We start from the raw sequence: 143,497 nt of genomic DNA on the forward strand, positions 1-143,497 counted from the left end.
GCAGGGGGGAGGCTGTTAGAGAGCAGGGCTGAGGACGTGTTTGCTGGGTGAGGATGGGGAGCCGCAAGGTCTTCCAGCAGCTCACCCAGCCCGCTGTTTCCATGGATGTTACAGACGAGCCCTCAGAGGCGGCTCACGCTTCAGAGTGTGAGGGTCTGAGCTCAGAAATTAATGTACAGCTTTCCTGAAGGACATACAGAAGGAGGGGTTTCCTGATAGGTGTATGGTTTCTCAGGGCTTAAAGACTGCTTTGCCCTGCTCTTACTTGCTCCTCTGTGCCAGGTCCTTGCCAACTCATCTTATAAACCAAGGAAGAAGAGTCATTATGTCATTAGATCCAAAGGGTTTTGCAGAAAGTGGAGTAAATAATTATACTGGGTCTGGCTGTGATAGAGTTAATTTTCTTCATAGCAGCCGCTATGGTGCTGTTTTGTATTTGTGACCAAAAGATCGTTGATAATGCACCAGTATTTTGTCTGAGCAGTGTTTGCACATCATCAAGGCCTTCACGTTTCTCACCTTTCCCCCCCATGGAGTAGACTTGGGGGTGAGCAGGAGGTCGGGAGGGCATACAGCTGGAGCAGCTGACCCAAACTCCCCAGAGGAGTTTGATCCAAATGATGGAAGGGTCATTCTATACCAAATGACTGTCTTGTGCGTTACTAACACCGTTTAGTTACAAATCTAAAACACAGCACCAGGTGAGCTGCTATGAGGAAAGTTAACCACCCAGCCAGAACCAGTGCAGGTGCTGATGGCCATCTTACAGAGTGAGAGGAGATAGCATTCCTTTTTTGTTTACTGCTTGACTGTCCGTGCTCTGGGGCTGTTGAGAGAAAAGACAGCAAAGGAAGGTAAACTGAAAAAACTAAACCAGTAATGAAAGTAACACTGGTCATATTTTCCCAGAAGAGATTGTTCTCGACTGGTCTGATGAGCTCTTGGGCGCTACCAAACTCCCAGTCCCTTATGACAAGGTAAGGATGCAGTGAACCCTCATGCAAGGCCTGAGAGAAATGTTCTGCAGCCCCATGTTTCCTGATCCAGCCAGTAGCAAGGCTGAGCACATACTCCCAAAAGGCACTCACGCATTCATACACCCAGTACACAAATATATATACATATACAATATCTAAATATACATATACATGCATGATCAGCCACACAGATAAGCTCGGACAGAACACACAAAGCATTCACACAAATACGGATGGTACAGGTGGCCTCATCCTGTTCCTCCTCACTGCCTGATCACTGTGGGATTCTGTTAATGGAATGGCTTTACATACATATATATATGTGCATACTATATATGTTTATATATGTACATATAGTATGGATCATTGCAATAGCTGGTGTGCTCAAAGTCTTGTTCATGGCCAAAAATCCAGCACACCTCATATGTATATATCAAGCCAAGAATTTATTGTTAGTGCAATTGGTATCTTAACAGTCTAATTCAAGAATCTGTATTAGTTTTTTATTGTTAGCACAATTGGTGTCTTAACAGTCTAATTCAAGAATCATTATTAGTCTAAATCTAATTACTAGGAAAAAAAGAAATTAGAAGATTGCACTTATAATACTTCTGTGGAGAAGAAATCTCAGTAACAGTAACGCGATTAAAACTGTAAAACATGCACTTAATTTCTATCACTTTTTCTGGGTGCCATGCTCACCCTTTCATTGTTTCTCAGGGTATTAAAGTCAGAAGGTTTTATCTGTGAGGAGGATAACACTTGAATTGTCATCCTCAGGTCCTTCATTGGGAAGAATATGAAGTTGATGTTGCTGGTTTCTTCTTCCTGTGGTAGTGGATATTCATGGTATGGTTGTGAGTGACAGAATATGTCCTTAATTCATGGTAATTCCCCAGTTCATTAAGGGAAGAATCCACCTTGTGGCCCATAGACTGGACACATGCCTATTTGGTACGTTTCCTGACCCAGTGTACTTCAAGGGTCCCTGTTTTGTCTGAGGTGTAACTGGTCTGTCTCCTGTGATAACAAGACCAGGCTTTTAAGGCCCATATTGGCACCAGACACTTTTTCACGCCAAGTGAACTGGTTTCAATGTTAGTGAGGGCATCAGGTTGTATTCCATAGCTTGTTGCTTCTTCCGCTGTATTTGTGATACCATGGCTCCCTGCATCTAGAGTGGCTGCAAATTGCAAATGAAATGGTTATGCTGGAAAATTGTCATGCAGGTGCCCATGCTAACTTGGAATTTCAAAGCTGACAGGGCTTTGAATCTGGTTCAGATTCCCAGTCCTGGTTTTTGTTTAATGGCTTGGTTAAGGGCTTACATTACAATTTCTACAAAAATTAGTATAAAGTCTCTAGGAAAGTTAAATATTCCCAAAGGAGAGCTTAACTCATGGAAATTTGTTCATGCAGGGAGCTTTCCTCTGGGTGAAGGACAGTTTGCTGTAACACCCCCACAACCCCAGAATGAAATGACCTGCCTTAGGAGGAGCCGGGGACGGGTGAGCACACCACCAGGAAAATGGGGGAAGCTAAGTGTGTGTAAAACAATTTAAACTCATTATTATTTCTTTTTTTGTAAAATTAGTTCTCAACTAATAATGATTAGACTCTTAAGATTTGAATTATACTAACAAGTTCTGCGTTTGCCTCCTGCCTGAGATACAGCCCTGCAGTGTCGCAGCGCTGACTGTGCTGGCCTGTGGACCTGCTAATATGGACTCTGACCCTGACCTGTGGGCTCGCTGCCCAGCCTGGCCTCAGGCCTGCCTCAGCACCACAGTCTTGCCCGTCTATCGCTGGGCTGTGCCTGACCCTGGCTACTCTCATGGGGCCTGATCCTGACCACGACCTGCTGACTTGTGTTCCCAACCTGACCTTGGTCCCACCCCATCACCATTTGTCTGCTGATCTGAGCTTTTTGTTGATCCAGGCAGCCGCCCCCGGGCCTGCTCTACTCCCTCACCAGGGGCAGAGGGACAGACTCTGTCTGGCAAGGTCCTTGTCCTGCCAGCCCAGGGATCGCCTCTGCTCCCAGCGCCCTGGTCCTGAGCGAGCACCCAGCCTGCGCAGCACCCTGGCAGTATTTTATCACCACCCCCAGGTTGTGATCCTGGGTCCTACGCTGCTAGAGGATTTCCAGTTCTCATTTTACAGGCTCTGTACTCATTAATGGTGCCTCCAGAAGCAGGTGGCACTGTAAGGAACTGAAGGAAGAAATGCCTCAAACATTCATCAACACAGAAAACCTCAAGGACAAGCTGCGGCCTTTGGATTAGTCTAAGGAATGTCACCCAAGGAAGCGGGAGGCTGGATCCAGGGGTGGTGATCCAGATTTCTTTGACTCCCTTTTCCCTTTTCCCTTTTCCCTTTTCCTTTCCTTCTTAGAGATTTATAAGAGACCACATTGCTTATTATCTTTTTCCAAGTTTAAATTGTTCTCTACCACAAGTAAAACATCTTAACCGGTTGTTTGGTGCCATTTCACCTCGTTTAACCTGAGGGGATCACAGAACTGTTGCTATTCTCTGGACTTCCACTCCAGGTTGTGACAGGCATGTTTAGACATTCTGATGAGAGGAATTTCCCCTGTTCCCCTTCTTCTTCCTTCCCCCCATAAAAAACATGTAAAGACCTAATCACAAGCCTTAACTGCAGTGCCTCGCTTCCTGACATACATGCAGCTGCACCTGTTTATTTTTTTTTATCGACAGGCAGGTGTTGTGTATGTAGGTCACTTCAGTACTGCTTTGGGTTGAATTAAAGTGTCGTGGTCTGAAGCTGTCCCACAGCCAAGCACCACACAGCTGCTTGCTCCCCCTCACGAGGCATGGGGGAGACATGGAGGGATAAAGGGAGACTCGTAGGTTGAGATAAAAACAGTTTAATAATTGAAATAAAATAAAGCAATAACAATAATAGAAGTACAAATGGGTAATGCACAATGCGATTGCTCACCACCTGCCAAATGATACCCAGCCCGTTCCTGGCTAGTGATCCCGAAAAAAAACCAAGATCCTGAAACCTCAGTCCCAGGTGTGAGAGAGAACCTCCTCCTTCCCATCCACCTGTCCTTTATATACTGAGCATGATGTTGCATGATATGGAATATTTCATTGACCAATTTGCGTCCAGTGCTCTGGCTGTGCTCCCTCCCAGTTTCCTGCACATGGGCAGGACATGGGGAGTTGGAGAGCCCTTGATCTTTTAGCAACAACTGAAAACATCAGTCCATTATCAGCATTCTTCTCATACCAAATCCCAAACTGAATTCAAAGCACAGCACTATTCTAGCTACTAAGAAGAAAAATTAAATCTATCCCAGACGAAACCAGGACATAAAGTAAAAGTGTAACACGTATAACATGCAGCAATGTTTGATTCGGTCTGATCAAAACATGCATGGATATTAGATAAAGGGAAGGACAAGGTGTAACCCTCTCTATCCAGTTAAAATTCAGCTAAATCCCTGCTAACTTTAGCACACAGCCAATCATCGTTTGCAAATATTTGTTTTATATTCACAGAAATGTTATAGCTGGAAAGCTAAAAGAGGGTAGAGAAAGGCAGTACCATCCAAAGCTAAATATGTGCCTACTTCTAAGTCTGTCTACTGTACCTTTCTGCCTTCTGTGAATCCTACCCAGGTGCATACTAGGTGGAGTGATTTTCCTTTATATAAAGGTATGTTGATAGCCTTCATTCATAGAATCATAGAATGGTTTGGGTTGGAAGGGACGTCTAAAGGCCATCTAGTCTAACCCCCCCTGCAATGAGCAGGGACATCTTCAACTACATCAGGTTGCTCAGAGCCTCATCCAACCTGGCCTTGAACGTTGCCAGGGATGGGGCATCTACCACCTCTCTGGGCAACTTGTTCCAGTGTTTCACCACCCTCATTGTAAAAAATTTCTTCCTCATACCTAATTTGAATCTACCCTCTTTTAGTTTAAAATCATTACCCCTTGTCCTGTTGCAACAGGCCCTGATAAAAATTCTGTCCCTATCTTTCTTATAAGCCCCCTTTAAGTACTGGAAGGCCACTATAAGGTCTCCCTGGAAACTCCTCCAGTTGAACGCCCCCAACTCTCTCAGCCTGTCCTCACAGGGGAGGTGCTCCAGCCCCCCGAACATCTTTGTGGCCTCCTCTGGACCCGCTCGAGCAGGTCCGTGTCCTTCTGATGTTGGGAGCCCCAAAGCTGGACACAGCACTGCAGGGGGGGTCTCACAAGAGCGGAGTAGAGGGGCAGAATCCCCTCCCTCGACCTACTGGCCACACTGCTCTGGTTGCAGCCCCGGATATGGTTGGCTTTCTGGGCTGCAAGCACACAGTGCTGGCTCATGTCCAGCTTTTCACCCACCAGTACCCCCAAGTCCTTTTTTGGCAGGGCTGCTCTCAATCCCTCCATCCCCCAGTCTGTTTTGATAGTGGGGATTGCCCCGACCCATGTGGAGGACCTTACACTTGGCCTTGTTGAACTTCATGAGGTTCTAGAAGCCTTTTTTTTTTTTAAATAAAGTAGCTTTTCCTACAGGCAGGATTGCAGCCCCCTTTTAACAGAAGGTAACATGAAACTCCAGCGCTGTTAGAACAAGTAACTGAAATACCCATCTTTCTCCTGCTGTTGTAGGTAGAAACATTGGTTCAGTTTGTGAAATTCAGATGACAATTCTATATTTCCAAATAGAAGTGGTAAAACCTCTAGGCAGGAGCATTGTCAAAACCCTCCTGAGTGGGAGTATTAGATTAGGCAAAGATGAGAGGAATATTGGCTTCTATGTTTCAGTTCTCAGGGCATTTGGGAATCTCCTACAGAGTTAGGTGACTTGTTGATAATCCAGGCTGGGTAAAGCAGATGCTGGGGTGAGCAGGATGTCTTCCTTAGACCTTTTGCTGCCACAGCAATCCATAGGACACCCTTCTTCTTGTTCCTCTTATGCAAAAAAAAAAAAAAAAAAAAAAAGTAACAAAAAAAATCTCCTCCTGCCGGAACCATCTGAATCTCTTCCACAAGAGGTCTCTGCGGCCCCACAAGAGGTCTCTGCCGAGAAAGGCTCTGAGATGAAACGACCTGAAAAATACACGGGAGATCACAAATAATCTCGTGCCTTTTCACCTGGTCCAGAACATCCTTGTGGAAAGGGGTGGCAGATAAGATCTGAATTTCAAGTATAAGTTAAGGGGGAAAAGTACAAAATCTCAGTTGTAATTATTAAAGCTAATGGAAAGATAAAAGCTCACACATTTGTTTTTCCCATTTCATAGGTGACTTTCAAAATGCACAAAACCCAGCTGTTTTAAAGAGGCTAAACTGCAAGAAACCCACTGTGAATAGGATTTCTTTTTTAGCTGTGAGTCATATCTGAATTCTCAGTGATGTATACACTGATTTCTTGTAGTGATTTGTGTCTCGGTCATTTGCTGAGTCTTTTTTTTCCTGAGCTAGTTCCAAATTTGCATTTTAAAAGCTCAGGGGTTAACAGCTGAAAAGGAGGTCCCAACTCAAGACAGCTGGTGTTTCTTGTAACCTGGGTCTGCATCTGAGGAAATGCAGTAAATGAGGAAACAAACTTAACTTGCAATGTTTTCGTTGTTCATATATTCCCACTGGAAGGAGATTAGTATCTGTTTCCATTCTTTTTTAAAGCATAAACTTTTAAACAGTCTTATTTGAAAAATATCTCCCCCCCCAAAAAAAAAACAAACAACCAAAAGCTGCAAAATCTGCACAAACATTACAAAGCTATAAATGACAAGCCTTTTTCCTTGAAAGTGAGTATTTCCACTCTTTTTCTTAAAATAACAAACTATAGCTCTCAGCCTAGTGCTCCGTGATGCCACCATCCAGCCAGTAAAGTGATCATGCAGTGGCTGAAGAATAAATCTGGCCTATGGAAAGTGAGTCTGGGGAACAGCGGAGCTGCCGGCACAAGCCCATTGCGCAAAACTATGTCCTGCAAATTCAACTTGCAATGGAGTGATAAAAATCTGCCCGCAACAATGTGCCCACGCTCCAGCATGAAAATAACAAGAGTTGTGGAAAGTATCTTGTAAGGAATGTCTGTGATTCCTGCATCTCTGCCTTCTAACTCTGTGACAAATCTGAGGGAAAGAGGGCATCTTCAGATCCACTGTTAACTGGAGGAGGAGTTGGCACTAATTATTAATAGCTGAAGATCTTTATTTGTGAGCTTCAATTACTATTATCCATGCATGTGTGTGTCTTGGTCAGTGAATGGTCCTTTGATTTCCTAGACAGCAGTGACAGAAACAGGAAAATGCACTAGATACTATATTCTTTAAAAATATACTTTGACAAAAAACAACCCAGCAACCTACATCTTTCTGTCTGCAACATAAAAATCAGATGTTGATTTGTACTGAAACTCTGTCTGCGCTGAGTAACAGTCAAATATGTATCTTGTAATTATGGAAGATAATGAATTTTGAAAAACAATATGGAAAATATTGGACACTATGAGAAACTGAAGTATCCCCAGTAAAATGTAATTATTTGAAGTGTGGATTTTTGACATCTCTGGGACTAGAATGGTGGCTCAGATTCACCTCAACGAAGGTCTTGATCTGAAATGCGTAACTTGAGAGTGCAGTCACCCTGGGCTGCTTCTAGAGCAGTGGTTTTTATCCTTATGCATCTAATCCTGTATTTTGGAAGGGCCTGTGACAGTCATTTCGTAAGGTCTTTTATCAGTATGCTTCAGCTTGCCAGCCAGGGCTCTGTACCTCCAGGAGGGTTCTGCAAGCTGAAGAAGTTTGAAAACCATTGCTGTACAGTGAGGGCAGAGGTGAGGTACTCTGCTAGACACCAGCTAGACTGAATCACCTTTTGGAGTGTGTCTTTCTTGATTATGGAAGAACCTGTGGAAATTACATCTTAACAGGCAATCTCTGGCTACAAGACTAGAATGACATGGAGTGCATGCAGCCTTCTGCCTCTGTATCTGTTTCCAGATACCATGTTTTTAGTACCATGCTTAGTGGAGCACAGTCTGATTATAGCCTCTAAGTGCTGCTGCTTTATAAATACTGTTATTTATTGTGGCAGTTCACACACCACTTTGTCTTTCATGCTCCTGATTCCGTTCTATTAGTGGCTGTGTGTCATTATCACTCACACAGATACCAGCAGAACCTGTCATTTGTAAATGCTGGCAGGTGGCAAGTCCTTTCCTAGGCATTACAGGGTACTGTTTAAAACTTCAAGACAAATCTGTAGACACTTTCAGATTGTCATCAGGTCATAGACATCCATTGATCCTAGTAATTTAAGCTAAAACTTTGGGGGTTTGTCACGTAACAGAAAATCAAGCTGGAAATATCCTAGTTGAGCAAAAAGCCTGAAACCCCAGGGATAAAAGATAATATCACTCAGACCAGGGAGAGTTGTTCCTAGGAAAATTAAAGTAAGAGCAGTTATGGTCTGGCAATTAGAGCAAGAAAAGTAATAGCTGAATACAAATCCAGCTGGAAAAGCATAGGAACAGGCTGGATGAGTTGGAAATGAAATCATTAACCTATCAGCTAATGTAAAGAGGGAAAATATCTCTAGAAGGGTTGGTCAGCACAATGTCAGCTGTATTAGGACTGTGAGCTACAATGACTAAGAGTTTTTTAAGAGCCAGGATGTTGCAATAACAAACCAAGACTTAGTATCTAAATGGCTTCTTTTATTGTAAAACCTGCTGGGTTTTTGTTTTTCTTTTTTTCACACTGCCACTGACTTTTTTTTTTTTTATTATTTTTTTTGCAAACAGCTTCACTGAAGTCTGTTCCAGAGGGAAGAGAAGAAAACACATCAGTGAGGAGCTAGTCATTGGCAAAGAGCTGAGCAACACTTAGGGACGGAGCCTTCTAACACCAAATGCCCATGGAGAGATGAAGCTGGGGATTGAGAGTCACACGAAGACCCCAGTGCACTCTTCTTTTCAATACTTTCTGCCCCAAGCTGATCTCCTTGTTATTAAGTTCACCTTGAACTTGTTAAAACTGTGTGACTAGGGAAGAAATTCAGTCTTATGGTTAGGGCATAGGAGCCAGGATGTTTGATTTCCCCTCCTGATTTTTGCACAGTTTTGTGTAGATCACTATTGTTTGCAGAAAGTTTCATATTGCTTTAGGAGAACAGTGCAGTGCTATTATGTAAGTGTTTGCAGCTCTTGGTAATTGGAAACAGAATTTGATTTATTGCCATACACAGCATTTCCCTAAATCAGGAGACAAGTATATCCAAGGTAGAACTCAGGAAAACCTGGAAATACACAGCCCTTTCTCTGGTAGATTGAGCATGGACCATTCTACTGAATTCTGCTGTTGTCTTGTACCTTTCTGATGTGAAAAACAGAGAATTTCTGCCAGCAAGGACACCAATCTGAGAACTTCTGAATCAAAGGATTTGCTTTTTATAAAGCCACACTTAGATACCAAGGCTGCCATTCTTGGAGTTACGCAGAAAGAACTAGTAACGTACGAAGTGTTGATTCCTGTTTTGATCTGAACAATTAGCCAAAACTTCTGGGTTGTGGGGTTTGTTGAAGTTTGACAGAGGAACAAGACATGATACCAAATATTTCTGTCATGCAGTCCTGGTCCCAGCTGTTTACCTAGAAGGGAGGGAGTCCTCAGGGTCCTGTGTCTTAAATACATGCTAAAATGCATAAACCATTCACTTCTCTTGATCTCTTGCCCATGTTCTGCAAGAAACATTGCAGAATTTGCTCTTCCCTCTGCTCTTATCTCTACTTTTTTTACAGATTTCTGTCCCTTTTTCCTACCTGCCAGTTTTCTTTTTGCATTTCCCCAGATTCCATCTTTCCTTCTGTTCTCTCACCCTGATCTTTCTCTCCTAAACCTTTTCACTCCCCGTCTTACCCTTATTTTTCAGAAATCTTCATTTGACTCGGTTTGCACCTTTCTTTGCATGGTAGGGTCTCCAGCAATTCCTTCTGCTCTCTGTATCACTGACCAGCACTTTGGTGACCTGCAGCTTCTTGGAGAAATCTTTACAGGGAAGTGGCCCCAGAGTGGATGTGCCTAATGATCCAAGGGATGGTGGGAAAAGGATCTGTGCTGGGAGCAGCTGAGTGCCAGCACACTGGACAATAAAGCTGTCAAACTAAGTCTCTCCTGAGCATGTATAAACTGATTGTTCCAGGGGCTCAGAGCTGTGTCTCATTTGGGATAACATAATGAAAACAGCCAAAGACACAACATTGTCCCCAGGGTTACATGTATGACCTGGTTTCAGGTTCCTGCTTCAAAGCACAGAAATGCTAGAACTTTTCAGCAATACTGTATGACTGATTATTTTTTTATTATTATTATTTTACATACACAAAATATTTCCTAGCCTTGGTCTTGGGAAGGACTGATTTTTTTAATTGAACCTTTCTGAAAAAATACCAATGTGAAACAAATGTGGCAAAGGAAGTTTCAGCTTGAAAGTTCCAGTATAGCAAGATTTCATTGAGGAAAGCAGGAGGAAATCTTGACAGAGGATATTGATGCCTCTGCCTTCAGTAATAATTTGAAAACTGAACATTAAAATACTGACAGTTTAACAAAGAGTAATGTGCCATCACTTGTCAAAAATAATATTGTAGGAAAAGGTCAGCTGTTTGGGAAAGCAAGTGCCTGTGGATTGACAAGGTTAATCATAAAAATAAGTGTATTGCTGCCAAATTGTCAGTTGCTGGGTAACCCACAGCTGAAGAAAAGTTTATTTGATTAATGGAAGGAATTTAATGATTTACCATCTGTGTGAAGTTTTCTTCAGTGGAGCATGTAAGACTAAATATGTGTTGTACAGACAAGAAGCAATGAGCCTTGTTGGTGGAGTTCAGTTTATGATCAAGACATGAGGCTCAGCCCAGTTACTGCACATAGGTAGGTGCCTTGGGCTGACTGAGAAGCCCTAGGCTACCCCACTGGTTCTTCTGCTGCTGGTCTACAAGGAGCAGGTACCTTAATTCTGTCATATTGGCCAGGCCGGTGAGTATGTCTCCCACATCACAGAATGTTTAAAACAGTGCTAGAAGTCCATCTGTGAACTGACTCAAATCCTTAAAATGAGATTGAGCTACAGATTAAGAAACCTGCACCACATGTGTCTACAGGTGCAGCAGATGTCTAAGCTCCCATTATAGATGGTAGACCCTAGGGACTAATTAAGCTGGTCAGCCTCTACAGCCCTGGTTCAGTTGCCTAACCATGGGTGTCTAGTACCACTGAAGTGCCATAGGGCATGCGAGACATCTGTGTCAACTGGCAGATACAACAGATATGATGTGAAAATGAGCCCTTCTGGAAGAGCATCTGTGGACCAAGCAAGATAAATCAGGGCATCTCAAATGGCTCGACACTTTTGCAGTCTACCTGCTACATTTGGTCAGCTAATCTCTCTCTAGACTCCACTGATAAAACTGGCTGCAGGCTCAGTTCAGTTGGCTGAACATGAATAATAATAAAAAGTTCCTTTATTTAGTTTTGATGTATCCCTAATGGACTTAAAATAACTTAAAATAAAACATCAACACCAGATAAAATAAACTACACGTGATTTATTTATGGAGAAGTTTCTCCATAGGCACAAGGATTGAAGACCAACCTGAAAACATGATAAAGAGAATTTGGTGGCTAGACCTCCTCACTCAAAATGGAGAATGTTCTGTTTGCTTTTGACTGGATATTATTTGGTTATTTAGCTGGTTCTTGACATGGTTTTTGCACGTGACAGAGCTTTTTTGCTGATTGGAGGCCTTTTGGTGTGATCTGGTCATGTTCTATTGTGAATTTCTCTTATCCTCCAGAACTGGTTGTCTAAATCCCAGTTGCTGTTCCAAAATTATCCGTCTATCTCTCTGTCTCTGCCAGGCTACAGCAACAGATTACACAGTGACAGACACCTGCACAAAGCAGTAGAACTCAGTCCATCTATATTGTTGACAAGGTACTGGTCTGGCTTGCATCCAGGCAAACTAAAACTCTCCTAAGCAATTTCCAGGCATGGTTAGGAGTTAGCATGGGCCAGGGACAATTTCCCAGCCCAGAGAGCAAGAAAGAGAAACAAACAGGGAATGACCAGCGAAGATTAATTTCCTTACTGATCAGGTGAAAACCTCTAGCACCAGTGAAGGAATCTATCAACACAGTTACTACAAAATAAAATAAAATAGCCAATCAGAACTGAATCCACCTTCTTTTCTCCTCTTTTGCCAATTCTTAGAATAATATATTACCTCACCTATCTATGCTTCTGTAAAGCTTCCTTTAAACTACACACCTAAGGCTTACAGATAAGAGAGAAACAGACCCTTTAGTGTGTGATCCATCTGACCTTTAGATGTCTACGTTAAAAGAAGATGAATCTTTCACCTGGAAATACCTGTTGCAGTGTGTAAAGAGGATCTAGAGTAGCTTAGATGACTCTCATCCAAATGTACTTCTGTGATTTCCTGAAAAGCTTCTGTCTGCAAACAGTCCACTAATCGCTGAAGTCCTCAGCAAGAGAGACTAAAACAGGTAAATGCAGAACAAGAAACCTCAGAGTTAGGACTTCTGCTCTGGGCTGCAAAAAGGATATATTGTTTGACTACATAAAAAGGTGTTTTGTCTGACTATAACATATAAGTAACTTTTTTTTTTGTTGTTTCAAAAGATTTCTTAAAAAATCCCTCCAAAACCTGAACTATATGCCGATCAGATGTGGTTTATGGAATTACAGTCAGTTTGGTTACTTTTCTGCAGCTGGGAGGAGTGTCTCAACTGAAAACAAAATAGATAAATGGTTTTTCAGCTGTTTTTCAACTTTGTTATGTATTCTGCAGCTGCTTCATAATCATAGCAAAAATCAACTATATTACTCATGCTGACAAGACTGAAAATGATGGAAAATTATGGGAAAGGAGAAGCCAAAGCTTTTTGTATTTGCAACCTTTTCCCCAGCTTAATACATCGGGTCCCTCCTAGCCTATTTTTGTGTTTTCCTTCCAGCTTAGATTATTCCATCCTAAAAGAGTTTAGGTTATACTTTTAATAACAGAAAAACACAAGAGGCATTTTATGTGACACAAGAATTTTCTCCAGAATTGATTTTCCCCTGCATGTTGCAGAACACCAAGTCTGGCTTCAAGTAAATTCCATTAATGCAAGTAGAAAATACTCTTTTTTCCATCACTTTGTCTTGCATAAGTGACAGTTACACAGCATGTTAGAAGTGATTGAGTCTTTCACTGAGTGATATGGACTTCTCATTAGAGTAGGATGATTACTAGGGTGACCTATCAGTCAAAAGGCATTATATTTTCAATGACTATGTTGTAAATAAGCACAGATGAGACCCACAAGCAAGCATTGCTCTGAAAAATGCAGTTCACATAATGCTGAATTGAAGGAGATTTCCAAGGAAAGGGGCTAGGAAGAAATTTATTTGGGATACATGATTCCTCTGAATTGTCCCAAGCCACCAGCTTGCAGTGTTTCCCCAGAGACCAACCTGTGACGTGCTATAGGAAGACACTTTGTTCTTTCCCCAAAAACAGCACTTGGGGTTTTTCCAGAGGGTCATTTGCTGTGCTGGCATTTAGCACGTATTCCAGAAGCAACAAAGTTCACACCGACAGACTTTGCCCTAGCTGAAGTGACCTGGAGTAGCTGTGGTTCACTCAGAGACAAACCAAACCATATTTCTATTAGACAGGCTTCTCACCAAAAACATTACAAAGGAGATATCTCATGTTAGAGATGGAGAAAAGAAAACACAGATGACTCTCTTGCCTAAACAAGAAACTGGTGTCTCTGGTGCTATCTCAGTGCTGTATCAATGGGAACACAAAAGGCAGTTAATGTTTATTGCACTGACAATTCCGTGGCCCATACTACCTCCTTGCACCAGTTCCCTTGGCTGATATTGCAGTATTTCAAAACCTTATGCCATCTCTCCAGTGCAAAAGAGAGAAATCCTACTTACTACCACTCATTAAAAAAGAAATCATCCCACTCTTTCAAAAGCTAAGTATAGCTTCTGGGAGCATTCTGAGAGCAAAACTCATATTCAGCCTACCTGAAAATCCAAATTGGGCTCAATTTTCAGAAATCTGTATTCATGCCTTGTCTGTATTTCTTTATAGAATTTTTGAGAACAGAAGTCCAGTTCTTGCTCCAAAGGGAGCTGCATTCCCTAATAGATGATACAAGCCTGTACATCTCAGATAAGTCTGTTAAGTTCACAAAGTGCTCTGCGATTTCAAAATACTGGTATTATGGAAATAGCCATTGTTATTCTTGTTTTTAATAGCTGCTGACAATCATGAATATTCTGAGGATAAGTGCCAAGTTAGAAGCTGTGTTTCTGACTAGAGCTTTTCAAATACGCAAGGACTCTATTATGCTTTGGGTAATTTTGTGAGAAGCTTTATGTTGGTGTGTCTGGACTCTCATCCGAGAAACATCTGGTGGAAGGGGATCAGACTGACACAACAAAGACTGGCAGTCATACTTACATGTCCTCTTGTGGAGCCAGTTTATGGTTTCGGTTGTGGTAAAGATGTTGTACACTTCATCTTTGCAGGGCTTTATCAAATTTACTTGAGCTGTTTGAAACTCAGCATTTCCATTTCATGGCAGATACTGAAGTTTCATGCTGTATTTTCTTTCTCAGTATGAACAAAACCACAAGTATAAAAACTTTCCTGCCCATTTAGAAAAACATTACTTTAAAATAAAAAATTATATATATGTATGTACACAGGAAACTTCACTTAAAATTGAAATTGGTACTTAAAAGCTTATTTTGGGTTCTTTTAATCTTTTTATCGATTCATTACGTCCTGACAGAACAATTCTAGTGGTCCAGGATATGGCACATCTCATCACACTGTATCCTGTCAGGATATGGTCCAGGTAAGGATGCTGTTACTGGGCAACCAAGTGGGCAGTTTCCACTGGATGGGATTCAACTACAGGTACCTAATTTTAGGTATCTTCTTTGTGTAGTAACTACATTGGAGCTGGTGACCAAATTCCTGGTTTGGAGAAGGATCTTCTACAGCCAACAGAGTGTAGATACCTACATTTAAACAGGTGAATTGTTTTCCAGCTTCTACTGCCTTCATTGACTAGTTCTTCAGCAAGTATAACAGGAGCCTAGACTCTGTTGTAGACATGTACATTTAGGTTTGAATTTGGTGCTGAATTTCACCCTATATTTTTCACCAGTGGGATGAGAGCTTTCTGATAACAAAGTATTGGCAATAATTTGAAGCCTCTTGTCCATTTAATATTATTATCTTTGGAATATACCTGAGACCATTTTAGACCTGTCATCTAGAACATGTAACCAGATCAGGGTACATCAAAGGCTATCTTGTTACTGAAAAAACCTGGTATATTTTTAAGCTATTAATATAAAATCTCACTGAGGCAAAGCTCTGTAGTTCATGAAAGACAACTCAAAGCCGACTGGGTTTACCTGAACCTGTCTCCACTGGGATCTTGTCTTGATTTAGCTGTTTGATTTAGCAATCAGATATAAAAACACAACATTTTTGAAGCTTGTCTAATGAAGATGCTTGCAGTGAAATTCTTCCCACCACATGTCAATGTCTGAATCTGAGAAAATTACCACAGGCTCCCTTTATTGTCAATGAGAAGAAACAGGCATTTAGAGTGTGAGTCATCTGACCTATTTTAGATGTCCATTTTGGAGTGATGAGTTGCAGATGAAATACTGACTTCTCTCCATTGAGTACTAGAGCAGAGGGTGATTATCTTAGATGTAGACATCTAATGGGATTAGATGAACCTATCCCATCCCCCTTCAGAGTACAACGAGGGTATGCTTTGCCCTATCAGCAGCAAATAGCTTTATCACCCAACAAACACCATGGCTGATATGGGATCTGTCCCAAGACTAATCTGCATGGATATGAGAACAGCCACTGGAATTGGAGCTCCATTTCCATTTGGGAATGATTCACAGCCCACTGAGGTCAATGGGAATCTTTCCACTGGCTTCAGTGGGCTTTGCAAACCCCGGGGTTTCGCATACATTAATTTAGCAGCTGGGTGCCACAATTTAAGATAACATCATTCTTCTGTTTCTTATTATTAATGTTTTGCCAAAGGTTGCCACTTTTGCAGCAGAGCTGGCAGAACAAAGTGAGTCATAGACTAATATGGGGGCTCACTCAGTCATAAAGGCTGTGTATATACATTAGCACAACAATCCCTTCCCTTAGTACCTGAACCTCCTCTTATTTGGTCAGTCTAGTCCACAGTCTTCATTATCACGGCAATCAACACTTAATCCCTTTGTCCATCTAATCCAGGGCTGCCACTGGTCTGTGGTTTACAAAGAACAGCTTCCCCATCCAATCTGAGTGTTAACTGCCTTCCTCAAAGAGCCCCAGCAGTCTGGCCAGCTGGCTCACCAGAGGCAGGAGTAAGTTAGGGAGTCTATTTTAAACTGTTTACATAGGTTCTCGTAAAGATCTGTGAAGGACAGGTCACCTCCAGCTGAAGGGAGGTGGGATGATGTTTCATATGGAGGATGTCTGTCTCCAGCTGTGCTGTAAGGGGGGGGGCCTGTGGGTGACTAACGTTGTCAGGACTGTAACCAGAATGTGAACCCATCAGTAACTGTTTCCCTGACAAGCAATCTCTATCCTTTCATCATCTGACCATCTTGAAGCCTACATCTCAGTAGCAGGTCTGATAGATTAAACAAACTATGTCTGGTGATGAGGGGACTGAAAGTAGCTTTGATAAGAATTCAGGGTAGAAAAAACTGGGATAAATCTGCATGTTCTTCCTGTCTGCCAGACAGGCAGAGATGTTGCTTCTATGAGGGAGAACTGATAAGAGGAAATACATTGTTGGATTGTATTACTGATGCTTGAAACGTCATTAATTAACAATAAGTAACATGAAAGGTCATTGTAGCTTTTGGGGCAAGTGAAGACTTTGGAGAGAAAATATGAGGGTTTAAGGATTTGTCTTATTTTTGTGGCATTGTGGGTGCTTTTGCAATACTTATACTTTTACTCACCCCACCGCTCCAATCTTTCTTTTCAGTATCTGAGAAAGATTACTCTTTTGTGCCTGGAGAATGCCTCAGAGAACATGTTATTGCCTTATTAGCAGAGCCTTACAGGTATCAACAATTCTCTGCAACAACAAAGTGGAAAACTCATGTGTCTCCTGTTGTCCAATATGATTTTCACAGTCAAACTGGGATCATTCAAATACAAATAACATCATTGTCCTAATCATGTTTCTACAGGAAGAAACTGGTAATTTAAAACCTTTGGGAAAATAATATTAAAGCTGGATGGCTAAAATACTTTTTTATATTAAACAGCAAGCAGGATTCACGGCTGTTGCATGGTCTGAGGAATTTCAGATTTTGGTAGTAGTGGAAACAAGGAGAATATACAGAAAATTTAAAGTCTTAACTCGAGATTTGAGACACCTACGTTCCAAATCATCCCTTCCTATAGGTTTCTTCTGTTGCCTAGAATAAGTCTGTCAGGACAGGAGTCAGGTCAACCAAATGTAGTCACCTCAAACCCGGTGGCTTGTTTAAGACACCTCTCTGGACTCCCTGTAATGTCAGTAGGCACTTCCAAATGGCAACTGATCTCATTCAGATAAGGTGCATATTTCTCCACCAAGAGTTCCTGTCTTTCACCATTGATTCTAGAACTCTGGATGACCAGTTTAAAATAGACCTAAAACTTTTAAATGGTTTTATTTAGCTGAAATGAATTTTGTCCTAATGTTAGGGTTATAAAATCCATTTAAGTACATGTGACAGACAGATTTTAATATATCCAGTTACAAGCCAATAACTAAGTTTTGCTTCTAATGTTAGGGTTATAAAATCCATTTAAGTACATGTGACAGACAAATATTTTAATATATTCAGTTACAGGCAAAAATAGATTAATATTATCCTGTCAGCTCCACGCATTAAAGTGGTCACAAGTCAGTATCACAGAAACGATGAGTGAAAAAAGCATCATAATTATGGTTCTTTATTTACCTCATGGTTTTTGTGCCTGTTGTATTCATGCTGTCAGGGTTTTTCTAAATAACCGTAATGGATAAAGATGGCCTAGAATTTTCCCTTCTGAATGAATACAGAGATTCTCTCCTAATGAGGAAATGGAGTCTACAAACAAACAAACAAATATGTTTGCAACACAGGCTGAACAGAAAATGCTCTTGGGGAGGGATTCTCCAAGTGAAAAGCATCTCTACTTCCAGATAAGCCAAAGTGTGCCATGGGGGCCTTTGCCCCCATGTGCTGATGTGAGTTCAACAAGTCCCCAACAACAAGCCCCTTTTGCCCCCAAGCTCTGTGCTTATGTGAGTAAAACAAGCCACCAGCTGTGCTCTGAGCAGCAGGGCGGGCGGCGTAGCACAGCTCAGATCTATGCACCTGAATCTTCTTCCCTCCCAGCACAGGAGGGAAACTGCCCACCAGGAATGGTCCCTGGTGCACTGGTATCCTTTGAATCGTGTCCAGACACTGCCTGAGAGAATGCTGGTTTGCACAGGACAGAACTCTGCCACAAAGTGTGCTAGAGGTTTAAAGGATATGAAGAAGAAGAAGAAAGCTTTATTGACATCCATAATTCAATTTTTGGGCATTAAAGCAGAGAAAGATTTAATCACTTGCCAAAAAGCAGACAGGAAGACTGTGGCAAGGCAAGGAACTGAACCCAGCACTCCCCAGGGCCCTTGCCACAAGATTGTTTTGATTTTTTTTGTCCGAGGCTAGGTTCATCTCTGTTTTTTCAGTGTAATTGAGTGCAGAACGTATTCACAGTTGCTGTTTTTAAGAATGGTCTATTACAGAATAATCTAAACCACTGTATTAAAAGTGAGACAATATTTTTTCCAATGTCCAGCAGATTACTTAAGCAGCAGAGGAATTTGTGTCACACCTACCTAGAGGTGCAGAAGGCTGCAGTGATGCATTACTTTTCTGAGGCCTTTTGTATTCTTCCTAGTTTTTCACTATAGAATGGCCCTTGGAAGGTAATCAGAGGGATAACTCTATATTGGCAAAACATAGCTGAGCACTGTTTAAACATGAAGGAAATAGCTGAAAGTTTCTCTGTGCAAATACAGGGAATATCCACTAACTTTTTAATTTACCACCGATCCCACTTTTGTTTCCTGTCAAGTATCAAGAGCAGTGAGCTGAGCACCTGACTGCAGCTTAATAACGCTTGTGGGAAGTATTTTTTGCAACTTAGATGATCTCTTACATCCCTGCAAAGGGCATTTCACACCACTGCAAAGAGGGAGTGAAGTGCCAGGAAGCAAACTGTTAAGCACCTTCCAACACAGAGGTGTGGGATATGCTTTCTGAAAGCAACATGTAGCTGCAGCTCGATTAACTTGGAAGGCTCAAGCAACTAAAACGCTAGTGCCTAATATCTAATAATATTGAGAAAGTAGTACAGTAGTTTATTTTCTTTGCCTCACAGTCCTACTCTGTGCCATATTTACAGTCAGCTTGAATCTTGGCAGTTTTGTATAGCAAGGATTAAACACTACTTGACTCAAAGGGACAAAAGGCCATGGAAAGGGAGTCAAGACAGAATAGCTGTGACTTCTCTCACTCACATAAATATAATCTGAAGGCTGAAAAACAGACCTGAACATGATTTTGCAAATTTGATAAAGACCTCGAAAGCGACAGAGGGTCTTGACATGAGGCTTCTGGTGCCATCACTGCTGCTCAGGACCCTTAAACTCACTCAGCCAAGCTCTTTCACATGAAGTTAAGATCCAGGGAAGTTGCCTTAGCAGTGGGTTGTTGTGTTAGCAGTTGCTGGGCAGGCAGCTATGCTGAATGCTGTCCCTAACAGGGTCATTTTAAAAGTACTATTGGTGCCACCACAGCTTATTGTAGAACAGAAGTTTTGTCTTCCCCATTCTACCTAATAAGAGATTTGTTATCATCAAGTCTGTTGCACCTTTGTTTCCCAATCTTTCTGTCTTCTTTCTCCCTTAAACCTTGTGTTCCAGATTGAACAAGGAAACCTGTTCTTTTCCATCCAAGGGAAGCATCTCCATGAATCTCCACTCATATTTTCCACTATATTTTTACAGGATTCAGTCTCTCAGCTATTTTTCTCTTCCAAGTGTCTCTAAATAATAAGTTGTAAATCTGGCATTTCTGAATTCCCTGTGTGGGTCCATTTAGAAATTAGTAAGAGTAAAATTAGCCAAATCCTAATATGAAAGAAAATTGGCCTGCTTCTTAAAACTATTGTTGTATCACAATGGTGCTGAGAGGCACAAGCCAGTAATGGCGCTGCATTGTTACCAGACACTGAGCAGAAATAGTAGATCAGTCAGACCTTGAAAAATGTACGATCTTGGTGGATAAATCAGAGGCAGAAAGAGGAAGTAAGTGTCTTGATGAGTGTCACGCAATAGGCAAGAACAGGACCAGAGCAGTACCATTGAGTTCATCTGTAGTGCCATATGACTGCACCCTTGAACCCTACTCCACTCTCTGTCTGCACTGGACACACGGCCACTCTTGCTTTGATATCACACCCCTGTCTGCTGTCTGTGGAGAAACTGGAAAAGGGAATAGAGGTGGGTGCACCTTGGAGCTTCAGTCCTGCAGACAGTGTTTGTAAACCCAAACAGTGTCCAAAGACTCCATGGTGTCAACTCAGCTAGGTTACACCATCTGACTAAAGAATATCAGTATATACTTCGGCTCTGTCCGCACAGGTAGTAAAAACACCTCGATATCTTTTTTCTCACTCTGGTAACCTTTCCTCTGACTACCTTTAAATAAATCTAACAAGCTCCCCTCAAAACAAATCCCCCTCTCCATCCTTCAGTGAAGCATGCAACACCAACACAAGCAAGAATGCAATCAGTGGAATTTACCAGAGGCAGCACTGGGTGGGTTTTATTGTCATCATGCCTATGTTCAAAAAGGCCATCTAGTGTTTGCCATTCCGTATGACCCTGGATGCCAAACATGCCCATTTGTGGCCATCACCACCACAGCCTGTTTTGTCCTGTCTCAATTCTGCCAGATCCTAGTCCTGCTACCAAAGTTAAAGAACAAATAGAAGGACCAATTTCACCTGTGCTGTTGGAGTGATGCTACCTCTCAACACGGTTCCGGATTTCCCAACAAAGTGGAGAGAACTGAGTTTTGTCATTCAAAAGAGGGAGGAGTGAGTCCCGATCAGCACTAGGACATATGAAAAGAAGACAAAGAAGGAGCAGAGCTGAGACTGGTCTTGAAGCTGGGAAGATTCCTGAAGAGCTGGCCTTCGGGCTCCCAGTGATGCTGGAGTGATCTGGGCAGGTACAGTCCCAACCCTACACACTGTGATCCCTTGCTGATGTCTGACTCCCAGTGGCATGATTACTATTTTGCTGCTTTCAGCACTTCTGAGCTCAGCATCACAGTCAGTCAAGTCTTTGTTGCCACCATGCTACAGTTACACAGAACTAGAGACTCTTAAATGAGTCAATCTGTTCACTGTTTTTTTTGGTGCATAGAGTGGCTGCAATGCAGTGCTTCCCAGTTCATCCTCCTCTTTAGCCCTGCTCCTGCGTGCAGTCTGCCTAGAAGTGTGCAGAGAATGATGATACAGAGCTACCGCACAGGAATATTCTTGTGGAGGTAGAGTTCTGGGTGGTGCATTCTACAAACTGTATAACTTTTTCCCCTGATCAGAATGACACAGAAGAACCATGAATAAATGGAGTGCAGGACCAAAATGCAAAGGAAATTCAGTGGAGCTTGCTACTAAAAACTACTGTCAATAAATAGTTGAAAAATTACTTAAACTGCAAGCGAGTGTCCCCTCATGATTATTTGTGCAATATCCAGCATAACAGGACATGAATTTGTCTTTGAAACCTTGAAAATCAGAGGATTAGTGCTGTTCATACTACTATTAAACTGAGGTCCGGAAACGCTGTCACCATATTAAATATGAGCAGGTTTGCATTGTCAAATTCCACACCATGGGCAATACATTCTATTCTTCTTTTTTCCTGACATAGCAGTAGTTTTCATTTTCTGTTAGCACTTTTGGTGTCATTTCCTTTCCACTCATAGTGTATTAGTGTCTGTCTTCTCACACCTTTGAAAGAAATAGCTATAATATGCTTCATACTTGCATGTTGAATTAACCTTTTCGTAACTCATTACCATCTTTCCCTTCCCACCTCATGCTATGTTTCTGCCTTGTCTTGCTTTCATATTACTTCTCAAATTAGTGCCTTTCATTTCATATTTGGGAACTGTGAAAAAAAAAATTAAAATTGTTCCTGAGAGGGCAGCCTGTTGGCCAGTTGGAAAGAGCTGGCTTGTCATGTCAGGGACACAACACATCTTTACTCCACATGTGACTTTCCTCACAGCTGTACATCTTATCCTCTCCTTTTCACCAATGCAGAATGAGTCTCAATGGTTACCAGCTACAAACAAATTATGACACTGTTGTTTGATAAGTGTGAGCTTCTGGTTTTAGTTCCATGTTATATTTACTAGTCCTGGTGTGGATGTTGTACAAGTTTTTGTTTCCTCATGTCTCAATCATTGGTCACTCATTTAGTGTTAAACTGCTATTTACTCTCACCTCAATCTGCCAGTAGTGTTGAACAACTCTTAAAAGTGAAGAATAAAAGTGATGTAAAAATCTTAAAATCATCTTTCAGTCCTGTGTGTTGGCCTTGGGTTTGGAATCCACTTTCTGCTCTGGGGTCAAACACTCACTGGAATAACAGCTGCAGCTCAGGTCTTCCTGGTGAGTCTCTAACTGCTATGGTGGAGAGCTGTACCCACTTTGACTGGGTTAAGCAACAGCCAAGTATTATATGTAAAAATGGTTTTAGTGAAAGAGCAAAATTTATTGATCCAAACTGGATTCTTCAGGGGAGCAACTACCTTCAGTTACTGTAGGGGGGAAGCTAAGGAGGCTAGTGTCCCTAGACCAAATTTAGACTTTGTAAATGACCCCTCAGGCAATAACATGCAAGTCAGTGCAGACATCCAGAAGAAAACAATTTAGAAATTACTATGCTTGAGGTTGCAAATACCAGCTTAAACAAGATTTGGTTGTTGAAAACATACAACGTCATGAACAGACTCTGAGAATTCAACTTAAATGCTGATTCTGGTTTTCATAAATGGAGGTGAAAGCTAGAAGCTCAACTAGAGGTCTCAGTTCAAAGATGAGTTTCCAAAAGTAAGAAAGACTGCAGAAATAGCCTAATAGTTAAATGGAAAGAAGTTGTAGGAATTCCTGGAGAATACGATGAAGTCATCTCCTCCACAGATTTTGAAAAAGGTGGCATTTGTTAATAAAAAAGCTTGAGTGTGCATCATGACAGACTTGTTTTGAAGCAAGGAGAAGGCACCCAAAAGGGACTGTCCAAATAGATTGTTTGCAGTACTCTGCTCAGCTTGAAGTCTCAGAATCTTCACAGAAGAGAAGATCTGGACAGAGCAGCCAGAGGTAAAGAGGAATAACAAAGCCATGCTCCTCTTCTAAATGGTACATGACTATTTTTGATAGACATGACTTCTGTGCAGATATGGACATAGATTCATAGTCCTCTCCAGATATCAGGAGATATCAACAATATTGATACATGGTACCAAACCAAACACAATATTCTTGGCTCCAAAAATTGAGACATTTTATCTCTGCAACATAAACTACCACATACTGGCAACAATTCAGAACAATTCCCTTGGTCCTACAGATTTTGAATACTCTTTTTTTTTCTTTTTTTTTTCTGTGAAAAGGAAGAATAAATTTGTGGTACATTCTAACTTGGTAGCATCAAGTAATTATGCAACTCATGCCCTGTTTGACATCAACAATAGGAAGTTGGTTTAAATATATGTATATATATATACCAAATATGTATATATGGTTTCACGGTAAATTAATTTTAAGTTTCACGTAACCTTTCAGAAGTGAGTAGGTAGCAACTTTATTCTTCTGTCTGTCTAATTTAAAGAGCACTTTCTTAAACTGAAGTTTCACAAAACAGTTCTAAAATATGATCCCCAAAAGTTGTGTCTGTCAAGATGTATAAACTTTGACTGTGCTTTGGTTGTAAACAGATAATCCAGATTGATCTGACGTGCAGAAAGATAATGCTGGGTACAACTTGCTATTGTTAAACACCACATGAATAATGCACTGGATTTGGGATCAGTCAACTCTTCTGGTTTTAATCATTTATTTTCTTTTCTTCCATTTCGTAACCGAACTGTTGATGTAATCCTACCCCATGTGAATGCTAAATTCAGGGTTTCACAATAAATGAAATGCCATCTAAACCAGCATGAAATATCCACACAGTGTAATCTAAGGTGCCCACAAAAGTTGGAAGAGGACTAGGCTCCTGATGTAGCCAATGGGGTCTTCAGGGAGTCATTAAATTCTCAGCAAAATGTTTTAATCTTGCCTCTGTTTTCTCTTTGCTTGCCTGAAGAAATCTAATATCTTATTTCAGTAGTGAGAGGATGGACCATGCAACAAGTGGGAAAGCAGGACAACTTACTTGGATTGGGTGACGTCAGGCTCCTTGAACTGAGCCCTCTGTCGTGATTTCACAAAAAAGAAACATTAGGTGAGCTGACTACGTGGCACAGGCCAGGAACTTTCCAAAGAATTTTCTTTATCAGAATTATAAGATCTATTTGAGCACTAACAATCCTTTAAAACAGTCACTTCTCATCTAATGACTGCACCTGGAGAATCTATTTCTCAGCTAAATGTTTGCATCCAGGATGAGAGCAAAACCCATGGGCAACATCTGCATCAGGGAACTTAACGCTGTCACTTTATCCTCAAAATCAATGTCCTTACCGCCACACCAGGAATGGTCCCGAGCCCATTTTAGCTGACCTGTGCCTGGGAATGACTTAGGACATTGCTAGTTAGCCCAGCCCAAAACAGTGCCAGCAACTCTTCTGTGAAATTAACAAGGTGAACAGTCAAATTCCAGCATCTTTGTGGTGTTCTGGCATCATTTAATTTACTGATATTATGGTTCTGTGTGCACTATACTGGATTAATTGTCAGAATGCAGCAATCTTCCTTCTGTCACAGGATTTACTCTGTCTCTTGCTGACTTTAGCAGATATTTCTTCCCCAAATGGGGATCAAATGGTAACCTCTCTTGAACAGACTACACTGATTTGATCAATCTGTTTAAGACTTATTGCTAGGCATGTTTTTGAGACATGGTATCTGAACTTTTTTAGCCTTTTCTGATAGAAGAACTTTCTTCTATAATTAATATTGTATATATCCTACCTTCCTAGATTAAATTGATACTCACTTGCTTATAGACCCAAGGCTTGAGAGGCATTGCAGCAAACAACTACATTCAGGTGACTGTCTGCTGCCAAGGAACATTCAGTGAAGGATGTCTGTACTGAACAGCTCATGAGTAGGTGCTTGATTTCTTGAGTTACATGGTATCTTTATTCAAAAACTCTATGAGACTTTGAATGAGACCACAAAGGGGCACAGGAACAAGTTGAGCACAGAGGAGCTCCACCTGTTGTGGTGTTTCCATCCTTGGAGATATACAAAACCCAACTGGATACGGCCTTGAGCAATCTACTGTAGCTGACCCTGTTCTGATCAGGGGGCTTGGACTTGGACATCTTCAGAGGTGACTTCCAGCCTCAATGATTCTGTGATCCTACGTGCTCTTTTCATTGGATCAAGGTTTGGAACATCAGTCTCTCTTCACCCTGATAAGACTCCGAGTCCCTCCTGTCTGTTTTTCCTTCCCTTTACCCATAACTCACGCCTTTCTAGCTGTCCAGTTTAAACAGGAACCTCACAACCTTTTTGTCTTATCTGCTCAGATTTTTCAGGCCAGCAATTTCTGTCATTTGAGTTAGAATTTTATAAGCTCAGAAGAAGAACTGGTGGACTGTTCCATCTCCTAGTACTTATCTATGCCATGAATACATATGGACTCCGTTGTGCTTTTACAGACTTTGGAGCAACATGGGATGGGTTGGGTGAATTTTTCAGAAAACTTAAGCTGACTACACATAAGCCAGCCTTAGTCAAGAAGGAGCTTAGCACAAAGAAGTGGTTTCTGAGGATGGGAATCATTAGGTTGTAGCATCTCTTGAAATCTCCATTTGGATAATACTGTGAGCTACAGTATCTGTTCTCTGATGCAAAAATAGACATTCCCTCTCTGCTCTCCTCTGCTATGTCTTGCCTCCATTTAGCTCCTGACAGCAGGACTTGGGAACTAGGGCATTGCTGTAGGCTAATGAAGCCACCTAACTCTTAGTAGTGCTCAGCCTCCCTTCAAAATGAGGTTTGTGTCTGACAGCAGAATTAGTGCTGAATTTCATACCCAAGTTCTCTGTCCAGTGGTGGAGGCAGATTTACTAAGAACAAAATCCGTAACACCCAGCATGCTGTCAGTGGGGAATCCTGGTGTGGGGCCATGGTCCCAGATACAGGGATTTTGTTTATTTAAAGTAATAACTATACCCTGAGCAGCATCTCTGTGAGATTAGTTCACATTTTGAAGCTGTAGTTAGTGGCCAATACTGAACCACCGTTACCCCTGCAGATTTTTTTTATGCTATAGCTGTTCATTGCAAAATAGATTAACAACTTTTGGAGCAAGAGCTCCCTTCAGCACCACACTAGAGAGTCAGGTACCAGCTGTTTTTTCTCCCTCCAATCTTGTGACTTAGGTGTGGAGTAATCCAGCTTCAAGTGGAGAGGAAAGCTTCTCTTTGTTATGCCATTTTCCTTTCGCCTAAGCATCTGTAACCTGCAGAATAAAATGCTCTTACAGGAAAAACATATATTCGAGTCTCTGAAACCAGAGGAGGGAACTGATTTCTCCATTTCACAGAGGAGGGCTAAGCTTTTACAACAAAGGTGCCCTGAGAAGACTGTGAGTGCTACTGAGCCCTGTGCTGTATGTGTTGTGTTGCATGTACTTGGTTGCTGAATTAAACTCCTCAAAGTCTTCAGCGCAGGGATCCCTGGTGTGTAAATCCCAGACAGCTTCAGCGGGGAACAAGCACAGAGACACGCAGCAAAGCTGAGGTGGCAGCATATCTGAGCATGGCCAGTTTTGCTTTATGGTGAAACTCAAAGCTTTTGAAGTCTCTCAGATCCCTAAGGATTTCAGAATTTAGGCTGTTCCTTCTATACTTAAGCACCCAAATTCCATCTAGATTGCACATGAGATGCCCACATGCTCTTGGGGATTTTAAAATTCCCTATGTCTGAACAGAGTAAAATAGGCCAAGCAGAGAATGATGCTAATGCAGCTTAGCATATCCAGGTACTGGAATTAAGTAATTTAGAATAGGTCAAGTCTTCAACGTGCTGAGTGGGTGCTGCCCAGGCTAAAAGTCGAGTTAATGGCATTGCTACATTTAACTACAGAGCTGTTAAGTGCGTGCACCAAAACCAAGACCTGCATATGTAAATTGATAGATGAACCTGTAGCACTTACTTGGAGCCTGGAGCAAAACTTAGCATTAAGACTGAGAGAGCGTTATGATGATTTTAGGCTCGAGTATTACAAGGAGAAGGTAAACTTGGATGTAAGACATTGCACTGGCTGCCTGCCAGGTAAAAACACTGAAGTGTTACTAGAGTGAACTCAGAGCTTGGTTCTGCTGCGGTGCTCTGCAGCTGTGCACACCTGACTGAGCATCCTCCAGTTCTGCCCTGGAGCAGGTCTGAAAGTCCTGCCTTCAGTGGTGTGACTTTGGCCCTTCTGAACCCCTTCAGCAAACAGTTTTCCTCTAATACTTCAACACAAAGATGCCCCCCACCCCAACCTTGTATTTCCCATACTGAGCCATAAAGCTGGAAAACAAAACTGCCAACCTTCCTTCCCCTGCCTGATCCCTCAGCCTGGATTTATTTCCCAAGACTGCTGATGGTTGAACGACAATTGGTTTTGCTCAGCAATGGCAGTTTGAGGGGATTTGCGTTGTGAAGTTTCTTGACAAGCCAAGGAGCAGAGTGGTGTGAGAGGAGGGGGTGGGTGGAGAGATGCTCTGCCAGGCAGCCAGGCAGGCGGGATCACTCTGGCAGTGGCTCTGCCTAGCTTTCACTCCCTCTCCCCAGGGAGGGAGCCTTTCCCTCACTCCAGGCTTCTCCCCTGCCACACAAGAGGGAGGGAGAGAGGAGAAAGCAGAAGGGTGCCTTCACACTGACAGCACCCAACTGCCCAGCTCACATCTGCAGCCGGCAAACCATGAGGAAGAGTCTATTTGCCCCTACAGTCACTTCACCTTTGATTTAAAACCTTCACCCTCTTCCACAAGGGATGATGGAGGAGCAATACATTTCCAAACTCCACCCAGTTGTGGATTACGGAGCTGGGGTCTTTCTTCTGATCATAGGTGAGTTCTGCCTTCGCAGCCTGCTTGTTTGCTTCAAGTCTAGGAGCGGACACAGTGGGGCTGCCCTGTCAGTGCTGTGGTCAGCACCGGCAGCTCCAGAGGAAGCTGGAGGGAAATGATAGAATATCTGTTTCCACACAGGTTCCTGCTTATCGCCTTTGAGTTGGTTGGATGCCAGGATTAATCTCCACTCTCAGATTTACAATCTTTTGTTTCAGTGCTGAAGACTTGCCAGCATAAGTTTGCCTCTGAGGCATCACAAGCATTCAAAATAAGTTGTCTGCCGCTTCTCCTGGCATCTCAGCCCTGTGAATTGAGAGATGAGGCAGCCTGTTTCATGGGACTGATCAGGGGAGAGCACCTTTGGTCTGACCCTTGCGAGGGGGGGATGTTAGGAGGATGTTAATTATGCATAAAGAGCAGCTGTGTCTTGGTAGGATAAACTGGTATAAAATAACAAAGGTTTTCCAAATAGCATTTCTGGTTTTTATAATGGCCTGTTTGCCCTGCTGAAGGCAGATTTACAGTGAAATATGAGTGGGGATATCTACCAGTCTGCTCCAGCATGGCTTTAGCTAAGCGTTTTTTTCCTTGTCTGTTTGTTGCATGTACCCAGGTGATTTGTTTACTATTGGTGTAGATTTGGAGAGGAGCAGAATTGGTTTAGGCATGCAGTCCAACTGGATTTTGCTAAGATGCGAGTACCTTCTTCCCTTCAGATCAGTTGAAAAAGAAAGACAAGCATATATTTTTATGTGCTTTAATGTAGAGTCTCTGAGCAGCAATGCTGGACTTTAGCATTTCACATCTCGCCCCTGTTCCTGCACACCTTTCCCTGCACTGCTCCCTCAGTTGTGCTGACAGCAGAGAGTACAACTCAGGGTGAGAAAAATCACTACCTGGAAAACACGAAGGGTTTTTCTTTTAATGCAAGTCAGGATGCCAGCTGTTTTCTCATACAAAAGTTAAGTGCATAGATGCAGCTCACAGTTTTGTCCTGTGCCATCCAGCAGCCTCATAGGCAGCGGGATGGAGGGGAATAGTATCTGTCAAAATAAAAGAGAGGGTGGGCCTGGATGTCTGCCCCTGATGCTAAGACTAAGAGCTACTTCCTACCTTTTGTGTAGTAGTTACAGCTCTCACAGAAGAACTGGGGTTAGTTTTCCTCCTGAAGCCTGAGGATGTCCCAACCTGTGGCTGTTGTTTGGCAGGAGAGTGCTCTTCTCACCAAGCCACAGGTTGCTATCTGTCAGCAAGCGGCCCCGTGCCAAGCCACCATGGGCATCTCCGGGTGTGCAGACATACAACTAAGAGCTCAGGGAACTCTTCAAGCATATCCAGAGGTGCCAAGTGAATGTGTGTGGTTAGAAAGGGAATGAAAGAGGGATGTGGGGTCTCAGATTTGTACCTCTGTGCTGTCTAAGGCTTTGTCTTGGCATCTCTGCCCATTCTTGGATTTATGCCAGTGTATTTATTCCATTTTGTTGCATGTGCCTTTATTAATTCCTCTGTGGGCACTTTATTATGTGGCATCTGTGAGCAAATTCAGCCTTTCTGCATTAACAGTGATGAGGGAACATGACAGAGTCTTTTTCTGTTTCTTTATTTAACTTCTGACTTTAGAGGGCACCTTCTCAGGAAAACCTTTGATCAAAGTGTAGCTCCAGCACAATGTTCTCTTGAAAAAAAGGAGAAAATGAGTTGTTTGCTACTTGGACTGTTGACACTGTTGTCATGAATGCTTTGAAGCCCTGTGGCATATCTGAATAACATGTGTCCAACGGGTCCTTTTGCAGAGCAATCTCCAGCCTGCTGCATGCTTCTGGCTAAACAATTTCTATGGTCTGTCTCACTGCACTCAGAGACCACCAGAACAGTGTAGGTGTCTGAACTGTGGCAGATAGTGATTCTTAACCACTTGACCAGAGAGAGCCCTGAGCTGCACAGCCAGCCCATGTTGACTATTGAGGCAGCTCAGAGCCCAGGAGACACGTGCTGGGGCTCCAGTGGAAGATACATTGCAAAGGGGGGAGGGTTTGGGAAGTGGAGGGCACCAGATGAGAGGAGGGGACAAGCAGGCAGTACAGCTGGAGTTCTTCAGTAGGAAGGAGAAGTAAGTGAGGACATTACCAGGGAAAAAAGAAGGTGGATAGACCCATTTTACTTGATAGTGTGTTGTGCAAGATAATGTAAGAAGGGAGTGAACGGGCGTGGGCTGTTCGCATGAGGTAGGAGCCATGGGGGAATAGGTGGGATATAGTGCCTGGAGAGCGGAGTGTGACGTGGAAGTGAAGAGCTATAGTGTGGTGATGCGAAGGGGCAAGATATGGTCTACTATTCATACAACAAAATTTCCCCCAGTCAGGTAGGCTGGTCAGCACTACAGGAGGCTGTGAACAGAAATCTGAAGCACTCTTTGCTCTAGCAGGTCCATAATAGAAACACAGCCTGACTGGGAAATCCCTGCAGGGAGGCAGGAATTGAAATCCAAGAGCTGGCTGAAGCAAAACAGTGGATGCTGTGGTGGGGATGCCGAGCAGTGGGGCAGCTCTCAGAAATGCCATCCAGGTGGCATGTCCTACCTGCTGTCTAAGAGAACGAGTTCCCTCGCCGTGAGCTGAGGAGCATGGTTTCATAGCAGGGCATAGCAGGTACACACCGGCGTGTTCTCAAAGCATCAGCGTGGTGGTGCTCTGTTAGCCTGGCAGGTGCTGAATTCTGCCTGGTCTCCCGGTCTGTCCTGTCTTCCAGACTTCAGTCCCAGGCCAATGACTGGCATTTTTCACATCCTTTGTATAGTCAACAGATTTCACATGTGTGTAAACTATGCAATATTATTGTCTGTGCTGATTCTTCTCTTTCAGCCATCCTGACAATCCTTGGAAATTCAATTGTCCTTGCTACTGCTGTGAAACGCTCTTCCCTCCTGAAGTCACCAGAGCTGCTTACAGTCAACTTGGCAGTAGCAGATATTGGAATGGCAATCAGCATGTATCCACTGGCCATTGCATCCGCCTGGAACCACGCTTGGCTGGGAGGAGATGCGTCCTGCATATATTATGCCCTGATGGGTTTTCTTTTTGGTGTCTGCAGCATGATGACCCTGTGTGCCATGGCCGTGATTCGATTTCTTGTCACCAATTCATCCAAATCTGACAGTAAGTAATTATATTTCTGGTAACCTTGTAGTGGTGCATTTGGGCTATTACGTTCAGAGAAATACTTTGTGGAGTATAGCATGGAGTATCAGTTCAGTAGTTGTAGGAATGAGCCTCAATTTTTAGTCCAATATCAAACCCTAATGTTCCTAGAAGGACCTGATTAAATTCTGTATTAAACAATGAGGTTTCTCACTTCTCAGTAATACCAAGTGAAACTACTTGAGAGTGGAGAGCCCAAATGTTTTGCTAGACAAGCCTGTCTCGTCTTCCTATTTGTGTGCAAGCAGACATACTGGAATTTGAGAGGAAGGAATATTCTCCTGGCATTCCGGGGCTGGGAACATGGTACATTTGGGGTCAACTTGATCTTGTAAAGCTCCCTGACCTACTAAACTTTAGAACAGCACTGAGGGCTGCACTCAGGTGTCACCCAATCCATGGACACTTTGTTATGTTTCTCAAGATGACCAAAGGTTAAGGAACTCCAGCAGCAGCATCCCGGGTATATTTGTAGCCACCACGCTTCTGTTTGAAAAGTTATGACTGAGATGAGATCCGTATATGGTTGGTCTTCCTCTTTTCTGCAGGTAACAAAATCACCAAGAACACTGTTCGCATCTTGATTACCTTCATCTGGCTCTACTCCTTGCTGTGGGCCATTCTGCCCTTGGTAGGCTGGGGCTACTATGGCCCTGAGCCTTTTGGCATCTCTTGTACAATTGCATGGAGCAAGTTCCACAACTCCTCCAATGGCTTCTCGTTCATCCTGAGCATGTTCCTTCTGTGCACTGTCCTGCCTGCACTGACCATCGTTGCCTGTTACTTGGGAATTGCCTGGAAGGTTCATAAAGCATACCAAGAGATCCAGAATGCTGACAGGATCCCTAATGCAGCTAAACTGGAGAAGAAGCTGACATTGGTGAGTTATCCCAGTGATGGGAAGAGTCTGTAGTAATCAGGAGCTTTCAGAGAACTGGTTCTGCTCATGCATGGCTCCTGGAGACCCTTCTTTGCTTTGTTTAGTAGTGACCAAAGATGAAGATGTGGTTCCAGTCTTGCCCATACTGTGCACTCCTCAGAGGAGCAGGGGGCTTCTGGAATCCTTGTCATTTCAGTAGCTTGATCAGGATAATATATTATAGATACAATGCAGCTTGTTAAATCTTTAGGCAGTTGCATCCAAGATCTTAATGGACATAATAGATTTCCAGTCATACTGGAATAGCTGTTGAATCCTTTCATGTGTAGCTGGGGTGGAGGTCTTGTTCTGTCATCCTAGGTATTTTAATTGACTGAGTGGCTATTCTGAGTGAGAGCTACACAGAAATTCTGGATAGAAGTGGGATTTTTTAATATAACATTTTTTCAGATAAGCACTTCAGTTGCTCATTTCTTCTGGAAAATCAGAATTGACCCAAGCTTTCTAGAGACCAGTCTATTGACAGGCTAAACTATCTGTCTGGGCTGTGTCTCCCATGACATATTACAGCCAGAGTTAGGGAAGGAGACGAAAACAATGGCCTCATAAGAAACCCACAGTGCAGATCTGCTAGGTGGGAACAAAAGCATATAGGCACTGTCCAGTGTTACCTGTGCTCCTGTCACACTGCAGCAAACATACAGTTCCAGGTATTTCAGCTGTCTGAGGTGTGATTTCACCCCCACACCATGTGCCCAAGTATCAGACCCTGTCAGTGAAGCTGAGAACTGAAGCCCTGTTTCCCTTTCAGATGGCTGTGCTCATCTCGGTGGGGTTCCTGAGCTCGTGGACACCGTATGCAGCAGCCAGCTTCTGGTCCATATTTAACTCCAGTGATTCCCTACAGCCCGTTGTTACACTGCTGCCCTGTCTGTTTGCCAAATCTTCAACAGCGTATAACCCTTTTATTTACTACATCTTCAGCAAAACTTTTCGTCGTGAAATTAAACAATTGCAGTGTTGCTGTGGCTGGCGAGTTCCTTTCTTCAGCACCGACAACTCTGCTGAAAATCCTGTGTCGATGATGTGGAGTGGGAGGGACAATGTACGTCTCTCTTCTGCTGCAAAGGTGGAGAACCAGGGAGCTGCAACTCGCTGAAATGCAGCGATGGTTTCACAACACAGGTCGAAACTTGGGCTCACTCAGGGGTCCAAATGAGTAGGAATGCAGCACATGGGGTTGTCACGGCATATCTTATGTCAAATACAGAGGTTTAAGTATATATTTTTAAGCAACTCTCAAATATTGTCATTAAAAATTTGTCATTATTGTCATTAAAAATGCTATTTTTTTCAAGAATTTCCACTTTAGAGGAAATAGATAGATTTATGTACTAAATAAAACATGTTTAAACATTTAAAACATTAGTTTACTAAACATGTAAACTAAACTTATTTTCAGGGAAACAGGTATAATTAAATGAGGATTTTTTTTTCTTATACTTTTGACTTTTTAATGCAATCTATCTGCACACTCTTGCCTCTCTCAGTAAAACAGCCATCAAAGAAAACCACAGGTTGAACACAAAGTGTTACCAAATAAATGTAGCTGAGAGTGTAGCTTTCCAGCAATACAGACAGAAACCATATGGGTAGCAAGAAATATGGAATGCCAGGAAAATATGATAAAGTGGCTGCTATCAAAATGTCTTCTAGAGATCTACAGTTCCTTGCTCTGTCAGAGGTAGAGTTCCAACTCCTCAAGCTCGAAAAGGAGTTGAGCAGCCTTAGTCTGGAGAGGTGGGGTGGGAATATGGCAGTCAGTGACTGATGCCTTCTGTGTACCACAAATAGCACAAGGACAAGTGAAGGAATCGCTTAGCAAAAGGAACTGTGCACTTACGCTGTGGCTTGCTGAGGTATAACAGCTCTTCAACCATGAAAGCTGTTGGAGCATTTGTTTTCTGGAGGAGCACTCTGTACAGCATGCCAAAAGACATCCCCGGGGTGACCTGCCCAGCTCTCAGCAGTAATCCTGCAGATGCAGTCCTAGTTCTCATCGCTTCAGTGGGAGCTCCTGAGACACTCAGTTCCCCGCTGGCTGGAGCACTGACACAACTGACACCAAGAACAGAGTCTGCTGATTTGGTTTATAGCATACCTAACACCACCCTGTTAGCTGGCTTTAACAAAAGAGATTCAGAGATGGAAATGATGAGCTCCTACAGTTTAAATCTCTCTCTCTCTGACTCACTGTTTGTGATTTTAAAGGACACAAACAGTTTTCTTTAGGGTTTCAAATGTTGTACAAAATATGGCCTTGTAGCTGCAGCAGTTCTCGCTTCCCCTGCTTGCTCAGCTGACCACATCCATCATTGCATTGGTTCAGTGAAGACAAGAAGAGTTAAACCACAGATTTGGCACAGATTTTAAACAACAATCTAAAACACTACTGAATGGACTTTGAGTTCTTGAAAACTTCTGTCACACTCAAACCCTAATAATTAGTTTCATTTTATAAGCTACAGCTAAGGCCAAGAACAGGATTAAAAGATAAACACTTCTGTGGCTATGAGAATTTCTGTTACTGTGGAGTTTGGATTACAGAAGAACAAACAAAATGAGATGTGAGCTGTAACACACTAAGGCACAAATTAATTACTAAGTCGAGGGTTAGGAAACTTTAAGGAGCTTGCTTTCCCCTGAACTCCTGCCCCTGGCAGTGTCACTAACTCTCATAAATATTCCACGAGATTAAACTAGGTTTATTTGTAAAAAGTTGTGAAAAATTCCTAAATTAAGTTGCCTCCAGGGCGACATTATCTTGTCCTGGGTTGTCACTCACAGAGCTCCATATGGAATGAGACTGTGCTCAGTCTTCTCTCCCAAATACGAAGAGGTGAAGCATCCTCTGGGAAACAGTCACCTCCGACAGCCCCTGGCACAGGAAAATGGGACAAGGGAAGAGGAATGTGGGGGGCAGGAGAAAACACGAGTAACTGAGAGGGGAGCATGTGAAAGCTGAAGGAAAATATTTGGGAAGAGGAGAAGAGGCAGGAGAGCGTTACGCAAGTGTGTTTGTGGGGAGCGCAAGGAGATGGCAGAGGGAAATGCAAAAGGGACAACAGCGACAAACAAGAGGGGTCAGAGGAGCGTGTCAGCAGGTGGAGAAAACATGAACATGCTGGAAAGGGACTTGTTAGGGTAAATGTGAATTGTCAGCATTTTTTCAGCTTTAAAAAATAACCTGATAGGAAAATGAAACTGTATTTTAATAATCATCTTCCACCTTAAGAGTTTTTGCTTTCACTTGCTCAGTTGCTTGATGTTTAGAATAAACAGCAAAATATATATTCCCATCTGCTACTTGAAGATTTGTGAATGGAACAGTGAGATGCACGTTAATAATGTGGGGTAATGTGAGCTTCCTCTGTGGAAAGTTTAGGAGCAGAACAGGCCCACATCCACTTGTAAATGCTTTTAAAGTCTATGTAATATGAAAAATATGTCATTCTACAATACAGACAAAATCTCTGTAAAACCAAAGGATCTGCATATTGTTAATGTTCAAGTATAACGCTTTAATAGCCTGATTTATTACCTGTTTATGTATTTCATTTTTAAAAATCAAAGTCCAGGTGTTTGTGTATCAAATATGGCTCAAATCTCTTTTTCATTTTTCAGACTCAGTGAGAAGCAAATCAAAACTTCCCCAGTAGAGGCTGAATTTTAGATAGTTTTATGTTATATACAGAAAATTTAAAAAGCAGGGCTGCCCTTGACCAAAGAACTAGGAAAGCAAGTAATAGCATTAACGTCAGCGGACTAGTTGTTTTTTCTTGTTTCATGAAGTCAACTTATGGTCAAATTATAACTCTAATTTCATGGTATTTCCTACCCAGCTCTGGACTGTGTTGTCAACTAAGTGGTCTTCTAAGACATTGAAGCAGTATGCAAGCACTTACCTCAGGTGTGAATCTGGGCATCTTATGTCTGCAGTCACCAGCGCAGTCATCCCAACACAAACAAATATTTAAGGTAAAAACTCCAACTGCATCTGACCCCACTCACATACTAGGAGTTACCTCACCAAACTGTGGAAGTTTTCAATGCAGACATGCACATCTGAGGGAACCACATTCAGTTCCTTTCTTGCCATTGAAGATAAATGGAGTTCCCTAATCAGACGGTATGTAAAGTTAAATAACACAACTAGCACTCTGATTTGCATTAAAATAAATTGGAATTCAGTGCCTTACTTTGAAAAACCTTCTAGGCAGTCTCTGCGTATCCAAGTGTAGGAATAACTTACAGGACTAGATCACTTCTGTTAAGTGTCAGTTTTCCCATCTGTAACATTAAATGTGACTCACTTCAAAACAAAGATCAATTCTCTGAGGGAAAGCATTGTTCTGGCAGCTGGAGCATGAGGCTAACACTGCAGAGACCTGGGTTCCACCCCATTACTTTGCCAGTAATACCGTGTGACTTTGGGGAAATCACTTTTAAACTCTGTCTTGGGTCCTTCTCTTGTTCACACAATAGAGACAGTCTTGCTGCTCATCATTGTAAAGCACCAGTTGTTTGATGAGCAGCTTAATAAAAGTGCAAAAGCACCAAATCCTGACAGCTGTGAACCACCAAGAATGAAAAAGGGGTTGCCGCTCCCTTATAGAAAACTGACCTCTGCAGGATCCATCTACCATACTGGGGAGGTTACTTTACAATTGAAAATCAAGTGGAAGGTTTGTTTCACAGTCAGGGCACTGGCCTGGGGCTTGGTGCTGTGCTCAAGTTCTTGTTTTTTCAGAGCTTGTTTCATGAAAGACAATGCATTGCAGTAAGTCAATTCCTATGTGTAAATTAGGATCTCCACATCTCCAGCCCTTTGTCCTATCTGTATTCCTTGCATCTTTGCAAAACAGAAACTGCCTTACAGATAAGAAAATATCTACTGTTTTGGTCACTTAGCCATGCAGTAACCTGCTGCTACTTTGCTCATTCCTATTGGAAAGATCTGAGTGCCTAGTCCCACAGTTTATAGTTACCATTTTCACAGAATCATTCAGGTTGGAAAAGACCCCTGGGATCATCGAGTCCAACCATCAGCCCTACTCTACAAAGTTCTCCCCTACGCCACATCCCCCAACAATTTTGTCCTGGAATATGCCAAAAATACTCATGTTGAAACAAAATGTTTCAGTGTATTTACAGAGTACCTACTTGGTGCACTAACCCGAATCCTCAGCAGCCTGCGCAGCAGTGCAGTTTCAAAGCCAGGTTGATGGGGGGGGGTGTGCAGCACTTGAGATTTTAGCCGGTCACCATTCACCCTTATCAGTGAGGGCTGACAAACTAACAGCACCTTGTCAGCAAGCGCTACGTTCATTGCCATGCCACTCCAGCAGCGGAGAACGTACGGGAAAAGCATGTTCCATCTTAGCTTGTCATCCCGTAAGGAATCTCCACTTAGGCAGTGAACCGACACAGTCTGTTCACTTGAATATTTTTTCCTTAAAGGGCCTAATACAAACACTCTGCACTGGATGGGAAAAGCATTCTTCCCCTAGATTCACCATTTTGTTTTCCAACCTTGATATGCCAAGAGACAATCAATGTGTCTTAGTCAGTGGTAGTCTAGAGCTTTAAAGGGCCCTCCTTCAAGCTTTAAAGGCCTGAAGTGATTTCAATTGAAGTTGGCAGGAATTTTTTTACTGAATTCAAAGGGACCAAGATGCAGATTTCAAAGATCATGAGACTTAAAAAAAATCGGAAGAGGAACTGTAAGGCAAACACAGGTAGATGACATACATTGTCAACGAGCAGAGAAACCACAGACAGAAAGAAATGAATGAAATGTCTGTCATTAGAAAGTTTAGAGGTCACTGATACTTCGTATTTTTTCAGTTGGCAAGCAAGAAGGCTTGTGAAAAAACATAAGGGAATATTTTAATCGTTGTCAGTTTCTGTATATCCTGGTTTGAACCACACCAAACTTTCTTGGAGGGAATGAGATACTTATAAATAGTTGAGGAAAAAACCCCCAAGGACTTTTCAAGGCAAAGGTTTGGTTTGGGATCAATACTTTAACCCTAATTAGAAAGACAGAGAGAAGAAAACAGCAAATCACTTAACCTCCTCATTTCTGAGCAATGTGAGACTACGGGCATGTGCCCCACTAAACAAGCTCACTTTAAGTAAAGACCCCATCAACTGCAATCTTTGAAGTGATGATGCAATGCCATTAATTGGATCTGCAATTTCCAGCCAACTGCAGAAAATCTCATTCTGAATAAAGTATGATGGTGCTGAATGTCTTAGAAATGCTACAGCCTCTTCCACCATAAGGCAGCTGCGAGCATTATCCCAGGAAGGCTGTAGCCTCATTTTATGATGGGACACAATGAGCAGCAAGGCTAAATGAAGAGGGATAGGGCCGTAAGGCCAGAGACTGCCCCTGAAAATACCCTCACACCCCATTTTCCTTGTATGGATTCCACAAAGGACTTTCCACACGTATAAATCAAATTCCTTCTGGAGGAAAGATGAGAATGGTGAGAATTTAGGATCAATTTACCTGAAGAAAGTCCAACTGCTGACAGGGATAGCAAGAATAGCACTGGACAAAAACCACAGAATTAAGTAAGGGAGAAGGAGCACTAGAATGAACTTCATTTGAGAAATCGAGAATTATCAGGGAAGGGCAGTGATGTAGACAGAGAGGAGGTGCACAGCTGCTCCTGTATGGGTTACTGCCAGATACAGGACTTGTATCTTATTAAATAAACGATGAGCTTTGAAAAATTATGGTTTATCTACTTATATGTTTCTAAAGAGAGTTAAGCGAGATTAACATTAACATCAAAGTGCTGCTGGATTCAATCACATCTCTGCTGAACTTTAGTAATTTTGCCTGAAGACTTCTAGGTCCACAATGCCTAAAAAAAAACTTGAAAGAAGTTATCTGTATGCAAAAGAGATCAACCAAAGAGCTGGAACAGGTATTTTATTTATCAGTATACCTGAAAAAAAACCTAAACAAACCCACCTACTAAATTCCCTTCATTCCCTGAAGTCATAGTTCTAGAGATAAAATTTTCTTATGAGTAGATATAAATAATCCTCAAATAGAACAAGCAGAGAATTTACAACTTTCTTAGAAAGCACAAAACACCAGGCCACAGGGCAGTGGAACCAAAGGCGTGTGGCTGGCCATCCCTTGCTGACGATTACATTCTGTAAGTGATTAGTGTAAGGCTGGTTGCGTTGTGTGACATTTCCGCGTTACATTGATTGCTGCCTCTTCTCCAGGCACCTCTCAATATCATCCAACACTTGGACAGCTGCTTTTGGAATACGAGTCCCTGGACCAAACACATTGGTAACGCCGGCTTCATACAGGAAGTCGTAATCCTGGTCAGAAAGAAATGTATAGTTAATAGTGCAACAGGAAACTGATAATTGATTTATAACTGGTGTGTGCTCTATCCTGTATGCTGGGCCTGGGAAACCACATGCAGCAAGTCAGAGAGAGGCAGCACAGCACCAAGGGAAATGGGAAATACACGGTAGTTAGGAGGTGAAAAAGAAATATTAAAAAAAATCCATGGAAAAAGTTTTATTTGTTTAGAATCAGACTAATGTCAGATCCTTGGAAAATATTCAAAAGTCAACTGGATGTGACCCTGAATAACCTGATCTAAATTTGATCTAACTTCTGATTTTCAAAAATACTGCTTTAAACAAGGGCTTGGACCAGATAACTGCCAGTGGTCTCTTGCAATCTAAGTCACTCTAATTTTATGATTGTCCTGAAATTTCAAAAAGACCTGAGAAGCAGTTACATAGTCTCTCTTACTTCTATATAGGATATATTATACCTTTTCCAACCACAGGCTAGTGGCATCCCATTGAGAGATACTGGACAGAACACAATTTGTGTCTTAGAAAAATACTACGAGTTTTGTTGGTTCAATTTAAAAGTCTGCCATTCCTGTACACTTACTTAATTGGCTATAATAGGAAGAAGTCTCGGAAAAGGGAGTAATAGGAGATTTATATATAAAATCAGTTTGAATTTCTCTAGACAGAAGATGATACAGCCTAGATACAGATGATACAGAAGGTGATACAGCCAGGCACACTGTGGATGAACTAAGGAAAACTCAAAGACAAAAGCACAGATCTGACTGCAAGGGAATTCAACAAACTTCAACAGTTTAGGAGAAATAGTCTAGCAGGGGGAATGAGAGGCAACACTGAGGCCTGATGATGGGGAACATGAGGGGAGGCTAAACAGTGAGTGAGACATGTAGCCTATAGGTGCTGGGACCTGCCACGTGTCTTAGTCACTAGCTGTGCCTCTTCTGAACTATCATGTGAAGGCATAAAGTCTCTTAAGACAGGAGCTGGCCTTTATTAGTAATATGCAAGGTACTGGTCATTGGAAACAACAGAGCATAAAGAACATCTCCCTGAGGCTAGTCTTTTCACAACACAACTTAATTTTCCCTCCAGGAAACACTGTAAGTTAAACCAGGACACGGTCTACAGAAAACCAGATCAATGAGAGATGACAGCACTCTGTGACCATCCTGTAGATCTGTGCTGACCCTGGTGATCGTACACAGTAGCCTTCAGCACTGTAAATCACCTCTGACATTAACAGAATATATGAAATAGCTAAAACCAGCACAGACAGAAACAAAGCAGTCTCCTAGTCTTGATGGAAATGATGTTGACCTGTACCTGAGGTGGGATGACACCTCCACATATGACAAGAATGTCTGGCCGGCCAAGGGCGTTGAGTTCTTTGAGGAGTTCAGGCACAAGTGTTTTATGACCTGCTGCAAGTGTGCTCACACCAACACAGTGCACATCTGCATCAACTGCCTGCTGGGCCACTTCTCGAGGTGTCTGTATGGAAAGAGGATTATGTGACAAGCAGTAGCCCCAGCCTGGTTACTGAACAAGCATTAGAGGGAAAATCACTGCATTTGAAACACATCGGACACTGCTCAATCAGTCATACCTGGAAGAGGGGACCTATGTCCACATCAAAGCCAATGTCTGCAAATCCTGTGGCAATAACTTTAGCTCCTCTGTCATGGCCATCTTGACCCATCTTTGCAACAAGTATACGAGGTCTGCGCCCCTCACGATCCGTGAACTTGTTAACTCTGATTGAAAACACATATCGTATCATTGTAAGTCACTGAGACTCACTACAAGTATTTCCACAAATAAAAAAAGCACTGGCTGCAACTGTAGCATAACTTCTGTACATCAAATAAAAAGACCTTCTAAGTCATGGTTTGAGTATGTAGTCTGCCTACTATGTTAATATTCACATTATATGAGTACTAACTGATTTCTTGTATTTACTAGCCTCAACAATAAAACATTCTTTTTTAAAGAAAAACACTCCACTACTTTTCTGCTTTCTAACAGACAAAATACTGAATTCTCTAAGGGTTTAATGAGCTGAATTACAACTAACTAAAACATAATTTTTAGATTTTAAGAATAATTATGACCAATTATTTCAAAAGCACTTGCATGGCACACAGGCTACAGAGATGGGTCCTAGACATCACGCTGTGCATCACCATTCAACAGGCATAAGTCTGTGCAGGAAAGGATTACCACCAGATCCCCCATTCTGTGCATTCATTCCAGTGCCTCCCTTTTTCTGGTCAGTGGCAGTTCAGATTTCTGTCGTATTAAAGTGACTGTGTAACCACAGTCTCAAGAGATTAATCTTTCATCTTATGTCTCATCCATTGAAGTGCTAAGGCTTGGACAACAGGCTCAAGCCAGAGTTGACCTATAGATGAATCTTGTATATTTTATGACTGATAACCATTGTGCTAGTAGGTATTGTACCAGGTTATAACAAACCACCTATGCTGATGTAAAAAGTGCTAAAGTGTTGAAATACTGAAGCCTGAACAACGGGCCCCGAGCTGAAGCTGCTGACTTAGTCATTAGTGAAATACGTATGCTCATTAATGAAAGATGTAGCTTAGATATCACAAAACATGTCTACCCTGAATATATCTTTATCCCTCTTTGTGTGTGGGCAAGTTAACAAGGCTATGGAGCCAGCTGTCTGGCCCTGTGACCAGATGTGTGACCTTGTTCATAAATAAATTAGATAAGCAGGGAAGCTCCCTTAGCTTCCTCCTTGAGCCCTGGCCAGGCTCTGGGGGAATCTAATGTGAGAGTGAAACCAGATGTTTCCACTCAAAACAAAGGTGCCAGCTATTCTGGCTTGCTCATTTTTGGTATATAAGGCTGGGCCCACTCACAGCGACTTTGGATGCCTCACCTACGGGCGGACGCACCGCGTAGGATTTCCCACTTGCCAGGAAAGGCTCTCCAAATCCTCGCTGTAACCGGGGCTGCCCAGCGCCTGCGGGTCTGGATGATGGTAATGGGTGCAAGTGGTGATGGATCTTTCTTAATCACTGTTCTCTCTCTCATGGTAATGATTTGATGCATTACCCCATATTTTCCTATTTGTTTGCTTTAAGTCTTATTTGTTTACTTTAAGTGCACTATTCTGTCTTTTCTTACTGCATGTTTTCTGTATTACTCTGTTACGTTATTCAGTTATCCCCAGTAAAATATACCTACTCTTTTCACTCTCATGTCCAAGTTTAATTTGCATCCTTAATCAGCAAAACATCCACGTACTGCCAGTATCTGTCTTTGAGTGGTACTACCACTTCTCAGGAATATTACTAAAAGGATTTTTTTACATTGTACTGTTCTGAGCATTCTATTAATGATGGAGTTGTATGGATTTGGTGCACCTTGAAACCATATGCTGACCTGGCTAGAATGATCACTGTATGAATCCAGTGGCTTAGTCTGGGGAAAAGACTGACTCTCAGTAAAGCATTTATCAGCACAGATTTGAACAGCCTCAGGAGATGATGCCACGACAGGAATATGCATCATCTAAGAGGGAAAAAATAAGAACTCAGACAGCTTAAAAAGGAATTAAGTCAGGAGTGCCTGAAGAAGCAGACTGACAAAGCTTCTGCTTGAGAATGTATGAGTTGGGCCTGCCTTCTCTATTCCTAAGGACTGCTGAGAATATCAATGAAGTAGGTATCTGAATTGATTTGTGATATCTTGAAATCCTGTTCTCTGTGTTGTTTTCTGTTTCCATTATTCTCGATTTCTTATTTCCCCACCCACAGGCTCCCTCCCAACAAGAACAGTTCTAGGTGCTCCAGGCTAAGACCACCTGAGTCACAGCAACCCAGGGCTTGGTTTAAGAGTGGGGCAAGTGTGAAATCACATTTTTGAAGGCCTGTGCGAAGGTGACACATAGTTAATCCAGTTTCATTACCATGTTTACTAACTGGTACCTATGACCTTGAACTTAAAGGCAGATATGTAAAAAAGGGAGTGACATCTTGATTCTCAAGGAATTGGTTGTTTTCTGTAATGGCATAATTACAAATATTTAAACTTAAAATAAATATTTAAAATAAAAACCAACAGTGACAGCCCCCAGCACAACTACTTCCAAGTCAGGCTAAACATGACCATTGTGAACCCATCAAGTAATTCCCTTTTAAGAGATCCTGTAACTCTATTTAATGTGTAAGCCCCAACACAGCAGGGAATTATGAACATCAATTCATATTACATCACCACCCACTAGAGCAATTCAGCGTCTTTACCCAAGAGGACAGCAGCAAAGCAGAAGCTGACAAAAGGCACAAATGGGCACTGTTTTCACACATACTACCATCTTCTGATGTTTTCTCCCTCGTGATATGAGTAACACCGGTAGACTGGAAGTGGTATGTGAAAATCCAGAGAGATTTTAAGCTTACAATTTTAGGAACAGTAAAAGTGAAGTTGCAGGGCTACCTTATGGGCAGACAAAAACCAGGTTTTGCAAATATGAATTGCTGGAAATATTTGTAGAGATCACTATTACAGACTCTTCAAAAGAAGCAATCCCATGTACGGGGTCTTCAGGCAATGTTTCTCAGCTTCTTAATCCTACAGCTGCCTAGCCTGTTTGAACAAAATCCTCAAATCATAACATCACATCAGTGGCTTTTGTTTGCAAGTAAATACAAATTCAATTAAGTTTTGACTGTTCTCTTCTTGCACTTATTTCTTCTCATTCTGCTTGGTTGCTTACAGGCATGCGAAGGACTCTGCAGGTCTCTGTTTTATACTGGGGATGTCACTCAGATTTGGGGAATGCTTTTTTAGGGCACAGTGAGTAGCAAGTGTATCTTATAGATTAAATATGAGACTGTGTTCAGCTTCCTGGGAAGCTGTTCTCACCTGTTGATGGCATGAAGAATTTCATCACTCTCTCCAAACTCCTGGCGATAAGCTCCGCTCACCATTCGGTCACTGGCTTTATGCTCCCCAAACACCTTCTTCATGGCATCTGTTATTTCTCCAACGGTGCACCTAAGATAGATACAGAAACAAAGTGTTAATGCTATCAGAAGGCTTATTTGAAAACAGAATACAGAAATCACAGCCAGTGGCCCAACTATTTGCCTTCTTGCAGAACATATTCATTTACACTTGTTTCACCTTTGGTGCGACAGCTGAACATCTGACTCATCTCAGTGTCATCCATGCAAGAGTATTTTTAAGAAAATACTGTTTTGCTGTTGTGAGAAGTGATTTTACAAGTGACAAGGCAACAGGGACCACAGCATGGCAAAATATTTCAGGAAATTAAATCAAATTTTCTCAAATGGGAATTTTTTTAGCGTTCAGACTGCAAGATCTTGCATTTGGATTCATACTAAAAATAAAAATATAAATCAATAGGAAAAAAAAAAGGAAGACCATACAGAAAAGACTGAAATCTAACTTTTTAACTGGAATTTGTTTGCCTTTCCCTTGATGTTTGTATTTTAGTATTTCTTCTTCTTCTCTACTCCTGACATAGCTCCTTCATCCACTGAAATGCAGAAGAATCTGGGAAATCCATTTACATGCAAGTTATAAGCTTTGTTTGCTACTGGAGACACTGTGCATTTTCAAAATAATACACGTTTTACTGCTGCAGCACAAGTGCTAGAAGCCAGCCAGGCTGTGCTGTTTTCTTGTACAAACATCAGAAATAACAGCCTCTGACCCAAAGAATTTAAAAATCTCATGCTTGATGGATTCCACCCTTCTGCGTAAAATCTACAATGCAGACTGGACCACAAAAGACAAGAGCAGTTCAGCTAGTAGCTCCATCACTGCAAGCTTCTTACTTTTGGTATGAAATTAACTGGGAGTCAGTATGCACAATGATTTTGAAGGTATGCTTCTGAGCTCTTGATGAAATCTTTCATCAAAAGTATTTTTATGAAAATATTTTCGCTTATACTTGAATAGGTAAAGACTAGAGAATTTGTGTATACTTAGAAACAAATACAACCTGCTGCAAACTTTATCAAAGGCAAGAAAGGAAAATACTACTTTTATAAAACACTTTAAAAGGATGGTTACAGAGACCAAACCACATCCACTCAGCTACTACTACGCACATTTTAAACCCCTGGAATTCCCATTTTCTCCTGTCACACTGCATTTAACTATAAGCTACTCCGAGGCAAAATTAGGTTAAGCATCCTTAGAACTTTTATATAAAATGCTCAAAGGATGTCTGGACAAGATGCAACTTCTCATCCATGTGCTTTTAGAAGGGGATGGACAAATGACTGCACTCAGTTTTCCTTCTGCTGTTTGCAGTTTCAGTAGCTGTTATCTGATTCCTACCGTATGCAATCTGCCATGCATCCAATGTAACAGAAGATGGATTTCTTCTGCATTAACAGAATTCTGCATTTTGCTTCCTGTGACCCCCCCAGCTATTTTTCTAGCTTATGTTTTTTATACTCAGCAAACTTAATCATAGTTATAAACTGTAACTACGTTAATGTAAAATGGGTGAAACCCCATCCTGAACATATAGCCAAGATCTGTATAATGCATATGCCTGAAGCTGGCCTCTTATCTCTACGTATCACTCTTCACGGTTGGCCTGCTTTGTCTAGAAGGCAGTATCATGCTGGAACACACATTTTTAGCTCCTGTTATTGACACAGTCTTGGCCGCTTTTTGTCATGTCCCCTTCACCTGGCTTTCTGGGATTATATTTTTAAAGTTCTCTGCTTTCATCCACTTTTCTACTCAGCGCACTAAGGACTTCATAATTTAGAATCATGAGGCTCATAGTCTAGAAAAGCAGGTAACGCAAAGTAATACCAAATTTATAGTATCCATATGACTATGTGTGAATGTGACTTAATCTAATATTCCCTTTGAATTTATTAACGATTTAAAAAGCATTAGTTACAAATCAACCTGTCCATGATTGCATCAGGACCCACTGACATCACTAGGTAATACACTTCATTTTTACAGTACCTGTAGGATCTTGGAAAGCTTAGCAAGCACTCACCTGAGTTACAAGAGTTCTCAGATCTTACTCACTGATATAATCAGTTTTTGTTTTTCAGGACATTTAAATAATATTAATATTACTGCTCTCTGATATTACTAACAAAAAAATGTACTAACAAAACTGTGTAAGCGCTAGATTAAGTGAATTCCCCAAGGTTAAAAAGCAAGGTTTCAGCAGACTTAAAAATAGTATCTGTAAACACTAACTCCCTCTCAGAGTGCTAGACATCACAGATTGCAGCCTGATATAGATACATGCCATGCATAAACACTGACAAGTTACTCCTGTGTAAACACTGGCAGTTTGGTGAAGGCTTACAGGGGCATAACACGTGTCCTTTCTTCTAGAGAAAACTCTAAGCTAAGATAAATCTTTTTCTTCTGCAGAAGCAGCATCTGAGTCTAAATTCAGTATTAAAGCACAGCATGTGTAGATAGAGTTGTGGTGTGTTTTTCTGTCCTTACTATGCAGAAGTGTGAATGAAAATTTCAGGTAACAAGTGAAAAATAAACGGTTTGGACTATCAATTTTACTGAAGTATAATCTCGTGGCTGGGACAAAGTTTTGTTGTGGACTGCATAAAAAATGAAATACATTTCTTTCTTCTGTAAATACTGCTTCTGAAATCCCTGTATTTTGAAAATTCTGCCCCAAGTCTCTGCAACCCTTTAAATCTAAAATTCCCAAGTAATAAGAAGAATTTTGCTTTTAAACTATTCATGAATGCTTTCCTATTATTTACCACTAAATTTTTTTTTTTAAAATCTCTGACATATATGCATCAACAGTGGAATAACTCTGTCTGCAGCCAGGAATACAGCTTCTTTTCTTAACAGGGAAGGAAAAGCATACTTTTAATGACCCTTACATTTTTCTCTAATCAGCTAGCCACCACACTGGACAAGTTCTTTACAATTTGGATGCATAAAACCCCTTCCATTTCTGTTTATTTTTACAGCAAAATTTTGTTCTGGAGACAACTGTCTTCATCTCACTATTATAAAACTTAAGTAGCATAAGTAACAATTCCTATTATTCATTTACAGTTTTTTCAAGGCATGCTGACAAAAACCTACTAGACAATTATGCAAAATTGACAGAAGTCATTTTGCCTTTATTGTATAAATTTGTGTTTCCTTCATATGACTGTTGTGGGAATACAACAGAAGATTGGCGAGGAGGATTGTAAACACGCTCAAGTGACTTGAAGCTGGGGTGCCAAAAAACACATATATCACACTAATTGTTCAGCTCTGTGTGCCTGATGGGTAGAAAATCTGCACTTAGATAACACAGGCCTGTGAGAGACTCAGAGGCACCTTATCAAACATCCTTGAGATTCCTGCCCTGCTGTGGGAAAGATCAAAGCACAGTAGAAAAATATGCCTGCGAAAATCCCAAATACATACAGGCAAGAGCAGCAGGCCCAAGATATTTTCTTTCTTCTTTTCCTGACTAGCAAGGACTGAGCTCCGCGGTGCCTGTATCCCTGCTTGCGTGCCTCTGCCTGGGTATTGCTGCAGAAGTCCCACAGGTCGCGAGGTAATGAGAATAAATTTACTCTTTGCATTTCATCCGTGGTTTTGTGGTTGTTCCTGCATCCTGCCTGTGTCGGCTCATACATCTGCTTTGTGCAGAACTGCATGTTTTTAGAACAGAACAGAATATTTTCAGTTGGAAGGGTCTTACAATGATCACCTAGTCCAACTGCCTGACCACTTCAGGGCCAACCAAAAGTTAAAGCATGTTGTTAAGGGCATTGTCCAAAATGCCTCTTAAGCACTGACAGGCTTGGGGCATCAACCACCTCTCTAGAAAGCCTGTTGCAGTGTTTGAGCACCCTCCTGGTAAAGAAATGCCTCCTAATGCCCAGTCTGAACCTCCCCTGGTACAACTGTGAACCATTCCCACATGTCCTATCACTGGATCCCAGGTAGAAGAGCTCAGCACTCTCGGGAAGCTGCAGAGAGCAATGAGCTTGTCCCTCAGCCTCTTTTTGTTCAAGCTAGACAAACCCAAAGTCCTCAGCCACTCCTCACAGGACATTCCTTCCAGCCCTTTCATCAGCTTTGTTGCCCTCCTCTGGATGCATCCAAGGACCTTTGCATCCCTCTTAAATGGTGGGCCCAGAACTGCACACAGTACTTGAGGTGAGGCCGCACCAACGCTGTATACAGGAAGATAATCACCTCTTGCGACCGGCTGGTTATGCCGTGTTGGATGCACCCCAGGATGCAGTTTGTCCTCTTGGCTGCCGGGGCGCACTGCTGGCTCCTATTGAGCCTGCTGTGACCAGCACTCCCCCATCCCTTTCTGGGGAGGGCTGGTCTCCAGCTATGTTTCCATAGCACCCTTTGTTTACCTGTTAACAGGTAATTTACAACCTAATCTGTAGTTTTAAGTAAACTTAAAATTAGGAAGTGCAGACCAAAAGATAGCTATTGTCTCTGTTTCATGTTTTATCAGTCTATAGCCCTTACAAAATGCCTGGTGGCAAAGGCAGTATGTTTGTATGTAAACTGTAGTTTGCAACTTATGAATTTCTGTGCTGCTCAGAACTACTGCTGACCAACTGTGCTACATCAGAGCCCTCATTGCTCAGATTCCCTGTGCTTCATCAAAAGCAGGTGATTTCCAGACAAGAGGAGCTTGGCTCTTGGCTATGCTTTTGGGCAATTCAGCAAGGTCAGTGGGATGAAAGACAACCACAGCTGTGATGGCCAGAGAGGATATTGTTCAATTCAGTGTGTCCTACCAGGCACAGGATCCATTTCCTTCAGCAATTTGTGCTGTGACTCTCTCCCAGTGGTTCACAACCAGCTGTTGAGCCTGTGTTGCACAAATATGAGTTTGAAGAAAGTCAATGACCATAATGTGCCTGTTATGAATCACAGAATCCTCTAGGTTGGAAAAGACCTTGAAGATCATCCAGTCCAACCACCAGCCCAACATTAACAGTTCCCAACTCCACCAGATCCCTCAGTGCTAAGTTGACCCGACTCTTAAACCCCTCCAGGGATGGGGACTCCACCACTGCCCTGGGCAGCCCATTCCAACACCCAACAACCCCTTCTGGAAAGAAATACTTCCTAACAGCCAGTCTAACCCTCCCCTGGCACAGCTTGAGGCCATTCCCTCTTGTCCTATCACTTGTTACTTGGTTAAAGAGACTCATCCCCACCTCTCTGCAGCTTCCTTCCAGGTAGTTGTAGAGGGCGATGAGGTCTCCCCTCAGCCTCCTCTTCTCCAGACTAAACACCCCCAGTTCCCTCAGCTGCTCCTCGTACGACATGTGCTCCAGACCCTGCACCAGCTTCGTTGCCCTTCTCTGGACACGCTTGAGTAACCCAATGTCCTTTTTGTAGTGAGGGGCCCAAAACTGAACACAGTAATTGAGGTGCGGCCTCACTAGTGCCGAGTACAGGGGTAAGATCCCTTCCCTGTCCCTGCTGGCCACGCTATTTCTGATACAAGCCAGGATAACATTGGCCTTCTTGGCCACCTGGGCACACTGCTGGCTCGTGTTCAGCCGGCTGTCAATCAACACCCCTAGATGTAGTCCATTAATGCTTTTACAAATAACAAAACCAAGGTCTCCAAGGAGAGAAACTAGCAGTTGACTGGTCAGCTTTGATACGGAAGAGATGAATCCCTGGTAAATCTAACACCATCCTCCTGTGACCTTTGCAGTTCAAAGACAGGTGTAGACATGCTGCTGGCAGAACTATGACAAGCTTTCTGTGGAGAAAATATATTCAAAATATGTCTGTTCAGTGTTCAAGGAAAGGGAATGAAGGAATTTGAGACATCACAGTAAAAACAGAACAGTGCTCCAGCAAGGAGTGAATTTGGCTTGCTCATTTCTGGGGCATTTAGCTAATTAAGTAACAGACAGGCGTGATCTATTCTAGAGACTGACGCTTACTTTGAAGCAGGAATGAAAACAGTCTTAAAAGCACCTTAGGTGAAAAAAGTAAATGTTCCACTGGATTCTAAAGGATGCCTCATTGCTCTACTCAAGAGCATCTTTTACATCTTTGCCTGGCTAAGTAAACTTACTTCTCTTTCAGTCAAAAAATTTTTCACACCAATCTGTGGTGCAAGGAAGGATGAAGCAACAGACCATGATAAGACTGTGAATATCCATTTTCACATCTCAGCCACTTCTTAAGCTCCCTGACCTATGAAATAGCACAGTGACAGAGAAACCTGGTTATGTCCTGAAACTGGTAAGAGTCTGAGTTGTAAACAACACAGTGTGTATGAACAACATCGTTTCATACGAGATTTTTGCATCCATATTCTTTGTGAGAAATTAAAGTGTAGACTTAAGAGACTGTACAATGTAATAGTCTATCTTACAATGTCAAATTGCAGCCATCTTTTACTTCCACCTTGGAAAAAAACCCCAAAACATCTCAAGACACCAACCTCACTGACACCATACCCAAGAACAGTGGAAAGATGAACATGAACCATTGATTTTCAGACAGCAGTTGGATATTCACCCCCACACCCATACCTTGAACGTGCTGCTTCCACTGCAAGCGCAAGTAAGTTGCCTTCCCCAGTAGCAGCACACTGTGTTAGAGCAGCGAGACATTGCTGGGCTGCTGCTTCATCTCTACTAGCCTTCACCTAACATGGAAGAGAAAAATATTCAGTTAAAACAAACTACAAGGTGACCTGGGAAGTCGAGTGTGTAAGACTTTCTGATTTCAAATATTAATTCTGGAGGCGTGGAATTGTCAACTGTCAATATATGCTATATATTTCAAAAAGAGAAGAAGTAAAAAGGTGTCTCAGACCTTAGAACATGCGTACAAGTCCATTAAAGAACTCTAAAACGATTTTATCTACAATTCTAATTACAAAAGTGGATGCCAATTGCTGGTTCCATAACTCTGTCCCTTAACAGGGGACAAGCTGCACCAAATAGTCTGAGTGATTAAGTGATGTTACATACTTTTAGAGCAAAACATTGCATAGCTATTTTCTATCTCATTTTCAGAAAACGTAAAGTTCTCAATTTTGAAGGATTAGACATATTCATGAGACTACCTGACATACAATGATTAAAACCAAATGAATGTGACAAAAACGCTGTTGTTTGGATTCTAATACTGTGTTTCTTGGGATTTTCCATCAGCCTCCACTGAAGTTGAACAGAAATCCAACTTCTCTGCTAAAAATTACAGCAGATTCTCAGAAATTGGAGGGTCAAGTTTCTGGAAGGTCACCTTTCCTTAGCATTACTCAAGTTCTATCTGCAATTACAAGAACTTTCATTTTTAAGAAGGTAGTTCCCACCTTATTAATCTTCTCGATCTGCTTGCTACGGACTGAAGTATTATCAATAGCCAGAACTTCAACTGTCTCCTCTTTTTCTAGCTGATGCTTGTTTACTCCAACAATTACTTCAGACCCTATTTCCAGTGGAAACACCAGAAACTCAGAATACATTTGCAACTACTGTGAAAAGACACAATATTAATAGGACAAGAAAATGTTGAGCAATATAATGCAGCACTTTGCTTTGTAACTATATACATTTCAAATATTTAAAATTTATTCTTATAGGAAGGACTTAAGTCTGTATTTTCCATATTTTATGATGAGAGATGATTACATGCATGAACATTCAACTCAGTGAATAGTGGGCCATAAAAAAGATTTGAAATAGAACAATATTTATCTTACAAACTGATTTAGTAATGACTCACTAATATACATTAGCTATTTTTCTCTTTTTAAGTTTACATAACTGAATCTTACAGAATTAAGCAGAAGTGCTGTTCTCCTGCTTTGCTCTGCATTTACTTTTCTGATTTGCCAGATAAATAAGAAAGTGAAGTTGCTACCAAAAACTACTCCATGTGAATAAAAATTAATTTATCATGTTGGAAAACTGTATTTTAGCTTTCTGCGAGTATGGACTTTACAACCATTCTTATTTGCAGTGCCTGTTGACACTACTACACTCTTCATAGCAACATGAAGTAATTTTCCTTGAGAGAGAAAACACTGAACTTTATTGATTATTCTTTATTGGTCTCAATTAAAGACCTGCTTCAAATTTATCCTCCAAACAAAAAAGTTCAGATAATTTCTTTTATGTTTGAGTTATCCCAAGTTTCTGTTACTGGACTGCTACTGGAATGCAGACTACAAAAAGCGGAATAGAGCTATAAGTACACATGTATACACATCTCCACACATACTTACTATATGTGTACATATGCATATACATACATATATATATATCTCACAAAGAGCTGTATCATTCTCTAATGTGCATTTTTTCTGGTCTTCAGTAAAAATGGGCAGCTCTCAAGCAAAACCGGGAATTTGGCCAGATCATTCAATATTGCCATCTGCTGGCAGTCATGCTTTTAAATTCAGGAGTCACAATTTAAAAGACACTATCGGAAATTAAGCAATTAACTGTTGAAGACTCAAAATACTCCTTTAAAATAAGTCTTTCTAGTGTTTTGTCTAATCTAGTCTTAAATATGTCAAGCAAGACTGTTTTCATACTGGTATTGTGTCTCATATATCCTGCTAGCTCTTTCCAGAAGCTTTCACTGACATAAAATATTACCATTTTATCATTCACAATCTGCTACTCCTAAATGAAGAAGAAAAAACCCAATGAAAATGTGTGTAAAAAACCTTTATACAAAGGTATTCTATTGGCAATTTTCCCTTCTTTCATCTCCCTGCTCCCTACCAGAGTCAATCCTGGCTTGTCTTCGGGCTGCACACTCTTCAATACGAAGTTTGGGAATCCCCTCAGCAACAGCTTTGGCCATTCCACCCATTTCTTCTATCTCCTCAATAAGCTGAGAAATGAAAAGGATTAAAAAAAATGAGTAGTAGTAAAGTTCACAAAATGAGCTTTGCACTTGTACTGCCATCCAAATTTCTATTGTATCTATGTATACAGTCCTGTGCTCTTAAAAGTGTGTTTCCTATCTCCATGTCTCTGACTACAGGTTTTGGTATAAATTAAGAGACATCTCAAACAAAAGAGCATTTTTATTACCAAAGTTCCATGAATTCATTAACAGTGCACAGCATATTGTTCAACCAGTAACACCCATGGATGAAAAGGCTTAAAATTTGAGCCCTTGACTCTGCACTGGCTTCTGCCTGCCAACCAGCCCTTATGGTTACATGTATACAAACACAAATAAATTGAAAAAAGCCAGGGTCAGTTCTCTGATCCTGAAGTCAAGTGGCATGGCATGGTTCAGCTCTCACACAGCAGAAGCCTGTTCAGCTCCCAAACAGGGTGACTGCATTCAAACTGCCTACTGAAAATGGCCATCAGACCATGCCTGGCACTGTCTAGAAGAGTCCTGGTTGTGAAGGGCATAAAAAACACGTTAGACACTGTTTGAGCCTGTATTAGCTTATTTATTTGGGACTTTGCATAAGAGCAACAATTTGCTCAAAAGAGAATCACTGGGTTTAGCTTTAGGCCAAGACATGTAGGCATGTATCTTTATGCAGGATTGCCACCACTCAGACTATGGCTGCACAGTATTTTTCATGTGCAAGTAATGACTGACAGCTAAAAACATTATTTAAAAAAGTATTTTGATCCAACAGAAAAATTTCTCCTAAATTCTGCATAATACTCAAGTATGGCCAGACAATGTCTGCCTACGCTTGGCTGTAAAACTTTGCTGTCAATAAGCCCCTAGTTTTAAAGTCTCAAGATCACCATAGTCATGAGTAGTCATGTAATTAAGTAGGTTGGTTTGACTCTTTCTTCTGTTGAACTCCTTTTTTTTTTTTTTCTTACACGTAAACCAGAGATCCCAGCAAACTGAGAGCCTTCAGCATGCAGTGGACTTTGCAGTGCTTCATTATTTATTCCACACTGGGATACTTCCCTTTTGAATGTAGTCTACTAGAAGGCTGAAGTCTCTCTTTCTCTAAATATGCACTGTATTTTTGTAAAGTTCATTTACAAAGAAATCACCGAAGCATAAGCGTAAAATAATTCCTTCTTTAGAAGTTACCAACTTATCATGTAGTGCCTTAAAGGACATTTCTCAAAACTCCTATACCTAAAATTCTCCCACAAAACATAAAAGGTTACGTAAACTGACCTTTAAAGCAGCTTCATAGACATCGTTGGTGAGGCACTCCATGAGGTAAGATCCCCCCCAGGGGTCCGCCACTTTGGGAATACCTGACTCCTCTTGAATAATGATCTGCGTGTTCCGAGCAATGCGAGCACTCTTCACTGTAGGCAAACCCAAGGCTTCATCAAACGAATTTGTATGCAGGGACTGTGTACCTCCAAACACTGCAGCCATTGCTTCGATCGTGGTACGGATAACATTGTTAAAGGGATCCTGGATGGAAAAGGAAAGCTCTGAAGCTCAATGGTCCTGCCGTGGGCTGAGGCAGATTAGTCACACATATACTACTACAATGAAATGAATGCAAGATTCCCCACTGAAACACTGTAATCGTAACTAAAGCTGAAAAAAACCCCAGTCAATAACAAGCATCCAATCAAACTGATATATCACCTACCAATATCTCTAACAAAGAGATTAATCCATAAAGCAAGCCAAAATTATCAGTGTATGAGTAAACTAGTGAAGCAACAAAGCAAAGCCTAACTTATATATAGTGGTGTGTCAAAGAACTTAACAAATCCAAGTTAACAAATCCAACTTAACAAATCCATCAGGTAGTCCTGATGTCCCCTATCCTCAGATGGCAGAATTCTCAGAGCTGCGAATAGCACATCTGTCAGACAGGTTACTAGCCAAGATCTGTTCTGGAACTAAATGTGCTTAATATTTTCATTAATGACAGCATTACATAAAGGTAAGAATTACAGTTGAAATTAGCTGGTGCTATAAAATTGAAAGATATCTATGGGAGAACTGGGATATTAACCAAAACAAAGGGATAATCTGGAGTACAAGGTATACTCAGTACTACAGAATATAATCTCAGCCTTTAGGTCAAAATTTTTATCTGCTCTTTTCAGACATCTACACAGTTGAGTTGTATATACGAGCCTTTACAGTCAAAGAAGAGTTATTGTGATCTCCAGGGGGTGACTTATGTTCTGAGATTAAGTGAAGAATCACACACTACAGCTGCCTGTCTTATTTTATGTGATTGCTGAGGGAACTTAACAGTAGCTCAGATAGTATTCCTAATTCTTGACATGCTCATCTGGGACGAAATCTATCCAAAATAATTAAGAGCTACCAATGTAACAGGACCTTGAAGAAGGCAAAAATGAATCATGAGATCTGTGAATTATATTATTTTCCATAAAGAAACTGAATTAATATCATTATTTTACAAGCACATGGTAATTCTACCTACACCGGAGACTATTTCTGGTTCTGGTATTCCTTTAAACAATTACAGAAAAATGTGATTTGGATGAGCAAGAATGTAAAACCTAATTTATGAGTGGATACCTATCTAAAGGCAGGCCAAAGGAAAATATATTTGCCCTCTGAAACCTATAAGGAGTAAACACTGGGCACTGAGGAGCTGTATTAAGATAAACAACAATGTTTTGAAAAAAGGATTATGATTGGGACAGAAATATATTTACAGTGGACATTGGAACATGGTTGAACGTATTTTTGGTAGTATTAATCTTTTTGCAGTCATACAATACTTCTAATTAGAGGACTTGCAAAGGCCACTGTTCAGAAAATTCCCTTGTTTTAGTTTTACTGTGTTCCTGTAATGTAAGTAAACATTACATTTGCTTGGAAGAACAAAATCAAGGCACAAAAGTCAAATACCAATGGTTGCAATCACAACCTAAAAATAACTCATCTTGCATGACTTTGATTGAGAAGCAGGCCTTGGAATAAGAGCTGGAAATCCGCTCTGACCTCACTTGGGAAACTATATACAGTCCAATGATTTATTTTCTTGTTGTGATGTAACTCAACAGGAAGAGCAGATAGTGCACCCTGTTTTAAAAGGGGAGACGAGCTGTAACCATTACTTCACTCTTCAGCAGTGAGAGTCAGGGGCATGAATGACTTCCTAGGCTTCTCAAATGAATTCTCAAGCCAGTGATCCTGAGAAAAAGGTGCCTCTACTTCCTCATTCAGCTGCATTTTTAAAGGATAACTTACAGGACAAATCCAAGAGTGAACTTCATCCTCTGAGTCTTGAATTAATATAAGCACCTCTCTGCAATTCTCTCTCTACTTAGCAGGTTTGGATCCTACTCTCAATTCAGTATCCACTAGACTGGGAATACATATCCTTAAGACAATGATTCCAGAATGAAAATGAAGGCAGACAATGAAGAGTTAGGCACTGAGACTCTGCCTATCACCATACTGGAATCCTTTTGTTAATACAGTCTCAAGTCTTTTAGCTTCTGTCCTTTTACCTGAGTGCTACAGGGCAGTCCAGAATACTGAGGTATTTCATAAACCAGCATTTAGGGAAGCAATGCTGCTGGCATTCAACAAGACTTTTTGAGTTATGTAAGCAGAAAGATGTTTCCAATGCTAGTGTGTGCATCTGTCGGACTGAGAGTAAGACAGGTTGTCTCCTTCAGAAAGCTTCATCTTTATGAGTAAAACCAGCAGCCCCCTTTAAGATGTACACCATGAGAAGATAACTAAATGAGGAAGTTGATGAGAGTCCAATTTCTAACCTGCTCAGTGAGTGACCAGCCCGAAGTCTGACAATGAGCTCTCAACAGAAGAGATTTGGGATCCTTGGGCTTGAACATTTTCTCTATCAGGTGAGCCCACAGCCGCCTCCCAGCTCTCAGCTTCGCTATTTCCATATAGAAGTTCATGCCAATTCCCCAGAAGAAGGAGAGCCTGTAATAAGAGCACATGAACAGGATAAAACATTAAATCATTCTAACACCTCTTTCAGTAAAGGAGAAGTCCTACAGCAAGGTCTCTGATTAATTTACTATTACAGATATAACCCAGACATAAGATGATGGGAACATTCCTGGACACTGATGCCAGTTGCTACAGGATGATACACATTTACGCCAGTAAACTGACTTAGCCTCCAAACAAGGTGACTGCAGGCAAACTGCCAATGACAGTGGTCCCTGGAACTGCTAAACTGTCCCCAGGGACTGTTTTGGGGGAGCCCTAGGTCAAGCAGTGTCACAGAGAGTGACACACTAGTGCCAGGGAATGCTCCTGGACACAATCTACTAGTGTAGTTAAGCTCACAAACTACTTACAATAAGAAGACATTACATATTATGAGCATGCTTTCTTCCTTTTCCTGATGATTTTAATCAAAATTCCAAAACACACATCAGCATATCAGAGAACAGACTGATTGATTTACTTTTTCCTACTTATAGCTTCTATGATTTATAAACATAAACATGCATAGTTAAAGCCAGTAAAACTCATATACTAAAGATGCACTTTTTAAACAGTCAATTAGCTACTGAAACAATTTGTCAAAGGCTCGTACAGATTCTCCATCACCAGAAAGTCTGAAAATAAGGCCATACCTTTTTCTACATGATCCACTTTGATTTTGCCACAGATCTTGAAACAGGTTAATTCACCTGACTCCTACAGTTTGAATGTGCAACAGGCTACGTGAACCACACCTTTTGTTTTTTAGACTCACCATATAGTTAGGGAATCTGTAAATCAACTAGACCACTGAAACTGTGATTCTGCTTAGTTTGGCAGTAACTATACAAAAATACAATGTTTGGCTTAAAACTAAATTTTATTTTTAGGAAATCTGCAACTGTAAATTGAACGACCTTAACTTCCCCTTGTTAAGCATTTTTCCCAAATATTTTGAAATAATAATAATGAAAAAAATTCAGTAACACTACAGCATAAAAGAACTGCAAGAGCTCTTGCTGCATTGTGCAGTCCTAAAGCTACAACTGTGTTAGACATAAGAGCTTTAGAGATCATCTTTCTGAAACCAACTGTCACAACAGACCTTGACAATGCTTGGGCTTGTGAATGAACTTTATTCAGTTTATTAGTGTAGATGTAGTCTAAGTGTCTGCTGGACCAGATACATTTTCCTGTCGCTGAAAATGTGTAAAAAAACCCAAAACAAAACCCATCTGCAATGTGAGCATTGCCACTATTGCTTATATGTGTAAAAATACTGAATTTGATATTAAACTCTAGAGGTTTTATGAAAAGTGAGTTTTATACTTGCAAATTTCTTTAGCTTACCTTGGTGCAAATTCATCAATGGTAAGGCCAGCTTTAAGTCCAGTTCTGCAGTACTCCAAACCATCTGCTATAGTATAAGCTAATTCCAGAATGGTGTCAGCTCCTGCCTCTTGCATATGGTACCCGCTGATTGAAATGGAATTAAATTTTGGCATATACTACAAAAATAAAAGACAACAGGGTACAACAGCAGAAGGGGGGGGGATGTCAGATAATTGTTCTACCAACATTCATAAATAATCCATTGTTTGTAGACTGCGAATACAACCCATGTCTATTAAGTGGTTTTAGCAGATGTTTACTTCACATAATTTTACCTTTTTGCACTATTCATTGTTCTTAAACTATCACCCACCATGGTAAGTATCTTTCTCAATTACAGGCTGTGTGCCAGGTACCTCTCTAATGAAAACCCAACTAAGAAAACAACTGGTAGTGCTGAACTTCCAGTCATTACCTCCTTCGCATGTTTAATTTTGCAGTAGAAGTCCTTCAAGATTTCTTACCTCTTTGTTCCTGCTTACAGCTGTAGAATCACAGAATCGTCTAGGTTGGAAAAGACCTTGAAGATCAGCCAGTCCAACCACTGACCTAACACTGACAGCTCCCAACTACAGCATATCTCTAAGCGCTAAGGCAACTTTACTCTTAAACACCTCCAGGGATGGGGAGTCCACCACCTCCCTGGGCAGCCCATTCCAACGGCCAACAACCCCTTCTGGAAAGAAATGCTTCCTAAGAGCCAGTCTAAACCTTCCCTGGCACAACTTGAGGCCATTACCTCTTGTCCTAAATGCTTCTTAATGTCCTAATGCTTTTTAACCATGGGGCTTCTTACTTTCTATGCAAAGGACAGCCTGTCCGTTCCTCGTCTCCAAGCCTCCTGCCATCCTTTCAGGTTTAGGCTCATCTTAATCTGATTTTGATTTGGACAGACTTAAAAATCTTAAAATATATGCTGTAAGTGATTTGGGATCTTAACTTCTCCTCCCAGCTTTTTCCACAACCACATCACTGTTCACTATGACAGGTCTTCCTGTCTTCTGCTTTGTTCTCCGAAGTGCCTTATAAATAGTTAACTAGACGTAATAACAGAAGTAAATACACTTAAACAATGAATACCTTTGAGGTGTACTGGAAGATGTCAGCAATAATCCGCATCGATGGTTCGGGGGGGAAAATATACGTATTTCGGACCATGAACTCCTTCAAGATGTCATTTTGGATTGTCCCTGTCAGCTTGGCCTGAGGCACTCCCTGTTCTTCTCCAGTTACAATGAACGTAGCCAACACGGGAATGACTGCCCCGTTCATTGTCATAGAAACGGACATTTTCTCTAAAGGAATTCCATCAAAAAGGATTTTGGTGTCTTCCACTGTATCAATGGCAACTCCAGCCATCCCAACGTCTCCTCGAACTCGTGGATTGTCTGAATCATAACCACGGTGGGTGGCTAAATCGAAAGCAACAGATAATCCCTGCTGGCCAGCTAAACAAAAAAGAAAAATAAAACAAAACAACAAAGAGAGAGATTCAGAAGTGCTGAACAGACTTGAATTAAAACTGGATCTAAACTTATTAATTTTATTTTACATGATCCAGGCTTGGACGACACACCAATTTTTGATGTTAAACACTGTTCCCTCCCCAAACTTGTCCAAGGTCTTCCAGTCTTAAACTTTAAATGAAAAAGCTTTGAATTGAGAAGAAAAAAATATTGTAGTTCTTTTAGCTCAGCCACACAATCAGCTTATTGTGCTTAACAAATTACTGAGTAACAGTTTAGCCACAAGTTATAAATGTGCATAGACAGACACTATCAGGGCTTGTATACAGAAATTCTACTTAGCTTAGATGGAAACAAAACTGTGATAAACTATGTTACACTGCCTTCTCTTTATCGCAAATTAAACACACGCATGGTTTGTTACCCTGGCTTTAGTGACATACCTTGTTTATTCATAAAGCAAAGTCATTACTAAATCTGCAGTAGAAGAAAATTATTCATATAAAGCAGGGAATGGGACAGTTAGAGATCTAGGGAGACTTGCTGCTGCAACCTGAAAGCTGTAGCTGAAACTCTGCTACCTGCAGGCATTCACTCCCTGACCAGCACTGCTGTTCTCTACCTAGTGCATTTGCAAATCCACTTCCCAAAACCAGCAGAGCCCTTGTCAGATACCAGCTATTGTCTTTGATCTAAAAAGCTAGGTGTTCACTCTGAAGAACAATGACAAAAAATTAAATTTCTGTCTAGTTTCAAGCAACAGAAATTTCAGCAATTATGAGAACTAGTAATTAATTCTTTTTGAGCATTCCTCTAATTACAGAGAGATTTTAATTGAATTATTAAAAATGCTTTACAAATTACTAGGTCAGATTCAGAATCTATGTTAAACAATTCAATATTAATACGACCATTAACAGAACAAGATAAAATTACAATATCACAATGTCAAAATTCGATTAAAGATGAAAAATCCCTGGCAGCAAACATTTGTAACTGAGCTGTTCTACCATCTAACCCAAGTGTAGCACTTCTGCTTCAGCAGCAACATTCAGCAATGAGTACATTCAGAACAATCTTTCTATTGAAATGTTTGTTTGCAAATCCCTAATACCCTGTCTTTGTAATTTCTTAATTTCCTGACAGTTTTATAAATGGAAAGAATCAAAAATACTTGTAAGGATACTGCAGCAGCTAATATTGCTTCATATTAGCTAACGCAAGAGGTAAAAATCTCAAAACTTCTCCCCCAACCCTAAACAGTTATGTTTTGAGTAGGAGGGACTGTACAGTGGGAAAGAAAAGTGCCACAGATTTACTACTCAGAAGTCAACTTTCAGTAGTCTTTTGTTTTGACTGGTAAGGTTATAATTAACTTAAAACAATTGCTAAGATATATGACTGGTATAAAACTAATGCTTCAGTCTATCAAGAACAACATTTTAGTCGTGGTTTTACAATGCCTAACTCAATAGTATATTATGATGAAGATCTGTCTATTAGTTAAATAAATTGCTGCAAAGCACAATACTCTGCAGAAATACTGGGAAAACCGCTCTCAAATAAGGAACATACCAACACTTTTAGGAAGCTGGCTTTACTGATACACGACCAATTACACTATTCATATGTACCTATGAGTTCACTTAAAATTTATAATGTGAGATGGAACCCCAAAATGTCAGAATGCACTAACATCAGAAGTTTAGTTAAGTGACAAAGTTCATCATTTTTTTCCATTGCAATTTTCTTTCACGGTCACAAAATGAGTGTAAAGTGCTCCACGATCTCTGGTTGGACCCTGGGATGCAGCCAAATTATGTCTAACTCTTAAGGCAGAATAATTAAAAATAGAATTTCACACATAAATTTTTCCATCTCAATAGCAAAATAAAGCACAGGCAGTTTCAGAAATGATCCAGTTTCCCAGTGATAAAGAAATACAGCGCCACCAGGAAGATCCTATCAGAAACCAAAACTCACAAGGTGGAATAACCACATTTGCCACGTAATTCACCATAAGAATGTTCCCCCTTGCTTTACAAGGCAACGTTGTTTCCCAAATCAGCTATCTTACCTTTAATGTTGTCCTTGTAGAACTTATTGCTCTCCTCCACTGTACTGAAGCCAGCATACTGGCGGATAGTCCAGGGCCTGTATGTGTACATGGTTGGGTAGGGTCCTCGAGTGAAAGGTTTCACCCCTGGCAACTCCTCAGGGAGGTCTTTCGTGTCCCTTTTGGAGTATAAGGGCTTGATGTCGATCCCCTCTGGGGTGTGCCAAATTAAATCCTTTGGATTCTTGCCTTTCAGCTGCTTTTCAGCAAGGGCAGCCCACTCGGGGTGCAGTGGCTGCCCATGCAGCGAACGCCACGCGAGCTGGCAGGCTGGAAGTTGTGGCAGGCATGTGCAGCGGTGGGGCCGTAGGCGCAGGAGAGCATCCTTGGCTCTTAGCATGTCTGCCCCACTGGTTGGCGAGTATGGGGTAAACTGAAGAAAACAAAAAGATGTATTTTGCATTATCATATAAATCTGACATGGGAGAGGTAAGCACGGTGAGGTCAAGCAGTTTCCTAAACCAAAAACAATTACTCAGGAAAAAACTAAGTATATTTATTCACTTACTCATTTGACAAACACCCCCTCCCCTTGGCTTTCAACCAGACAATGCATAAAAAAGTTCAGGAAAAATTCTACATTTTCCTCTAGCTGAGGAAAACCTTCCTACAACTCATCTACACCCACATATGAAATGTGTAACTTATTTCAGTCCCTAAGTAGCACCATTAATCAGTCACTGAAAGTGTCAGGAATGAAGATGGTATCCCAGCTACCTTCTCAGCTTCCCATCTCTGTCTCTCATCTATGAATTCCTTAACATCAAAGAGGGACCCTCAACACCAGAGAGGCACTCTGAAGGAAGAGGACTGTCAGAAAAATGCTGACATATCATACACCTTGGGAAAAGTGCCTTGGGATGAATGAAAATCACAGAATCATCTAGGTTGGAAAAGACCTTGAAGATCATCCAGTCCAACCATTGACCTAACACTGACAGTTCCCAACTACAGCATATCCCTAAGCACTAAGTCAACTTTACTCTTAAACACCTCCAGGGATGGGGACTCCACCACCTCCCTGGGCAGCCCATTCCAACGCCCAACAACCAGTTCTGGAAAGAAATGCTTCCTAATATCTAGTCTAAACCTTCCCTTGAGGCAACTTGAGGCCATTACCTCTTGTCCTGTCACTTGTCACTTGGTTAAAGAGGCTCATCCCCAGCTCTCTGCACCCTCCTTTCAGGTAGCTGTAGAGGGCGATGAGGTCTCCCCTCAGCCTCCTCTTCTCCAGACTAAACACCCCCAGTTCCCTCAGCCGCTCCTCCTACGACATGTGCTCCAGGCCCTTCACCAGCTTCGTTGCAACTAGATCACCTAGTCCAACCATTGACCTCACACTGACTGTTAAAATCAGAGCTATACTAAGAAAGAAAGGAATAAAAAAAATGTGATATGCAAGAACACAGGGATAATACAGGTTGCAGAACTCGTCTCACCACGCATGAGATTGAGAGGGTGGATAAATTCAGCAACTCCTGAAACCTGCACGCTCCTCTGCTTCTGCTCTCTGTACCCTATCCCTGCACTTCCTCCCAAGCGAAAGTTTTACATCTTGGCTCCAAGGGCCAGTCACCTCCTCTCTGCCTCAGCTCCTTCACAACTCCCTGGAAACACACACTTCCCTGACACCTTATGAGAAAGTCTGCATAAAACTGGAAACCATCTCTATCAGTGTGATTGTGCTGCAGCAAGACGCTCCACACAGGTGCTTTAATAAGATACATGCTACATGTGGTATACATGTAATCTGATGAGCACAAAGGAGCACCAGAGGAGCACTCAGTTCCCTGCTGAGACGTGACCCTGCAGCCAGGATGGAAGGCAACCTCGGCCTCCACTGCTGCGCGGGTCCCAACGCCACCCCTCCGGCCTTGTACCCCGAAGGAACCACACAGCTTCCCTGTCACCCTCCTCCTCGCCTCTCCCTCCACCCCTCACACCACAGCCGGAGGGGGAAAAGGAACAGAAAACACCGTTCACCGGCCCGGCCCGGCAGCCCCACACCGCCCTGACAGGCCCGGCTGTGCGCAGCGCCGAGCGTCCAGCACGCCCCGCCGCCACCGCCCGCCCCCAACACGCCCCCTCGGTGGCCAATAGGGACGGGGGGCTAGTGCGGGGGCTGCCCTGGGGGGTCGCGTCCCTGCCCGCCCGAGGGACGGGAGCGCTGGGCGGGCTGCGGGCTCAGGACAGGTCCCAGCCCCCCCGCCCCGGTACCTACGGCCGCCCCTCCGCCGGTCCTACGGTCCGCGCGCAGTGCGCATGCGCACAAGGCCGCCCCGCGCCCCCCTCCTCGGGGCGGGGCTGGCGCAGTGCGCATGCGCCCGGCTGCGCGGGGAAATCGGTTTGTTAACGGCTCGGCGGCCTGACACGCGATCGGCGGGAGCGCTGGGGAGGTGCCGGGGCGGTGAGTCTCCGGGCGGGATGAGCTGCAGGGAGGTTCCCTGGAGGTTCCCGCGGGGTGGTGCAGCAGCGGTAGGGAGCAGGAGTTGTGGGGGTGATGGGTGGTGAAGACTACAACTCCCGGCATGCCGTTCGTTGGGTGGACCCGCGCCACCGCTGCGGCGGGCAGCGTTGCATGCCGGGAGTTGTAGTCCGCGCCTCCTGCTCCTAGTTACGCTGCAAATGCTGCCCCACAAAAATAGTAATTATCGAGTGGGGGGAGAGGCAGGGCTTATTTACCTGCTGTCGGTCGCGACTGTGGCCTGGCGAGCCGTGATGGATCTCTGCGTGAGGGAAGATCATAGAATCCCAGGTGGGGAGAGACCTCAAGGATCATCTGGTCTAATCCTTTGCAAATCACGGTCCAGACAAGATGGCCCAGGCCCTATCCAGATGAATATTAGAAATGTTCAATATTGGGGAATCCACCACTTCCCTGGGGAGATTATTCTAATGGCTGATTGTTCTCATTGTGAAAATTTTTCCTCTTGTGTCTAGTCAGAATCTCCCCAGGATTAACATGTACCTGTTACCCCTCGTCTTTTCCATGTGACTCCTTGGGTGTGACCTGAGGGGATGAAAGAAAAATTGCATACATCTGAGCCGTTGTACTTAGAAAGGAGAAGGCTAGTGGGGTGTAATAATTACTCTCTTCTGTGCAACTTCTTTTTCCTCTATCTCTGTAGTAAGTAAGAAAAGAAGCTGTAAATGTAAACTGCAGCAAGGAGCATTATGGTTAGGGTAAAAAGTTCTGGTAATAGGATGACTGTACTGGACTGCATTAGAAAGATTAAGAAATTCTGTTGTTGGAGGCCTTTAAGAACATATTAGACTGTTCTCAGTGCAGTTACCATTGCCTGCTCTTTGGTATACAGACATGCTGGCTTTTAAGTTTAGAAAGAGATGTGGAAGACGTGAAGACTTGTCTAAAAGGCTTTTGGGGATTTTTTTTTTTAGTAGTCCTGCACTTAAATAAATATGGAACATTTAGGCTCTGGGTTAGCAAATATGCAAACGTTTGGGCTCATTTAGCACTCGGTATTTCTGTTGTTTTGCTTGTTAATGTGTGGTTTGCACTAACAGATTATAATTGCTGGATTTTAATTTTGGTTTTGTTTCCTCCTGTTCCATTTAGTTTACAGGTAATGAAACACCACACATCTCCCAGTAAAATGGGGGAGACCACTGGTGGATCAACAAAAAAGAGGTCTAAATCACAAAACCAACAAGGGCCTTCCAGCCAAAAAAAGGGAACAGATAGAGAAGGAAGAAAACAAGATCAAAAAAGAAAGGTAATCATTATATTGTATTAAATAAATTAGCAAAGTAACCAAAGAAAAAAAAAAAGAGGTCTTTTTACCCAGTTTTTTTACTGGAATTTGTAGAGAATATTTCATTAACTAAAAGTAGTCTTCTTGAGGAAATGTCCAGTGTGAGCAGCTCTTTTGAGACCCACTGCTTTAGCTGCTGCTGCTCCCTGGTTTCCAGAATGTATGTAACTATGCCTGTAACAAGTACAGGGAAGCATTGCCTGATCATTAATAAAAAGGCAAGCTGGCTGTGCAGTTCTGAAGAGCTGTTTAGCATCTGAACAGAGTGATAGAGTTCATTCAGCTCAGGTGATGTTTATTCAGTTCTGGAAAATATTATCTGTGTGTCTCAGGATTGACCTAGGCAGCTTTCTGTTGGAGAGAGCTTGCTTAACCACTGAATTTATGAACAGCATGATCTCAAGATGTGGCTGGATAGGGAAACGTGTTGTGCATTTCTTATTTCATGATCTGATTCTTGGAATGGGAGCAATTAAGAAGAGTGAATTGCTTTTCTTAATCTGTTTGGGATGAATTACTGTTTCACAGTTAAAAAAGCCTTTTTTTGTTGTCAGTGTCAATAGACCTCTGTCAAGTTCTAACATGCTTTCGCAGCCTTTTTATAGTGGGTTGCTAGGAGTAGATGGATGGTTGCACAGCAGAGGATGTTTCAAAATTACCACATTTGCTGTAAATTTTTCTCTTCAGCACATCACTCGGACAGTCAAAAGAAAAGCTAAGGAACACGGGGACTATTCCCCTGCAGGTACAATTGTATTCTTTCCTTATGTTTATCTCATGCCAATTCAGTGTTCTGAAAAACACTGAAAGTAAAAGTAGTAACTGCTATGTTGAAATCATAGATTCCTGAGATGTCACTGAAATAAGTTTCAAAGTTTTCTTTCTGAATAGTAACAGCAAGTATTTGCTGTACAGTCTTCGCCAGTGTGCATTCACATTATATGTGTTGTATATGCATGTATTAATCACATGCTTTTGTTTGCAGTTATTGTTCTTGTAAAATTCTACCACAAGTGTCCATAATATTTTAACTTTCTCTTCGCAGGCCATTGTCTTCTCTGTTAACCTTCTGTCTTAAGACTGGCATGTGTTGTATTGAACATACAGATGAGATGAGGCCCCTGCTACATTGAGTTTCTTATGTATATTCCCACTCTTTATTTCACTCTGGGTTTTCTCACTTGTATTGCCAATGATTTGGGGAAAGTATTTGTTTAGAATGAAACTGCTGTAAGAAAGAACCTTTTCTGTTTTGTTCTTTTAAAGAAACTTGTGACTTCCAAATAATAAGTACGACCTAATGTGGATAGATTTGACCTGATAGTTTTGTGACATGGAAAAGCTTTAACTGTTATGCCTCTGACTACAGTCTGAGTGAACTGAGTCACAAAGCTGTCTATCCAGGTTTGACAAATCATATCTTTTCCCTTTTTCTTTGTGTTAACAGGAGAAAAAGGTTCTTCAAAAAAGGTGAAGCTAACCAGTGCTAAAACAGGATCTTGGCAGACTCTCTCAGAGACCAGTAGGCAGTTTCTGGAAACTGTAATGGATTCAGTAATACTGTAAGTGCCAAATATCCTGGTGGTTCTTCTTTGTTTCCACAAGGAATAAAGTAAAAATCATAACATTGCTTGAACTGGAAAAGCTTTAGAGCTTTTTTGGACAATATGGCTGGCTGTGTATATTTTGTCCAGTAAAATATAATGCTTTCTATCTGATTTTGGAAATTTTTAGCTGGAGAAGTTCTGACTGTGTTCACTTCACTTGATGCGTTCTCTGTGCTTGCAGGCTTTGTAATGAAAATTCTGCCTTTATTTTCTTTCCAGATCTGTTTTGTGCCAACAAGGTGAAAGGAAAGATAATGTTCAGAAGCACCTTAATTTACTGAAAGAAAAGTAAGAAATTATATATTTAAAAAAAAAAAAGAGGGAGAGAAGGGATATGGTTATATGGTTTATCCAGTTGTTTTGTACCATGTTTACAAAATTGCTTCTGGGAGCAATCGCATTTAGGAAATCTTGGAAGGGAGGTTTGATGCAAAATCAAGGAGGGAAATATCTTGACTGAAGTAGACAAGCAAGAGTTGTTGAAAGAGTCACTTCAACTACTTCTATATGAGTAACAGATCCTAGGAGGTATTCTTAAGAGCTCCTTGAGTCAGCTTGGTTCTCCTTACACAGGGTTTAAACTTGTGGGCAGCTATTTATTTTGCTATCATTTCATGATAGTGGCAGGAGCAGTTATAGCTAAATTTTCTTAAATGCTAATTCATTTTCTGACTGTTGAAGTTACTTCAAAGAGAATTGAAATTACGTCTTGGGATATAACTTGTAACCTTCTTACATCATTGTGGGAGTAATTACGTACACTTGAGTGTCTGAGAATTTTTGTGTGCACATGTGTCAGTATATCAGGTTCTAATCAACATAGAGCCTGAGCATGTATATTGCTTTCTTTGTTCTTATAGTACTTCAAGATTCAAATGTGAGGAGCTAGTTCTTCGTAAATGGTTTTCTTTTTTTTTTCTTTTTTTTTTTTTTTTTTTTTGGTGTTTAATATGTGATGTCTTTAATTTCTGAGTTGCAGACTCCTGCAATCTCATCTGGGAGGGATGGAAATTGTGGCAGTTTGGTGTATCTAACTGACAGATCCAACTTAGAAGAATTCAATAGACTCAGAAGGACCTTTGAGAGCGAGCTAAAACTTTTCCTCTGGCATAAAGCTATATATCATGTTTCACAAAAGCATTTACAGATTTTACAAAAATTTTATCTTTGGAAGCAGTTAAAAATGCTGCTTTTAGAACTTAATTTTACTTTGAAAAGCAGAAAGGTCAGAACTGGGAAAATATTAGTTAATGTCCATTTACAGTCAGGGAGTGTACAAGGCCAATGGGATAGAAACCACACATTAGTGTAATAGCAAAGGTTAGAATGGTGGTATATCTTGTTCCCGGTTCCTTCCTTAGACGTCTATTCCACGTGATTTTGGAAAGCAATTCAAGACAGCTTTTCTTCCTGTCTGGATCCTTTTACTTCACTGGCAGCAACTGGGCTAAACTGAGTTTAGTTTTTCCCCAGAGAAACCATTAGTCAGTTTTCTTTTTGTTTTGCAAAGAACTCCAAACAAGTCATGCTTTCCTTTTTCTATAATAAAGGGTGCTGAGATTTTTCAAGACTTTAAAGGTGCCTCCAGGGATGCTGGGCAACCTGAAGAATGTCCCAAGCCTTCAAATGGCAGAGAGACAAATGCTTGAGGCAAACGAAGAGTCTTTGGTACAATTGCAGGTATGAAAGGCAAAGAGGGGAAAAAAATATCTTACCCGTCTGCTACTGTGTTGTAACTTTTTAGTAGACGGACTGTTGGCTATGCCTGTGCTGTTGTGGAGTTGTCCACTGTTCATCATTGTCACCCACCTTTGCTACAAAGCAGTGTATCTTTTTGGATGGTGTTCCTGTGTCTCGGGTGATGCTGATTATCAGTGTCATATGCAAAAGGGTCACCATCTCTAAAATAAACTTTGTTCTGTTTTCGTGTCTATTTTACCTTAGGAAGAAATAAATGAAGCTGAGAAATCAGGAGAACGCACTGAAGAGACTATACTACAACTACAGCACAAAATACAGGTGCTCAGGAACCAGTTAGAGGAAGATGAAAAAAAGGCCAGGAAGGTATTTCCAATAGATGTTGCTGCACTGCTCTAGGTTAGAGGGATGGCCTGTTTTCCAGAACTATCCCATACAAGCTGTTTCTGCAGAGTGTCATATAAGGAAGGCCTTATTTGCCTTTGGGAATGTATCTTTTCAGGTTTTCCAACTTTAGTTGCAAAAATAATAAGTTTAGTTTTTAGAAGTTGGATAATGACAACCAGTTTATTCTCCTACTTGTGTGACTGATGTTTTGGATTATTTTTTCTCTCTTATTCGCTTTCTAGGTATTCCAGGAAAATGGCAGAGGCGAACTCCACCTTCCAGAACTCCCCAAGCACAGTTTACAGGCACCCACTTTGCAGGTGAGCATGGAATATATTTTCAGAGACACTTTGGCTATGAGGAGGAAGACAACAGAATGTGCTTTTATCACTTAACCTCTGCCAGAGGGGGGCAATTCTGAAAATTCTGAAATATCTGAAAGTTTTCTTTTTTTCTTCCTTTTAATTGAGAACTAAATGCTTACATTTTAAAAATGGAATGAAGGCCTAGAAAACCTGCCATTTAAAGGATTACATATCTTTTCCTAGGAACCCTATGGTCCTAGGGAACCTGTAATAATTTCTGAGATATATCTCTCTGTGACTGATGGAAGGAAGACTATTTCAATTCTGTGTCTTTGAATCTTTATTTTAGCTGTGTTTAGGTACAGCTAGGCTGCATGAAAGTGAAATTTCTGTTGGACTTAATGAAACTTGTTTTTTATTTATTGTCTATTATTCTTGTTTCTTTAGGAAGAAATTTTGAAGATAAAAAATCAGAAAGGTCTTTTAAAGGATATGAACATTATTCAGCAGTCGGCTGACTTGAAGAACATGTTAACCCTCATTGAAAAGACCTATGAGAAGGTGGACTTCCTTTGAGAAACAGAAATATGTGGAGTCTTCTTTGAGGAAGATAACCTAGGGCAGCACTCTGTTAATGTAGAGTGGCAGGATGCTGATCACGGAAACAGTGTTTTCTTCCTCATGGCTTTACTGTTGTGACTGCTGAATTTCTGTTAAACCTTTTTCTATGAATATTGGTATATAAATCTGTAGATGCATTCTGGGATTCTAGTGATTTTAGTGGTCAGTTGAGGGTTTTTGTTTTTCTGGACCTCTGATGACTTCTAATGATGATATATACTATCTTAGGAGAAGGGAGGGAAATGGATCCTAGGTTTATTTGGACATTTTTATAGAATAAGGCAACCTATTCCACTATATTTGGACTTTTATATCACATTTATAAATTGGTGAAGGCAGTATCTTTTGACAAACTAATTTCTGTTTTGGAGTTAAATCCTCTTTAAACCTGAAGCACATAGTAAAAATGTGATTATCTAATGTTCAGTTAGAAATCCCCTGTTCAACTTTTGTACCATTTTTTAATAAAAAAACCTCTGTGGCAGGAAACTGAATAATTTTTATCAGATGTACAGGATTTTTTTTACATTTTCATAATTGTTGCTTAAATCAGGTGTGAATGTCTTTTTTTTTATCCAGATGGTTGGGGAAAGCAGATAAGAACATCACAGAGCAATGCACTAACCTGAGTTGTGTACTCGCCTTATATTTCATTAACTGTCAGATATTCTTCAGCTTCAGAGGAAAAGAAATAAGTCAAAAATCTGTTTTCCATGCACTTTAATCTCTCCTCTATTTTTCCATGATAGAACTTCTCCCTTAAAAGGCTCAGTTACTATTAAGTGCTTTCTTCAGTCAAATTATCTGCTAGAAGACAGCAGTGCTCTTTACATTGATTTAGGGTGCAAACACTTATTCTTTTGTTTACAAACTGCTGGTACTCTTAACGAGACATGAGCTAATTATTCTCCTATGAGAGATTAAAAGCCTCTCTGTAGTTGCTACATGTAGGAAAACCAGACTAAGTACTTGCTTGGTTTATACTGAATTACATGAAAAGGTATATAAATATTTCTCAAATTTCTGATCACTCAGCAAGGGGAGCATTTACTGACATAACCACTACCCCAAAGTAATTTAATCCAGATTGTGGGTTAATGATTTTCCTGCATGCCAGCTTTCTTAATTTTTGTTAAGGAGAGATATACTCCTTTGCTTTCGTTAAGGATGATCTACATGCTAGCAATTTACTATGTGGGTTTTGAACTTCATGAACCACATAGATGCCATTTTTCTTTTTTTTAAAGTATGGAGAAAGGCAGTAAGTAGGAGTCAGAGATCTGATATAGCTTCCATACAAGGAAAGTTGAAATAGCAGTAACTGAAGAAGGAAATAATAAAGTATTTATGAAAGCGTTGAATAGGGATTGGTTACTCACTGCTTTTTACAGCATAGGAATGAGGGAGTAGCCAGTAGGCAGCAAGTTTTTACAGTAAGGTACTCTGTGTAACTGTGCCAGCAGGTTGTGTAAGCCGGAGTGTACTAATAGGTGTGTAAAAGAAGTAAACAAATACATGAAGTATGTGTCTATCAGGCAATTAAATGGTTTGAACAAGGTTGTGATACCCTTGATTTACTTTTGATCACACATGCTGACTCTGAAAGACAGTGTACTGAAGTAGGATGAATATTTTCTTAGCTCTTTGCAGCATTTCTTATGTTTCCCAACAAAAGCCTGTATCTTAAGACCTTTTGCAATTATTCCTGTGTGGTAGGCTTCTGGAGTTGAGATTTACGGTCTCTTCCCTTCCTTTCAAATCTAGTTGTTTAAATCGATGTGTTATGCTCAAAACAGTGTTTAAATGCAAAGAGGAAGCACTCCTTGGGGGGCGGGGGAGGTATAATGTCTTTTATGTATGTTAAATGCTCTTCCTTTGTTATTCCTAAAACCAGTTTTGTCTAGTTCTGGGTCTTTATTTCCTGAGCTGATTGTTGGTGATGTCTTTGTAGCTGAGGGGTCTCCTATGCCAAGCCTCTTCTCTTCTCATCCTCATTGCTCTCCCGTGTCCCATCGCTATCACCCCATAGCTGTACGCTGCACCGCGTCCCGTATCTCCCATTTCTGAAGGCCTCTGCCATCATACTCTGTATTTCTCTGTAGTGCATCATTATATTAATCATAAATATCTCATTTGACGTAGAATAACTGCTTGTTACTGCTGTCTGTATAAAACTGTGGTTGTAACATACAAAGATAACAAAAAATTATTCACAGACACCTGGTCAATCAGAGGAAGTGCTAAATTACACACCTAAGGTAAACATTCAGAAAGAGCCTCAACCCTGAGCCCTTGTAAACACAGTACAATGGAGATACTGCATTACAGGGCTAGATAGTTACAGAAGCAAGACATAATAATTTTATTTTTTATTTTTTTTCCTGATGTCGGGTGATTTATCGGCTGGCTGGCTTGTGGGTGTTGTTACTATGGGGTTGTCACGCACACATGAACAGGACAGCAAAAAACAGGAACATAAATCCAGACTTTCAGAAGGTGGTTTTAGCTGAACTATTGTGATCGTAGATACCCTGGGCCAGAGTTACAGAACGATCAGATTGTGGTTTCTCATGAGATTAGAGGACTCTTCTAGGAGAAGGTTCATGGTTGCTTGGTGTGTGTGGAGCTGTGAACTTCTGTGGTTTGACCTGGGAGCATCTGAAACTTCAGTTTCACAGACCTTGGCTTCAAGTAGATAGCTTACAAGCCACAGATTTCTTCAGATATAACAGGAATATCAATCTGTGTCCCATATCAACCCCTCCTCGCATTCAAGTAAAACACCTTTCTGCATGTGCTCTCCATGACACTTCAACATTCCTTCTCTTATTGACTTTTCTGCCTTGTGCTATAGGTTATCAAGTCCAAATCAGAAGGACAACACGAATTAGCATCATCAAACTGGACTGATGGCGAGAACCAAAAAATCAGGCGAAGGGTGAACAGGGCTGCCACCTCAAAATGATGCTTGGGGCTGCTTAGCTGACTTGGTTTTTTCTTTGGCAGAATGCGTTGCAGTTTATCTCAGGCTCTTAATTCCCTTGTGGTATGAAGCTTGGAACTGAGAGTGGGATTTGACTGCTTTAATTTCTCTACCACTGAGAAGAAAAAGGATAATCATAAGTATGTGCAAAGCAGATCATTCACTGGTATGAATGCAAAGAGATTAAATGTCTTAATGAAAAAATTCTTGCTAGAATTTACACTCTTGAACAAGCCTTCTGACACTAGTAGTTAATAAACTATGCTCACAGAGGCTCTCCTCTTCTGAAGGTGTGCCTGGCTCTGGCTTTTATTTCCATGCTCTTCAAAAGTAAGAAAGAATAAAGCTTTTAGGAACAGTGTAGCAGTTTAGAACAATCATCTGGATCAATAAAATTGTAGTTTTAAGATTCTGGACAAGGACTCTTATCATTCCACATGCAGAAGTAGCCACAAAGTGGACGGCTTTTATTGTTTCCTAACTTTATCATTGCACTTTGGAAAGGCGAGCTACAAGACTGAAAGCAGGTGAGTAATCAGGTGGTCTATTGGTGCAATATTTGTTTTCAGTCTGAAAATACTTCCAGGCACAGAGGTGTAAGAACTGTCTTTAAGTAAAAGTAGCTGTGTATTCAAACACATATCAATACTGCTTTTAGATATAGTTGCATGTATACCGGTATGCTGTGACACAGGCCATTTTCCCCTTGAAAATGGTGAGAAAATGAAGTATGAGCTTCAAGAAAGGTAAATATGCACATGTGATCATAGAATGGCCTTTTTTTTTTAATTTATTTTCTGTTTGGTGAAGCAAGACAAGAAACAAGGGGAGGGCTGGAGACTGATGGTGCATTACAGAATCACAGAATCATCTAGGTTGGAAGGGACCTTGAAGATCATCTAGTCCAACCATTAACCTCACACTGACAGTTCCCAACTACACCAGATCCCTAAGTGCTATGTCAACCCGCCTCTTGAACACCTCCAGGGATGGGGACTCCACCACCTCCCTGGGCAGCCCATTCCAATGCCTAACAACCCGTTCTGTAAAGAAATACTTAAGAAATACTTCCTAATATCTAGTCTAAACCTTCGCTGGTGCAACTTGAGGCCATTACCTCTTGTCCTATCACTTGTTCCTTGGTTAAAGAGACTCATCCCCAGCTCTCTGCACCCTCCTTTCAGGTAGTTGTAGAGAGCGAAGAGGTCTCCCCTCAGCCTCCTCTTCTCCAGACTAAGCACCCCCAGTTCCCTCAGATGCTCCTCATACGACATGTGCTCCAGACCCTGCACCAGCTTCATTGCCCTTCTCTGGACACACTCGAGTCATTCAATGTCCTTTTTGTAGTGAGGGGCCCAAAACTGAACACAGTAATCGAGGTGCGGCCTCACCAGTGCTGAGTACAGGGGTAAGATCCCTTCCCTGTCCCTGCTGGCCACGCTATTTCTGATACAAGCCAGGATGCCATTGGCCTTCTTGGCCACCTGGGCACACTGCTGGCTCATGTTCAGCTGGCTGTCAATCAACACCCCCAGGTCCCTCTCTGATATTTTCTTATCTAAGGCACAGGTGTCTTAGTGGGGCGGCCTGAGCTTCACTGTCTTGCTCTGTTCACATATTTCTACCCTGACCTCGGGAGCAGATTGCCTCTGTAGGTGTGTTGCTTAATGGTACGGTTTATTCAACCCTTAATCTGTCTGCTGAGGACAACAAGAAAAGGCAATTGGTGATGACTGTTGTGTTGTTTCTCCATTAAAGCCTTGTTACTTAGAAACCCGACTAAATGTTTGAAACCTAAACATAGTCTTTTAGGGCACAAAGGATTTTGAATTATGACCTGGACTTAAAAATGACACAATTTTCTAAAAGGAGAACAAAAAGGTGGATTGAAGCATTTAATTTACTAATATTTAAAGATTCCATTATTGTTTTAGCTTTCTGAGGTTCATACTACATTAGATATAAGAATGTCACTTGTATGTGCACTTCCATTTGAAATACAATATGTGTATCTGAAGCACTCACACAAGGCTGGCAGCTTTCATTTCAGAAAACCAAGCTATGATTCTACTTCATCAAATTTTAAAAACTGAATATATTTTTTGAGCAAAGCAAGGATTCCTGGCAGGAGGGGGTTATTAGCATACAACAGAGAATGTCTGCAAGACCACAGAAAAGTGGGAACTGCAGGAAACGATAGTGCTTTGTTAGTGTGTGAGCAGGGGCACAGATGGATACACTCCTGTTTCAAACACCAATCTGGGTTTAAGGCAGCCCAGTATTTTAGGATAACGGAATATATCAAGATTATAATCCTTATCTTTTTCAAGTCCAGGTAAGTTCTGCCATTGCCTTTGGTAGGGCCAGATGTCTACCTCTAGATTCTCTCTCATTCAGCCCAATTAGACCATTTTTACAGAAGCTGTGGGGATTCTATATTTATCAAGAGGGGTAATAATTTCCAGGTAACTACATCCAGTGGTTTTTTGACTTGAAGACACTAAATAACCATCTGATAAAACAGAGGTACCCCAGCACAAAGCCTGAGGTGGTCATGCGATATAGGATCCTGCCGTATGAAAGCAGCATTTCAGGCTGCCTAGGCAAATAAATGTCCTGGAGAAAGGAGCAGGATCAGTTCAGACAAGACTGACTTTTTGGTTGAAAAGCCTCAATGTATAGCCAGTGCAGGGAACTCACTGAAGCACTAATATGAGTTCTGCTGCTTCTATCTTCTTGCCTTCAGAAAGGTATTGATGAGAAGAACTTGAAATTCTCATGTAAGTGGATTTATCTTCACCTACTCCTAGAAGTATTCAGTTAATGGAAGAGCATGAGGAGCCCTCTGCCATGTGAAGAGAAGATGGCTTTTCATTCATGAAAGAAAAAGTAACATACTGGGGTCTATAGACTCAGTACCAGAGAAGGCTGTGGCCACAGTGTAGACATTCTGATGTCCTTGCAACAGATTCTCATAGAGGCATACATGATCTTGTGCCTGTCCGTAACTCCTTCTTTTCTGGTCATCCTTTGTATATTAGTCCCAAAATGATATGAATGCATCATAGGTGATCCCTTTTAATTGCCAAAAATATTTTTTGAGAGAAATCAGAAATTATATGGTAGCGTGATAAAGGCATCTACAGGAAAGAGAATGAATAATGTAGTACTTGAAGTTTTCCTCCTATAGCACTTTTAGGTGGATTTTGGTTTAATACATGTTATTCTGCACCTGGGTTGAAGTTTAGACACCACAAATTGTCACTGACTGCATGGTGGGACAGTAGGAAGAAAAATAAGGTCTACACCAGCAATATCTAGGAGGGCCCCTTCTGATCTTTGATGAGCAGGTTTCCAGTGATGTGTAAAGACTTTGGTTTGGGGGAAATTCTCTCTGCAATGTCTATTCCAAACACTTTCTATTTTTCAGAGTCAATAGAAAAGTCAGGACAAGGAATAAGTGCATAGAGAAGAGGTGACCATCATCATGTTTTGTGAGGGAAGGGTCCCCTAACCACCCCGTCATGATCGCTCAGTAAACAATAATGTTCTTTGTGCCAGCACTTGGCCAGTGAGCTGTGATGTCTCTGGGTGGCACACTGAGGATGCTGGGCCTGAACCAAGAGTACCACTCAACTCCCATGCTGCTTATGGGGAGAGAGCAGACACAGAGGCTTGAAGCAGTATTGACCTCGGGCTATTTCAGCTCTGAGAACATGTCAACTTCCTTTTACTGTTGCCAGGAGGTGGGAGCCCTCTGCCAGCTGGAATTTGCAGACAGTATTTATACAACGTTTAAGAGCAAGACAGAGAGTTCATTACAAAAGCACCAGCTATTTGCCATGGGTGCATACTGTATTTACTGAGGTTATCCAGTTACGGACTGTTCAGGAAAAATCTTAATGACCCTCTGGACTCAGGTCAACTTGGATTAAAGTTTTTCCTGAGAAGTGATCTGCTGTAACAAGTCCACAACAGTTATTTTTTTGCATATAGTAGGCTGTGTCAGAAACATCTGTTTTAGTGAAATAAATTTCCAGGGCTGTTTGTCTTAGTTGTAGCATTACTGGCCTTTCATCACTGGAAGAAGGTCACCAGAAAATAGCAGGGAAATGAGAGAGAAATAATGATTAAAGAGGAAATTACCTCTTTACAGATACAACTGTCATGTGATGGGGGGAGAGTTTCTGTTTCTTCTCAGGGTGAGAAGCACTCAGTCAGCTGGTGTGTCTGACAGTAGTGTGTCCAAACTGTCCAAGGCAACTGGGCAGATCAACAGACTAAGTAAACTTGTGATTGTAACTGGATCTTTTTGGTGAACATTAGATGTGAATGAATGTTCTGTTTCTGGTACAATTGGGTTCTGCCTTCTTCTGAAGTGTGTGGGTCTTGCCTGGAGGAGTTACAGCCTCCGTGGCAGTGTTCATCCTGGTGATCTTGCAAACATCCAGCAGCTGTTCCATAACTCATGAACAATCTGGCATTTTCCTCTTTCAGATGATGTCCACCTTCTTCTGAAGTAGTAAAGACCTAGAAACGGAGGTTTAGTCTCTTTAGGGCTGATGGTAGCTCCTGGCAAGAAGTAGTGTAAAGAATAGGGGTCTGTTTTGCTCATGAAAAAATCATTTATTTTCATCACTTTGTTTCCAACCCACCAAGTGAAAAAACAGTGATTAAACTAGGTGGTTTTCTTCTGAAATGTTAAAGCTGAAAAAAGACTACAAAATCCATTTTGATCTGGTTCTATACTGGAAGATAAATACATGGAACAGTCTCAGTAGGTTAATGTGAATCAACATGTACAGAGATGGTTAGATAAGATTAGCTGATTTGTACATACAGAAACACTCTCTTAGGAAAACACAGTGCAATCGTATCATCTCCCATCTCTTCATGCACTGCGATCATGCTTTCAATTATCACATTCTTAACGGCTTCAGAATCTTCATTTATAAGATAAATGCAAAACCTCTTGTTACATTAGATTTCTTGTATTACTGAGATAAATGTGTTTTGCTTAAAGGTCAACAGGAGCAAGAAATGCAAACATCTGGTCTGTTTTGAGTACTGTGATGATATGAGAAAAAATAGCTTCAGAAAATGAAATGTGATACCAACTTCTAATACCTTTCCTACAGTGATTCCCTTTTTCAAACCTTGCCTTCAGAGGAACTTCCCATGTTTTCATAAATGTTTTTAACATTTAAAATTCAGGGGCAGATAATGAAAAAAATATTTTTATTCCTGGTAAAACTAATTAAATAGTAATTTTCACAGATATTATCTAACTGATGAAAAGCGTCACTTTCTCCAAGTGCAAACATAGCTCAGAAGACAGACACACATAAGATTGCAATGGAAATGTCCTGTAAGTTACATCAGTTTTTCTCACAGGATCCTTGGGCTAAATAGCAACAGAGGCTGTGAGTATCTGGAGTACTACAACTTCCAGTGCAGCAGCTCTGATTTTTTAAAGTTGTTCCCCCACAAGATACAAAATGGTACCCAGTAATAAGATTGCAGAGTTAGCACAGTTGGTGCTTCAGGGGGATAACACCATGAGGATAGACAGCTTAATAAGCACCATGAAGATATGTAGGAGTATCTGCTATTGTATCCAACAAGTTTAACCATCATTTGGCATTGGTTTTCTGGTCTGTCCTCTACTGGAACTGGAAAAAACTGTGTATTGTTTAAAATAGCCAGACTGAAGGACTCATTTGGAGACATTTATAAATGTTTGCAAAAAGTGGAAAAAAATAGACTCCTGTCACCATTACACCTGTACAATCCTCTGTCATCACAGGAGTGTGTGGATTTATGTATTTGCAAAAAAAAAGACTATCAAGTCATAGGCCAGATCCTAAACCTCCTACTAAAAGGCTAGGACACCTTACTGTGTTCAGACCTGAAATGTATGCTCCAGGGGAAGGAAAGAACATGAACTTTTGCAGAACTCTTGTAATGAACAGCAAAAGCTCCATGTTGTCAAGGTTTTCACCTGCACCTGTTCTGCCACCTGGATTGGAAAGTAGGAGAGACACGAGTTTTAAAAGTCTTTGCTTCTGGAATTTGGAAACAAATAAAAATCTCAGGCTAAATTTCCTTTCCATCTAACAGCTCTGTGAATCCAGAAACTAAAATAAACAGATCTAAATGAGAGGTTCACTACTCCTTTGTAAAAATTTTCCTTAAAATGAAAAGGAAATTATTACATTAGAAGAGTTTAAGAGGAGGACAAACTTTCTCCTGAAAATAAAAATGATGCAACCACTCATGTAATTTTTGGATTTTCATATTATTTTCACTTTTGAGTCCTTAATCATTGGTCTCTGTCAGGCAGTCTACATTTGAACACTCATAGATGTCTGAAGTATCTACATTATCTGAAATAGGCACATGGGGCTTATATGGCATAGGACCTGTCCCCCTAGCCTGGCAGCTGAAGGCTAAGCAAAAGATCCCAGGGTATCTGAAATGGTGCTAGAGGCTTGGGGTTAAAGCAATTGAATTGTGCTCTGTATATCAACTTTAAAGTGGATTGAATCCCCTCATAATTATTCAATTATTTACAGCCTAATGATCAGAATCTTGTTTGGGTAAGGAGGCAAAGGCATATGGAGAAGTTTTGATATGAAACCCCCCAAACCAAGGGAGTGAGATCAAATGAAAGGGAATGTTCAGAGGAGTGTCTCCTTTCAGGAGAAGGAATGAGTGTCTTGCTTCAACACCTAGTCTCAGGAGAAATGGCAGGACAAGGAATATTGTCCTTCTAGTGCCAAGTAAAATAGCCAACCTAAGAAAAGCTGAGCTTGAAGGCATCCCACTGCCCAGACAGAGGCAGGGACTGAATGCTCCTGAAGACGGGAAGGATTAGGAAGAAGAGCCAAGGGGAGAAGCTGCAATGAGGTATTGGGGAACATTGGTGCATCCAACCCAACTTCAAACCTATCTATCATCCTGCCAAGACCAAACAGCCCTTCTGTTCTGAAGGCCTGAAGCTCTGAACATTCCACCTTTGCCACAGAGGCTCTGCAGTGCTTATCTTTAAAGAGGGTAGTACAAGTTAGGCACAGCTTCATGGTCTGTATGTCTCTTTGGAGAAACCTGAACTTGGGCGTGTTTCTGGGGGATATGCTTTCAACAAACAGGTGAAAATTGAAGTAAGACTGTGCAAGCTGAGGGTCTGTATTATTTAGCCCAGATTAGGTGATCTAATAGGTTAATCCCCATTAATCATCAACTAGTCCACACTTCTGATCTACTTCTGCCTTCCCCTGATAAATAATAAAAAGATAAACCACTTTTTTAGAAGCACTGGAAACTTTCATTGAGATGTAATGTTGTGAATTATTTTGGCCAAAGAATTAAGGCAGATATAATGGAAAATTAATATAAATTTTTTTTAAAACAAATTGATGCTGATTAGAGCTCTAGGAACGTGTTACAGCACACATTTTATAGGGTTTGGGGATGACGTTAAATGAAATAGCAGGGCTGAGGTCCAGGTCTGAGATAGAAACTCCAGGGGGAGGGTGGAAGGTGAACTTCTGCAGGAGACTGGTGAAGAAGAGGAAGAGCTCCATTTTGGCAAGAGTCTCACCGGCACAGATCCTCCGCCCTGGAACAAAATGCAGAATGGCCATAAGAGAGTCAGTGGGAGCTGCTTCTTCAACAGTTGGAAGAAATAAAAACCTCTGAGCAGCTCTGATTTTGAGGAAGATCAGTGAGAATCCAGAACACTTGAAATATCATATCCTAGCTATGAATAAAGAACACAGTAGCTCTTAAAAGTCTATTGAGTGCAATAATCATCTGAGGGAGAGGATACTTCATCTTCAGAGGTATGATAACAAAGCCACCTGGTGATTTTTTTTCTTTTCCTTTGTTTATATGCTTGCATTTGGGGAGAAATATATGGAAATGTAATCTGAATTCCTTAATACCAGTTTTCAAGAAAATTTGTATTTCTCTTCATTTTCAGATTTTTCTGCTACTTGGTTCAATTTTTGGATCCCAGACCAACTTTGTTTGGTTTAGTCTAGACTTTGGTTTTATTAGTTTAGTCACAGGCACTTTTTTATATTAAAACTTGTCAGAAAAGACCTTGGAAACTCACAAATGCTGGCTGGAGTGGGACTGAGGAGGAAGGTGGTGGAGATATTCTGTGGAGCCCCTAATATAAGCCTTTCTTCAAAAGTGCTGTGAATATAAATTTTTTTTAGTCCTGGACAAATTCAGCAGCTTGTAAACTCCCTTAATCAGAGCATGATGATTTGAGGCCAGAACTAACAGAAACCTGAACTAAGATTTGATTTTAACTCCCTTGTATGACAGAAAGTGGAAAATAAAGAGCTATGGTATGGCTGTGCTATGAAATGAGCCCTCCAGGGAATGCCCAGACCTGACATTCCCTGGATGTGCTTTCAGCTAGGACATCTAGATGTAAATCAGAAAAAGAAAGACTGTGAATTGGAAGTATCATAAGTCCTTCTATGAAAAAAAATTATTTACTCTATGTTGCATGATGAGTATGACAGGAAAAAAACCTTATTCAAATATCATGCAGAATTAAAAATACACAAATGGGGTCTATAAAAAAATGCAGTGTGTTGTGGGTATGATAGACAAGTTAGACAGAGACTGACGTATAGAACTTAATTGAGCAATGACAGAGCCTGAAAAGCAGGAGAAATGCCAGAGAAGGAGCAGTCATCATGGCAGTCGGAATCTCCCATGCTTTGGCAAATGGTGCAGGTGTGTAAGCTTAGGGGAAGGCCACGTTCTGTGGAAGCCTCAGAAGACAACCCCTTTCTGTCCTTTGATTTTACACAGAATTTAGGGGTTTATATAAGGCAACTCCTCTCTGTTGGTACAGTATATGAAGTCTTAATCCCAGCTGACATTATTTGTGACTTTTTAAAAGGGATATGCAAAAATGAAAGAGGAAAGACACAGAAGCCATCTCCCCTGTGTGCTCTGTGTGTGCTCGTAGCTGGGCATGGTAAGAGTCAGAGACAAAGAAACCCAGGCCATAGAGAAGCTGTGAGCTACAGATTATAATGCAGAAATGTGTTACCTAAACCATCACGGAATTGACTGAAAACTTCCCTTATATTTAAGAAGACATTATAAATTCTCATTTATAATCACTGAATACTAACTGAGAAACCAACAACATCCAGAGGCTGGAGGAATTAACAGACATTTGTGAGTACTCTCTCTTATCAGAGGTGTGTCCTGATAAATCTGTGAAATATGGGTTGTGGAGTGGTCCCACGAAAAAGACAGTGTGGATGCCAGACTTCAGTAACAAAAACGCCCACTGGTACAAGCAGTTCTTTTCTAAGATCTGTACTTGCAACAGCAGTAAATGGGAAAGAGAAGGTACCTGCTGAGAAAGGCATGAAAGCATCTTTCTTCACAAATTTTCCATTGGCGTCAAGAAAGTGCTCAGGATAGAACATGTCTGGTTTCTCCCACTGAGATTTGTCTTGCAGGACAGAGGTCAGTAAGGGGATGATGTAGGTTCCCTGCAAAATAAGACAGTGGAACTAATCCGTGGGCAGACATTGTAGTGGCAGTAATGGCCAAGAGACTTAAAGATTGTCAGCCTGGAGAAAGAGATCATTCTGACTGCTGTTATGTGACTTCATTAGAGAGTTCATGTTTGTCACATTAACCAGGTTTGAGAAAGACGGAATGCTGAAAGAAATGATCCTGTAAGCATCTCACCTTGGGAATGAAATAGCCGTTGAGAGTGACATCTGCAGCAGTCTCATGAGGCAAATCCAATGGCAGGATATTAGCGAATCTCTGAATTTCGTGGATGACAGCATCTGTATATGGCATCTGAGTTCGATGCTCAATCCGTGGGGGGTTTGACCCTATCACTTGCTCTATCTCTTCTTGGACCTTTCCTGAGGAAAGAATCAACTATAAAAAAGAGACAAGGACGCATTCATCCTTGAGACATACTGTGTTTTATTGATGTAAAGTATAAAAGACCTTGAGTGAAAACCATAAATTCTCCCAAAATCTTTTTTCCTTTCAGAAATAATCAGAGGTGGACAGAACTACAGTGATTATTTCTTAACCAATAAGAAACCAAAAGACTTGTATTTTTCTGCCCTCTCTTCTACCTAAAGTTTCTTGCTCTGACCAAGAGGTGTCTCAAAAACCCCACTTGACTCCTAACAACCCTGTACTATAAACTGGAATAGAGATGTCAGACAAGGAGAAGTTCCCTGAATCTTCTCAGGTATTTAAAACCTCAGTACAGTCCATTTAACATCTGCACAGGCCTTTGGTTTATCAATAGCCTGTTTTTGAGGGAAACCTGGAACAGTTGCATTGGCCAGCAGAGGACAGCTCTCTTCTTTTTACTGAGCAACCTTTGGCTGACCCATATGAACTCTGTTTATAATCTACTGGTAGGCTGACTGGCGTGCCCCTCACTGGATCTGAACCACAGGGCACAGTGATACCTAGACAATAATTAGCTGGAAATCTTGTTTTTTAGTGTATTAACAGATATGTTGACCCTCCAGGTTCCCCTTCAGTTCCTAATGCACTGGGTGTAACAACATCTGTCATAAACCCACTTACTCTGAATTTCAGGGTACTTTAGCATCAGCAGAAAGCTCCAGTTTAGTGTGGTGGAAATTGTCTCAACACCAGCAATAAACAAATTGCTCACCAAGCTTAACAAGTTGTCATTATGGAAATACCCATTGGTAGTGGATTTCTCCTGAAAGAAGTGGTTGAAATAAAAGGATGAAAAAAAGCTTTGCATGTGAAAATGGAAGTTACGCAGCTAAACATTTACTAAGAAATAAATAGTATATTTTTTTAAAAAGTGTGAAAGATAAAGAAGAGCTTTAGGCTTGTACCTGGAAAAGAGTGTTGACATAGGTTTTATGTTTTGCATGATCTCTGCATTTACTGGGGCCAGGTTCAAAGAGAGCTGGTTTCTCTATGAAGAAGGTAACTCAGATATATTAGACCCCAAATAACGATCCCAGTAAAGACCAGGTAACACTTTTGTTCTGTAATGCATTGTTTTTGAAAGAGCCAGAAGGGCTAGGACAACAGAGAGAGCAGATAAAAAGATGCAGCCTCTGTAAATATATTGATACAGTCTGAAAAAAAAGCATAAATAAAGATAAATGTTTGCTAATTAAAAGGGGTTGGAACTGCAACAGAGTGGAATATCTGTTCAGCTCTACTGGTTCATTATATGTGTTTTGTCAAAGATAGATTCCCTAAAGAAGTATAGCTATAATTATAAGGATGGAAAGGAAATTGTAAATGTCTTCATATAACCATAAAAGTTGGAATAAATGAGAAATGATTAAGTTACCTCCTGCTGTTTAACCAGGAAAGCATCAATAAAACTTCTTTGAAAATTTTTGTCCAGGGTTTTGAGATGTTCCACAAAAGTAACTTGTATATAATCAAGGAATTCTTCTCTGTTTTGGAGCAGATTCTTGTTAGCCCTTAGGAGGAACCCAAGGTATGGGAAGATGTTGTACATCTACAAGAGTGAAAGACAAAGAGAATTTACCAGCTAGAGGTCTGAAAACACTACAGAAACAAATTAATAATATTGTGCCTGTTTTGCAGATACAAAGACAAAGACTTAACTCTAATATTTTGTTCTTTAGAACATCAAAAACTGACTGGATTAATTCATGGTAGAATATCCATCAAGGACTACTGAATACATGGAAAACTCTCAGCCCCAAATTACTATTTTGCAGGAGTAGTGTAGATGTCAGATTCAAACAACTGCAACTTGCCACCAGGGAGCTGGAAATGTTGGTCATCAACATTTTTATTGATTTAGCCAGCTCTTCTGTTAATTTTTTTTTTCCCCTGTTTCAAAGCCTAAAGGAACAGAAGTGAATCTGGTGTGCAGCATCATTACATGCGAGTATCAGAGCATATTTATTACTCATTGAGACATTTCACTGTGCTAGAAGCACAGGAAAACAGGTTTTGTATCAGGACTCCTTGTACAGGTAGACCATATACTCTATAGCTTCTTCCTGCCCCTTGTTCTGAGAGTGCACTGCTTTGCCTGGTCACTTTATACATATGAACCATATTTTTGGGCACTGCTGAACTTGCTGTTCATGCACTAGTGGTCTGTTTTTTCAGTCCAGATTTAGTGCTCTTCAGACTAAAGCTTAATTTTGTTTTTGAGAGACTGGGGGTTTGATTGATGCTTTCAAGATTTCAAGATTTTTCAAGCTTTGTTTTGCCACAGAAAGTGCTTGTAAACCTATTATCTCTCAGAGTCTCCGATTTTTCTGTTTAATAGAAACAATTGACTACCAGTATTATTACATTCCTATGGCATCCAGTGGAACAGCAACATAAAAATATTTATCATTACCGTAACCAAAGGTTTCCCGGCAAGCCTCATGTTTTCATTGGTCAGCTGTAGAAGTCTCATAAATCTGGAGTCTTTGTAGTCAAATCGGTTTCCAAGTAATATTGACACAATTATGTTAGCAACCGCTGAATTAATTATTTTACTAAAGTCAAAGGGCTTTCCTGTACAATGAGCAAAAGAATACATTACATTGTGGCAAGTGATGTAATTTGTAAATGGAAATTTAATGCTAATTATTGCTATTTATTTGTTATGATTGATTGCTATTATTGATTATTATTCAATGTTAGAATACCATGTCAAGACACCAAAATGCCAGAGGAGCCAAATTCATCCAATTGGTTCAGCCTGAAGTACATTTCTTAAAAATGTCTGAACTTGAGAAGGCTTCTGGCAAGCTTCTGGATACTTGAACAAAACCTTAGAGGTTTGAAGAATGAATCATCTACCCACCTTCTTGTGACCCAATGATATCTGCCAGATACCCATACTCCTCCACAATGCGGTCCTCAATGGCCCTTTTTCCCATTCCGAAGTCCCGTAAGGTTGTGAGAGTAAATCTTCGCATCACCTTCCAGTTTTCCCCATGAGCAAAGACAATCCCTGACACAAAGAGAACATTTCAAGGTGGCAGAAGATTTTAAATTTGTAGACAAATAATGTAGGTATCTAGTAGCAGTCAGTTTGAAAACAAACTAAATTATATCTGGTTGAGGAAAAAAAAACTTTCCCTTAAGAATTTTCAGGCCTTAACAACAGATTTATTGCACAAAAAAAGGAGGATAAACTATTTAAGAGGTATTTAGTCAAATCTTAAGAAGAATATATATCTCTGAGAGACATTTGTCACTGAAAGAGGACATTGGAAATTCAAGTTCAAACCACAGATCATCATAGTTTGGAAGTGGAATTGAACTGAGATCTCATGTCTCTGATGACTGCAAGAGAAACTTGACTAGGCACAAATGTCTTTAAAATTTAGGTAGCGTCTTAAAACCTCCTCAATCATTTTTTTTCACTGAAATTGTTGCACCAAGTGATTAATTACTTTAGTTATATTGTTTTCAAGGAGAAATATAAGGGGTAAAGAAAGCTTACATGCAATAATGTGATCAAAATATTCACAAATGTTCACAGAATTATTCCTGATTTTGTCCAAGGATTCTCTGGAGATATAAATATTAAACTCTTATGGAAATTTAGAATGAAGTTTGGGTGTGAAATTCTCCTTTGGAAACCCAGCTCAGTCAGTATAAAGTATTTCCCTTATTATAATAAATCCCGAATTCTGTATGTGTTTCATTCTATTGTTGCATTCAGATTTTAAAAGCACTATTCACCACTTGAAATGAGAAGCAGCAGTATAATAGTCATTTCAGGAAAAGGAGGTTTTATGATAAGCCCAAAACAACAGAAGTCCAGAACTGTATCATGAGAGCTAGAAACACCTTCTCTGGAAGATCCTGAAAGTGTGACACTATCCATTATCTGTTGCTGTGCTTATTGTTGTTATGGTCGTTTTATTGTCATTGTCAGCAGTTTCAAATTTGAACAAATGCACTGAAGTCAATGAAATTGCTCCCTATTTCCAATGCCTCATATGATCTCTGATTCAAAATGGTGTGCCAGCTTCTGCTTTGTCTGTAGGAAAAAACTTTTTTAATAAGTCAAGATGATAGGAAAAATAAAACAAACTTACCATTTCCTTTGGTCAAATCTTCAAAGATTGGGATTTTAGGTCTCTCTGCAAATGCATCTGCATGGTTTACAAGAGCTTCCTTCACTGTTTTATACCCAGAAATCACTACTATTTTCCTTTGCCCCATCTGAACACTGAAGACTGGACCATATACTTTTGATAGCTGTCAGAAGAAGATAACAGTGATTTACATCTTTTACAGCTTACAAAGAAATTCACCTTTTCGGTGATGCCTATTTTCATGTCCTACCTCTAAGTTACTAAAATGTTAAATGTTTTCCTAAATACAGAGAAAGAGAATTGATTTAAATAATGTGAATGTGCTAGACATTATGATGACTAATGACTAAATGGCACATTCAGGAGTGGAGTCCCATTGTGCTAAACTGAGCAGAAGTGTTAGCTGAAACCCCAAGTCAGTCAAGGATTGTGCTAACATCTCTGCCTTCCCTCAGGAACCCTTGTAAATTCAGGTTTTGATTCATGCTTTCACACTGATCTCTCTCTATGCTATTGTGTTTCTTTTCTTTACAGGCTAAACCCGTTCAAACAGTTGCTACCATTATTGTAAAAACCCCCCAATCAGGATCTAACATTAGGTAAATTCTAATGTTTTATAAATTTCTACATCCACCATGAATCTGTCTCAGAGACCATGTTTGGCCCAAGCTGGTACCTTTTTAGCTTGTACAGGCAGATTTATTTTCATGTAGCTAAATGTTCCTGATTCTCCTGACAATAGGAGGGGTTTTTCCTGACTGCACTTATTTTCTAGTGTGTTTGCACAGAGAAACAGAGGCAACTCTTTGGCATCAATATGCAAAATGTTCAGCAATTTGTAAGCAAGTCCAGCCAACTGTATGAAATAATGTAACAGCAGTGACATGTGTCTGAATTAAGAGTAGCTTTGATGGTGATACTGTTATCCCAGACTGCTGTAGCTGAGGCAGAATATGATTTTTTTCAAAGGGTGTTCTCCAGTAAGGACCTTCCACTGCTTGCAGTGGTGATGCTCAGGATGAGCATATGATCTCCAGTTGCATTTACACACTAAGTATATGCAAATATTAAACTTTGAGCTAAGCTCAAGTCAGAGAACCAACCTCCTTCATTAGAATGGATTCACTGAATTACAGCAGAGACATGTTGGTTCTGTTAGCCTGAAAAGAGATGGAGCTTGCTTTTGCCAACACAATTAGTCTGCATTGGATAGCCGCACTGATTTTCCAGATCTGATCTTCCAGATCATTTCCATCTGAGCAGTCTTTTGATTTGTAGATGTAACATATATACAGATATGTGGGTGCAAACATCCCTTTTAAAATTATCAGCAAGAAGGATGTGCAATTTCAATGTCTAAGTAGAAAAAACTCTAAGAAAGGAACAGGTTCATAGAAGTCTTCTGACTCAAAATTAGGAAAGTCCTACAATAAACTAGGTAAAGAAAACACTAGAATAAAACCGAGAGATTTATTACTTTGATTTGCTTAGACCTATGATTTGTATTCTGGCAACTGTTGTCCCTGAATATTAAGAGTATGTAGTTATCTTCAGCTTTTGAAGAAGAAAGGAGGAAAGAGAGATGCTAAATCAGTCAAGGCAGGAAGCTGCAGCCACAACCCTGAACACATCAATCAGTGGAAGGTGGAGGGAGTTAGATCACATATCAGAATCACTTCTTATTCAGTTACTTTATTCTAAAAATTACTATAAATAAGTGAGCACTTGTTAATTTGAGAGTTATTTAAGGCTGAAACCTGGATGCATGAAGTTGCATGGAGGAAGTCTTACAGTAAAAACCAAATCTTGCTACATTCAAAGATTCCTGCTCAAATAACCATCTCCTGTCCCTTGCTAAGGGTCATGCAACACATCAGGTGCAATAGGAGAAACTCTCTGAAATCATGGACTATGGGGCTTGGTGATATGTGCAATTATGGGATCAATAGAAAAGGTAATGACTACCTGTAGATAAGTCCTGTAGGGTCTCTTCAAATCAAACAAATGCAGATTTCCGATGATTGGTAATGCTCTTGGTCCTGGGGGAAAATTCTTTCTCCGGTGGTTGTTCCAGAAACCTCCCATTTTCAAAATGTATAGAAAAGTCAGGATGAACACTAAACCAATGGAAGTGCAGTTGCTCCAGTCCATCTCTTTTCAGCCAAGTATTTGCTACAGAAAAGAGAAAATCTGGATTCTGAATCTCTGTCCTCCTGCAAAAATTTTCTGTGCGAGACGCTTGTACTAGTCCATAAACCCCTCTTCAGTGAAGGGTGTGTTTTTTATTGTGATCGGTGACTGGTTTTATTCTCTTCCTCTGTGCTTGTTAATGAATCCTCAGTATGGTACAGAGGCAAGTAAATGTTTGCTAGCTAAGAGTGTGTGACTGGGTGAGCATGTAGCTCACTGTCCAATCATGAAAGTCCAAGAGTTTGAAGAACAACAGGTCATCGACCTGGTGTTTGGCATAAAAGTCATAAATTCTGCATGTTCTTCAGATTATTGAGTAGGTATATTTCATCATTAGTACAGGCACAGCCTTGGTACCCTGAGAACTGAAATCAAACTATCAATACCCAAGTTATTAGTGCACAAAGATTTGTTTTTTTTAAAGCACTTAAGAATTGGTATAATTTTGCTTCCATTGAATTAATTGGGAATTTCAAACCACAGAATCACAAAATGCTTGAGGTTGGAAATGACCTCTGGAAGTCATCTGGTCCAACCTACCTGCTCAAGCAGGGCCACTGAGAGCCAGTTGCCCTAGACTATGTCCAGATGGCTTTTGAATATCTCCAAGGAGGGAGACTCCACAACATCCCTAGGCAAGCTGTGCCAGTGCCTGGTCACTCTCACAGTGAGAAAGTGTTTCCTGATGTTCAGAGGGAACCTACTGTGTTTCAGTTTGTGGCTGTTGCCTTTTGTCCTGTCACTGGGCACCACTGAAAAGAGTCTGACTGTCTTCTTTGTACCCTTCCTCCAAGTGTTTATATATACTGATAAGATCCTCCTGAGCCTTCTCTCCTCTGGGCTAAACAGTCCCAGCTCTTTCAGTATTTCTTCATATAAGAGATGCTCCAGCCCCTTTAGCATCTTTGAGGCCCTTTGATGGACTCTCTCCAATATGTCCATATCTCTTTTGCACTGGGGATCCCGGAAGTGGACACAAACGCTCCAGGTGTGGCCTCACCAGTGTTGAGTCGAGGGGAAGGATCACCTCCCTTGACCTGCTGGCAACACTCCCCCTAATGCATTCCAGGATACCTATAGCCTTCTTTGCAGCAATGGCACGTTGTTACCTCATGTTCAGCTTGGTGTCCACCAGGACCACCAGGTCTTTTTCTGTCAAGCTGCTTTCCAGGTGGTGGCCCCTTAGCATGTACTGGTGCCTGAGGTTGTTCCTCCTGAGGTGCAGGACTTTGAATGTCTTCTTGCTGAACTTCATGAGATTCCTGTCAGTCCATTTATCTAACCTACTGAAGTACCCCTAGATGGTGTCACAACATTCTGGTATGTCAGCCACCCCTCCCAGTTTGGCATCATCAGCAAACTTTCTGAGGGTACACTCTGCCCCATAATCTAGATTATTAACGAAAACATTAAACAGGACTGGACCCAGTATTGACCCCTGGGGTACCCCACTAATTACTGGCCTCCACCTGGACCTCACACAACTGATCATTAGCCTCTGGGCCTGGCTTTTCAGCAAGATTTCAACCCACCTCTGCTCATCCAGCCCATACATCAACAACGTGTCTATGAAGATCTTATGGTAGATAATGTCAAAAGCCTCACTGAAGTCTAAGAAGACTTATTCTTGTGACTAAGACAACTTTTCTTGTGACTAAGGAGCCACATCAGAGGTGTATGAGAAAGAAGTTGGAGAGGCCTAAGAGGTGCCACAGAAGGGCTCGTTTGCTCAGTTCCTGCTGGGAGCACAGCACTGGTTGTCTGTTCCAGGCAAAGGTGCATCCCCAGAAACTATTTCAGGTGTGGAAGAAGATCTTTCCAGCTTTGAAGACAACACTGACAACAGTTTTATTTGAAATGGAGAAGGACTTTTAATTTTTCTGTGCTTTTATCTTTATCATTAATATGCACATTATTCTGTAGTAAACTAAATTAATTTTCACTTCCAGTGTATAACTACATATGATCACCTGAGAGCCCTCTATGCATCTGCACTGCAGTTCTGCACCAGTGAACATCCTATGTTTCCTTGTCTCAGGTTGAGCTGTTCAGTTCCTGGTATACAAATCTGGGGAAGTACAAATCAGCTAGAATCATGAGTAACAACTCTTAAATAGTCTGGAGTTATGCCTTTAGGTGCATCTGGAATTACTACTTTTAGTGACAAGGTGCAAGAGCCGCAGCTACAACCAGGTAGGAATAGACTGCATGCCTCATAGGGGAACGAAATCCAGGAAAGCAGGTTAAGAATAGCTTCATTTTGAGTTACAAGGTAACTGTGTCCACCACACAGGCTCTGTAGGTAACTTTTAGTTGACAAGCTGAGAACTCATAGGGGATATGTTGGAAATGTTCACCAACCCACAAAGAGACTGGTTTTCAAGCTGGTAGTACACCAGGACACAGGAACTGTCTGAAAGTCAGGTTTCCTGTTCATGGCCTTGAGGAGCAGTGCAGTGAGAGGACCCCAAAAATCATACACTATCTATCACATGCCATTTTCCCTGAAGTCCTGGAGTCTACTGCCACCAGATATGAAAGAATAAGCAGTGTTTGTTTGTTTCCTACTTCACTTTGGGAAACCAGGAAAGTTCCTCCTTCATGGTGAGGATGAAGGGAGAGTGTTTTCTGCCAGTTCCCTGATGTCTGACTCCACCAAACAGCCTCCAGAATGTTCTGGTCTCCTCCCTAAATGTTTCCAGCAACCCCTGATGGAAGTTCTGTAGGAGGTGTAGGGCCCCTCTCTTCTAGTTACCCTTGTCTGGAGAACTCCAGCATTTCTTGTGTTCCACAGAAATAGGTCAATCTTCTTGATGTGGCTGGATGTCAATTCCCCTGCACTGACACAAGATCACATGATAGGAAGAGCAGTTACTGCAGATAATTAATTCTGCTGCATTTACGTCTACCTGTCCAGAGAAAAATTTATACCCCTTTTGGGGAGTTAGTGACTGTCTTAGACAGAGGGGTCCAAGAAAAGAATCAACAGAAGTCTAGCATTGTCAGGTAAGGTGTCTTCAGATCCATGATGTGTAGATTTCCAATGATGGGTAAAGGCCTGGATCCTGGAGGGAAGTCTTCTCTTGCATGGCTCTTCTAGACATGTCTCTTCAGAATCAGCAGGCGAATGAGTATAAACAGTAACCCTACAGGAGCAAGATTGACCCAATCCATGGTCTTTCAGCAAAAGCTTAGCTGAGAAGATGAAAATTCAGGCAAAGAGTGCAATCTCCTGTCAGAAATTAAGAGTTTCAAGCGTTAATGACATTTCTACACATGCAGAGGTATAAGCTTCATCTCTAAGAAATGGTAGAAATGCCTATCTGGGGGTTTTACCCTTGCAGAATCCCTTCTAGGCACTCTCAAGACCGTGTCCATTCCCTTTACCCTATGTTAGTTACTGTTTAATGGGTGATGTCTAAACTAGTCCTGTGAGTTGGTAGAGATTTCTGTGGGCATAAGTCCAATTTAGAAAGAGCAACTCAAACACTACGTTGAACTTTGAGACTGGGAGGAAGTGGAACAAGAAGGAAGAAGTTCCACTGGTTGCTCAGACTTTCTCTTCTCTCTTTATGGAAGATGTTGCGGATACCAAATCTTGATAAAAGCAGAAGCTCAGCTGACTAGGTATTTGAGACAGTTGTGGAGATTCCTTTTGAGTAGTCTAAATGTGGATTTATGGCCTTGATGTGTTGTGGGTCCTATAGTGGAAAACTGCATTGAACAGAAGTACTCAGAAGAGGAAGGAGTCAGTGCCAAGCTCCTCTGAGCTAGCTGAATAATTTATTGTGGTACACACGTTTTTGTTCTAGTAGGAGTCCAAACAGGGTGAAATGTAGGGTCAGACCGTTCTGGCCAAATGGTGAGGTCTGTGCTGATCTGACAGCCTCAGCTTCCTTTAAAGTGAATAGAGGGCAAGGGGCACCTTCTCTTTCAAAACCAGCAGCTGAAACTGGTCAGATAATCCATGCCTTACATGTTCCTGATTTTCACATAATGGTTGAGGCTGGAAGGGAACTCTAGAGGTCATCTGATCCAACACTACTGCTTAAGCAAGGCATCCTAGAGCCAGTTGTACAGTCAGGACTGTATCTTCAGCTGTGGCTATTGCCTTAGATATCCAGCTCTAACCATTTCAGGAAGAGAGAAGGAGAGAAGAGCTTGTATGATTATCTTTGAAGGGGAGCCAAACCTGAGAGGAAAATTGAGAAAAGATGGTTGAGGAAAGTTTGTTGAGGAAAGAGTGCTGAGGTACAGTGTGTCTTAAAGGCTAAGAGAGTAAACAGCAGAAGAGTTGTTAAAAGAAGAAACCATGGAGGAGAAACCATCCAGGGCTTTCATTGACACTGATCAGAAAAGATGAATGTCAACCTTCAGAACAGTGTTTGGAAGAGCTTTCTAGCAGAAGTGTAGAGAACCAAGTTATACATGACCTTGAGGCAAGAACATGAAGGCTGTGTGAGGTGAGGTGCCCAGGCTGAGGGCCTTGTCCTTGACTCTTTAAAGCATCAGAATCCCTGCAGAGACATGACCAAAAGCATGGGAGATGAGACATCCCCTCAGGGGATGAGGGTGCAGATACCTTGGAGCAAAGAACACCGATATCTGGCCAGAAGCCTGGAACAGGAGCTAGAGCAAACCTGCTCTTGTATTGGCTTGCCCCGACTCTGCTGCTGCCCCTGGGGTCTCTGGAGGAGACATTTCACTTACCTGGAAAGTGTCCTGGAAAAAGTCCAGGGCCTATTTCCAGCTGTGTGTCAGTTGGCCTGTTCCTACTCCACCTCCCCAAAGGAGGTAAAAAGGCACTGATAATGTAATTCTTTCCACATATATCTGGGATTTAATTATTAACAAAGAATGAGTCAGATACTGACTCCTGAGATATGAAAGGAAGGAGCAGTTCCAAGTTGTTTCCCAAGAGATGAGCCTAGGGTTAGGTACCTACAGGTACAAGACTCTCCGTGTTATTGGAAGGACACTGTGGGAACTAGGGGCACCTCCTGAAGTGCACTAGGAGAAGGAGGCAACCCCTTTCACCCCATTGCCCTTGCCTGCCCAGTCCTGCTGGTTTCCTCCAGCAGATCTCTGGTTCCTGCAATCCTGGCAGGTAGTGAGTGAGCCGAGCAGGGTGAGATTGTCATAGACATGAGTGACACGCTGTGAATGTTTCTTCCCTGCTTGCACATATTCCCACTTGGCCTTATTTTGAAGTGGAGATTCAAAATCCTGCTTTGGGACAATATTTGTGGCTCCTCCAAAGTCTGACAGGCAATGTCTAGACACATGTCTTGAACCATATGCGTTGTTTCTAAAGCATTTGTTAAGTTTATGATAGTCAAATACTTCACTGGTCTATGGTGTTTTACACGATGCATGAGGAGAACTTGGCCAGGTCCTTTTAGGAACCGGAGAGAATTCTTGTGGTGCTTAGTCATCTCAGTGAGCAAAACTCAATAGAGCAAGAGACATTATTTTCACTGTCCCAATTCTCCTCACCTAACATGAACCCAGGAAAAAAATACACAAAATGGATGCAGACGTAGGTGTCATTGGCCAAACTTGCTGGAAAATTGGAGAATCTAATCATATTAGCTATGTGACTCATAATAAAGTAAGCAACTTTGTATCTTTAAAGCCAATGCTAGAGACAGATTGATTCTAAGGTGGGAAGTTGGGTTTGGGTTTTTTTTAAGAGTTCAGTGGATCTCATTCATAGGCATACTATTCTGAAGTAAATTAGTTCTTAGTTCCAAGTATAGGATTTCCTCTCGTACTCTTCAACATGTTTGCACAGTGGTTCTGAACCAGGACTACATCTATCATTTTCTCACAGTAGGTTGTACTAGTATTTGTATGCATCTCTGTGTATGTGTCTGTATTTGGAGTAATGTGTAAAGAACCAACACCTGCCTTGAAGGTCACAGAAAAGAAAGTTTTGTTGTGTGGGTGTCTGATCTGTGCAGGACCAGAGACTGACCCTTGGCCTCTTTGCTTGATGAGAAGATGCATAAGTGTAGGGATACATATGTGGCAGTGGACTGTTAATATATTTTGTACTGAATGTATGTATTTTTAGTTTCTGAGTCAGAAATACATCTGAGAAAAGCTCTAGAAAGATGGTATAGTGTAGACCTTATAAATCTTTGGGTGGATAGAAAACCCAGTGGAGGGGAAGAGGTCCAGGTCTGAGATGGAAACTCCTAGGGGAGGGTGAAAGGTGAACTTCTGCAGGATGCTTGTGAAGAAGAGCTCTCTTTTGGTAGGAGCCTCACCATACATTCTTTGTTAACAGGTTGATCCCAGTGAGAGAGAGAAAACTCTATGTCCCCAAGAAATATCAAAACAATACTATTGATAATCTGATCATTTAATTTGTGCATTTAATCAGCAGTAGATTTGAATACAAATGTTAAAAGAAACTTTGTAGGTAAATGTTCAGTAAATGGCTTTAAAATAAATTTGCCTTTCAGTTATGAAATACAAAGATATTGAAAGAGGTAGTACTGAATATCTGTAACACAGTCTTTGAAGTTATAATCATCCACTGGTGTTTTGGAAATGGGCTGAGTGTCAATAAGCTTGGTCTTTGTTTAGTTTAAATAAGAAATAATTGCTAATAAAGGGGAATAAAACTTTTTATTTATTTAAGTCCATTTATTTAGTTATTTAAGTCTAACTCCTTTGTTTAATTTCATTAAAATTTAATCTCTCTGTATTTAATCTCTTAAAAAGAAAAAAAAAAAGAAAAAAAGAGATGCATTGCATTAGAAACATTAAATTTGAAGTTTTCAGTTAGAAAACTGTGAATCCCAAGTGGGTTCTGTCAGTTTGACCCTTACAGAGAAATAGTCTTCTGATTAGGACTGGATATAGAAAATGCCTTTTAAAGGATATTTGACCTAACCTCCAAAATGCTACTAATTTAAAAAATATGAACAGTCTCTTAAGGTTTCTTCTGAGAATGACAGAAATCTAAGAAAGAACTTTCAGCATCCTGATGGTGGAATCTAATTTCAAGTGGAAAGTTACACACAGTTGCTGCCATTTAACTCATCTTTTTCAGCTATTTGTATGCACAGTTTAATAAATGTCAATACTCAATGAGTTTCTACTCACTTAAAAAAAATAAGCTTTATTTAAGCTTTTTTATGTAAAAACAAGGTGAGAACAAAGATAAAACAGAAAGAGTGTTCAATGGTTATTGGAGAGGATAAAACATTGGCAGTCTTTTATGAGAAAGAAAAGAAATGTTAGTAATTGTGAACCTCAAATTTAAAGTATCTGTACTTTAACTTTAGTTTACTTTTCAGTTCCATCCTCAAAGCTTTTCCTCCACCCTGTGTCTAGTTTAACTCCTTGCTTTCCTTTACTGCCACTGTTTCTCATTAACAAGCAAAATGGTTCTCAGCAAAACATTTTAAGTTTCTGTAAGGTTGGACACCTCTCCATAGTGTCCAGTAACATATTACACAGAAACTGTAACTATATACAAAAGAAGCTCTACTGACTCAGCATATTCAGAGCTTTACTTGGGAAATAACCAACTAAAGAAAATACCCCAAGACAGAGAACCAAATGCCACTGACATGTGAAGTATGGAGGTGAGTGATTAGGGTAAAGAACCTTAGCAGAAACAAATCATACACTTCAAGGGCACAGGTACATTGAAAAGAAAGTAATGTTTAAAGCTCTGATTAAAAAAATGTTATTTAGAAAGCCAACAACTGCTGTATTTAATTTCCTGATGATACCATCACAGACATCACTGTGCACTGTCTGTTGCACAGAGATAGTCTATTTGGGGTGAAAAGCCATCTGAAACATGCTGGAAAAAGTCCAAAAGATGCCAGGCAAATTCTGTGTCCAATCTATTCATACAGGGTGATCAAACTGTAAGCCCTGGATTCACTTGTCTTCAGCTGAGGCACTTGTCTAAGGCTTCTGACCATACCGAATTAATGAATTTTGGGTTGTGTGGGATCAGTAGCTCTTCACCATAGCAGGGTGGAGACCACAGGAGGAAATCAAAAGCTCATGGATGATCAAAACAAGCAATCTGTTTTATTGTCTTGCTCTGGGCTACAGTGATCTATCTCAGGACTGCTTGACAGATATCCCAGACAGCTCTCGTTACGGGTTTTTTTGTGTGCCTCATTGTCCCTTTTCCTATTTCTTTGGCTTCCCCATCTTTGCCCACTCCTAATTAAATTTTGGTCTCTGATTTGCTACATCTGTACCTGAGGTTGGTATTTCAGCTATACTTACAGGGGAACTGCTGGCTTTTCAAAGTTATGCTCCTCAGGAGGTTTCCAATTCTCTCTCCCCTATAATTTTGTTGTGCTATTAGCCCATTTCTCATATAATTCACTTTTAATTTTCTGTAATTCTTGTCAGAGTGTTATATTCAGAGATGCATTTGTAATCCCTCTTCTATTTGTTAAAGTCATATACTCCTCACATGATTTTGGACATCTAAAATATAGTTTCCCAGGTTAAGCTAGACTTAGAATCATAGAATCATATAATGGTTTGGGTTGGAAGGAACCTTTAAAAGTCATCTAGTTCAACCCCCCTGCCATGAGCAGGGACATCTTCACCTAGATCAGGTTGCTCAGAGCCCCGTCCAACCTGACCTAGAATGTTTCCAGGGATGGGGCATCTACCACCTCTCCGGGCAACCTGTTCCAGTGTTTCACCACCCTCATCATAAAAAATTTCTTCCTTGTATCTAGTCTGAATATACCCTCTTTAAGTTTAAAACAGTTTACCCCTTGCACTATCTCTACAGGTCCCTTGCGCTATTGCTACAGGTCCTACTTCTAGAGTCCTTCTTTGTCAAAAAGAAAACAAATAAATTCCTGAAAATGATAGCTAGGTTAGGTAGAATAAATCTCCATGCAAAGGGGTTCATCTCATGCTCTGTTTTTTGAGAGAACCTGAAGGACTGATTTCTCTGGCGCAGCAATCTTCCAAAGAAAGGCAGAAGAAAAGAATGAGTACTTAGTGGATGAGGGTCTAAGTTACTATGGAAAGATTATAAGGAGAACTGGTGAACAAAACTTCATAGTTTATTTTCCCCCCTTTTGTTTTAAAGAACTAAAGATAACTATTGAGGGCATCATTCTGAAAGATTTACTCACAGTGAGTGGTACTTTCTGACTCAGGTATTCCTTTGTGGTCAACACTCACAATTAGTGAAATTACCTCGCAGCTGTAGGTGGATGAAAGACCCTCTGAATCCCCAAGTAGGATTTTGAGGGGTAAGCTCCATGTATTGAGGATAAGACTTTTACAGTCTGTCTACATATGGAATCTTTTTCAAGTACTTCAATATTTGTGCTTGTATATTATGCACAAAATACTTCTAAAATGTTTACATATGCAATATTTACATTGTTAAACACCTTCTTAGTTTTTACAAAAATGATTGTGTGAAGAATAAAAGATGTCTTCTAGCCAACAAGGTAGAAAAGAGTCATTCATTGCACATCTGCAAAAGAGCATATCTGAACTAAAGTGTGCTACAACAAATGTATTTTCATTCATAGATAGAAATCTGACACATAGAGCAGTATACAGTTGATATAACATATGGGACAGCCTTGCCTAGTATCTTTCTGACGTTTTTCAATGAAAAATACATCAGCAGAACTGAAATTATTGGTGCTATTTTATATGGGAGTTTTCCCCTTAAACCTGATAATTAAGACTCGAAATAAGATGCTAATGTAAAAAGTCTTGAAAGTTTATCCACTGTAATTTGACCTTCTGACACGAGTGGTAGCTTTCTGCATCTGATTAAAGCCTAGAGGCATCTTTCTGTTCGATTTTCATCTCCCATCCATTGCCTCTCAATGGATTACTCCATGTAGGTAAGTACAGATGTGTGACTCTGCTCCTAGCTACTGTCATCTCATAGAGTTCCTTCAGATACCTCATTTTTGGTCTCTGTTTTTGTCAGCCTTTATCATCACTTCTCAGGTGGAGTTATTTTACCTTAATTTAGCTTCAGTATTTTTCTTTCTGCTTTCTCTTGTTTTAGGATGCAGTGACTTCAAAGGTAGTGACTCACCACATGGAAGTTCCTCACTGAGTCTTCTGTAGCTTGAACATAGTTGCTCTCTGACCAGTTCCTAACAACTCACGCTTTTCCTTGGAGCTAACATTTAGTTCAGTTTATATCTATTGACAGTGCTATTAACCACTTATTACTGTTGGACATAAGAAGACATATTACGTAATTACCTGTTTGTCATAGTTACTACTCAATTCCCTTATTGTGTCCTTGAAACAGTCAACAGTCTAAAAAATCTATGCCAATAATGAATTTTTTCACTATGAATTCACTTCCCTCTCTCTTTCAATAAACCTATTAACAAAGAATCTTGATACTCATATTACCACTTTGTATACCTCATCAATCACTATATTCTGTGCTTTGCCATGGAAATGATTTCAACATTTTGTTCCCTGTCATAACCAATCTTCAAAATACAGCACATTTTCTCCCCCATCCAAAACCAGGACAACACACTTTTTTAAAAAGTTAATCTGGGATGCTCTTTGAAAAGCATGTTAGAATCCAAATAAACAATATCACACTATTTCTTCTTGATTACCCCTATGCAGTTGAAGGATGTGATGGTAACTCAGAAATCTTACAGTCAAATATGGTATCCTGTAATAGGCTTGAAACACAAAGGTTGTTTCAATGGATATATTGACTCAGTGATGACAAAAGGTAAAATACAGGTAATTTTATAGATCAGTTTGTGGTGGGTTTTTATGATGAACAAATATATTGGAAGAATCTAATTAATTCACCTGAGCTTGGCATAATGACTATGTATTCTAAAACCAAGCTTGTTTTATATTACAAAAATATATCTATCTACATCTCTTTCCTGAAAACCTAGTGTGGCTAGAACAATATCTTAATGTTGGTTTTTAGCATGATAAACTGAAAAGAGCATTATTAGGACAAATATTACAATTATTTTTCTACATAGTGGCATCAAATCTGCTGTGTTCCTCATACTTGTTGGAGTGAATTTCGTGTGGATTCTCCTTTTCTGGAACCTGCCATAAAAATCAGAGAAGAGTTCAGCTGATGAGATATAGACTTCCTTTGCCATTAAAGGAGACTAAAGTACATTGAGAACGTCATTCTGTTTGTATATATTATGTGTCTATTTATTAACATTGACCCAGCCTGACATAAACCACCAGTTATGAATTCTGAGGGATGAATTCAGGGTTTTCTTAGTAACTGGAAGGATTCAAAAGAACTGCAGTATAGAGTCATCTCTTCACTGAGCATAAAGGGAGCCTAGCAGGGCTATTTCAGATGTACTTGTTTCTCAGCCCCTCTTTTGTGTCTTCATCCATAAAACAATAGTGCCAGAGGCCCATCTTCTTCTGATAACCTCAGTGGTCAGATCATTCAACCTGGAAGCAGAAGAGCTTCTGCTCACCCTAGGGAGACTCAACCCACAAATGCTGAAGAAGTGCTCTAAATTTAATTCAGTATGAAATTCTAGATGACACTAGGAAAGTACCATTTAGCTAAAAATGCAAATATCATGTATATGAACTACAAAAAGAAAGACAATTCCTGACACAGCAAGCAATTAAAAGAGATAAAGAGCTTCACTAAGGTCTCAATTTGTTGGCTGTATTTCTGCTTTTTGTTCATGGTTAGTCCAATGTAAATGCATGACTAACTACCAAATCCAGAAAAGATCCTGAATGTGGCTTTGATAAATTCACAGCCTGAGCAGAACAACATTTCTGAAAGCTCACTTATGTGTGCAAACGACAAACCTCAGGAGAGCAGGACTGCAGTGTGCTGTACATCTTGCAATATAATGAAAATAAAGGGAGGTTGTATCTTACCTCCCAATAAACAGAATCATCAAAGCAATTCTCGTCAGATGCTTGTCCCAAGAAGGGCAGCTTTAGAACACCACCTAGAGGAAAAACAGCATCAGAGGTTAAAAAATGAACAAAACGCCCAAATAAGTGTTCCTCAGATGTGCTCTAGGGAGTCACCTAAGTTTTCTGACTTGTTTCCTAGTCTACAGAAATGCCCAACCATCTTGGGACATCAGGTCACTCATGAGAGGTGATGCATGTTTCTTCGTGTTGACATGAATAAGATCTTGTTTTTAATTGCTCAGGTTTTTCCCAGATTTCAGACTGGAATTTTCTATTTCAGCCTGAATTTTTGTTTGGAAAGTATCCACAATCACATGGAAACATGTGATACCTAAATGAATACGTCTTAATCGCAAACTAGTTTCTGTTCAGAATTTTTAGTGTCTCAATCTAGAGAATTTCATCCAGAACAACATCTTACTATTTCTATATATACAACCCAGTATCTTTGAAGCACTCATTCAGTAAGATATATAGTTTTAATTTGAAGACAAAATTATTGGAAAACTGCTTTTCCATATATAAGTTTCTTCCAGTGTGTCATCATGCATTATTTCTATTTTTCATTTTGTATTATTCACATGAAATTGTTGATACTTTGAAGTTCTCCATGGGTAAACCTCTAAATTCACATATATTTCAGTTGCTATATGCACCATACTGACCTGTCAATGCTCCGCCCACCAGTGCAATTCCGATTGTACTGCCCAGGGCAGCAGCCTGCATGCCAGGAGTAAAGAGGACACCTTGCCTGAAAAAGAGAACAAACCATTGGCAATCAAAAAGTTGTCATACTTTGAGACTGCTAACTGGTCTTATAACATTGTACTTGCCGTCTGCTGGACAAGATGACTCATAGGAAAATGTCCTGTCATTGCTGTGTACAAGACAGAAATCATGGTTTTGTTCTGGTTTTGTTTTAGACTACGGATGAAAACAAGTCCTTTGAAAAGTTTATTAGTATCTCGTAGGCCTTTAAAGAATGCTCCGTTTTGTCAAAAAGATCAACATTCCATCTTCTTGGAATCTTTAAGATATTGGAAATAGCCCATTTTGCCAATTTTCTTGGAAATCTAACAGTTACCAGCAGTGTAATTGTAGAATCATAATAAAGATTCTTATATGTTTGAAAGGTTTTCTATGCTGTTTTTTATGATGTTTTTAATTTATTTATTTTTACTTGAGCTTTTAATTTGGAACAAGCCTGGCATATAAACAGTGTGTTAAAGGCAGGATATCAAGAAGGCTCATATTTAAACCAGAACATGATCTCTGACATCAAATCAAAGATGCATTTTCTGAAAAAAAAAAATCATAATTTCATCCAAAGAAGGCAGGAAATTAGGATAGACCTTCAAAAAGCAATAAGCGCTTTTCTCTCTTCTCTTTATAACTCACCTATCTTCCTCTTTTATCGCAGTTACTACGATGCCAGCGATACCTCCCAGTATTCCAGGTAAACCATGTAAATTATGAACTCCACAAGTGTCTTGAATGTTCAGCTTGGATGCCAGAAAAGGCTAAAATGAGGGGAAATACAAAGTTTTTAGTGACTTTATAGTCTTCTATCACCTCTAGAATGAAATGCAGAAGAAAGTAGTGCAGAAGTACAAGAAACAATTTAACTTATTTCATGTTCACAAAGTTTAGCTATAAAACCTGCTATCTTTCCCTTCATGGTGAAATTGTTTATACGCAGAGAAAACCAAGTATATACATATAATGGTACAAATGTCCAAGCTACTATCGTATGTATAATGGTACAAAACAGTCCACTGATATTCCTAATCATTTCAGGCACTGCAGCAAATGTTGAAAGAGGTGGCTAAGTAACACAGACACGCCTGTTCTGTGTCTGCTAGTCAAGTATTTTCTTCCAGAAAGTTTCTCCATCACTCAGAAAATGCCAGTTTAAACAGTTTTAGTCAGAATATTTTTTTACTACATTTTGAATATGAAGCAATTCCATTTTATAATTCAAAAATATTTTTTGATTACAGATTGACTTAGAAATTTTAGAAGATTGAAATGTAATTAGTGTTATTTCACAGAACCATGGGCTTGGAGCAAAATTCTGGCAGGTCTTTGAACAGAAATCCCAACTTTAATGAACTCTAATTTTGTGATCCTTCTCTATTTTTAGCTAGGTGATGGACTGAAGTTAGTGCATAAGCATATATTTGAATCAAACTGATTTAAAAATAACTGTTATCTAGAGCTTACTCTTTATACTGTATCAGCCAGTTTCTAAACTCCCTTTCTAGCAAACAAAGAGAACTCCAGTAAAGTCAATGAAACAATAAATAAATAAATGAGAGCAGAGGTGGGGCTTCAACACTTACAGTCAGAAAGTGGAACCCAAGCACAGAGATGATTCCAGCAATGCCCCCAATGCACATGGCACCAAAAGGGTGGATTAACAGGTCAGCACAGGTACCCACTGCAACTCCTCCTGCCAGGGTGGCATTTTGAATGAGAACCTGCAAAGAGTATACAGAAGTGGAGATGATATATGTAGAACAGAGCCTTGTTTTAGGGCTGAGTGACTTTGAAGGCTTTTTTGCACACAGAAGTTTTTCTGTTCTTCGGGTGGGATTTTTCCAATGAAGAATGAACAGGAATTTAAAACAGGGTTCCCTGTTACATGTTCAGGGTGTTGGTTCAAAGCTGGTCTAAGCCAGTTTAACTGAGGCCAGTTTAATGGAGTCCAACTTTTGCAAAGTCACTAAACTCATATGACCTCTTGAGAAGCCAGGCTGAACCAGTGAGGACTGTCTCCTACAACTGCAGCAAATTCTGCAAGGTCATTGAACTGTGCCTGCTCACGCTGGGCTTAGATAAACACTGCAACTGCTGGAAAGAAGTGGGTGAAAACATAGGGCTGGATTTTAGGCCAAGTTGATGAAGGGTTGACAGTCTGGCAGTCAACCCAGTTTGGCTTTGCCTGTTGTGCAGCTGCGCTGTAAGATTGCCAAGGAAGAGGTCATTGCCTTGAGAGAACTATTTTGGCTTTTGCAATCCAGTAACTGACATGGGATCTTCTTTGAGAAGATTCAAATAAGACCCAAAAGTCCACCTGAATGTTCGACTAATGTCTCTCTGGTCCAGCAGGTTCTGTGGACAAGAGAGAACAAGGGAGCAGGACCACCACTATAATGTCTAAGAGCTTTTCACTCTCCAGATGTAGTGACCCCACTGAGGAATCTAAAGCAGGGTGGGTTGCCTCAGGGCCTAATCTTACATTATAGTTTTTAGAAGTATAATAGCTCTATTTTTGTCCACGATATGAGCAAAGGCTCCAGATAGCTCATGGATATTGGGAATTTGCCCAGTCATCCTTATTATAGGGAGGTTATTTGATTTAACAGAGGTTACAATGTGATTCTTACCATACTGAATTTGCCTCTTTGATCCACCAGGCTGGAGAGGGCAAATGTTACGACAGTACATGCAGCCAAGGAATAGTAAGTGTTGACAATTGCTTTAATCTGGTAACGTGGTTCAGATGCAATGGCAGAGTTAAAACTGGGCCAAAAAAGCCAAAGGAACAGGGTACCTGGATGAATATAAGTCAAAACAGAACAAACACTGTTCAGTCAAGAGGGATATTTCAATGTGAAAGATCCAACACAACAGAACTAGCTACAAGAAATGAAGAAGATGATCAATAAGAAAGATGAAACAGCCAAAACGCTGGAAGAAATAATAGATTATGCAGAAGCTTTTGACACTGGCACGTGGGATTTTGATGTATGGTCCCTGTCAAATCTTACTGGAAGACTTTAATATGTTTGGACTCCTTGTCATGGCCCACTCCCTGTCAGAGCTCTCCACCATGTGAAAACCATACTGGAATATGAGACATTAGCAAGACGGTTCACATGCAAATCCTTTATCATCTATTGATATAACTGACAGTTTAGCTGGTAAATTGATCTATGAATAGATCTCATGGACAGATAGATGTATTGTTTCTAGCATCCATTAGCAGGGGAGACACAGCTCAGTACTTTTAATTATGGCCAATTTCTATGGAAATGCTGCTTATAACAGAAAGTTTAACAAAAAGGGAGTCACCATGCACAGTGAAATGTGTCTTTAATTTGATCTTTCCTTTTTTTAACCAAGTAAAAACTGTAAAAATGTGTGTGTCACTGAAAACGTTGTGCATGCGTCAGACAAAAAAACTATGCCTCTAGGAGTGTACTTAAGAAAATGGATGCAACGTAATAATGGGTAATAATTAAAACAGGGGTGAAAGAAGGATGAACAATTGATCAGAACTCATAATTACTTCACTTACCAATCATGGCAAACATGTCCGAATCATAGGTAGATTCTTCATTTTCATGTTTGTTTTTCAAACCAGGACGATACAAGACTAGTGTCACGGCCAAACCAAAGTAAGCTCCAAAAGCATGGATAGTCATTGAGGCTCCGACATCTGTGGCCTGTAGTAGGGACCCAAAACAATGCCACAGATTTTATAGAGCATAAAGATGAGGATTTGATGAAGGACAAGTCTGGATGACTTTAATGGTTTATTTTCTATGGTAGAAACTAGAATCAAGAATATGTAAACTGAAAGTATTACAAAGTGAAAACATTTGTTATAAACAGAAAGCAATTATTGCTAAAGAATACCTGAAGTATCTCTGTAACTAGATGTTCGTTGCATGCAAAGATTGTGACCTCCAGAATTGTCATGATCAGCATCTGAGCAGGACTTGTTTTCCCCAGGACTGCTCCAAATGAAATCAAAGCAGTTGCTGTACTGAAGTCTGCATTTATTATGCTGGAGTTAAGAAAACAAATAAAACCAAAACAAAGCAAAAGAAAAACACAGGAAAAAAGAAAATCAGTTTAAAGAGATCTGAAATAAGGCTGTAATATCAAACCTGTTGTATTATTAAAATGATAGAGCTTTAACTCTTCAGGTATAAAATTATCAAGATCATCTTTGTGGATGAAAATTAAATCAAACCTTTCCAGATGGGTTTTCTAAGGATCTTGAAGAAAAAGTGTGGGAAGATTGCCTCCTGCTTATATAATATATGTGCTTAGCTGGTTGAAATTATAGTGAAAAGTCAGATGAGATGTGTATTGCAGATTTGCAGGGATATTTCCAGCTCTGACTGTCATTTGAACTCCAAAGATGACAAGGAACTCTTAGATTTGGTCAGATGGTTCATCTCATTTCAAAAGCCTTGCATGCCTTTCTAACACTGTGCATCACGTTTGCACTAGCTGTCAGGAAGGACCAGTGTTAACAGGTTATGGGGAATGGCAAGATAAATAAAACCACAAATTGGTCAAGAATTTGCAGTACAGAGGGGCACTAACTTATGGGTCCCTCTACAATTTCCTGTCTGTAAGCATTAAAGAGCTACTTATATTATTTCTGTTTGTTCCTCAGTAATGCTTGGATGCTGTTCCTTTCAAAATTGTCTACAAGTTGTCTCAGAAAACAGAACTGCAGATGTAGAAAACACTCTGAGACTTTTGTAGAAGCAGGACAGTTGAATGGGAGGGGGATTAAAAGTATCTGGAGACATTGCTCATGGGGTCCAAAACCTACTGTGCTACGGTTCTCATGCAAATCATTCCTTGAGAAGTAGGAGAAAACCTCATGAATGGATAGACACACTGAGCTAGGCTTTCTTCTGTGACCCTATGTGTCATGGAAGGACAGATCCTTTCATGCCTGTTGGATGCAGAAGATGCTGGGCTACTGCTGGAAATCTTCCAGCTTCCACAGCTCCAAAGATTCTAAGCAGTCTCTCTATATGACCTATGGCCCACATGTAACATAGCACCTCAAATTTCATCCTACCCTTTGGTTCCCTTGGCCCAGTGCACCAGATGTTGCCCCTTTAGAAGTGAAGGGCAGATGAATGTTGAGAGGTGGATGGGAAGGTTCAATTAAGTTTCAGTGAACTTAGAAATGTGACACCACAGATGTAGTTTATGGCTTCTCCTGATGTCTTAAGAGATAGAAATGTCAGTTTTGGTAAATTCACATATACCTTTTAACATCAACATGAATTTTCCCTCCTTTGGAGTGCCAAAATCCTTGCATCAGGGTTCCCCACTGGAGACCAAAGGCAGCAATGAGCATGTTGATACCAACACTGCTGAATCCATATTTCTTCAGAAAGGTCATCAGAAAACCAAATCCAACAAATATCATTACATGGACATCCTGAAAGACTGAAGGGAAAACATGTCTGTGTAGTGACTATGAAGGGTGGAAAACTAGGGAAAAATGAGGATTTAATAGAAAAGAGTTCCAAATTTATGTCATCAGTGTTATCCATCTTTCCCTACTTCATGACCAGTCCACTAGTTGAAGACTGAGTGTCTGGAAAATGCAAGACCCAATTATTGATTTTATTCCTTGCTATTTTGTTATGGAAAGAACACTAGACCTCTATACTGGCAAATTTAATGTGTCTGGAACTGTTCTTTGCCTGTGAAGCTACCTGGAACATCACAGCTTTATGTCCTTACAGAAAAGTTCTCTCCCCCTTCAAATAAAGATTGTCACATCCAATGTGTTCTAGCTAACTCCAAAACTGTACATGGGATTTGTCTGGTAGAGTGTTAGTTGGCCCAGTGCAAAGATATGGTTGTGATCCTTAAACATTACTGTACAAGAGATTGATTTCTTTCCCTGTGTTGAATAACAAGGCATTAAACTAGTAAATTAATATCGCTAATCAGCATATACTTAGCCCTCCTTCAAATATGTTTTTTAAAAATATGAATTTTGTTAAAATATGGCTAGTACTTTTTCTACTTTTTAATTTTTTTTAATTTCCTTTTTTAGGCTTTTTAATAAAAATTGTGTTTATCATCACAACATGGATATTTTACACTTTAAAATATTTTGTTACGCTGATGTGATTGATGTGATTTAATGGAGTCTATGCCAAACAGGTTTGAGTCCTGTAATTAAAGTTTTTTATCTGATTTTTTTGTAAGAATCTCAGTATAGAGAAACTATTTCTTTCTGTTTCTATATCAATGCCTCTTACATGCAAATATGTGGGAAAACCTTTGACCTGGTTACTATAATAATATGGCTTGAAGTTACATTTCCCAGCTACATACTTTCAACATTCCTTATTTTTGCTATATGCATTACCATGTTTTGCCAAAAGAGGGCCCAGAAGTACAATAAGTTACTGGAGATTCCTAATAAACTCTATTATATTTGCACTGTCATATTCCAGGCCTGACCTAGCACTGAAATACATACATTCATGCAGTGAGATCCTTTATATTGGGCTGCACGCGTCAAAGAAACAGCATAGAGATGCAGGTGGTTTGCAGGCATCCCAACTCTTTTGCTTCCTCGTTAGGCTGGACATTTTCTCATTTATTTCCTGACTTCAACAGTCAGTGATAGGACTTTTGAGGCCCCTGCAGTCCTTTGGAAGTTTCCCATTTTCATCCACGTTACTTAATTTCCAGAACTACTATCTGAACTCTTGTGTTGTGCTTACTACTTATTTTAAAAGATACACCAATTAACATAACTTCCCCATTTGGGCTTCTGCTTTTGATATACTTGCATATTTTGTATTGCAATGTTGTGTAAAAATAAGTCTTGTTTAGATAGAGAAATGTATTCCCTTTCTTCAGAGGACCTGGCAAGAGATGAAGAAGATCTGGCTGGGGACCATGCAAACCATGCTAAAATGACCTTCCTGAGCCTACCAGCAGCAAAGTCTTTAGCGTCTTTGTGGATGCAGAACACAAAACACAGCTTAGTTTGTCCATATTCCTATGTCAGAGGGAGTCAGCAGGGGGTGTTTAGGAAAAGGATATTAAAATACAAGATCCTTTGATGGGTACCTCTTTCTGTGCAGTCTCCCAGCTTGCAGAAGCCTGTGCCACAGGAACACAAACTGTGTCTTCACACCTAACCTGACTGGTGGTGGACTGCACTTCTAGAGCAACTTTCCTTCAAATGTCTTGGAAAACATGTAGCAGTGGTTAATGCCGGTAGGACTGAGAGTGGATAGCCTTCCCAGCATTCCTCTAACACCGTCCTGATGATTTCAGGTACAGGTGATCACCCACTGTTTTGGGGTTTTTTTTGAGTGAGACAAAAATATGTTGGCAGGTCACGTGGGAAGGCTCTTTTCAAATAAGGGAAGGAGTAACCCAAGATCTCTTTCCCTCTTTTTGGAGAATAAGTGGAAACTGGATGCTGAACGAGCCTTTTTCTCCCCTTTTAAAAATAATTTTCTATGAGTGACCATTCACCCAGTAAACTGTGGGATCAGCACCTTCACATGTGAGAAGTGGCCCATGTTATTTGTCTAGCTCTTATAAAACTATTTTATAAAAACCTTGTTGATGTTACAAAAAAAAAAAAAAATGCAGAGCTAGAGGGCAAATCCATAAAAGCTGCACAGCAGCATCTACAAAAGTAACTTTTTTGTTTTACAAGATGAAAATGGAAACTTATTTAATAAATATATTTAATAAACAGTATGACAAGTCAAAGTGATATATGACTTCAACAGTTTTCAGTTTATATCCCACTTGAGTTTCACGCACAAAATGAAGGGTACATTTGAAAATTACCTACTTCTGCTCTTTTTCTTATTTAATTAGCCTACATCATGGACTTTGCAATAAAGTTTTAGTTTTGCCCATTCGGGGTAGTCAGCTCTAGGTAAGAAAATTTTTCCAGTCTCCCAGAGGAAATTATGTTTCTTTAGCATTAAGTGTACTACTTGCTCTTATTTGCAATCTTCTGGTTAAATCATTGCAGACAAAGCAAGTAAATTGTTCTCATCAAAACAGTCCCATTCATGTACACAACATCTCAGTAAATCATGTCTAGATTAGTAGAAGGTGCTTTACTGCTTAAGTAACCTGACTACATGTGACCAAAAGAAGAGGTTTAAAAAGCACATTGATGACTGAGGAGTTTAATTCTCAGTGTCCACCAATAGGACTTCTGCATGCTCGTGTCTCTTTTGAAAGTTGCTTTTAGAAATCTTACCCCAGCCCCAAAGATTAGAACCAATTCTGTTTGAAACAAGCAGCTGGTTGACATTTAATCCTGGGTCCTCCTGAGGGCTACCCAGGATTCATATAAATGTTTTAAAGCTGTCTGGATTTATTTACACAAGAGATTAAAAGTCCTGGTTAAATCTAGGTTAATTCATGGATGTTGAGGACAAATTTCAACTAGTCTAGCCTATACCTTGTGCTTTAACTACTTCTTACACATCCTTTTAAAGAAAAGTAGATCTGGAATTATTTCAAATGATGGAGAAAACAGGATGATTTAAAATAGACTGTTTCAGTAACTAGTTGTGTTTAACAAAACATAGTACTTCTATTCTGTGAGACAGGAACATAAAGATTAGGAAAAATACTCTAGCAGATCCTGAACAAAAACACTGCATGTGATTCTGTAAGGCTGCCCAGGAGCAACATATTAATTCCACTGCAAGATCTCCACATGGTGGTCAGTCTCAACACAAAGATGCTTGTGCCATCTAGGTTTGTACTAAACCAGTGATTTTGCTCTGCCTAAAAGAGTAAGCCATAGAACCCTGAACAAGAGGGGCACATAAGCTTTCCTAAACCATGAGTTATGGATCAATTACAGGACATTACATACAGGATACCAGTACTAAAGAAATCCTCTAGGAGTGCTTGAAAAGCCATCACGTGCCCTTGACCTCCCATTCCAGTGACATGGCACACCTGAAGTTGTCCATCCAATTTGCCATGCCTGTACTTGCATCCACCAGAAATAAATATAATGCAAAATAGTGCTTTGGGAACGATCTCAACTCAGCACTCCTTACCTGAGTGCAAAACTATGGTGATCCTCAATTATTATTTTCATCTTTCCTCAGTCCCAAAATACTGAAACGGGTTGGATTCACAGTGCTGAGGTGTTTAAGGCATATAAAAGCAGGCCCTGCACTGAAGTTCTGAGAAAATATATTGGCTCCTGGATGAAAAAACTAAATCTATGATGTACAGATGGGTTAACACCCCTGGGATAGCATGGGAAGCAGTTTGAACCCATCATCTTGTGAACTCTGAGGAAGTTCTGGCTCAGGATATGAACTAATATACATATCCAACCATAGCATTAACTTTCTGCCAGGTCCTCAGGCAAACTGTGCTCTTGTGTGCACTTTGTAGTCAGGGAAGTTTGAGAGGAAGAGGGCCTAAAAGTGAAAGCACAGGTATGAGGAAATCCTGCCTTTATTCCAGTTCTTTACTGTGAATGAGATCCATCAACTCTTAGGTCAGCATCTAAAAGTCCAACATTACATCTGCAATGTTTACTTAGTTTATATCTCTACTGGTAAACTGAACAGTCTGGCCAAAAGGCAAATGGCACAGGTTGACTCACAGTTGCACAGCTACATGCTCTTCTCTCCCAAAATGCTGTTCCCACCTGTACTACTTATTGAGAGTAGGCCCTTATCTATGCTATGCCTAAAGCCATACCTAGGAGGAGGTCAAGGTGCTAGTTTGCATGAGCCAAAACCAAGCCAGAAGCTTGCTAGCAGTTCAATAGTGTGGACGGCTAGGGGACAGTGTGCAGGTATAGCGTAGTCATACACTGCCTGTGCAGGAAGGCTTGGGAGACAGCAGGCAATTCTCCCACATATTTTAGACACTGATATTAGGGAAGAAATAACTATAGGTGATCCCCAACTGGATAGATTACATTTAAAGACCTATATTGTATTGTTAACATCTGGTGAGAAGAATCCTTTTCTTTGTGGTGTTGATGAGGTTCCTGCCCTCTGTCTGATGCCTTTTTAAAATGGAGATATTAAATAAAAAAAAACAGGGCTCCACACAGAGCTGGAAGAGGGTTTTGTTAAGTGCAAGAACAGCCTATGCCAGGAGCTCCCCAGAGAACACAGTACCCATGGTAATGCATGTGGCACAGGCAATCTCCATCCAGAAGACTTGAGGTTTACTATGAAATGCACCACTGTACTTACTTTAAGGGGCCACTGAAGACTATTCAATTACTGACATAAGCATGAGGATCCCATGAACCTTTCTTCATTTTCCTTGATAAGGGAACTCCAAGAAAATGCAGGTTAATTTAGTACCAGAGACAGCATGTATGATATTCAGACTGGAGAAGTTAATTAATCTCTGTTCTTGCAGGGCAAACAGAGCTTAATCTGAGTCTGAAGGATCCATGTCCTAGACAGCATCTTCCTGGCTTACAAAATTATACAAAGATGCCCAAAACACTATTGTTCTGTGTCTGTGTCTGTTCTTTTGGCGTAGAGTCAGAGAAGAGGTAGATGGACACGTGTTTTAGGCAATAGCTATGTTAATAAAGTAACAGTGCCAGAGTAGAATATCTGTACTGTTAAATTATTAGTGTGGTCTCTGACATAGTTTTTGCCTAGGCCAACTATTACCTCCTGGGTAACAGTGGACCAAGAGTCATTCCCAATACACCATCTAGATAAGACCACCTCATTTAGGAGCTGGGATAGTTCAACATCATGCACATGGCCAAGTTGTGTCTTAGAAAGAGAGCGGTCTCTGGCATAGTCTAAGTTACTATCTCTTGGGGATACTGCTGCAACTTGGTGGAGTTAACCCAAATGTGAATAATTAGCCCCTGCTGTTCATCAGCTGACCATGACAGGTGCACCCACACTGACTTGCATCTGGAGCTGAATAATACCATGCATTCATCCTTCTCTCAACCGCATGATGCTCTGTCTGAGAATACACCACAAAAGACTGTGAGGGAGTGAAGTGACCCCGAGATCACATTCCCCTGTAACAGTCACTGAAAAGCCAGTTGGAATGAGACAAAAAGAAGGATACATTCAAAATTACATGGGTACTACATACAGGAAAGGAGTTCTGTACTGTTATGATCATTATTAAGAGGATTGCAGTCAGGGCTACAGGTCAATAAGACATCAGAGCCAAGAAAATGAACAACAGACCCTCAATACTGCCAACAAGACACAGGCTGCTCCTCTGCAGACTTATTTTTCTATTTATTTGCAATAGTCTGATCTTTCCATGAGGAGGAGGAAGAGGGTGGGAGAAGTCAGAAACTCCGGTCAAAAGCTTTCTCCCTGAACTTCATCAAGCATTTACAGAACAACATATCAACAGAAACGTTTGCAGGCTGAACCATAACTGTCTACAGCTGAGCCACTGCTCCGAAAGATAGGAGGGGGTTATCCACCTTGTGACAAAGACTATTGCCCTTTGTGGAGTCCAATTTCTGCAAACATATTTTGTAACGGTGATGAATACACTGGCCAATTTCCATGTTCTCATAAGACAACCCTTTGAAACTTGGATGATAATAATTAAATGTTCCATTCATTTTCATTATTTGATACAGTAATCAAGATAGAAGGTCTGGCAAGAAGCACTACCATCCATCTCTGGAAAATGCTAGAATTGTTCAAAGCAATTCATATTTCTCTGAGTTTTAACCTGCTATGCAAACACTAGAACTATTTTCAGGACTCTTCTCTCCCAGAACAGCTAACTTCTCAGCAGTTAGGCACTTTCAGAATTTTATATGTGCTCAACTTGAGTTTGTCTTTGAAGACTGCTGCTTTCACACCTCAGAAAAAGTTTGTTTTCCCCAAAGCATGCCTTTCTTTTCTAGCTATACCAGTAGGTCTCATAAGTTATTCAGAAATCTTGCTTTGGATTATTTTAAAGAAATTCTAGCTTCTATAAGTCTTATACAGCAACACTTACATGGGTATAAAATTTGAGAGTCATCGCTGTTGTCATATTCCACAAATATCCCAAACAAAACAATGGTGATCACTTCCAGAACAAGAGCCACGATCGAGAACGAGAACCTCATGTTGGTGTCAAGGGCTGAAGGCATCTCAGGAGAGCAGGAGGCTGTCAGAGCCTGATAAAGGATGTTTGCCTTCAGCAGAGCTGCCTAATTCAGTGGATCTGGGTGACAGGCGAACACACTGTCACACCCACTGTGGGAGGGAAACAGTATGGGTTAATATAGTGATTTCTATTTCACAGGCTATTTCTGTGCATGAAATGCTGGCTTACATATTTTTACAATTTGTAATGCAAACCAGCTCATTTAGCCATAGATACGCTTCTCACTGTCTTATACATGTTTTGAAAAGGAAATAGGCTAAAAGTAAATCTCACAGAGACTGGTTTGCTGCACATCATAAGGAACACAGTGACAGTCAGTTGTGTTTCCTGTAGTCAAGAATTTCTTCAAGTTGTAGCTTTCAGTTTTCATCTTATCTGAAACATGGATAATCTCCTATCTCTTCATATAGGATATGATAAGCAAAGAGAAACTTTCAGCAGGCAGAAGTACTCGTCCCTATTTCACAGTGAATGAAGTACGCAGAGCATAAGTTCTCATTGTGAACTCTTATTTAAAAAGAAAATAATTATACTTCTTCATAAAAAAACACCCGGTATTCCTAGTTGTTAAAAAATAAAGCTGCAGATTATTGAAAGAGGAGTTTGAAGAAACAGCTTAATTTTTTTATTTAATTATAGTTTTTTTCATTTCCCATAGTTCAGGCAATGAAAATAGGTCTAAGATCAAATCTCTTTTAAATGGTTTAAAAAAGCTCAGTTTGTAAACTTTCTCATGAATGAAGGAGAAAATTAAATTCCACTTAGATTACTGTTGGGTGATCACTTGTTCTTGAGACTCACATTGCTTGTCAAAATTTGTTTTGACTCTTAAAAGTCTTGTGGATAAAATATTTTATTGATGTGATATTAACTTGGCCTCTGTTAATCCAGTATTCAGAAGATAGGGCAAAATTGTACGGTAGGAGCCTTTATTTAATGAAAAATGGTATCTATTAAAAAAGAGATGATATTACAGTAGCAGACTAATTGGGTGTGAAGTATTAGTGCTAGGATACAGCAATAAAATGCTGTGTCAGTCCTTGGGTATAAAAATCAGCATAATCTATAGATGCTGGGAGGTGATGCTACATTGGGCTGCTGTCATGGTGAGACTACTGTTCGAGAATGGCTCACATGCTATGAGATTTAAAGAACTCAGCTTTTTTTTAGGGTACTTCTATACTGGTGGACCAGGCAGTGCCATGGCCTTTTCTCTGGTCCTGAGGACAATTTACATATTTGTCAATCTTTAGCTTGCCAAGCAGGGTGGCTGACACCAGGCACCTTTTAGGAATGGTGCCCTGTTCACGGTAACTCCTGGACTGTCTGTTTGACACTGCTGTTGTGGGAGGATAGGGAGGAGAAGAGCCCCGGCACTGTTCCGTTTTCTATTATAAAGGTAGGATTAGACCATTGTCCAAACTAAGTTTAAAATTATCTCAGCTTTTTCTCCTTGAAAATGGGTCTATGGATTTGGAATGAAAATCAAATTATTTAGCAAGAAGAACATAACAGTCTATCACAGACTCAAACTTGAAAGTGGCAAAGCTAAAATAAGTATATACATATTTTTTCTTTGTAGCAACTGTATTTCATTTGAACAGCTCAAAGAGAGGAAGCAGAGCTTTGTTAAAAATCTATTGTTCATCCTTGCTGTACCACAGGATAAGACAGACGGCAATGTTTGATTGTGAGGACCTGTGAGCTCCTTCATTTGTGCAGGAAGTGATTAAAAAGAGCAGAATCACAAGTAAAGTTCATTGTTTTTCACCCATACCTCAGCCATGAATATCTTGTGTTATTCATTACACAGTGTTTTCCCTAGTGAATATCCCACATAACATATGTGCAATGGTTATATTAAGTCCTTTCAGAGGTGCAGAAAAGGCTTCTTGTTGAAATCTTATTGGGGAAAATACCTTTCAATAAATGTCTAAATTTTAAAATGGGTCAAGTCAAGTTCATTCAATCAGGACTTTCTCTGAGATTATTACTTTATATCTTAAATTGCATGCAGGTACATAAACACAGACACGCAGGCACACAATATGTCTTGAAAGAGTATTCATGCATATCTTAGTCACCTTAATATTGCCTTTGTAGTTAATGCAAAATTACGTACATCTCAAGAAAATGATTAGTCTTAACTCTCTTATACAGTTGTCTTAGGAAAAGGTACATAATACTTTAGAGATTCTCATTTCCCTTCATTGATTATAATGCAAGCCTTTGGTGAGTAGTTCAGATTTAAGCATCCAAACTCTAGAAACTTGACTCAGGACAAGGCTTTTCACCCAAGATTTTCAAGAGCTTGCCAAATGTGCTCATTTGATCTGCTGTAATTCACGTGGCCTGTGCAGTGCACGAGATGGGGATCTGTTACCTGAAAGTACAAACAAAAGCTGTGCTCCAGCATGTATGTGTCAGAAAGCTGATGCACCAGTGTAGCTGGAATACACAGTCCTTAAGAATTACACTCAGCAAAGCTCACATTGCCTTCTTAGCAGACTGCCCAATGCCTAGCTTTCCCTCCTCCTGGCCCCCCTTTTTCTTCTCTCTCTCTTTTTTTTTTTTTGGACAGAAAAAGCAACTTAGCTATTTTCCTGGTGAGGTGAACTAATATCCAACAGCCACAGACAAATGGCCGCTATACATGTACTGGTGATTTACATGCAAACAGGGACTTGGAAGAAATTATATTTCAATATTTATGTACTCCGATATTTGTTCTTCTAAATAAATTAAACATTCCTCTCTCACCATTAACGAGGCTTAATCTGTCAACATTTAACTTCACATATTACCAATATTAAGCAAAAAAGATTGACAACACTAGCTGCCAGGAGGAAGAACATGCTTTATCCAGAGGGTGGAGTTGGACTTTTTTGCTTGCTGGACTTTTTGGGAAAACCCAGTTTGGCCTGAATCCCTGCCTCACCTTTTGCCCATTGAGATGGGCTTTGGCTTGTATCACATTTGGGTCTGGAAACAGCAGGTCATTTAGACATTCTCCTCAAGCCTCTCCAAGGGAAGAAAGGTAAATAGCCATAACATGAGCCTGAAGCAGCAGTGACTAGGAGAACAGTTTCAGCTTTCCTCTGCAAAAGCTTGGATTGCTCTTTGTGACTGTGGCAAGATGCTGCTCTACCCTGAGCACTAAAAATGGCAGTTTTAAACTCCTTGTAGCTCATCCAAACCTGCTGAGAATTTCACAAGACAGGACAAAGGCATGTTTGCAGCATGCGGACTCCCCTGTCTGCCAGATCTGCTGTGCACTGGGCAGGTTTCTCAAAGAAAAAAGTGAAATGAAATCAGGGGAAACATTGCACACAGGCAGTGATCCTTAAACACTGTCCTCTGTATACACAGCTCGAAACAGAAACAATTTCTCTAGAGAAAAAGAAATTATTCCCACTCTTTTAGGTAATTTGTGTATGAATGAAGCTCCCTATTAAATAGAAAAACTTTTACAGATGTCTTTGGGCCCTCGATCATACCATCTGTGGAGAGTACAACATGTTTATCCTGCTAAATAATGAAAACAAGGTCTTGATCCTGCAGCCCTGCATCACAGTGGAAACTTTGTGCATAGGAGAAAGTCAGTAGGTCCTGCATTTTGGCCTGATATATTTACCAGCTGAAGCAACTGCCATGTCAATGGCTGTCTGTCATTCCCATCTTTGTTCCTGATTGTCTTGTTTCTGACATAAGCTTGCCAGGTGATGGGGAACAGCCACCTGCAACATCTCATTTCAAAAGCCAGCAGCCTTTACATGCCCATGCAACTGCTGCATAGGGCAATCAAAAATACACACGTCTTGAGCTGCCGGTCTTTAGTGTCTAGGAAATTCCCTTGTGTCTCCTTATTAGCTTCAGCCCAATCATGATGGCTATAAATACAATGGGAGAAGTGGTGTTCTTTGGTAAATATTGTTGCACACCTGGATCTACTAACTGATTTGGGGTATTTGTCTTTTAAATGGCCGTTGAGTTTTTCATCCTACTTTTTCATCTGATAGAAAAATATGGTGGTGGTGAGGTATCACAGCATTTATGTAAACAAATGTGAAATGTTATGGCAGACTTTCAAGTTTCCAGACAAATAAAAATAGGAGATAAAGGAGTAGTTTTAGCAGTATCCTTACCTAAAGAATGAGAAAGAAGCTGCATTTAATAATGTGTGGCATTCACCTGACCAGACATATGCTATACATTTCTGTATCTGATCTAAGCAGTAATGCTTCCTTTTTAAGTCAGAATAGAGAAATAGAAACTTCCAAGAGCAATTCTTTACATCGTAAAGGAAGATACCTCAAACAGGCTAAATAGGCCAGGTGAATGCAAGGACCTAGCACTCTGCATTTTTAGTCATGTTTGTTGGCTGACACAGGCTCAAATCAGCTTCAGGATGTCTCTTAGAAAAGAACCCATGTGGTCTGCTGAAGAGAGTGATGCTATTTAAAACTCTGAGTTCAGTTCATTGAAGTCTGAGCTATGAATATCCCTCTGACAATGATGTGGATTTATGGAGCATGATCTGGGTGCATGTCAATCTTTAAGCTACTTCTTGGTGTATGCTCTTATTGTGGACATAGCTACAGAGACCAGAAAGGTAGGATAAGGTGCAACTAGCCTGCATGCTGTGACAGAAATATTTCTTAGATTTCCTGAACTTTGAGCTGAATAAGTTTTTTTGAGAACATTGACATTTATCCCATTTCTGTGGTGTCACAGTAGAAGAGTTTTTTCATTAAACATTAACGCTTTGAGTCAGCAGACACCCACCTCGCTTCAAGTTGAAAGCTCAGCCAGGTAGACACAGTTTGTCCATGCAGTCCTTAAATAGACTCCTTCACCTTGAAGAGGGAAGTAACAATAAATGTGTTTTCTGACTCTGCACAGCAACAATAAGATTGTCTTGACCTGATACATGTCACCCCCACAAGCCTCTTACATGATTTCTTACAAATGTGGGGAAAATAAGGTCACTAATGCACTACTAAAAATTTATTACAGGGAACGTTAAGATGCCCATCAGAAGAGGGAGGAAACACAATGGACAAATAGCAATCACAGCTTAATAGATAGATGATGGTTTAGTTTAATTCATTATTACGGGGTCTATTGCTGAGATAACTGTGTTTTATTTTTCCATTTGAAATCACACAGACTCTCTTCTCTATGGAAGGCCTTGCTTGATTACTATACAATGCTTTTCCTTTCTCCAGTACACAGAGGACTGATAGAGATTAAGACTAGAAGGAATTACTCAGTTTTTTTGTTCTCCTCTCTAAATAAAATAGGCCAGAGAATTACATCCAGTTAAGTTGTGTTTGGCTAAAGCATACCTTGTTGAAGAGGAGCATGGTGGGCTTAAAAACTTCACCCTTTCATGCTCTGTTTTTATTGCATGAGCATTGGAAAGAAGGAATAAAATTCAGAAGAAGCAGCTTTTAGTTGAGGTGTATCCCAAAGTTGCAGGAAAGCTGTTTACAAGAGATAACGGGGTTCGTTCTTCCTTACACAAGGGCCAGTTTGTACTGCTCTTGTGATAAAAAAGGGACTACCACAGGGACTGCAGGGAAGATGGATGCTTTACATGCACCTTAAAGCTCTACCTATTATTCTGATAAAACAGTAATAGTATAAATGAGATGAATGCTTTAAGTTTCGGATGCTACTTGCAAAAGATGTTAGTGATAAATCATGTATGTCTAATGTCCTTTCTTATGCTAATGTGTTTCTCTTGCTTCCCTTCAGTCCTCTGTGCTTAATTAAATGCCTCTGGGCATTTGAGGTGGCTCTTACAGAGATGCTGTTCCTGCCAGTGTGAAGTACCTTATTTAAGTCTTGATCTAAAGACAAGCAGGTATTAAGCTTCTGAAAAAGCACAAGGAGATGGCTTCAGACATGGCAATGTAACATCTCAGTTGTCTTTCCTTACTGAGGACAGTCTCTAGGTTTTAAAATCCAGTCTGGAGCTCTGAATACTCCTGCATTTTTGTTCACTGTTTACACCTTGCCAGAAGAGCACTTGTCAGGGAAATTGAGAAGTCTTCTGTTCCTCACTGACCTTTCATGTTACAGCTTTCCTTACTGACATCAGCAAATGCAAGTGCACGTCAATCTGAGCAATCTCCAAGTTTCTCTTGGGCTGCAGATACTCTGCAACATCACTTGATTTAGATTTGTTGCCTTCAATGTGTTATTGTCACATTCATGTTAATCAGAACAAAAATTTCCCAAAACATAGGAAAATATTTAAATGGAAACAGAAAGTTTTATTCTAGCAAAGCAAAGGCTCTGGTAGAAGCTCAGTAGTGGGGATGCTGTTAAAAAAGAAAACTGGAAAGATGCATTTAAAAATAATTCTTTTTCAATGTTGTTTACAGGATTTCTTAGCTGTGCTAGCTATAGAGTTATTGGCATCATGGAGCTGAGATAAAATTTAAGTGGACTTTCAGCTCTGGGTAAAAGTTCTGATTGTCTGTAGCACACTGATTTCCCTTACAATTTTCACCCTTTCTAGCAAGTAATAAGAATATTTTCTACCAATTCATTTCTTCCCTAACAATTTCATTTACAGTGTTTTGTTTGTTTCTTCTCCTTGCTTCCCTTGTTTCCAAATGCCACATTGTAGAAAGTATTTTCTAGATATATACAAGATATTTTTCTGGGTTTATGCACATATCACAGGTACCATTTTAATAATTTAAACGATCAACTTAGGTGTCTCAGTTTGCACATGGGTGGGGATCTGTTTCCCTGTGAGGAATAATGGAAAAAAAAGGTGCTTTTGAGAAATAGCGACTCTAGAGAGCTATGATATTAGGTGATACAACTGCAATGGTGTGTATTCATCTCTTTGCCTTGTCTGTGACAAGTTGATTTACAATCCCTGTCTTGTGGCCCAGGGACTTTTGTTCCTCATATCATGTTTTTTACCAATTTACTCTGTTTCTGAGTTTTAAGGTGTCTGTTCCACTGCTTGTAAATGTTGTGTATGATTTCTATTTCCCTGTTTGCTGAAAACTAGATAAACCCTTTCAGCTTTATAAATCCTCTTTTTTTTTTTTTTTTTTTTTTTTGCCACTGATGGTGTCTCCCAGTTACAATTTTGCTCAGTTGTGCTGTTCCTGCAAAGGTCCTGTGTAAGGATAGGCCACATCACTGGAGTGATGACTACAGGAAAATTGGTATGTTTTCTGTTTCATCAAGAGGGCCTGTTTCCATCCCTTCCACTTCATTGTGCCCTCCTGTTGAGAAGGTTAAGTACTCCTCTCTCCACTAAATCTTGCAAAGTACACAAATGGCACAGAAATACTAAGTGAGCTACATAATGCTAAGTTAGCTGCAATAATTGCAATGTATGCATGAAGAGTCAAAGAGGGTGGTTAGGGAATATTCCTCAATGATAAGATGTGTTAGCTTCAGTTTCTCTAGCTAATATAGCTCCTAGTGTTACTTTTATACAACAATCCATCCATACCAGACAGATTGGAGAGGGTGTCTGTAGACTGAGACTGTAGGAAATAGGCTCCAGGGAGCTGATCCCTGAAGACCTCCTGCTATGTGTGGCACTTCCATCATTTATATATATACATCAGCCTCTCAGAGGCCAAGCTGTAATGTTCTTAGTGGCACAGTAGCAAGGTGCCATTTAGTGTCATTGCATGAAATAATTGGTCTGATCTACATGAGGATTTGTCAAGACAGAGATGTTGTAAATATCTGATTTTCATGACTCAATGAGTGCTCTAAACTCTGAGCCACACCACAAGTTAAAACCCAACATAAACTGTGCACTTTGTACATGTGTTAACACTGATCCACATGTTCTAATCTGTACAACCTCGGCACAAGTCGCAAATGTAGGTAGAACAATCAGTACATAAAAAATTCCTACAAGGAACTGTTATATTTGTTTTTCCTGTGTACAACAACCATCTCCTTCAGTCGTCTGAATATTAGGGACGTAGGGACTTCTTTGTTTGTAGCTTGAATGCTGACCAAATGGAAGACATGATTTGTGACCTTCATAATTAATTTACGTTACTGTTTTTTAGTTACCAGGAAGTAGGTACTAAATCACTGAATACCCAGAAGTAGTCCTGTGCTATTGAACTGACAAGATGAATTTATTATTTCCTTGCAATGGGCCAAGCACAAATTCAATGAACAACTGCAACCCAACTTACTATCTAAAATACAACACCCCTTCCGGGACAAGCCAGCTCTGGAGGTACTACAATGAATTGAGAGCAAATAAATATGTCCATATAAGGAAAAATAATTTCAGTGGAAAAGTCCAGTCTTTGAAGCGTTCATACCAACCTGTGAAAGATACAAGTTTTCATGCCATAGCTCACTAGATGTCACATTCTTAGACACTTTCTAGGTGGATCTAAAACAAATGCTTACCAGCATTAAAAAACTCATATAAAGCTGGATAAAAATATTTTACACAGGTTAGTTCAACTGATCTGTCTAGGTAGATCTGCAACGACTGTTAGTGTGAGGTTACTGGAGTAAGCTAAGCTCCAGAGATTTAAACTTGGTTTATGACACATGGTCAATATTATGTCAAAATGATCTGGATTGTTGTGTTTCAAAAGCACCCATCTGTATGTTTATTGATTACATAATGGATGTTCTACGGCCTATCTAGGAGGCGGGGCAAAAAGCAAGACTAGAGACAGGTACACTGAGATGAGACAGGCTGAGCCGAAATGGGGCTCCTGAGGCCATGGGCAGATGGTGGGAAAGGCTTCAAGGGAAGTTGGTAAAGGCCATTAAAGCCTGTGAGTGCCCTCAGTGCCCTAAAACCTCCTTGATGCTCCTTATTAAATACTAGGCTTATATGGTCATACATATTTTTGGTGATTTTTACCTGTTCAGCAAACTTTCTACATTTTTGGATGGCCTCTACCTTATGTCATGGTTTGTCTCCCTGCCTTCACATTCTACTGCTTGCTTTCATTTCACTTTTTGCTCCTGGTTCTTGATACATTTCTTTTTTTCCCATTGTCTCCTTTCTCCTTTCCCATTTATAAGGTGATTTCCTCATGAACACTGAGATGCTACAATCTGTGGAAGAAGATTGGCTGCTTCCAACATGTTATTTATTGTGACTGACATTTTTACCTCTTCTATCACCCAGCATTTGTCTGTTTAGAAACACAGGGGTTTTGGGTCATTGAGGAGTTTTCCTGGAATTATAGGTAGGTTATCACATAATCCCTTCCATTTTGTAAAGTTTTTATGTCCTTCTTCGTTCAGTTGGAAGGCTGTTGTTGATGTTTCCAGTTTTAACACTTAGAAACTGATTTCTTTACTAAATTTATTAGTACAGTGTATATATTTTGTTCTTGTGATAAAAATATCTGGTACCTTAAGCAGCTCTTACATTTTTTTTTAACCCTTCTGATGATTGTAGAGAGCAATCATATTTCCTTCCAGCTTTTTCTTTTTGTAATCAAGTGGGCTCTTTGCTTTTCTCTGATATTACAGACTGTCTGTTTTCCTGAATATGTTAATATCTCTTCTTTTGGGGCTTAATTTCAGCTCACTTAATGACAAATAACTGGAGCTGTAAACAGAATTTCAAATAAATTGTCAACAATATCATGTAAATCAGCATTAACTCTTCTGTTTCCTGGAATTGTGTGCTACATCCTAAGATGACATTTGATTACAACTTCACTTTCATAGTTAACAGTCATCCCGCAATTAATATATACAAGTTTTCCCTTGTAGAGTTGGTTCATGTTGACTGCCTCCCACATTATCACAGAAAACTGGGTAAAAGTTAAGCATCTGGTCTAAACTAATCATCATGACTCCCTTTATGGCCTGCGGCTTTACCAGGCCTATGCTTCATCCTACTAGTTTTGAGCTATTTTCTCCTCCTCTGCATTGACCACAAAAACACTCCAGACTGAGCTGCTTAGAACTGGACAAATAACTTGTCATCATCTAAAGAAGGTACACTGCCCACCTGAAGCATATATGCCTTTTACCCAATGACCCAGAAAGAACAAATGAAAGTTTTCTTTTTATTTAGAACAAGATAAGATGAAGAGGACACCTAATAGCGCTCTTCAAATATCCTTAAGATTTCTGCAATAATACATTTCCTGTATTACTAAAAGGGAGAAAGGGGAGTTCCTAGCTTTTAATTCCATGTGGCATCTGCAGAAATGAGTGTTTACATTGTAGATGTCTACACATATCCCAGTGAGCTGGCGTTCACTTTATTAGAGATAAGGGAGAAAGCTGCCTGAGGGGTGTAATTAAACATATCCTAATACCCAAATTAGGTAAAAATGACATATTTCTCTAACACTCTTTCATCCTCTTTCTACCTCTCTCTCAAATATAAAAAAGACTAACTCCACAGGCCTTTAAAGTCAGGTGAGATGAATCAAACCTGAAATTCTCACAGACTTTAACTAATTTAGCTGCATAGCAGACTATTAATTTGAGAAAACATCATTTCTGTTTCAAGAATGAGGAACTGAAGCAAAGAATCCTCTGGAGTCTGAGGATCAGGCCCTGACTTATTCCAGCATCCTTTCCATGGGAGACTCAAGAAGTTTGACACCAGGACTCCTGTCTGCTATGGTCCAGCACCAGTGCCTTAACCACAAAGTTTGTCCTCAACTGTCTGAGATGAGAGTGATATGAAGAGATGTCAAAGCATCAACCTGTCTTTTGAGAAGTATCCTTTGGGACTGCAGGACACCTGACACTGGTCAGGTTACTCATGTTTTCAAGGTCATGTACCATTCTTAAAATAGTAAGGAGACTTATCAGAATATTCACTGTGAATGACAGCGAGAAGCTTGGGTGTGTGTTTTGGTAAATGAAACGTGTCCCATCTTTTGTGTCAATGAAAGCTGTCAATCAGATCCATTCATTCCGTGGTCTCCAATGGGCTGTGGAAAAAGCTTTTTAGGCACGAATACTTCTAGCACATCCTGAAGATAATCACATGGTCCTGTGCCTCTTATTTATAGACTAAGACAAATATGTAATAAAAATAAATAGGTATCTTAAACAAGGGCTGATATAATTTCTCCTAGGAATAAGGTTAGCTGAGACAACAACATACTAAATAGCACCATTTCTGCATGCAAACCATCCACTTAGTATAGGTGCCTGAGACAGGAGAGAGGGTAAAGAGTTGAGCTTCCTCCTCTGTGTACATAAAGTGGTAAATAAAACTGTTTAACCTGAAACAATAGTTCTCCAGACAGTCACAAAACCACAGAATTCCAGGAAAGCCTGCCAGATAACCACCAAGTTGCAACAATAGTGCCTGCTTTGGAAAAAATAGCAGGGAGGAGACTCAAAACCTGATTTTGATCTGGAAAGGCTTGTGACTAAAATGTGTCCAGATTTACCAAACTTTCAGACATGAGATGTTTGCCTCATTTCCTGCCATTGTTTTGGTTACCCAGATTTTGTCTTGAACCAAGAGAAAGAATGCTGTCCTTACACTTCCAGAAGACTTAGAGCATGCACAAACTAGGTGCTCCCAGATCTTCATCTGAATCTTGATAGATGTGAACTGACTTGCTCTGACATACGCTGTTGTCACAACCAGTTAGTAGGCTCTTCTACTTACTGGAAGTGTTATGGCTAGAATCCTGTATCATTAAACTTTCATTGCCTTATGGATCAAGGTGGTGAAAACAGAACTTGACTTTGAGGTAGTCTATCTGCAGAGAAGTTTGCATTCATATACCAGTGGAGCATCCTGCCAAGTCCTTCCTAGCTGGAATCACAGCTTTTAGTAACAAAAGAGCTGTTTTGATAACATTTCCAATATTAAAAAAGAACCTCTGATGAAAGACATGTTTTGCTGATATAAGCTTCTGTGAAGTAAAACTTCTGCCAACACAGAAATGTTGGAAGGTGAGAATTCTTCAGGCCTCTGAATCGACAGAAATATTCCCATAAATAATTCTAACATTGCACTGTGCTTGAACAGTGGTCCTCATCAGGCTGAGGAAATATGTATGCAGTCAGGCATAGGAGTGAAAAAAATTTCAAGGGGGCTTGCTTGTAAAGCCACAAATTGGGGCTGGATGCTGCAAAGGACTTGTGTTTAAACTGAATGATTAAACTGTTCCATGTGATATATTTCCAGGATATTAAATGTTCATGTGAAAGCTCAATTCTCTTTCAAATTTATTCCTTTTAATCAAACACAGTTTTGCATTACTAATGCGTTGTGCCCTGTACAATAAAAAAGGAAGGAAAAAATCCCCAGTTTTGTCACTTGTGGTAAAACCAGTATCCTGAAGAACATCTCCTGACATAAGAAACAGTGACACCTCCACAGGAACCACTCCTAAAAACAAAGCACTAACTTAGGAGTCTACTTTAGATAAATAGGAAAGATATTCATGTTTTCTGATATTGTTGGGTGAGGGAGGAAAGTCTCCTTCATCATGTGGCGAGAGTTGCACAACCACATCTGCACAAGAGGTGGATCCATTCTTGCTTTGAAATTACTGGTTTTGTGTATTTTTTTTTTTGCTTCAGAAACAGTAGTGCTTAGAAACTCTCCCTTACTCACCAGTGTTTCAATCCCATGCAAAAATCACAAGGGCTACATTTCAACTTTTGCCAAAATAAACTGCTTTTAACCCTTCAGGAATCACTTTGTGGGAAACTTAAGTTACCATATGTGCCTACACAAAGAATGCTGTATATCACTAAATAAAAATAACATGGTTTAACATATTTGTTTTCTTCAGTATAGGTTTCTGGAATATCTTTATATTAAGAAAAGACTTTTTAAAGAAGATAGGTGAATGGTTATGCATGCCTTAAAATAAAAATTGGTGTTTTAAAGTCAATTAATAAAATAAAAAAACCTTGTGTTTCATCAACAAAACAAATTTGTCAACAAAACAAATAAAAGCCTTAATTTGATTTTAGGTTGGTATCTTGGGTTCTCCTCCTTTACTTTCATTACTTTATGCAGAAGTGGGAGAAGAGAAGAAAACAGAGGGGTGTTAATGATGCAAAACAGAAAGAGAAAAATGCAATTTGATTTGAAATGATCATTTTTGTTACTGTGGAAAAAAACAAAAATCTGATGATAAGCCTTTTAAAGAGTCATTTTCAGTTACACATTCTGAGCATTGGGTTGCCCATCAGTAACAGAATGAATAGTTAACATGAACCATTTCCTGAATGACAGCAAGAGTATTTCCATGTCAATCTGTTACCTCAACTTTTCCTAAGAACTGCCTTTCTTCAAGACTTGTTATTGATGCGGGTGTCAGAATATCTTTGTTACTCCTAGGGAACAGACCCATGTCTGCATTGCACAGACCCAAGACCAGAGGACTGAGGCCAGTGACCAGCCCGTGAACCTTCAGACATCACCAGAGGGTCAGAGCAGGAGGGAGTGGCATTTCCTCACTTCTATCTCCTGGAGCCCTCTGTCCCCTTGACTTGTGGTTGAACTGAGATATAATTATACTGGAGGTGTGGCTACCAGATGTGATATTATAATTAACAGGTCTTAGTGCTTCATAGGCTCTTTCTCAGCGTTCAATAATTAATCTTCCTTGCCCTGACTATGTCAGTTTATCTGTGTTGTAGTTGATGAGTCTGAAGCATGGAGGTTAAACGTCTTGCCTGCAGACTGAAGCAGAGGCAGTAGCTGTCAAATAGCTTCTTAATGAGAAAGTCTTTCTCCTGTTTTTCACAATTTAACTCCGGCCCTTACACTTAGAGGAATCCAGTTTTTGCAACCTGGCCTAGAAGAGCCAGGAACAGCCCAGGGGCCTCATCCTGGCCCTACTCTGATGGCCCTTTGCTGTTTGGTCTTGCTCAAGCTTCTTGCTATAGTTTTGTGTCTTGGGCATTAATTAGGCATTCTGACAACACGGATTTCTCATGGCATGTCAAGGTTTCCAAGCCTTGCTTTCCATTTAGTATAAAGACTTAGCCTTAACGGCTTAACCTGATGTTATTGTAGGTGTGATATGTTAAGGACATGAGTGAGGCAAGATTCATGGAAGAGTCGTTCTTTCTATCATACCTATAGATGAAGAAAAACTGAGAAGAATTAGGTCCATGACTCTCAGAAAAATTTTGTGATACTGAAAGTGAAAGACCTTCCATTTTGCTTAGCCCAGAGGCTGATTCTCAGACAGTCAAATTAGATAACGTAACTACTGCAGCTGGTGCATTTTAAATAACAAAAATATTCTTTCTTCACAAGCCATTAGACTATTGAAGTTACTTCATAACATTTGTTCAACACTCTGTGTTTAAAGCCCTTGTTATGTAAGTTAACTGCTGAAGAGCACTTACATCATTCTCCACAGATAAGACTTAGACTTGTACCATGGTAGTTGCGCTTATCATCTCTCAGCATATGTGCTTCTTGTGAGTATATCTGCAACCAGAACAGAAATTGTAAGAAATTCTCGGCATTACTAGCTTCTTGTCCTAACTACACCTAAAAATTCTATAGATGTAACTTCAGCACATACCAAAAAGCATATGTTAGTACCACAAAGAAACTAACTCTCAGGGCATCAGTATAAAAAATAAGGTTTTTTTGAAAAATGTTATTTGACATGCTGGATCTCAGTGAATGTCATACTGCTTTTACCTTGCCTGTATATGGGAAATTCACATTCAGAAGCATCTCAGCCTTTCCAGGGACATGAACAAGTAAGTGAAATTACCCAAGCTCTCCTTGAAGTCTGTATTGAGAAATAAGATCATCCAGGTAGCATTTTATCTCACCTGCTATTTCTTCTATTCCACATCAATAAGGAAGCAGAATCTTTTGAAATGCCCTATGAAAATAAGAAGATTAACACCTGGATACCCTGCAGTAGCCCAGAAAGATGCAGGACCCTACAGGGTTGCACTTCATGATGCAAATCTCTTCCAGCTCCTGCTGCTGCCATGCTCAAACACCATCAAATGCTGGATATCCAGAGCACAAGAGCTGGCTCTTTGGAGAGGAAGCTCTCCCAGAAATCTCTGATAATAAAGTCATTCCCCTTTAAATATTCATTGTCCCAGAGAGAGAGGGAGGAAAGTGTATGTGTGGAAGGAGTGTTAACACCCATCTCCTTGCTTATAAGCAGAAATTAAATACTGGAAAATATCCCAAAAAACACCTGAGAGTTCTGCCAAAAGTTCTGTCTCTGCCAAGAGTTCTCCCTGTAAGAGAGCTGAGGTTTTATAGAATAGTATTTTCTGAGGAAAACATAGGTTTATCAGGAAATTTTCACCCAGATTTGGTTAGAATTACAGTTTCTACAAATATTGTTATGATTGTAGGAGCCTTGAATAGTGGCACACAGTCATGATGTTGAAACTGAGCTTCAGGAAGGTAGAAAATCAAGGCTACCAGACTTAGACATTGATATCCTGGAAATCATAAATTGCCTTAATTTGATGGAATAAATTGCTTTAATATAATAGGAATTTGGCCAACAGAGACAGGATGAAACAAAGGAAGGGAAGAAACTGCTACTAAATCATTTCTATATATAGTGATTATTTATTCATCCAGTATTAGCTAAGAAATTCTGTGCAAGAAAGTGTTAAAAGCAGGCCAGGGTAGGCCCAGAACTTTAATTTATAGTAGGACTATCCCTTTATACAGGTAGCAAAATGAAAAACTGATGCAGCTGAATGTCTGGGTATGGTTCACCCTCTTGTGTTTTTAACCAGAATTGCAATCCTATTGAGAAAATTATTTTTACTGGTCTAAAATAGGAAGGGAAAGTAGTAAGTGGGATCAGTCCTGCTAAGGGCTAGTATATGTGACTCAAGACCTATGGGAGACCAGCACCCATCTTGAGGAGCAGCTGGAGGTCTGGTGGGACACCCTAATGCATCCTGCATGGCACCAGGATGTATCACTTGGGAGATGTGTCAGGAGGAAAGGTAGTGGAAGGAACTTCTTTATTCATAGAGAAGCTGCTGTTCCAGGTGTCTGCTCATCTTTTAATATCTATAAAAGTTTATAAACTGTAGGCAAAGATCTTCTATATACTCTCTATCTATCTTTTTATTAAAATTAGAAATATAAAGATTAGGTAAAAGCTAAAACATGTAAAAAACAAAAGCTGTAACATTAAGATTATTCTGAAATATTGTTTTATCAATGTAATAATGTTGTCAGTATCTAAAGAGACATAATTGTGATAATGTCCCTCACTAAATGGGTCACAAAGTTTCTCCAAGTAACCAATGCCACCGACAGGTAACGAATCTAAGTCCTCAGTTCTGGGTCAGTACAGATACACAGTCCTTTGAAGTGATGACTTGCATTTCAAAGGGCCTGGAAAGATATGAAATTAAAAACTTTACTCAATGAAATGCATCAATAGAAGCAATACACAAATTAACATGCTACTGTGAGCATGTGCAGCAGATCCAGCTAAACTTCCCCCTAGGCAGGAGATAGGGGCTTGCCTGGAAACAGATGGGAGAAGGCACATCTATGGCCTTCAGCTGAACTTTATCCTCTTGGAGAGATCCTGAAGGTGTGCACTGCTAGGAATTGGCACAAAGATGGTACCTGGGAAGTTCTATAAATCAGATATTTTGATGGCAGTTTTTGGGAACTTGGATCTACTGCTTTTTTCAAGGGTATTTTTTGGCAGCAGCATTTTTTTCTACATGCTGTAATATGAATTCCAAGTGAGCGTGGGCCTTATCTACTTATAGAGAGGATGGGAAGGGATATATATACCTCTTTCTTTGTATGAATGTTTTTAAAAAGCTTCATATTTCTCAACTGTTGGTGCCACGTGAAAAAAAATACCATTTCTCACCTGCATACACAGATGTATCAGAAGCTTTGTGTTTAGGTCACAGAAGCTTTGTGTTTAGGTCACAGAGTAAAATTTGGCAGATTCAACACATGCCTCTTATTTTGAGCCCACATCACTTCTTACATTGTCTTTCTTTTCCTGTCTCATTCCCACTTACATGAAGTATCAAAGAGCCTTGAAATATCTACAAGGAATTTTCCAAATAAAAAAATCTGATTTATAAATAACTTCAATGAAATGCTCTGTTTGTGAACCAGTGGTAAATCATGTATTTATTTAGCAGGAATACATTCCATTGATAATCAAAGAAAAAGTAACAGAAGAAAGTTAAGTGGCATTTAACATATTTTGCAAAAAAACTAAAGTGTGTTAAAAGTGTGTCTCCCATTACAAAGAAATACATCAGTGGAAGATCCACTGCAAGGAAAACCACAAAATAACACATTAGTAGGTTAAGCATGATTTCTACAAAGACTGGAGTAATGGTGAGATTTCAGAAAAAAATGTTACCTATAGGTCAATCTGAGCTGCTGCGCTGAAAGTGAATACACTTCACAGTGAGTTCTACTCTTTCCTAATAAGTAAGTCTCACAGCAGTTATAATGACATCCACCAGGACATTATATGATTTGAGTGGGGCAATTGCAGGTAGCAGGACAATTCTTCTTCAGCAGTGGATGGCCACAGCCAAACAAGCTTTTCAGATTTCTGCAGTTTCCAACTAAGTCTTGATACTTGCAAGGATTGGCTAAAATACAAAAGATAGACACAAAACCATGAAATGTTATTTGTAAAACAAGTCCTGGTCTGATACTTCTTCATTTTCCAAATATTCTAAATTTTCATATCTATATAATCTTTGTACATTTGCTCTACTGTTAAAATTGTTTGAATATTATAGAAAAGGGAATACAGGCAGAAAGGTGGCATCTTACAGTTCTCATCTATTTGTCTGCTTTGACTTGCTCCACATGGGAGTCTGAAGGACCCAGGAGCCTGTTCAGATCATCACGTACATACAGATGTGTGAACCCTGACAAACTGTTCGTGCCCTTAGATATAGATGTACATCAAGACATTTTTTCTTGAGCTTTCCAGGAGAGGGAAGAAGCAGATTGATGGTGTGATAATGCACCTATTGCTCAACAGCAACACAATTTACTTCTCACAGGATGGTTGAGGTTGGAAGGGACCTCTGAAGGTCATCTGGTCCAACCCCCCTACTCAAGATTGTGCCTGTTCTGGTGGAATATCTAACCACCGTTATTTCTGTGGGGAAATGTAAGGGGCACTTCTAGGATCTTTCATCCAGATTAGCAAGAAGTAACTATGCAAAGACACAATGCTACAGAGGAACAACATTATTATCGGAGGTAATGCAATGTTTGTTGTAAGGAGGAGAACACATTCACTTACTGCAAAGCCCTTTGTCGCAGTGGCCGGGACAGTCTGCACATTTTGGTCCGCTTTTGTAAGGTGTAGCTATTTGCGTTGCCCTATTTCCTCTGAAATTTGAAAGAAATACAAACCAAAACATGATCAAAGTGCAGCTCTGAACCATTAACAGGAATTTATATTATTTATCACAATGAAAGGCATCTGGAAGTTTTGGGATAAAATTATTTTCATAGACAGTCATGTTTTATTTTCAGATATTCATAGAATACAATAACTTTGATTTTAAATAAGAAGAACAATAAGGTTTAGAGAAAGAAGATCGATTCTTTGAATTTGTATAGCATTATCAGTTAAAAAAAAAATCTTATTGCTTCCTAGTTCTGCTTTTCTAATGGCTTTCAAGTGATTGTGGAAATAATAACCTCAGCAGATGCCTTCTGACATGCGGCTGTTTCAGATGTGCTCTTTACCTCTGTGAATATCTATTTGTGGTTGGCTTTCATTTTGCATTGGACTTTCTTGTTTGTGGTCAAAGTTATAAGATGATTTGTGCATGATGCCTGATTCTGACAGAGATAGACCTTTCTTTGTTCATATGCTAAATCTGTTTCAATGTGAAATAAAATAAATATTTAACCTGATGTTAAACCCACAATTCACACTGGTATTTTCAAAATCATAAATGGTTAAAATAAACTGTAATCATTTTATCCTACACATGATCACAGGAGTTTTTGAAAACATATCCATGATTATCGCATCTTAAATGAGTAAAAAGGCAGTACGTACGAAGGACAGTATTGGCAAACATAAAAGTAGTTGAACTGTTTCTTAGGACAGTAGGCAACTGCACATCCAATCTGGTAACTGTTGTACCAGATTAGCTGTAGAATAAAAATAAACACATTATTTCAGAGTCATGTTTTATTGAATTCTCATCATCAAACAGCTCACAAAACAGCAGAACCAGAAGATAATTTTTTATTTTGTTTTGTCTATTCAGCTTTTAAGTTTACAGTTTAGCTGTCAGAAAGAATAAATAAAAAAATGAGTTAACTGTGTCCTCCAGTTTTTGTATATTTTCTGGCAGGACACTAATGTTTAAATTCAAATATTTTCATCATAAATATTTTGCTTTGACATTTCTTAATCATATATCTCATTCCCTATACAGAAAATTTTTATTTCTAAATTAAAGGTGTCCATTTTCTTTTTCCTACAGAATAATATTTATCTTATGGACAGATCTTTCAAAATCCTGGTTCCATTGCTTCAGAATTAGACAAAAAAGAGTTTTAACTTATCATTCATCTTTGGATCAGAGTATGAGTGATAGATAATGATTTGATGACAGTGATAATTTTTTTTTCTGTTGATAAATATCTCCCAGCTCCCTTAAGTGTAGTCCAGTAATTATAGTGTATCATTGCAGTTTGTTTCAATTCTCCATACCTGAGTATAGTTCTCAATATTGACATTTTTCGTGGTTGCTCCAAATCCGTACTTGAAATTGGAGGACTGACTGTGCCAGACTTGAATTGCTTCAGCCCATGTTTTTGGGTTAGATGATAGTAATACATTCTCCCCACAGGTGACACCTGAAATAGACGTAACTCTATTACTTAAGAGAGAAGCTAACTGTAGGGTGGGAAGCAGGACAGAGGGGTTGTAGCTACATCCTAAAAAAATCTCTACAATGCCAACCTATTTACCCTGTGATTTCAAGAAAAGGGCAACACACCTGATCCTATGAAATCTGGGAAATGTTATGCTGATTTTGGTGAGCTTTCAGTCACAGATACTTATTTGTCTACAAAATGTCTTACATGAAAATGGCTGTACTTAGTCATACCAACAGTCACTTATTGCGCTGTCTTGTCTCCAGCAGGTGCCAGAAGTGGACACTTTATGAAAGGTACAAGTACATAGCACCCCTCTCTTAATTTCCAACAATTTGTCTTTCAGTGTATTTATCTGACAAAGATAATGTTTTTCTGTTTAATAATCCTAAAAAGATATTCTACAACAGTTTAAAAGTTTTCCTTATTTCTAGCTCACATGCACAGGGGTCATCTGCAAACTGTTATTAACCCATCAGCTTAGCCTCCATATTTGTCATGTACCATTAATGACTCTCTGATCTCTTGGACTGATTTTCATCCCACACATATTTGCCCATTTCTCAGCATTTTTGGCAGCTTTCTCACTCCACACCTGAAAGACACAAAGGAAGAAGTATCCAGGTTACAGAAAAGTTAGTGCAGTCCATGAGAATTAAAAATATGGGGAATGACTTGGATGTTGTGTGCTGAATGTTGCCATGGTCCTCAACAGAAAGCAGAAGAGTCATGCCAGTTTACGCTACCGGGGCATGGGCACTACATTTCTTCAGCTCTTAAAGGTTGTAGAGCAGGATCTTAAAGGTTGTATCACACAGTCCTGATCTCCAGATGGTCCTGAATAATAGGAATTTTACAACATACTGTTGCTTTCTTTTGGCTTTGTGTCTAAGTTAACATTGCAGGGTGCAGCGCACTAAATGCTATAAAACTCATTTTCAGCCCAGGTGCAGCTGAGACGTAGTGATAGACACCAGCTGGACTTTGAACCTAGGGAACGTTTGCGAGTTTCACCATGCAGACTTAACCATAAAGCACTGACCAGCTCATCTGCTCATGGGATAGGGATAACAAAGAGTATCAGGGGTGACAGGGATGGGAGCAGTGATGGGCAAAGCAAACTCAGCTGAGGACAAATGGCTATGCAGATCTAGGTCTTTTTTGCCCCCCCTGACAGTGCATTATTCAGAAGCATGCTGCTGCTTATGCTCCTGCTCCACCTTTGCTTTACAAACTCTTTCCTTCACCCAAGACACGTGTTTCTCTTCTTCTAAGGCAGCTGCTTATCCCACAGACTAAAGAATGTGATCCATAACCTGAGAACCATCACTACATTTTCTACCCTACCCCCAGTTTAAATGTTTTCCCTGAAAAGGCTTGGAGTTGCTGTCTATTACAATGAACAAACATAAGGTACAAACTTATGAGTCACTGTGCAGGCTATGTTAATGTATGTTTGACATCAATAAATAGATTTGGCTGGGGCAAACCTGTATTCAAGATTCCTGTAGACAGATAACCTCAGACATGGAACAGTTCCTATGTTGCTTAATTGAGTTTTTCTAAGTGGAGAAACTAAGACATGTTGGTTAGGAGAGAGGTTTTGAATAATAATTGTGGCTGTCCTGAGACCTTTGCGATGATTTCACAAGTGCTTGCATCATCAAGGTGTGCAAAATTAAGCATGAAGCCTGCAGAAGCAAAGGGATAAAATTCTGATTTCTTCACCTCAGTCCCAGAGCACCTTTCCTGCCCTCTCTGTTCACTGAGTGTGTGTTGTTTAGAAGGCTAAAATCTTCTGCTAACGATGTGGAAAGTAGATTAGTTGCAATGCATAGCTTACCATCTTCAGCATGTTCCTGGCCGTGGGAACTACAGATCTCCGTATTTCATTGTGTTGCTCAAGGATCTGTTTTTGGTTTTGAAACTTAAAATGAGGAGAGGAAATGTCCATTTGTTTATACTGAAAACCCTGGAAAACAATAACGATGAAGGTTTCAGTTATCAGAAGTTTAATAAGCAAGACAAATTATGAGCTTCCTATCAAAGTAAAGCTTCTTGGAAATTCCCAATTTTCCTTTATTGGTTCTTCTATTTCTATAATTGCTGATTTTTTTTTCTTCTTTCTTTCATTTGAACTGCACATTTCACTAGGAGACATGATCCTAAATTAAATTTTTAGATAGGAATTCTACCTTCAGATGTCTCCACATCAAATATGGAGAAAGACTAGCTCTGGAACCAAATCTCAAGACTGGCTTTGACCTCTTGTGTGCGCTAAAAACGTCCCTAGCTCTTGTCAGTTGTAAGCTTTGGAAGTATGTGAAGCTGGATGAGAATTTAGGGCTGTTTTCAGACTATCTTTTGAAATACATAAGGTCAAGAAAGCAATGAATGATTTAGATTGCATTTTACATAGTGATGTCAGGTTATGAGTCCTTGTGGAGAAAAACAGTTGCAATGCTTATGTTGGAATTTTCAGACTAAAACATCCCCCAGGAAAAGATTCTTCCCACTTAATGTCTAAAAATGAGACATCTCAGTCTAAGACAGACACCTTGACTCTCTTTGTGGCAGAAGACAGAGGTAGTTCATCCCAGAATATCTGAACTCCTTTTAAGACTGGAAAAACCATTCTCTACAAGTACCTCTTTCTCCTTCCTTTGCAGAGAGAGGAGATCTCTCTGACAGAGATCAGGACAACTAATACTTTGATGCTTAAATCAGTGAGATGAGTTCCGCCATTGGTGTGATGGTCTCTTTTCTAGGCACTGGTTCATCTTATTTAATTTTAGTTATGTATACCATAGATGTAAATATCTAAAATTCAGTTTGCCTTTACGGTCAATCAGAAAAGCATAAGAGTGGCTAAATTCTGGAATGTCCAAGTAATATGGATGAATCTTACTGCTTTGCCTTCAGAATTCAATTCTGGGTGTTAAAGGCTGTAGTCTGTGGCTTAAAATGGCACCTAATGCCATTTGAAATGCCCAGAGAGCCCTACCTAGCCTCAGACTGTTGCTCCAGAAAAGGATAGCTGTCTGTGCAGGATGAACAGCTCAGATACTCTGGAGAGTCTCAAGGTGCACTAGGATACTTCTGTTTGGGCAACCGAACCTACCCCAAGAAGTGTCGTACATCTTGTTTAACTTCAGAGATTTAGAATGGTAGAAATAACATCTCAGCCAGTTATTTTAAGCTGCTGCTATACTTGGGTAAAAGAAACAAGCAATTTAGGACATGGTTCCCCCAAAATTTATTGAGGAAAGAGATGACTGACATCCCCAAAATACTTATTTCTTTTCATTCATTATTTAGTAGATCTTGACAAATTGCTCACAATCACGTGTCTACATAGTAGATACCTACATCTTACAAGATTAATTCTCTTTAAGGAGAGGTGAATACTAGATTTCTGATATTTAGCTAAACTACTTTAGAATAGCCTTAGTTCATATTTTTTGGGAAAAAGTATTATTAAAATTATTCTTGTGAAGAGAAGACTATTTTGATAGGCAGAAGAAATATTTCAATGCAAAAATCTGAGAGAATCAAGAGTTCATCTTTATTGTGTTATGTTAAAACATTAACAATAATTTCAACCCTGACTTGTTAAGCTCTAGAGATCACTAGACCAGACTATGCCGTGTCACATATCTATGCAACGTGCTCAGATATGACTATTTTGGATAGATGAATGCTCCTACCTGTCCATCAGATTGGTGTAACAAAGCAGCCAGGAAAATAATTGCAGTTAGTAGATCCATTTCTACAGAGAAAAAAACAAAAAACCACAAAATCCATTAATCTCTGCTGCATAAAGTTTGTGGTGTAATGTGGTACGTGAGCAAGATACAAAACTGTTGCAGAGTCAAGCCTGACACACAGATTATTTTAACTGGTATCTAATACAGTTCAATGTGCTGAAACTGAGCAAATTAGTGTATGATGGTGCATGGGCATCACTATCTTGTACAGAGATGACCACCTGGTGTTGAAGCAGGGGCTGTAAGTAGCATAAAGTTGCATGTTTCTTGTAACAGATTGAGCAGCCCCCTCTTGAATTTGCAACATTTCCTTCATCTTTGCCTCCTTGTATAAAAAAAAGCTCATTAATTTGTTCAGTAGGGTCACAACAGTGTCCTATTCAAGCAAGCATCATCCATATTGGGAACTGGTGGTTTGGAGTGGAGCACTGAACACATAAGCAGTTGTCTCCATTCCTTTCCTGCTCACTGTTTCTTCATTAAATCAGCATCATAATGGCTCAAGCAAATGGTGGTGACCACCCTCAAGTTACATCTGACACCTAGACATAAACAAAACCTTCAGGAAATAGTATTGGCTATCACCCTTTGTCTGCTAAGATACCTTATAGAAGCAAATACCACAGTATGTACACAGACAGTGTGAAACCCACTCATATTCATGCGATATTTTTTCTACATGTCAGAAGAAGTAAAGGTTACTTATCTTTGTACTATTAAACATATACTGGAGATCATGTCTTTTTAGTTGGCAAAGAGCAAAATCCCAAGGAAAAGTAACTTTGAGCTCGGTGGGTTATCTTAAAGCAGTCTGAAGCCAGCAAGGAAAAAAGATGTAATAAAAAATGTCAAACATAATAAATCTTGGAGCTGACTTCTGAGAAAAATCCACAGCGTGAGCAGTACAGGTCAGTGGTAGAGATCTAGGAAATCCTGCTTGACAGGGAAACTATTGGGATAACACCTGCTAAAACCATAAATATACAATGAAAATATAAACAACCCACCAATCCATCTCTGCTAAGTGATTAAAGAAACATGTTGATGTTAGGTGAGAAGAACGAGTTAAGAGCTTTTGCTTCTGGCGGAACTGAAGCATAGATTCACATCTCAGAGAATTAACAGCAAGTTACCAGGGTCCTGGAAATGCAACTTACATTTCATTCTTCTTTCACTGAGTAGAATGAACATTTCTTGTTTCTAGAATGATGACTTGGAAGAAATGGCATTTATAACATTATTAATATCCTATTCATTGTTTAACATCTGAAATTGCCTCTGGATTTTGATCTGATCTCTTTTCATTTATGTCGTGTTTATGTTATCGATGTCAGTGGATTTACTTGCTATTGTGTCCTGTGTGAGTGAGTCAGCCAACAACTGTGGTGTCAGATATTTCTGCTTATTATAGGGATGATAACAACAACAACAACAATAATAGCAATAACAATAACAATAGGGCTCCAGAAAGTGTGTTAATTTTCTTCTCAGATGCTTTAGTGTGACTCTTTCATTTATAAATAGTGCAGCAGCTCCAATACTATGAGAAAATTCTATACATTGTGATCTCTGAGCACAAGCAGGTCCACGTATAACCCTCATTTGGGGCTAAATTTCCAACTAAAATTCAATTCTGAACAGAGGGCTTGGAAAAGGCCTGTGAGAACACTGGAGAATAAATTAAGAAAAAGTTTTAAAAAATAAATTTTCTTTCAAACATTTTTCTTTGTGTGTGAGTCCCCTTTTATGTTCACATTTTATGAGTATTCCACACTAGTTTGCAGTAAGAGTATTCCAACCTATCTGTCACAGCGTATAATGTCACGGTGAAGGGCTTGATGTAGTGATGCTCTTGCCAGCATTTAGCGTTGCAGCTGAGAATGACTTCCTCTGAATTTAGATGCCAATAACTATAGGCATAGCTAGAAATATTCCTCATTTTTACACAGGAAAGACTTTCCACTAAGAGTGGAGGTCAATCAACCAGGGACTATAAATGTACCCTGTGAGTTTTACACCCAGCAAAAAAATCTTAGGGCTAATATTCACAGCAAAGCATTCATGAACAAATGTAAGGCATGAATCCATATATCAGACTAAGGCCATCAAGCCACTGTTGGAACAAGATGAGTTCTTTATTTTTTTAAATTCCCAGCTATGCAGAGTTTCAACCTACCTCTAAGGAAATTAAACCAAAGAAGAAAAGTGAAAACACTACTCTCTTTTCACTTGCATGATAGCAATGCAAGACTAAGTTGTCTGAGTCCAGACCAAAAGCTCCACACACTGTTGAGTTATTCCTTGCAATGTGCTGTATTCTTTCATGAACTCACAAGGTAATGAGCTTGGTGTATCAATTCCCAAACTGATACTAATAAAAATGGTAGGACAGCACTGCCATGCAGAAATGTGAGTTTGAATCCAATGGGCTTCATAGTTACATTATGATGGCGTTGTGCCTGGTCTAACAAACCTGAACTCTTAGGAGGTCTATTCAGCCTATGAAAACACCAAGGCAATGTGATCTGGTGACTACAATTCTCCTGGTACAAGACAGGTTGCAGCTAGATTGATCATTTATTTTGGTACTATATTCTGTTGCATAATATAAATCAGCAAGACATATCCTATCACACCAAAGACTTCATATCATTCAGACATTCAGTCTTCAGCTTGTTTTCCCATGATTTCATAAGGAAATCAGTTGCATGAGGCAGTGTCAAGGATCTCACTCATATTAATGAAGAATAAATTCTTAAACTGAAGGGATATCTTTGACCACTGAGGAGTTGTCTTGTCCTTACAAGCAGAAACAAGATATAGGATTCCCCAGGTAAGTGCTGCAAATGGAAACAAAACATAGCTCCAGAATTAAACTTGATTAAAATACTACTGCACATCTTCGATTGTCAGACTGTACAATCAAATCTGTGCCTTGGAGTAACTGTATTTGGCATTACTTTCAAAGTCAAAAGACAACAGTTCCCATATACAATTATCCTTCCATGTCAATAGTATTCAATCCACTAAATCACTTTCATGCTTCTGAAAAGACAAATGCTAGCAATGCATTTTTAGATAGCTCTGCTTGAAAACTGGACATTTCATGCAAATTTGATTGAATGCGGAAAAAAAAAATAAATCTATAGCTAAAAAGCTGGAAACAAAGGTCTGTTTGAAAAATACAGTCCAGTCTTTTCATGTTTAGTCCTGGTGTTTCACTCTTCAGCAGAGTCTTTTTCCTGCCAACTGATAAATCTTTCAGGGCATAGCAGGTTTGAAAGTTTGTAAGAGTGGGAATATTTGTCTTTTCAGTTACTTTGATATAAGTTTTTTCTACCTTCTCTGAGTCTACATCTTTAACTTTCATTTTGTAAAAAAATTTTCACTCTGCATTAAGAAAATACAATCAGTTTACTGAATACTGTCAGATAGACATTTTAATAGCATATATACCTGAAAGCTTGGACAGATAGTTGGCATTTCTAGATGGCAAAATTCTGAGTTCAGATGTACTGGTATATCCCAATACTCAAGTGAAATAAATTCAACACAAAAATAATTCAAATGGGATTAGAAAAGCATTTTCCGTGATTGACCACCCTCTGCAAAATGGATTAATTTATTTTCACATTTGAAGAATGAAACAAGTGAGTCAGTGTTACCTTTTGATCTAAAGAAATGTGGAATTAGACTTCACTGAAGCCATTTCTTACCCACACAGGTTGAAGGTGTACTTTCTAAGCAGAAGATATAATTTATTTTTAAATTTTTCCTCTGTGAAGAAGACATTTTCTTTTAATTATCACATTTGGTACAACTTAGATATTAAATACATTAGTCTTTGTAGCACAGTGCCCAATCAATACTGACCAAGTTACTGTATGGAAAAAATCTCTAATACTGAAATTCAATTCTGCATACATTACCTTTGTCCAGCCAGAATCCTTCTGTTTCTTTGGAAGAGTTGCAGGAGTGAGAGGCCCTCCTCACTCTAGGGTTGTGTATATATATGCATTCCCTTCTCTTTCCTTGTGAATATTTATTGCTCATAAATGACATCAGCTTTGGGGCTTCACATTTTAGAAGAAAGAACTTTTCTTAATGAACAGGTGACTGAAAATGAACCAATCCAATTGTATCGTTTTGGTTTTTTTTGCTTGTCTCCAGGATAAGGAAAGAGATAAGATAAGATGCCTGTCCTTTTGCAGCACTTTGACTTTGCCAAGATACTTGTGGTCTGATCAGCAAGCTACAGTGCTAATGTTATGTTCACAAAATGAAAGCTCAAGTTAAGGGATGGTTGCTTTGCAATTGTCTGTTCTGGCTCTGGCAAAAGAGTGGAATAAATATTTTGAGGCAGAGACATAAGTCAACTCATTTCATAGCCATGCACAGAATGACCTGCACTCTGGGCAACACAATGATATTTTCTTCCAAGTGGTTCCTAAACTTTCATTTGCTAAATAAAATTTATATTGCATTAGCTCACTGAGGCCAAAAGGCTGTGGCAATAGCCATTATTTGACACACATTTCACCCCATGCATTGCTCAAAAGTAACTTA

At 40.1% G+C, this 143,497-nt stretch overlaps 6 protein-coding genes across 8 annotated transcripts; 2 read left to right on the forward strand and 4 right to left on the reverse strand.

Moving 5' to 3' along the window:
- Positions 1-28,284: 28,284 nt before the first annotated feature.
- On the forward strand, positions 28,285-35,442 carry LOC141921472 (opsin-5-like). Its single transcript, XM_074820236.1, has 4 exons — positions 28,285-28,435; positions 31,300-31,593; positions 32,184-32,515; positions 33,327-35,442. The coding sequence occupies exons 1-4, from the start codon at positions 28,360-28,362 to the stop codon at positions 33,672-33,674; spliced, it is 1,050 nt and encodes a 349-aa protein (XP_074676337.1). The 5' UTR covers positions 28,285-28,359; the 3' UTR covers positions 33,675-35,442.
- A 4,062-nt stretch (positions 35,443-39,504) lies between these two features.
- On the reverse strand, positions 39,505-65,099 carry MMUT (methylmalonyl-CoA mutase). Its single transcript, XM_074820235.1, has 13 exons — positions 65,021-65,099; positions 62,765-63,176; positions 60,302-60,669; positions 59,180-59,337; positions 57,646-57,817; positions 55,091-55,339; positions 53,701-53,812; positions 52,281-52,396; positions 51,493-51,608; positions 44,837-44,968; positions 41,547-41,694; positions 41,264-41,431; positions 39,505-39,928 (listed from the first exon to the last, which is right to left on the reverse strand). The coding sequence occupies exons 2-13, from the start codon at positions 63,141-63,143 to the stop codon at positions 39,800-39,802; spliced, it is 2,247 nt and encodes a 748-aa protein (XP_074676336.1). The 5' UTR covers positions 63,144-63,176; positions 65,021-65,099; the 3' UTR covers positions 39,505-39,799.
- A 43-nt stretch (positions 65,100-65,142) lies between these two features.
- CENPQ (centromere protein Q) lies at positions 65,143-72,751 on the forward strand. Of its 2 annotated transcripts, none has more exons than XM_074820238.1 (9): positions 65,143-65,210; positions 66,381-66,537; positions 67,264-67,321; positions 68,024-68,138; positions 68,403-68,471; positions 69,734-69,863; positions 70,128-70,247; positions 70,511-70,588; positions 71,021-72,751. In XM_074820238.1, the coding sequence occupies exons 2-9, from the start codon at positions 66,391-66,393 to the stop codon at positions 71,147-71,149; spliced, it is 846 nt and encodes a 281-aa protein (XP_074676339.1). In that variant the 5' UTR covers positions 65,143-65,210; positions 66,381-66,390; the 3' UTR covers positions 71,150-72,751. The 2 variants fall into 2 exon arrangements, with proteins under 2 accessions (XP_074676339.1, XP_074676340.1); XM_074820239.1 differs by lacking the exon at positions 65,143-65,210 and adding an exon at positions 65,407-65,558.
- A 6,031-nt stretch (positions 72,752-78,782) lies between these two features.
- On the reverse strand, positions 78,783-91,686 carry LOC141921474 (cytochrome P450 2K1-like). Its single transcript, XM_074820240.1, has 9 exons — positions 90,242-91,686; positions 88,277-88,439; positions 87,031-87,180; positions 86,578-86,738; positions 85,540-85,713; positions 84,786-84,927; positions 83,913-84,097; positions 83,569-83,710; positions 78,783-81,798 (listed from the first exon to the last, which is right to left on the reverse strand). Exons 1-9 carry the CDS (start codon positions 90,425-90,427, stop codon positions 81,611-81,613), a joined length of 1,491 nt encoding a protein of 496 aa, XP_074676341.1. The 5' UTR covers positions 90,428-91,686; the 3' UTR covers positions 78,783-81,610.
- Positions 91,687-96,817: 5,131 nt separating this feature from the next.
- Positions 96,818-115,361, reverse strand: RHAG (Rh associated glycoprotein). 2 transcript variants are annotated; one of them, XM_074820241.1, is made up of 10 exons: positions 115,163-115,360; positions 108,430-108,613; positions 107,048-107,198; positions 106,707-106,854; positions 105,793-105,959; positions 104,746-104,883; positions 103,802-103,923; positions 103,069-103,154; positions 102,362-102,435; positions 96,818-101,545 (listed from the first exon to the last, which is right to left on the reverse strand). In XM_074820241.1, exons 1-10 carry the CDS (start codon positions 115,296-115,298, stop codon positions 101,468-101,470), a joined length of 1,284 nt encoding a protein of 427 aa, XP_074676342.1. In that variant the 5' UTR covers positions 115,299-115,360; the 3' UTR covers positions 96,818-101,467. The 2 variants fall into 2 exon arrangements, with proteins under 2 accessions (XP_074676342.1, XP_074676343.1); XM_074820242.1 differs by lacking the exon at positions 96,818-101,545 and adding an exon at positions 101,596-101,914 and having other exon boundaries at positions 115,163-115,361.
- Positions 115,362-132,077: 16,716 nt separating this feature from the next.
- LOC141921476 (cysteine-rich venom protein DIS2-like) lies at positions 132,078-138,908 on the reverse strand. Its single transcript, XM_074820243.1, has 7 exons — positions 138,872-138,908; positions 137,008-137,136; positions 135,669-135,759; positions 134,998-135,143; positions 134,335-134,429; positions 133,564-133,652; positions 132,078-132,895 (listed from the first exon to the last, which is right to left on the reverse strand). Exons 2-7 carry the CDS (start codon positions 137,116-137,118, stop codon positions 132,768-132,770), a joined length of 660 nt encoding a protein of 219 aa, XP_074676344.1. The 5' UTR covers positions 137,119-137,136; positions 138,872-138,908; the 3' UTR covers positions 132,078-132,767.
- Positions 138,909-143,497: the final 4,589 nt, after the last annotated feature.

This window comes from Strix aluco, chromosome 3 (assembly GCF_031877795.1).
Source record: "Strix aluco isolate bStrAlu1 chromosome 3, bStrAlu1.hap1, whole genome shotgun sequence".
In the NCBI taxonomy this organism is placed as follows: domain Eukaryota; kingdom Metazoa; phylum Chordata; class Aves; order Strigiformes; family Strigidae; genus Strix; species Strix aluco.

Excerpts from the sequence above, each read along its gene's own strand:
- LOC141921472 (XM_074820236.1), top strand. The coding sequence starts at position 28,360 with ATGATGGAGGAGCAATACATTTCCAAACTCCACCCAGTTGTGGATTAC. Across the intron at positions 31,594-32,183 it reads CAATTCATCCAAATCTGACA|GTAACAAAATCACCAAGAAC; the intron begins GTAAGTAATTAT and ends TCTTTTCTGCAG. Across the intron at positions 32,516-33,326 it reads TGGAGAAGAAGCTGACATTG|ATGGCTGTGCTCATCTCGGT; the intron begins GTGAGTTATCCC and ends TTTCCCTTTCAG.
- MMUT (XM_074820235.1), bottom strand. The coding sequence starts at position 63,143 with ATGCTAAGAGCCAAGGATGCTCTCCTGCGCCTACGGCCCCACCGCTGC. Across the intron at positions 55,340-57,645 it reads GCTGGTCACTCACTGAGCAG|GATCCCTTTAACAATGTTAT; the intron begins GTTAGAAATTGG and ends TTTTCCATCCAG. Across the intron at positions 52,397-53,700 it reads ACAAGCCAGGATTGACTCTG|GGTCTGAAGTAATTGTTGGA; the intron begins GTAGGGAGCAGG and ends CACTGGAAATAG.
- CENPQ (XM_074820238.1), top strand. The coding sequence starts at position 66,391 with ATGAAACACCACACATCTCCCAGTAAAATGGGGGAGACCACTGGTGGA. Across the intron at positions 69,864-70,127 it reads AGTCTTTGGTACAATTGCAG|GAAGAAATAAATGAAGCTGA; the intron begins GTATGAAAGGCA and ends ATTTTACCTTAG. Across the intron at positions 70,589-71,020 it reads TACAGGCACCCACTTTGCAG|GAAGAAATTTTGAAGATAAA; the intron begins GTGAGCATGGAA and ends TTGTTTCTTTAG.
- LOC141921474 (XM_074820240.1), bottom strand. The coding sequence starts at position 90,427 with ATGGACTGGAGCAACTGCACTTCCATTGGTTTAGTGTTCATCCTGACT. Across the intron at positions 88,440-90,241 it reads CCTACAGGACTTATCTACAG|CTATCAAAAGTATATGGTCC; the intron begins GTAGTCATTACC and ends TTCTTCTGACAG. Across the intron at positions 87,181-88,276 it reads AGATTTGACCAAAGGAAATG|GGATTGTCTTTGCTCATGGG; the intron begins GTAAGTTTGTTT and ends TCTTTGTGTCAG.
- RHAG (XM_074820241.1), bottom strand. The coding sequence starts at position 115,298 with ATGCCTTCAGCCCTTGACACCAACATGAGGTTCTCGTTCTCGATCGTG. Across the intron at positions 108,614-115,162 it reads CTCTCAAATTTTATACCCAT|TCTTTCAGGATGTCCATGTA; the intron begins GTAAGTGTTGCT and ends TTTTCCCTTCAG. Across the intron at positions 102,436-103,068 it reads GGTGGGCGGAGCATTGACAG|GTGGTGTTCTAAAGCTGCCC; the intron begins GTCAGTATGGTG and ends TTTTTCCTCTAG.
- LOC141921476 (XM_074820243.1), bottom strand. The coding sequence starts at position 137,118 with ATGGACATTTCCTCTCCTCATTTTAAGTTTCAAAACCAAAAACAGATC. Across the intron at positions 134,430-134,997 it reads ATATTGAGAACTATACTCAG|CTAATCTGGTACAACAGTTA; the intron begins GTATGGAGAATT and ends TTTATTCTACAG. Across the intron at positions 132,896-133,563 it reads CTGCGACAAAGGGCTTTGCA|CCAATCCTTGCAAGTATCAA; the intron begins GTAAGTGAATGT and ends TTTGTATTTTAG.